The sequence below is a fragment of the Martes martes genome (assembly GCF_963455335.1).
Source record: "Martes martes genome assembly, chromosome: 1".
Lineage (NCBI taxonomy): Eukaryota > Metazoa > Chordata > Mammalia > Carnivora > Mustelidae > Martes > Martes martes.
Genome location: NC_137888.1, coordinates 127,226,206 through 127,370,384, shown reverse-complemented (window position 1 = coordinate 127,370,384; position 144,179 = coordinate 127,226,206). Strand labels below are relative to the sequence as shown.

The 144,179-nt window shown below is 40.4% G+C and overlaps 3 protein-coding genes across 7 annotated transcripts in view; 2 read left to right on the top strand and 1 right to left on the bottom strand.

Moving 5' to 3' along the window:
- Window positions 1-681, top strand: part of CDV3 (CDV3 homolog) — a 17,735-nt gene extending 17,054 nt beyond the window's left edge. For all 3 annotated transcript variants that reach the window (XM_080824483.1, XM_080824484.1, XM_080824480.1), the window contains exon 5: window positions 1-681. This exon is cut by the window's left edge. The gene's annotated coding sequence lies outside the window, so the exon portion shown is untranslated.
- A 24,470-nt stretch (window positions 682-25,151) lies between these two features.
- TOPBP1 (DNA topoisomerase II binding protein 1) lies at window positions 25,152-84,650 on the bottom strand. Its single transcript, XM_080806796.1, has 28 exons — window positions 84,449-84,650; window positions 83,743-83,833; window positions 81,632-81,766; window positions 79,606-79,749; window positions 78,559-78,740; window positions 77,309-77,505; window positions 75,526-75,705; window positions 74,956-75,125; window positions 71,752-71,915; window positions 71,357-71,604; window positions 63,583-63,899; window positions 62,718-62,890; window positions 57,986-58,197; window positions 56,432-56,721; window positions 50,122-50,295; window positions 49,922-50,031; window positions 45,354-45,477; window positions 44,631-44,777; window positions 44,410-44,512; window positions 42,247-42,439; window positions 40,448-40,668; window positions 39,254-39,420; window positions 38,906-39,017; window positions 37,222-37,385; window positions 36,072-36,209; window positions 33,853-33,942; window positions 33,513-33,674; window positions 25,152-25,911 (listed from the first exon to the last, which is right to left on the bottom strand). Exons 2-28 carry the CDS (start codon window positions 83,824-83,826, stop codon window positions 25,768-25,770), a joined length of 4,545 nt encoding a protein of 1,514 aa, XP_080662922.1. The 5' UTR covers window positions 83,827-83,833; window positions 84,449-84,650; the 3' UTR covers window positions 25,152-25,767.
- Window positions 84,651-97,805: 13,155 nt separating this feature from the next.
- Window positions 97,806-140,968, top strand: LOC308357529 (inhibitor of carbonic anhydrase-like). 3 transcript variants are annotated; one of them, XM_080827133.1, is made up of 17 exons: window positions 97,806-97,932; window positions 108,648-108,820; window positions 112,468-112,576; window positions 113,508-113,669; window positions 114,913-115,069; window positions 115,871-115,926; window positions 118,961-119,139; window positions 120,546-120,717; window positions 121,595-121,737; window positions 124,639-124,729; window positions 125,958-125,999; window positions 128,852-129,007; window positions 132,246-132,387; window positions 137,262-137,326; window positions 137,855-138,039; window positions 139,310-139,496; window positions 140,740-140,968. In XM_080827133.1, exons 1-17 carry the CDS (start codon window positions 97,890-97,892, stop codon window positions 140,772-140,774), a joined length of 2,097 nt encoding a protein of 698 aa, XP_080683259.1. In that variant the 5' UTR covers window positions 97,806-97,889; the 3' UTR covers window positions 140,775-140,968. The 3 variants fall into 3 exon arrangements, with proteins under 3 accessions (XP_080683259.1, XP_080683258.1, XP_080683260.1); XM_080827132.1 differs by having other exon boundaries at window positions 114,910-115,069; XM_080827134.1 differs by lacking the exon at window positions 128,852-129,007 and having other exon boundaries at window positions 114,910-115,069.
- Window positions 140,969-144,179: the final 3,211 nt, after the last annotated feature.

Sequence of the window (144,179 nt, the reverse complement as noted above, 5' to 3'; positions counted from 1 at the left end):
CTCCTGGCAAGAGTGAAGCAAGTGAGCGAGTAAAACTACCCCGGTGTGGGGGCATCTCCTCCAGGAGTTCAGTCTTGATGAAAGTGTCAGTGCAGAAATTGACTCCTGGGAGGTCACAGTATCTCCTGACAGGACCTGCCAACCACATCTGGGCCATGACTTTGGTGGTGTTTGAGGTGGCAGGCAGGGTGCCTGCCTTCTGGTGTACTGGGGTGAGCAGCTGAGCCAGCCAAGGAGAGGTTGGATGATTAAGCAAGAAACAAGGGAGTCTTGGTTAAACTGAAGACTTCATTTGGGAACCAAAAATCTTAACAAATAATCTCTTGGATCTTGAGCCACATATTTCCCCTGAAAAGTACGCATTTTTTTTTCCGGCAAAATTTTGTTGGGGGTTATGTTACTGAGGAATGAACTGAGATGAGTATGTGGAACTTTTATTTAAATAGCATACTATACTAGAAATCTGAAGACCTGCAGGAGATTTAAAATTCCAACTCTTGTTACAACTTTTTAAAAAGATTGTGAAGTATAAAAATGCACATGAATCAAGTTTTAATATACTGTATGATGGGTGGGTGAGGCTGTCCATTGTACCATTTCTTTCTTTGAATTCTCAGGCATGGTTTGGCAGTGCAAGAACTCTGTAACATTAACAAATTCAATAAAAAGTAAATATATGGATTGTGCAGTCTGATTATTTTTATTTATTCCCTGCCCCCCCTTCCGGTAGTTTTATTTTTAACCCTTAACGTGTATCCTCTGTTTTTGAAAATGGCTAATTGATGCCACTCCTCCATCGCTGGAGGAGGATGGTACTCTTCAACGCCTGTTCGAGGAACGTTTGCAGAATGTTAACAAGACAGACCTGCAATGAAGGGGGCTGCAGCGCTAGGATGAGTATTCTTCATGAAAGTTAAAGCATTGAAATGTATGTTTTTTTCTTTGTTAGTGTATTAAATTTGTCATAAACCATAGCAAGGGAATCCACAATCTTTACTGTGTAGAATAAAGATCTCGGGCCTTGTCCCAGGAGAAGCTTACATATTTGTCAAATGAGCAACCATTTTAAAGTTCAGGATTTAGTCTGTGTTATAGTTCTACATTTTCTAGGCTAGAGAAGGTATATTTTAAGTCACTTTTGGTAATGGAGTTTTAATGTTTAATGTTAACAATTGCTGCTAGGTCATTCTGGCTACTTGATTGAGGTTTTTCTTGACAGCCCTACTTAAAATAGAACACTTACAAAAAGAAAAAGAAAAAAACAGTCCCTGTCACTAACGTCCCTCTTAAAATCTTCCATAGTTGGGGTTTTTGCTTTTTGGTGTTTTTTGTTTTTTCTTGAGCCGAAAGTTGCACTCCTAAAGTTTACATGTAAGTACTGTTTCTAGTGTAGTCTCAAAAATTGTGCAACCATCACTCTGAATTCTGGGACATATTCCTCATCCTCCCCTCCCCCTGCCAAATTCCATACCCATTAGCAATCCTTTACCATTTCCCCAAGTCCCCTGCCCTAGGCAACAACTATTCTTCGTCCCTTAGACTTCTCTTTCTGGACATCTCCCATAAACAGGGCTGTTCAACACGGTCTTTTCTAACTAACCTGTGTGACTTGGTAGGTGTCTGAGGTCATCCATGTAGCATGCATTAGCACTCTGTTCTTCGTATTGCCAAACAGCTTTGTGGACACCATGTTCAGTATTCGTTCATCACTTGAACATTTGGGTTGTTTCCACTTTATCCTTGTTATGAATAATGCTGCTATGAACTTACACGTGTAAGTTGTCAGTATGTTTTCAATCCTTTTTCTCTATTTAGGGGTGAAATTGCTGGGTCATACACCTTTTTGAGTCACTGCCAAACTTTAAAGTGGCTATACCATGACATTTCCACCAGTGCTATCTGAGGGTTATGATTTCTCCACATGCTCATAATTACATAGTTACCTGACGAGTTCTAGTCATCCTAGTTTGTGTGAGCTGGTATCTTGCGGTTTTGATCTGCACTTCCGTAACTAGTGACTAGTGATGCTAAATACCCGTGTGCTTACTGGCCTTTGTGTATCTTTGGAGAAATGTCTATTCAAATTCTTTGCTAGTTTTTTGTTTTTGTTTTCATTATTGAATTGAAAGAGTTTTTAATATATTCTGGATACTTGTCTCTCATCATTGTAATTGGTAATTATCTTCTCCCATCTTTACTTTCTTACCGTGTTTTGAAGCACAAACGTTTTTAATTTTGATGAACCCCCCAATGTATCTTGTTCCTTTCGTTGCTAGTGCTTTGGGTGTGTCTAAGGAATGTGACTTAACCAAGGTCATAAATATTTGCCCTTATTCTGAGAGTTTTGCAGTTTTAGCTCTTCCATTCAGATATTTAATTCATTTTGAGTTAATTTTAGAATATGGTGCGAGGTAGGAGTCTAACTCGGTTCTTTTACATGTGGATATCCAGTCATCCAGTGCCATTTGTTGAAGACTCCTCTGTTATTTGGTATGCTAAACATTTTTCTTGTCTATCTGCCTTCACTGGGATGTGAGACTGGTCTGGAGTAGAAACCTGCAGGAAGGGATGTTGAGTTTGGAGTGCGGGATAGGAAACAAGGAAGAAGAGCCAGGCTGATTATGGTGACCGACGAAACCATTGAGGCCAGAATCCACACAGGCATTCCCTGGAAATGTTGGAGTTTCCCTTCCAGAGCACTGCTATAAACCAAATACTGCAATAAAGTGAGTCAAATGAATTTTTTGGTTTCTCTGGACAAAAGTTATGTTTATACTATAGTCCATTTAAGTGTGCAAATTGCACTGTGCCTAAACAATTTACACGCCTTAATTAAAAATATTTCTATTAAATAACTATCATCAGGGCTTCTGGCGAGTCATAATCTTTTTGCTGGGAGGATCTTGCCTTGATATTGATGGTTTCTCACTGACCAGTGTGGTGGTTACTGAAGGTTGGGGTGGCTGGGGCAGTTTCTTAAGACAACAATGAAGTTTGCTGTATTGACTCTTCCTTTCAGAAGGGATTTCCGTGTAGCATTGTGATGCTGTTTAATAGCATTTTTTAAAAAAGATTTATTTCTTTTAGTGCGCCCACGTGTGTGTGCCAGTGACAGGAGGGGCAAAGGGAGAGAATCTGAAGCAGACTCCCTGCTGAGTATGGAGCCTAACGCAGGACTTCGATCTCATGATCCTGAGATCATGACCTAAGAGGAAACCAACAATCAGATGCTTAAGGGACTAAGCCACCCAGGTGTACCTCTACTTGATAATATTTTACCTGCAGTAGAACTTCTTTCAGAATTGGACTCAGGCCTCTGAAACCCTACCACCGCTTTATCAGCTCAGTTCATGAGATATTCTTGGTCCTTTGTTGCCATTTCTTTTCATTTAAGATTTTATTTATTTGAGAGGGAGGGAGAGAGCTAGAGCAAGAGAGCGAGCACAGGAGCAGGAGGGAGGGGCAGAGGGAGAAGACGACTCCCCACTGAGCAGGGAGCCCAAGGTGGGCTGCATCCCAGGACCCAGAGATCTTGACTTGAGCCAAAGGCAGACACTCAACCAACTGAACCATCCAGGTGCCCCACTTTTTTGCCAGTTCAGTAATCTTCACTGCATCTTTATTAGAAGTTTCCATTTCAAGAAACCACTTTCTTTGCTCATGCATAAGAAGCAAGTCCTCATCCATTCAAGTTTTATCGTGAGACTGCAGCAAGTCAGTCCCGTCTTCAGGCTCCACTTCTAGTTCTGCTATCTCCACACAGCAGTTCCTTCCCCCACTGAAGTCTTAAACCCCTCCAAGTCACCCATGAGGGTTGCACTTCCAGACTCCTTGTTAATGTTGGTATTTTGGCTTCTTCCCATGAATCACGAAATGTTCTTAATGACAACTAGGATGGTGAATCCTGCCCAGAAGGTTTTCAACCTCTTTCTCAGATCCATCAGAGGAATCACTCTCTATGGCAGTTAGAACCTTACACAATGTATTTCTTAAATAAGAAAACTTGGAAGTCAAAATTATTCCTCGATCCATGGGCTGCAGAGTGAATATTGTTAGCAGACATGAATATACTGATTTTGTCCATCTCCATCATAGCTCTTGGGTGACCAGGTACATTGTTGATGGGAAGCAATTTTTTTTTAAAGATTTTATTTATTTATTTGATAGAGATCACAAGTAGGCAGAGAGGCAGGCAGAGAGAGACGAGGAAGCAGGCTCCCTGCTGAGCAGAGAGCTGGATGTGGGGCTCAATCCCAGGACCCTGGGATCAAGACCTGAGCGGAAGGCAGAGGCTTTAACCCACTGAGCCACCCAGGGGCCCCGGGGAAGTAATATTTCGAAAGGAATCTTCTTTTTCTGAATAGTAGGTCTCAACAGTGGGCTTAAAATATTAAGTAAACCATGTTGTGAATCGATGTGCTGTCCTCCAGGCTTTGTTGTTCCATTTATAGAGCACAGGCAGAGATTTAGCATAATTCTTTAGGACCCTAGGATTTGGGAATGGTAAGTGAGCACTGGCTTCAACTGAAAGTGACCATCTGCACTGCCTCCTAACGAGAGTCACTCTGTCCTTTGAAGCTTGGAAGCCAGGCACCGACTTCTCTACCTATGAAAGTCCTAGATGGAATCTTCTTCCAACATAGGGCTGTTTGCCTACATTCAAATTCTATTGTTTCATGTAGCCCCTCCATTCATTATCTGAGTTCCATCTTCTGGATAATTTGCAGCTTCTGCATCAGCCCTGACAGCTTCACTTTGCACCTTGATGTTATGGAGACGGCTTCTTCCCTTAAAACTCATGAACCCCCCTCTGCTGCCTTCAAACTTGTCCTCTGCAACTTCCTCCCCTCGCTCAGACTGCACTGAAGAGTCAGGGCCTTGCTCTGGACTAGGCTTTGGCTTAAGGGAATGTTGTGGCCGGTTTGATCTTTCCAGAACACTTATCGGCAATAACGCTGTTCTGCTTTCTTACCATTTGTGGTGTTCCCTGTGGTAGCACTTTTAATTTCCTTCAGGAACTTTTGTTTTGCATTCCCCACTTGGCTGCCTGGTGCAAGAGGCCTACCTTTCAGCCTGTCTTGGCTTTTGACATCCTTCCTCGCTAAGCTTAGTCGTTTCTAGCTTTTGACTTAACGTGAGAGACATGTGACTCTTCTCTCACCTGAACACGTAGGGTTCTTAATTGCCCTGATTTCAGTATTATTGTGTCTTAGGGAAGAGGGGGGCCCGAGGAGAAAGAGAGACGGGGAAATGGCCATTCGGTGGAATAGCCAAAACACACACCACACATTTATTGGGTAAGCTCAGGTCATGGGTGCAGCTGGTGGAGCCTCAAAACATTTACACAATAGTAACATCAGCGATCACTGGTCACGGATCACCGTAACAAACAACGATAATGAAAACGTTTGAACTACTGTGAGAATTACCAAAATGTGACAAGGGAAACATGGAGTAAGCAAATGCTATTGGAAAAATGGCACCAATAGATTTGCTCGATTCAGGGTTGCCACAAACCTGCAAGTGGTAAAAAAAAAACGCAGTATTGGCAAAGCACAATGAAGCAAAATGCCTAGAATGAGTTACGGCGCTATTTACAAAGTGGAGAGAGAAGTTAGTGGGGTGATCGGGCTGGGCAGGAGAACCAAAGTAGAGAATCCTGTAAACAGATACTCTAATAACAAGTGTGAAACTGCAGGTCTGTGATGGTTTTAATTCACCACCCAGCTATGTAGCGAGGCATTAATGGGGCCTGCAGAATGCAGGCAAGTTATGAATTGCTTCCTGAGCTTGATACAAAGGTAATGAATATTGTGAAGGATACATTAATCAAAGAAAAGAAATAACTGCTTTAAATAAGCATTTTTATTACCTAAAAATAAATGAGAGGAATTATGTCCACATCAAGGATTTAGGGGAGACTATATATATACATACACACACACACACACACACACACACACACATAATCATTAAAGTAGCGTTTGGACATTGTAGTCAGTTGAGACCAGAATTCTGTGGTTCCTGGGGGCGCCTGGGTGGCTCAGTGTGTTAAGCCTCTGCCTTTGGCCCAGGTCATGATCTCGGGGTCCTGGGATCGAGCCCCACATCGGGGTCTCTGCTCAGCGGGGAGCCTGCTTCCCCCTCTCTCTCTGCCTGCCTCTCTGCCTACTTGTCATCTCTCTCAAATAAATAAATAAAATTTAAAAAAAAAAAGAATTCTGTGGTTCCTGGACATATGTAGTAACACAGAAGCTGGGTGGAGCTTCAGTTGTAACTCATGTCACCTGGGAACACCCTCCCCCAGCTGAACGTTCCAGGGATCGCATCAGTGCATGCAGCAAGAAACTTCTGTAAGGTTGAGTTCCTTTGTCTCCAAATACAATGGAAAATAGTGCATAAGTACAAAGGTCCCAGGGACAGAGCATCCCAACCCGGAGCTGTCCTCACTGTTATAAGGCTCGAACAGACAGCTTCAGTAGGGGGTGTGAGGCTGGGTGAACAACTTAGTAGGAGGCAGTCATGCCCTCACTTAAAGGGGTAGCAGATTTAACAGGGAATAACTTTCTAAGTTTCTTGCAAATACTTAGTGTGATGTTCCACATTTTGCAATGACATTTCAGGAAACATGGTCTTCTGTTTTTGTCTTCCTTTAGACTTGAACAATTTTAGACCCCAAGCTCTGAAGATTTAAATCTTAAACCAGCAGATTTTACTTTTTCTTACCTTGTTAGAACAAGTGGCAATAATTTTCTATATCCTCTCTTTACACCAGTTGGATCATTTTACCTTTTTTCCCCAGGAAAACTCGAACTTTGATTTTTTTAATCTTTTTTCATCTTTACATACAAAATAAACTTTAAAAAAAAGATTTTATTTATTTATTTGTCAGAGATAGAGCATGCACAAACTGGGGGAGTGGAAGACAGAGGGAGAAGTAGGCTCCCCACTGAGCAGGGAGCCCGATGTGGGGGCTCGATCCCAGGACCCTGGGATCATGACCTGAGCTGAAGGCAGATGCTTAACCGACTGAACCACCCAGGCATCCCCAAAATAAACTGTTGATTTTTTTTTTTAATGTTAGCATATAGAAACAATCAGGGCAGAGACCATGTCCTTCCTTTTATCGCCAAAGTTTAGACCATCTCTCACCCCTAAAAAAGGCTGCAGTTTTTATCCTGGGTGAGCAAATTTCTTCATAAGAAGCAGGGTGACCTCTTCAGGTGTTGTCGTGGTTCTCAAACTCCTGCTTTTTGGCATAACCTGAAGGTTTTTAAAAAATACTGATGCCTGACTCCCGTGTGCTCCCCTCCCCTATGCAGTGTGACTTGCCCACAGGGAATGTGTGTGTGTGTGTGTGTGTGTGTGTGTGTGTGTGTGTTTTAAATGTTCCCCAGTTAATTCTAATGTGTTTGGGACACACTGGGTTACTTCCAAATAAGAGACAGATGACTTCTCTGTGACTGAGCTGGAAAAGTCACAGGGCTAGAGAAATGGAGAAATTGTTTTCAGTTGTATTCTTAGCCCAGAAAGGATGATCATGTTTGTAAATGCATTCTTGGATACTCTGAAATGGGGCAAATTCATACTGAAATGGGGGGGGGGGTAAAGGTGAAATATTAAATTCTTTTGATTTTTATGTATACCTATTTGTAGTTCAGGAATTATCTAAATAAATACCATTTTTAAGATTTCCCATCATTTCTTAGAAGATGACCTCACCATTAACAGGATTCCTGTAGCTACTTTGTTTTCCCTCTCTATACAGTGATCTTATTTCAGTGGCCTTGTGTCTTGACAGTAAATGTGACTGTTCCAGAATTCACTCCCTGCAATTGTTAATCTGCCCTACCCTGCTTGTGGCCACTTTTAATTTGCTCGTCCATTATGTTACCCAGTTACAAAACCTCTGGGTTTTACGGGTTTCTTCAGTTCTCCCTGATGACTCCAAAATGAACCATAATTAACTTTGCAAGAGATAAGCATCAGCATCTGCAGAATCCCGCAGCTCATCTGCTTAGGAATTGGAACCTCAGACGCTTCTACCACCCACACTCTTGGCCTGAGATTCACTTCACTCACCAGCTTCTTCCTTTTAAGGGTCAGATGGTTGCACTTGGCATCCTTTTTAATGGTGGGTAGGCACAGACAGGAGTCCTCTTAGGCTCGATTTTGGCTTTAACATGCTGGCACCATTGAGATTTTCTTCCTGGGTTTCTCTGATTTTGCAGTTGAAATGTACGTCTTTAATTAGAACCTGAATTAAAGCTGGAAATCAGGAATTCCCATCCTCAACAGCACCGTGAGAATGGGGGTAAAAGAAGGTTGCAAGCTTCCATTATACTTCTTCATTATACTTCGAAGTATATATATACTTCGTTATATTATACTTCTTCCCTGAAATTCCCTTCTTCCTTCTTTCTCCTTCTTTTAAACATTAGCTCCAGCTGAGAGCTAAAAAAATCGAGCGAGGTGCCTGTGGGTGGCTCAGTGGGTTAAAGCCTCTGCCTTTGGCTCAGGTCATGATCTCAGGGTCCTGGGATCGAGCCCCGCATCGGGCTCTCTGCTCAGCAGGGAGCCTGCTTCCTCCTCTCTCTGCCTGCCTCTCTGCTTACTTGTGATCTCTGTCAAATAAATAGATAAAATCTTTTTTAAAAAATCATTGTAGTGTTAAATAGTAAATCATTCATTGGAATTTTTAAAAAGCACTCATACAGTGGGCTGTCTGCCTGGCTCAGCTGATTAAGCAACTGACTTGATTTCAACTCAGGTCCTGATCTCAGGGTCCTGAGTTTGAGCCCTGAGTTGGGCTCCATGCTCTGGGCAGAATCTGCGTGGGATTCTGTCTCTCCCTCTGACCCTCCTCCTGCTTGTGTTCTAAATAAATAAACAAAACAAATAAAATCTTATAGTAAAAAAATACACATAGTATTTAACCTTGAGCCAGGCACACTTCTAAACAGGAACAAGTGTTGCTCATTTAATCCCTGGCCGTCCCTTCACTATGAGAAAATAAGATCTTAGAGGTTAAGTAGCTTGCCTAAACCCCAAGGCTGGTAATGAAGGTGCTGGAATTCCGCCCCAGGTGTTTGGGCTCTAGCACGTTCTTAACCATGACGCTTTGCTTCCACTCCTCTAGCTGGAATTAATGCTGGAGAAGCGAGGTGGGAAAGAAACATTTCTCTGGTTTGACTTGAAAATGCCTTCTGCCGAAGTCCCATCCCAAGGTCAGCACGGATGCACTAGAGCCCGGCTTCTCCACGGCCCGCCTCTCAGAACAGCGGCACATAGATTTCCTAACGTGGAGGTGAGTTGTACCCTCCTCTATTTAATTGCTGGGGATGGGATTTTGTTTTTCTTAGGATGTTGTATAATGAAAATCTTGAGAGAATAGTGTAATAGATGCCCTTGAACCCATAACCCACCTTCTATGATTATCAACTTGCAGCTACTCTCCTTTCACTTATGAACACCTTCCCTGTTCCCTGGATTACTTTAAAGCTAAACCCAGATCTATTTCATGCGTAAATATTTCACCTAGGAATAAAGACTCTTCACCATAATACCATGACCACACCTAAAAGCCAAACATTTTCTTAATATCAAACGTGTTGTTGGCCTTCTGATCCTTCCATTCCACATGGTGCTTTTAAAGTTGGTTTGTTGGAAACAGAATCCAAGCAAGGATGACCTGTTGCATTTTGTTTTCTAGGCCTCCCAGAATTTCCCCACTTTATTCTTAACATTCAGTTATTGAAGAAACCTGCTCTTTGGCTTGTAAAATTTTCCACATTCTGAATTTAGTGGGTTGCTTTCCTAGATCTCCTAGGAGTCATGTGCCCGTCATTAATTGATTGCCTCTAGCTTCCAAAGCTGCCCTTCTTTGCCCCGTGTTGTGATTCAGGAGCTCTGGACCCTGTGCCCATCTCTCCTTTGCCCACTGGCTTTGCCAGCAGAGGTTGCTGGGGCAGCACTGTAGAGTCAGGAAGAGTGAAGGCCTTTCTTCTGGTCTGCATTGCGGATGGCAGATCGCTGTGTGGGGCCTAGCGCGTGCTCCTCAACATCCCTCATGGTTCAGCTACAACTCCCGCCCTCCAAGTTTCTCTGCCAAGGTCAGGCTGGGTCCTGTGATGGCAACCGCGTTCTCCCCTCATGGGTTTGAGCCTCAGGTTTGAGCAGGACCCTAGCTTTAAGATTCTAAGTTCCTTGGGTGCTCAGTGTTCCTCAGCTGTAGGGGCGAGCCTGCTCTCTGCAGTCACTGCTGCTGTACCCCGACATACCTTTTACCCTTCTAGTAGGTAACTGAACTTTTTTTACTAGTTTGTAGTTCTTTATGTTACATTTTTCCTCTTATACTGACTGGTTTAATTTGTTTCCTGGCTGATGAAATTGTAGCAGGAATGGTCTCAGGGGAAAAACCTTCCAAGTTCCGATTTGGGGATTGGTTTGCTGGTACCTTTGGATTCAAGTGAAATGATGAGCTCCCTGCCAGGGGGAATGGGCTGCTCATGATCCATGACATGCAGTGGTATTACAGTGAAGGTACTGCCTCTGCTGGGGATGAAGCAAGTGCCTTGGGAGCCCCTGAGACTTGGGCTGCACTTGACCTTTATGGCAGTAATGATGACTGCGAGGACCCAGGAGGAGCTGCTTCTGTACCTACTGGAGTGCCTCTGGGAATAAATGGCAGGCTTGGGTCCTTAAACTCTCCACTCAAGTCCTATAGTCCAAGGACCAGAGAGCCTCCAGGCCAGACCTAATAGAATCATTTCATGTAGCTGGGGACTAATTGATGTTCCTGAAACCAAACAAAATTGTGCAGAATGCAGAATGACCACCTGAGTTGAATTCACAACCTCATTAAGTGTCTCATGTGACATTTAGAATATTGATTGGGAAAGAGGGTGCCTGAAACTCGGAATGGCAACATCTGGTTGGACTCAGCCTAAACTGAGACTTAAAACTTGGAGTCTCAGGGCACCTGGCTGGCTTGATTGGTAGAGCATGCGACTCTTGATTTCGGGGTCGTGAGTTAGAGCCCCATGTTGGGCATAAAGCCTACTTTAAAAAACTAAACTAGATTTTTTTTTAAGATTTTATTTATTTGACAGAAATCACAAATAGGCAGAGAGGCAGACAGAGAAAGAGAGAGGGGGACACAGGCTCCGCTCTGAGCAGGGAGCCTGATGCAGGGCTCGATCCCAGGACCCTGAGATCATGACCCAAGTTGAAAACAGATGCCCAACTGACTGAGCCACCCAGGTGCCCCTACACTTTCTAGTTCTATTCATGTTATTGCAAATGGCAAGATTTCATTTTTATGGCTGAATACTATTCCTCTGTGTATGTGTGTGTATGCATGTGTGTGTGTATACACAAACCACAACATTTTTATTCATCCATCTGATGGACACAGGCTGCTTTCATATTTTGGCTATTTTAAATAATGCTGCAATAAACATAGGGGTATATGTATCTTTTTGAATTAGGTGTTTTTGGTTTTTTGGCGGGTAGTTCTATTCCAGCTTTTTGTTTCTTTTTTTTTGGTGTGTGTGTGTTCTGTGAGTGACCATAAAATACATCATTAGTTTCTGATGCAGTGTTCCAAGATTCATTGTTTATATATAACAACCAGTGCTCCATGGAATCTGTGCCCTCCTTAATACCCACCACCAGACTCACCCATCCCCCTCATGCCCCCTTCCCTCTAAAACCCTCAGTTTGTTTCTTGGAGTCCACGGTCTCTCACGGTTCATCTCCCCCTCTGATTTCTTTTTCAAAATTTGGCTCTTTGGGGTCTTTTGTGGTTTCATATAAATCTTAGGATTGTTTGTTCTAGTTCTGTGAAACTATATGATTGGATATTTTGATAGGGATTGCATTAAATCTGTAGATTGCTTTGGGTAGTATACACATTTTAACAATATTTCTTCTTTGAATCCATGAGCATGGAATTTTTTTCTATTTCTTTGTGTTTTCAATTTCTTTCTTCAGTGTTTTATAGTTTTTAGAATACAGGTCTTTTACCTCTTTGGTTAGGTTTATTCTAGGTATCTTATTATTTTTGGTTTAATTATATGGGATTGTTTTCTTAATTTCTCTTTCTGGTGCTACATTATTAGTGTATAAAAATGCAAGATATTTCTGCACACCGATTTTTGTATCCTGCAATTTTACTGAAGCCATTTATGAGTTTTAATAGGTTTTTTTTTTTTGGTGGCGTCTTTAGGGTTTTCTTTAGAATAGTATCATGCCCCTCTAAATAGTGAAAGTTTTACTTCTTCCTTACCCATTTGTATACCGTCTATTTCTTTTTCTTGTCTGATTGTTGTGGCTGGGGCTTTCAGGACGGTGTGTTGAATAAAAGTGGTGAGAGTAGACATCCTTGTCTTGTTTCTGACCTTAGGAGAAAAGCTCAAGGTTTCCCTACTGAGTATGTTGCTCTGGTTTTTCCTATATGGCTTTTTTTATGTTGAGGTATGTTCCTTCTAAATCTACTTTGTTGAGGGTTTTTATCATGAATGGGTATTGTACTTCGTCAAATACCTTTTCTGTGTCTTTTGAAATGATCACGTGGTTTTTATCCTTTCTCTTATTGATGTAATGTATCATGTTGATTGATTTGTGAATATTGAACCACACTTGCATCCTGGGAATAAATCTCACTGGATTGTGGTGAATGACTTTTTTAATGTATTGGATTCAGTTTGCTAGAATTTTGTTGAGGATTTTTGCATCTCTCTTCATCAGAGACATTGACCTATAGTTCTTTCTCTCTCTCTCTCTCTCTCTCTCTCTTTTTTTTTTTTTTTTTTTTTGGTGGTGTCTTCATCTGATTTTGGTTGCTGGCCTCATAGAATGCATTTGGAAGTTTTCCTTCCTTTTCTATTTTTTTGAGTCCTTTGAGAAGACTACGTATTAACTCTTTAAATGTTTGGTAGAATTCACTGGTAAACCATCTGGTCCTGGACTTTTTTTGCTGTTGGGAAATTTTTGGTTACTACATCGATCTTCTTGCTGGGAATTTGTCTGTTCAAATTTTCTATTTCTTCCTGCTTAAGTTTTTTTTTTTTAAATTAACATATAATGTATTATTTGTTTCAGGGCTAGAGGTCTGTGATTCATCAGTCTTACATGATTCATCAGTCTTACACAATTCACAGCACTCACCATAGCACTTACCCTCCCCAGTGTCCATCCCCCAGCCACCCATCCCTCCCACTGCCCCCACCAGCAACCCTCAGTTTGCTTCCTGAGATTAAGAGTCTCTTATGGTTTGTCTCCCTCTCTGGTTTCATCTTGTTTCATTTTTTCCTTCCCTTCCCCTATGATCCTCTGTCTTGTTTCTCAAATTCATCCTATCAGTGAGATTACATGATAATTGTCTTTCTCTGATTGACTTATTTTGCTTAGCATAATAGCCTCTAGTTCCATCCACGTCGCTGCAAATGGCAAGATTTCTTTTTTTGATGGCTGCATAGGATTCCATTGTATATATATACCACATCTTCTTTATCCATTCATCTGTTGATGGACATCTAGGCTCTTTCCACAGTTTGGCCATTATGGACATTGCTGCTATAAACATTGGGGTACATGTGCCCCTTCAGATCACTACATTTGTATCTTTGGGGTAAATACCCTGTAGTGCAATTGGTGGGTCGTAGTGTAGCTGTGTTCTCAACTTTTTGAGGGACCTCCATACCGTTTTCCAGAGTAGCTACACCAGCTTGCATTCCCACCAACAGTGTAGGAGGGTTCCCCTTTCTCTGCATCCTTGCCAACACCTGTCATTTCCAGACTTGTTAATTTTAGCCCTTCTGACTGGTGTGAGGTGGTATCTCATTGTGGTTTTGATTTGTATTTCCCTGATCCTGAGTGATGTTGAGCATTTTTCATGTGTCTATTGACCATTTGGATGTCTTCTTTGGAGAAATGTCTGTTCATGTCTTCTGCCCATTTCTTGACTGGATTATTTGTTTTTTGGGATATTGAGTTTGATAAGTTCTTTATAGATTTTGAAATCTAGCCCTTTATCTGAAATGTCATTTACAAATATCTTCTCCTGTTCTGTTGGTTGTCTTTTGGTTTTGTCAACTGTTTCCTTTGCTGTGCAAAAGCTTATCTTCATGAAGTCCTAATAGTTCATTTTTGCCCTTGCTTCCCTTGCCTTTGGCATGGTTTCTAGGAAGGTTGCTGCAGCTGAGGTCGAAGAGGTTTCTGCCTGTGTTCTCCTCAAGGATTTTGATGGATTCCTGTCTCACATTGAGGTCTTTCATCCATTTTGAATCTATTTTGTGCATGGTGTAAGGAAATGGTTCAGTTTCACTTCTGCATGTGGCTGTCCAATTTGCCCAACACCATTTGTTGAAGAGACTGTCTTTTTTCCATTGGACATTCTTTCCTGCTTTGTCAAAGATTAGCTGACCATAGAGTTGAGGGTCTATTTCTGGGCTCTCTATTCTGTTCCATTGATATATACATCTGTTTTTGTGCCAGTACCATACTGTCTTCATGATGACAGCTTTGTAATAGAGCTTGAGGTCTGGAATTGTGATGCCACCAACTTTGGCTTTCTTTTTCAACAATCCTCTGGCTATTCAGGGTCTTTTCTGGTTCCATATAAATTTTAGGATTATTTGTTCCATCTCTTTGAAAAAAGTTGATGGTATTTTTATAGGTATTTTATAGGTATTTTTATTTCATTTGAGAGAGAGACAGAGAGACAGAGTATAAGCAGGGGGCGAGACAAAGGCAGAGGGAGAAACAGACTCCCTGATGAGCAAGGAGCCGAATGTGAGGTTCAGTCTCCAGACCTGGAGATCATGACCTGAGCCAAAGGCAGACATTTAACTACTTTAAGACACTCAGGTGCCCCGACAGGGATTACATTAAATGTGTAGTTTACACTACTTAGCACAGACATTTTCACAATATTTCTTCTTCCAATCCATAAGCCTGTAACATTTTTCCATTTCTTTTTTAAGATTTTATTTTTTTATTTGACAGAAATCACAAGTAGGCAGAGCAGCAGGCAGATAGAGGGACACTCCCTACTGAGCAGAGAGCCCAATGTGGGGCTTGATCCCAGGACCCTGAGAGCATGACCTGAGCTGAAAGCAGAGGCTCAACCCACTGAGCCACCTGGGTGCCCCCATTTTTCCATTTCTTTGTGTCTTCCTCAATCTCTTTCATCAGTATTCTGTAGTTTTGGGTACAGATTCTTTGCCTCTTTGGTTAGGTTTATTCCTAGGTATCTTATGGTTTTGGGTACAATTATAAATGGGATTGACTCCTTAATTTCTTTTTCTTCTGTCTTGTTGGTGTATGGAAATGCTACTGATTTCTGTGCATTGATTTTATATCCTGACACTTTACTGAATTCCTGTATGAGTTCTGGCAGTTTTGGGGTGGAGTCTTTTGGGTTCTCCACATAAAGTATCATATCATCTGCAAAGAATGAGAGCTTGACTTCTTTGCCGATTTGGATGCCTTTTATTTCTTTTTGTCTGATTGCTGAGGCTAGGACTTCTAGTACTGCGTTGAATAGCAGTGCTGTTAATCACTTCTGTCTCCCTGGTCTCTGGCCTCGGTCCATGCTTGCCCAGCCTGTGACCAAGTGTTTCTATCTCTGGCACATGGCCCCGTTTGGAGACTCCAAACAGCAGCAGATTTCTGTGGCACGTGTTCCTCCTGGGGGAGGTGGGGTGGTCTCTGTGGATCTGCCACTTGTGGGTTCCCTGATCGAAGTGTAGTGGCCTGACAGTGCCATGGATCATGGTTTAAGGTAACCCCAAGCTGAGACCCCACTGCTCAGCTCATCTCTGTAGTTGGCTTCCCCGTTCTGATACCTGGGAGGTCTGTGACACTCTGGCCCCCCCTTCTTTCTGTGACCCTGAGGATCCTGAGACCATAGTGTCCCAGCAAGTGTGCCCCACCCCCACCCCCTCTTAGCCACTAGAGTGACGTCCCTCAGTGGAACAGACTTTTAAAGTTCTGATTTTGTGCTCCACTGCTCCACTGCTTGCTGGGAGCATCCCCCCCCCCCCAATCTATCTTCCCGTCTATCGCCTCGGATTCACTTCTCCACATGTCCTACCTTCCAGAAAGTGGTTGCTTTTCTATTCATAGAGTTGCTGCTATTCTTTCCTTGGATCTCCTGTTGAGTTCATAGGTGATCAGAATGGTTTGATAATTATCCAGCTGAACTCCTGGGACCAGAGGAAATTTAGGTTTACTCTTCGGCCATCTTGCTTTTCTCTCCTGAAGTGGGCTTTCACTGAGTCTCCTGCTTCAGTTTTAGTAGTTTATATGTTTCTAGGAATTTATCCATTTCTCTGGTTTGTCTAATATTTATTTATTTGTTTCTTTCTTTCTTTGACAGAGAGAGAGGGAGAGAGCAAGCACAAGCAGAGGGGATGGCAGGCAGGGGAGAAGCAGTCTCCCTGCTCAGCAAGAAGCCTGATGTGGGGCTTGATCCCAGGACCTGGGATCATGACCTGAGCCAAAGGCAGATGCTTTAACAGACTGAACCACCCAGGTGCCCTTAATTTTTTGGCATATAGTTTTTCATAGTATTAAAATTGTTTGTATTTCTGTTATGTTGATTGTTATTTATCTTTCATTTGTGATTTTGTTTGAGTCCTTTGTCTCTCTCTCCCAGTTGGTGTATGTATTTTTGTTTTGTTTTGTTTTGATGAGTCTGGCTAGTAGTTTATCAATTTTGTTGATCTTTTCAGAAAACCAGTTCCTGGTTTCATTGATCTGTTCTATTGTTTTTGTAGCTTCTGTATCATTTATTTCTGCTCTAATGTTTATTATTTCCTTCCTTCTGCTGGTTTGGGGTTTTGTTTGTTGTTCTTTTTCTACCTCATGTAGGTGTAAAATTAGGTTGAGATTTTTCTTTCTTCTTAAGTTAGATCTGTATTGTTATAAACTTCCCTCTTAAAACAACTTTTACTGCATCTCAAAGGTGTTGGACTTCTTTTTTTTATTTGTTTGCATGTAGTTTTTTATTTCTGCTTTGATTTTTTGGTTGACTCATTCATTGTTGAAATGTATGTTCTTTAACCTGCATGTATTTATGATCTCCCCAGATTGAGTGTGTGTGTGTGTGTGTGTGTGTGTGTGTGTGGTTGATTTCTAGTTTCATGGCATTGTGGTCAGAAGAGGCACATGGTACAATTTTGATCTTTTGGAATTTGTTGAGGTTTTGTTTGTAGCCTAATGGCCTAATATGTGATCTATTCTGGAGAATGTTTTATGTGTACTTGAAAACAATGTGTATACTGCTGTTTGATGATGGAATGTTCTGAATACGTCTGTTAAGCCCATCTGGTCCAGTATGTATTCAGAGCCACTGTTCCCTTGTTGGTCTGTTTGGATGACCTGTCTATCAATGTAAGTGGTATATTAAAGTTCTGAAATTATTGTATTTGTTATTAACTGTATTATGTATTTGGGTGCTCTCAAGTTGGATGTATAAGTACTTATAATTGTTATATCTTGTTGAGTTGTCCCCTTTATTGTTATTACATATTATTATTATATATGTCCTTCATTTCTTTTTACATTCTTTGTTTTAAAGTCTATTTTGTCTGATGTAAGTATTGTTACTTGGCTTTCTTCCTTCCTTCCTTCCTTCCTTTCTTTTTTTTAACATTTTATTTTTAAGTAATCTTTATAGCCAGCAGGGGCCTCAAGCTTATAACCCTGAGATCGAGAACTGCATGCTTCACCAACTGAGCCAGCCAGGTGCCCTGATCCTTGGCTTTCTTTCAACACTCATTTACATGATAAATGTTTCTCTAACCCCTCACTTTCAATCTGCAAGTGTCTTTACGTCTGAAATGAGTCTCTTGTAGGCAGCATATAGATGGGTCTTGATATTTTTATCCACTCTGTCACCATGTCTTTTGCTTGGAGCAAATTTAGTCCATTTACATTCAAACTAATTATTAATAGACGTATTTGTTACCATTCTGTTACTTGTTTTGTGGTTTTGTAGTTTTCCCTCTGATCCTTCTTTTTCTTTCTTTCATGCTTTGCTGGCTTGTTTGTTTGTTTTGTAGTGATATACTTTGATTCCTTACTCTTGATTTTTTGCCTATCTCTGTTTTTTTGATTTGTGGTTACCATTGGGTTTATATATAACATCTTCTGCATATAACAAGTCTATATTACTTAATTTTGAACTCATTCTTTACTCCTTTCTACATTTTGATACTTGTTATATTTTACATTATTTTATGCTCCTCTTGTCTGATTTTTACCGATATGCTTTTTTTTTTTTTTTTTTTTGCTTTTGTGCTTCCTATTTTTCTTACTGTTTCAATTTTTGCTTTCCACTCAGTCCCCTATAACATTCCTTGTAGGGCTCATTTAGTGGTTATAAATTCCTTTAATGGGGGGGGGGAGACTCTTAATCTCTCCTATTCTGAATGATAGACTTGCTGGATAGAGTGTTCTTGGCTGCAGATCTGTCCATTTCAGCATTTTGAAAACATCATGCCACTTTCTTCTGTTCTGCAAATTTCTGCTGAAAAATCAGCTGATGGCCTTATGGGGGGATTTCCTTAGTAGTTAACTTTTTTATTTTTTTCCTCTTGCAACCTTTAAAATTCTCTTATTATCACCCCCCCCCCGCCCCATTTTAATTGCTGTGTGTCTTGGTGTGGACCTTCTTGGGTTAAATTTGTTGGGGATCTCTGTGCCTCCTGAATCTGGACCTATGTTTCCCTTCCCAGATTCAGGAAGTTTCTAGTTCTTATTTTTTTCCAAATACCTTTTCTGGCTCCCTTTCTCTTCTCCTTCTGGGACCTCTAAGATGGGATTATGGTATGTTTTAAATTGTCACAGGGTTCCTTTAACCTATCCTCATTTTTAAAATTCTTTTTTCTTTTTGCTGTTTAACTTGGTTGCTTTCAACTACCCTGTCTTCAGATCACGAAAGTGTGCTGCATCCTTTAATCTACTGTTGATTCCCTCTAGTATATTTTTCATTTTACTTATTGTATTCTTCTGCTCTGATTGGTTCTTTTTATATTTTTTTCTTTGTTGAATTTCTCACTGAGTTCACCCACTCTCCTCTCAAATCTGATGAGCATCTTTATGACCATTACTTTGAAATCTTTATCAGCCAGATTGGTTATCTTGGTTTTGTTTTGTTCTCTTTTGGGGTTCTGTCTTGTTTTTTCATCTTGAACCTATTCCTCTGTCTCCTCACTTTGACACTAGGTGTTTGTTTCTGTGTATTAGGTCAACTATATTCCTGGTCTTGAAGGCCACTACCAGGATTTCCCATGTGTGGATTGTGTGTGTCCTCCTGTTGTGACTTGGCCGCAACTGCTGCAGACCTGCTGGTGGGTAGGGCTGGCTTCCAGCATAGCCTATTGAGAGATCTTGTTGTAGCTGCTTGTGTGCGCTGTTGGGTGAGGTTAGTCTCCCATGCAGCTCCCTGAAAGTCCTTGCCACAATTTTTGGTGATGTGTTTCTGGGCAGGGCTGCCTCCCCTTCCCTGCTGGTCCTGACAAAGGCTGTCTCACATGTGTGTTAGGGTAGTAGGCACTTCGGAAGGATGCTGGTCTCAATCAGAGCTGTCAGTTGGATGTGGCTGGGCATGAGTTCCTTTGGAGGGGCACCTTGCCGGGGTGAGTGGGGTGGGTGTGGAGGGAAATGCTGGAGTGGGGTGAGCAGCACTAGCTAGGTAGATGTCGAGTGTTAGACTGGCTCCCATCAACAATGGAGCAGTTAGGTTGAAGGAGGGCAAGAAAAGTGGTGTGTGTCAGCACCTCCTTCCCTGGAGAAAGTTCTTAGAGATCCCTGCCCCTTTGGCACATGCCTTATGGTCAATCAATCTCCTTCACATACAGTCCAGGTACTTTTGAAACTGTTACCTCTGTGATGGCTCTTGGAGTGAGTGATATAGTATGTTTTGCCTTTAAAAGTGGAGTCCCACTTTCCTATATCATCCTGGTCTCCCAGAATTTAGCCCTGCTGATTTTCAAAGTCAGAGATTATGGGAGCTTGTCTTCCCAGTGCAGATGTCCAAGGCAGGGTGTGCTGGATGTGGGAATTGAACCCCTCATGCCTCAGAGAGGATCCTTGTACCTGTGATAATCCTCCTGTTTGTAGTTCCCCATCTGTGGGTGGCCACAATGGGAATTTTGGTTCCTAACCACATTTCTGTTCTCTTACCTTCTCAATATAGCTTTCTCTGTATAGCTTTCTCTGTATATCTTTAGCTGTGGAAGAGCTGTTCTGCCAGTCTTCATGTCACTTTCAGAGTGAGTTGCACTATATTTAGCTGTAGTCTTGATGTGTCTGTGGGAGGAAGCGAGCTCAGGATCTTCTTACTCCACCATCTTTTCAAGTTCCCCCTTGTTGTCTCTAACTTTTGACACTTTAATTATAATGTGTCTTTGTGTGGGTCTCTTTGGGCTCCTCTTACTTGGAACTCTGGGCTTGTTTCCTCCTCCAGGTCAGGGAAGTTTTCAACCATTATTTCTTCATATCTGTTTTCTGCACTACCCCATCCCTTCCACCTGCCCCCATCTCTTCTCCTTCTGAGAGCCCTGTAATGCATATATTGGTTTTCTTGATGCTGTCCTCTAGGTCCTTTAAGCTATATTCACTTTTTTCTTTTTGATACTCTGATTCAATGACTTCTACTCTCCTGTCTTTGAGCCCTCTGATCTTTGTTTCATCTAACCTCCTGTTGAACCCCTCTAGTATACTTTTTTTTTTTTTTTTTTTTAAAGAAAGGGAGAGACTGCGGGGCGGGGGGGCGGGCAGAGGGAAAGGGAAAGAGAATCTTAAGCAGGCTCCACACCCAGTGTAAAGCCAGACACGGGGCTTGATCTCACAACACTGAGATCATGACCCAAGCAAAATCAAGAGTTGGATGTTTAGTCAACTGAACCACCTAGATGCCCCTCTATTGTACTTTTTTAGTTACTGTATTCTTCAGGTCTGTGACTTCTGTTTGGTGCTTTGTTATATTTTCTCTTTTTGAAATTTTAACTTCATTCATTCATTATTTTGAGCTTGGTGAGAATCTTCTTGGCCATTATTTTGGACTCTTTACAAGGTAAATCACTTATCTCCATTTCATTATGGTATTATTCTAAAGTTTTATCTTGTTTTTTGTTTTTATTTTTCTTTGGGAAAGTATTCTTCCTTTTCCTTGAGTCTCTGTTAGTTTCTGTGCATTAGATAACACAGTTTGAAGGTGTGGTCTTGTGTAGGAGATGATCCTTATTGTTCAACCCTGTGCTAGCCCTTGGGTGTCTCTTGAACCGTTGTGATTGTCCAAGCAGCATGCTTTATTATCAGTGACTCCTAGTAGCTGAAGTGTGCCAAGAACTATCAGGGTCCCAAAGGGAGGATCTTGGTCAGCACCTAAATTCTGATTGGAAGCCAGACCCTCATACAGTAACTTTTAAAGTAAGCAGATATACCTTTTCCAGGGGAATGGAAATGGGCACTTCTGTCTGCTTCCTCTGCACTGAGTCCTGGGATGATTGCCTGTTAAATTTTATTTTATTTATTTTTATTTATTTTTTTGCTATTGCCCCACTGAACCTGTGAACAGAAGCCCCACCAGCCACCACAACCCGGCTACCGTGGGACAGATCTTCTGGGGGTCTGCCATAAATGCTGGAGTGCCAGATATATATACCCATTCCTTTCTCAAAGACACCAGTGACCAGGGGTGGGACAGAGGGACAATGAAAATATGGTGCCCACTGGACCCCCGTCCTGGTCTCTGCAGAAGATGATAGTTGGCCTCCAGATGTGGGTTTAATTGGAAGCCAGCCCCTCAGGCCACAGCTATAAGGAAGCCAATTGGCCTCTCACAGTAAGACTGGGGGTGCGTTTCAGTCTGAGGTCTATGCTGTGCTGAGGGTGGTAGCTAAGAACTGTTTCTGGGATTATTAGCACCCCTATGGGACCTGGGAATGTAAGCCCTGTGCGCCACCAGACCCAGGTGGCCAAGTATTATCTCCCAGGGAATAGTTACAAAAATGGGCCACCAGATGTGTGCACAAGCTCCTGTTTAGGAGATACTGATGACTTGGCGTTGGGTAGAGGGAGCGTGTGAAGATACTACTGCGCTCTTGAGGTCCCTGGAAAGGATTATAGTTGGTCCTTATCTTAGCTTCCTATTTAGTTAGAAACCAGCCCTCAGGCCACAGCTACAAAGCTAAGCTAATAGACCTCTCACAGAAAGACTGTGGGTGTGTTTGTTTGCTGTCCCTGTGCTGTGCCCCAGGAGGTACCCAGTGAATAACTCTTTCTGCATTTGCTCCAAGACCTGTGAATGTAAGCCTTGCTGGCCACCAGAACCAGGTGACCAGGTATGTCTTCTGGACAGGAGCCACACAAACATGGGCACCAGAAGAGTGCATAAGCTCCTTCCTGGGAGATGCCAGTAACCTGGAGTGGGACAGGGGGAGGGGGCAGGAACGTGCCCACAGGCCTCTAGAAGTGTTAGATTAGAAGCCTGTCCTTTAGGCTGAAGCATTAAGATAAGCAACCAGGCCTCCTTCACAAGAAGCCTGAGGCTGAATTTCAGTCGCTGAGGCAAGAACCAATTAAGAACGGTTTTTTGCTTTTGTTACCATCCCATGGAAGCCAGGTGATCAAGAGGTGTTCCCTGGGTGGCAGCTGCTGCAAAAACTGGGGCACCAGACATTAAAGCAGGGCACCAAACATGTGAACAAGCTCCCTTCCAGGAAATAGTAGTGGCTGGGAGTGTGGCAGAGGGCGAGCACAAGATGGCGCTTGCCAGACCTCAGACTTTGGAGGGTATTTAAGTAGGTCCTTCCTCTTCAATTGGATGCCTGCCCCTCAGGCTGAAGCTTTAAGATAAGCAACTAGGCCTCTCTCACAAAAGGTAGGGGCACTTTTCAGTCAGCTGCATCTGCTCTGGGCCCCAGAGTGGATGGGTCCTTGTCAGCTCTTTAAGAAGCTGCTTCTTGGATTGCCGTTGCCATGTGGGCTCGTGGAAGCAAGCCCCTTCAGCTTTCAAAGTTAGATGTTTTGGGAGCTCATTTCTGAGGCGCAGGTCTTAAAAGTTGGGGTGCTAGATGTGGGGTTCAAACCCTTCACCTTTTAGAGAGAAGCTTGGGGTCAGGAGTTCCCTCCTGATCATGGGTTGCTGCACCAGAGGTGAGGTTTATGCTGAGATGTGAAAACAGAGCTGGGTGGCTTACTTTGTTGACAGATCCCGATTAAAAAGTCTTTTTAGGATTACAGAGTGGGAATCGGCACACTATGGCCCACTGCCTATTTTTGTATGGCTTTGAGCTAAGAATGGTTGGGACACAATACCACAAAGACCCAGCTCACAAAGCTTAAAATGTTGACTATCTGGACTTCTATAGAAAAGTTTGCCAACTCCTGATATAAAGCGATGTGTATTAAAGCACTGCTGGGTGAAATGTTTAGATTTATAGATTTAGACTTAGATAGGTTTAGATTATAACAGTGGTTTGTCTTTTTTGGGTGGTAAGTCACAGACCTGAGTTGTAAAACTGAGCTCTGCCTTGAAAATGCACATATACCAAATTGTGCCCATGCCCCTTCTAGCCATGATGGCCCCCAGGTTAAGAACCTTTGTGCTGTAATATTTATTAGTCCTGCATGAGCTGCCAGAATTAGGGCCCCCAGATGTACAATCTTGCTTAACCTAACTACCTCCCTAAAAGCCCTATCTCATTTGTCACTTTGGGGATTAGGCTGCAACCTCTGAATCTGCGTATGTGTATGCAGCACAGTTCAGTCTGTAATACAGATCCTGCCTCTTTAATCTGTGAGAAAGCATGCTTTCTAAAGGTGGTTTGCTCCTGAATCCCACATACTACGTATATGCTAAGGAATATTTGTTGAATTAATGAATGTTGGCCATCAGATTGATGCACACGAAAACCCACAGAGGAATGTAAGATTCTAATTGAAGTGTCACATTGAAATACTGTAGCAATTCTGAGGAGAAACTAAGAATAATCAAGGAAAGCTTTCTTTCCTTCTTAAATGAGAGAACTTCCTGTGCTTAGAACTATTTACATGTAAGGCCTTGCTGCCATTAGGACATTTGGAGTCTAAGAGTGGAAGCCAAAGCTTGAAATGGTTGATGTAGAGATTCTGAATAATCAGGAGGAGCCGGTGAGAGCTGGAGTCTTAAAATTATAAACTATTTATTTAAGAACTGACTGGAAAAACAGTTCATAATCTTGGCAGAAAAGAAAATGGTACATTATGTAATTTTATCTGGGCTAGAGAGAAAGAGGATCTAACATTCTCTTTAACAGTGCACATGAAATCGTTTTGAACAGTAGTGACTATTTCAAAGAATTTAAAGGATGAAATTCAGGGAAACTTACTGCAAACTGCCAGTGAAAAGACTCCACTCACACAAAATGGCCCTGGTAAAAGCAGGTTGGGTGTTTTTGTTTGAGGACGGGGCATGGCTCCATGAAAATGCTATCTATTTGGCTGTGTAGGACTTCTTGTCCTGAGCTGTGAATTTAGTTCAAAACCAAAACCTCTGAAGGGCCGGGATAACCCCCACTCTCCATTTAGAGGAAGATCTGATTAAAAACTTGAGGGGTTTTGTGTCCAGGTTAAGAATTTCAACCCTTCGCCACTTGAGTTTGCCTTTCAAAGAGTCATTATGAAATGGGACCATTTACATCAAAATTATGGTTCTGATTCTGGTTCCTCCTTTCAGTAAAATGAGGTAGCCTTACATTTCCAGGAGTATGGTAACACATGTAGTATTTAGTGTTTATGTTTAGATTAATAAAGGCTAATGCAATTTTATAGTTCCAATAAAAGGGTTTTTAACCCAGGAATAGAATATCCTACGTAAGTAACAAACATCCGAAATGTAACTAGCAATTCATTGAGTTTTGTTTTTTAAGTTATTTTAGGGAGGGAGGGGGGCAGAGGGAAAGGGACAGGGACTCCAAGAAGACTCTATGCTGAGCCCAGAGCCTGACTTGGGACTTGATCCCAGGACCTGAGCTGAAACCAAGAGTAGATGCTCAACCATCTGCACCACCCAGATGCCCCAGCAATTTGCTTTTCAAGCTAAATCTTACAAATCATTTAATGCTTCAACAAGAGAATGGACACCAGAATGTTTTGCATTTAAAAACTTACCTGAAACTTGTATGAGTCACTTTTATTCTTTATTGTCTTTATTTTCCAAGTTTGGGCGCCCAAACTTGGCAAACATCATGGAGATCTGTACAAACATGCATATACATATATACACTCACACATATTTAAGTTTAAAGCCTCAGTTCCTCATTAAACCTTGTACTCAGGCTCCTGTTAAAAATTGGGAAAGGGGTGAGAAGAATCAGGGAAAACATGAATAAATCCCAATTGACAACTTCCTTATTGTTACAAATTAAAGCAGTCACCTTAAGGCAAAATCCATCACCTTACTAAAACTTCCACTAAGCTACAGTCTCAGATATTTACAGGAAAATAAATAAACAGCCCCATACACCTTCAATGCAGTTTAATGACAAGCTAGCTAAGGCTTTGTGTTTTGTTGTTATTTCAGGTAAAACAGTTAATATTTCAGTGATTAAAATTTCAGGTGTTAAAAACTACAAGCAAGGTCATCATTACACTCTGAAGCTGAAGTCTTCTTCAGACACTTGTCTTTAAATGACTATGCAAATCCAGGACAGTAAAATTCAGGCTTTGTAGTTAAAATACTAATGTTTGGTGAATGAAGAGTAAACATTATTAGTTTACTCTAGGTCGTTTGATTTTATTTTTCTCTGTAGGAGCTTTCCTCTTCTGTGATAATCCAGGCCCAGTTTCCTTATTATTTGGAAGAAACGAAATTGCTTCTGGGAGACAGTAGTTTTCTACTCGAGGAGGGGATTCCTATAAAAGAGGAAAAAACATTGTTCCATTTTTTTCCTTGACTGTGCTCTTTAACCAGAAAAACTTAAAATTGGTCTTTTAAGGTATGCTACTTAGCACATCACATTTAGGGAACAGAACCGGTGTGACAAAATCTCACCTTTTATCAGAAAAATAAATTTATAGCTCAGGTGGAATTGGGCCAGCTTAGATCTTGATAATGGTTTCATTTGTAAAGTATGGCTAAGAAGTGACACCTTATATTGTCAATTTTTAAAAATATTTTTTATTTAATCTTAGAACATGTAAGATAGGTATTTGTTATTCCTCATTTTACAGATAAGATATAATGTTATTTAACCTTTTTTTATAACTGGCAGGTGGCAAAGCCAAAATTCATACACTGCCTCTAAAATCCTTGCACTTCTCTTCCTGACAACCACATTTCAACCTTAAAGGACCTTTCCCTCCTTATTACAAGTGTGATAAAACTTAATTTTCTAGCAAGATAGCAGACTGGATAACATGAAAATGAATCACAAAATACTGGGTAAGTGCCTTTTGATTCAACTCTTCCCTGATGACAACTTCTGACCCAAATACATGAAAAGCAACTACCCTAAGAAATTTAGGAAGCACATCAAAGGCATTCTATGGAACTGCAAATTAAAACCACAATGAGAGATTATGACATACTGAAATGGCTAAAATAAAGTGACAAATGATAGGTGAGGGTACAGAAAAACTGGATCACTTGTATTGGTAGGAATGTAAAATATGACCACTCTGGACACACACAACTTAGGAATCGATCCTAGTGCGATCAAATCTTTTCACACAAAACATGTGCAAAAAATGTTCATAGAAGCTTTACTCATAATAGCCCCAAAGTAGAAACAACCCAGATGTCCTTCAGTACGTTAATGATTAAACTGTAGTATATCTGAACTGTTCAGCCATAAAAAGTTAAAAAATTACTGATACAAGCAACACCTCAATGATTCTCAAGAGAATTTTGCTTTAAAAAAAAAAAAGATACACTATATTGATTCATTTTAAGATTTAAAGAAACTGACAACAGATTAGCAATTAATTGGTATAAGAGACCGCTGGGAGAAGAGAATGAAGGGAAGGAGGTGGGTGTAGTTAAGAAAAGGCAAAATGAAAGATTGCTATAGTGACACAGACTGTTCCGTGTCTTGACTGTGGTGGCAGACACATGAAGTAGAAGTGGGGAAACTGGTGGGGAAAGGAGGATTGTATCAGGTCAACATCCTGGTTGTAATATTGTACTCTATTTTTGCAAGATGTTATCCACTGGGGGAACTGTATTATTTCTTACAATTGCATGTAAAGCTACAATTACCTCAAAATAAAAGCAGCAGCACATCTTGCTCATGACCCAGATGTTGGAAATAGTAGACAATGATACTAAGGCAGCTCTTATCCTTAAAAAAGCAGACAAACTATAAAAAAGAACCAGAGATTCTAGATATTAAAAAATCTCATGGAATAGGCTTAGGAATAGAATAAAAATAACAAAAAAAAATCAGTGAAGTTGGAGGCAGATAAACAGGAATTAGAAAACAGAAAAATGATTGCAAACAAAGTAACCATGGCCTGAGGGACCTGTAGGACAGTTTCCAAAGGTATGAGTGATTAAATTAGACAGGAAGGAATGGAGCAGAAGTTATGATCAAAATTTCTCAAATTTGGTGAAAGAAGCTTACAGACTGAAGAAACCCTGCAGACATGAAGCAGGATTAATATAAAGAAACCACACCTGGAAATATCATAAATGGTGAAAATCAAAGATGAAACAGCCAGAAAAAAAAAAAAATCAGACACTGCATTTCATACAGGAGAAGAATTCAAATTACTACTAACTTCTTCTCAGAAGCAATGGAGGCCAGCAGAAAGTGGAATCTTTAGTAGAAGAAAAAACTTTATCAACCCCAAATCCTATGCCCTACAAAAAAAAAAAAAGATCCTTCAAGCATAAAGGTAAAATAGACACTCTCAAATAAAAGAAAACCAGAATTGGTCCCATAAAATCAAATCAAAAACTAGAAATCAAAGTTTTGGAATGAAGGAAAATTGAAAATCGATACCAGATAGGATAAATATGACTATATTATTCCTTTTAATTCCCTTGAAATACATAGGATTGTTTAAGCAAGTTTTGCTTTAAGGCAGAACACTGGTCTGTGGAACTGTAAGAGACAGATGGAAAATATACAACAAACTACAGAAAGTTTGCTGGCCCCTGCTTTACACTGAGGGACCCGACATTAAATATTTTAGGCTGTCTGGGACAGTCTCTGTTCAACTACTCAGCCCAGCTGTGGGAGTGCAAAAGCAGAAAAGAGAACACATAAATGATTGAATGGAGCTGTGTGCCAGTAAAACTTAGTAACACAGGCAGTGGAGAGGGTTTGACCTGTGGGCTACAGTTTACTGGCCCCTGGTTTAAAGGATAGGGGAAGTTGGGGGGGGGGCGCCTGGGTGGCTCAGGGGGTTAAGCCTCTGCCTTCGGCTCGAGTCATGATCTCAGGGTCCTGGGATCGAGCCACACATCGGGAGTCTCTGCTCAGCAGGGAGCTTCCCCTGCACTTCCCCCCTCCTTCTTCCCCCCACTTCTCTGCCTGCCTCTCTGCCTACTTGTGATCTCTCTTGCTCTGTCAAATAATAAAGAAAAAAAAAAAGGATGGGAAAGTAAAGGAACCTATGTGACTGCAAGATTTCTACATTCTATGTGAAGTGGCACAATATCATTCTAGCTAGACCATAAAAAGTTAAGTATATTGTAATCTATAGAGCAAAACACACCCTGCCTCCAACCAAAAAAAAAGGGCAAGAAAGGAAGAATACAAGAACAAAGACAAATTGAAAACTGCAAAAATATCCTAAATCCAATCATACCAATAATTACATGATGGACTAAAGAATAAAAAAGCAAGACCCAACAATACCCTTTTTAAAAGAAAGCCATTTCAAATATAAAGGAAAATTCCATTTACAATTGCATCAAGAATGAAATACCTAGGGACAAATTTAATCAAGGAGATAAAACACTTGTATACTGAAAACTAGATGACACTGACGAGAAAAACTGAAGATGACACAAATAAATGGAAAGATATTCCACACTCATGGACTGGAAGAATTAACACTATTGAAATGTCCACACTACCCAAAGCAATCTACAGGTTCAATGCAATCCCTATCAAAATTCCAATGGTATTTTTTCTAGAAGTAGAAAAAACAATCCTAAAATTTGTATGGAATCACAAAGACTCCAAATAGCCAAAGCAATCTTGAGAAAGGAGCACAAAGCTGGAGGTATCATGCTCCCTGATTTTAAATTCTATTTACAAAGCTATGGTAACCAAACAGTATAGTACTACCACACAGACAGACACATAGATCAACAGCACAGAAAACCCAGAAATAAACCCAGGCATATATAATCAATTAAAAAGGAGCCAAGAACATACAATAGGAAAAGCAGTTTCTTCAATAAGTGGTGTTGGAAAAACTAGATAGCTACATGCAAAAAAGACTGAAACAGGACCACTATCTTAAACCATATACAAAAATAAACTCAAAATGGATTAAGATTTGGATGAAAGGGGTGCCTGGGTGGCTCAGTGGGTTAAGCCTCTGCCTTCGGCTCAGGTCATGATCTCAGGGTCCTGGGATTGAGCCCCACATTGGGCTCTCTGCTCAGTGGGGAGCTTGCTTCCCCCTCTCTCTCTGCCCGCCTCCCTGCCTGCTTGTGATCTCTCTCTGTCAAATAAATAAATGAAATCTTTAAAAAAAACAAAAAAAGATTTGGATGAAAGACCTAACACATGAAACCATAAAACTAGAAGAAAATATACGTCATGAGCTCCTTGACATTGGTCTTGGTAAAAATTATTTGGATTTCACACCAAAATGAAAGGCAACGCAAAAATTAACATGTGGGGAGACCTCAAACTAAAAAGCTTATGCATAGCAAAGGACACCATCAGCAAAAGGAAAGGCAACCTAAGAAAGGGAGAAAATATTTGTGAATCATCTATCAGATAGGGGTTAATATCCCAAACAATCTGATTAAAAAATGGGCAGAGGATCTGAATAGACATTTTCCCAAAGACACAGATGGTCACAGGTATATGAAAAGGTGCTCAACATCACTAATCATCAAAGAAATGCAAATCAAAATCATAATGAGATATTACCTAACACATGTTAGAATAGCTTATCAAAAAGTATTGAGGATGTGTACTTTTAGTGGGAATGTAAACTGATGCAGCCATTATTTTTTTCTTCAAAAAATTAAAAAACATACCTCAAGAGTACACTTAGTCTGATGAGCACTGAGCAATGTACACAATTGCTGAATCATTATATTGCACATCTGAAACTATTAACACTATAAATACAATCTTAAAAAAAAGGAACTACCTTATGATTCAACAGTTCAAACCTCTATGTATCTAAAAGAAATAAAAGCACTAATTCAAAAAGATATCTGCTCTCCTATGTTCACTGCAACATTATTTACAATATCCAAGATATGAAAACCTGAGTGTTCACTGATAGATGAATGAAGAAAATTCACACACACACACACACACACAAATGGATTAATCAACCATAAAAAATATTTCAGCCAAGGAAACCCTGCCAACTATAGCAATATGGATGGACCTTGATGGCACGATGCTAAGTGAAATAAGTCAGAAAAAGAAAGACAACTACTAGATGATTTCATTTACACATGGAACCTAAAATAAAAAACAGGGGTGCCTGGGTGCTTCAGTTGGTTAAGCATCTGCCTTTGGCTCAGGTCATGATCCCAGGGTCCTGGGATCAAGTGCTACACTGGGCTCCCTGCTCAGCAAGGAGCCTGCTTCTCCCTCTTGCATTTCCCCTGTTTGTGCTTTCTCTGTCAAATAAATAAATACAATCTTAAAACAAAGATAGAACAACAACAAAATAAAACAAAAAACAAAACCCCCCAAAATCCCAAACGGGACAGATGCAAAGAACTGACGGGGTTGACAGATGCAGGGTGTGAGGGCTGGAGGAAATGGATAAGGGTGAACAAGAGGTACAAACTTCCAGTTATAAAATTAATCCTGAGGATGTAATATACAACATGGTGAGTACAGCAGTTAAGACTGTATGGTTGGGGCGCCTGGGTGGCTCAGTGGGCTAAAGCCTCTGCCTTCGGCTCAGGTCATGATCCCAGCATCCTGGGATCGAGCCCCGCATCGGGCTCTCTGCTCAGCAGAGAGCCTGCTTCTCCGTCTCTCTCTGCCTGCCTCTCTGCCTACTTGTCAAATAAATAAAATCTTTAAAAAAAAAAAAAAAAAAGACTATGGTATATTTGAAAGTTGCTGAAAGACTCAATCTTGGGAGTTATCACAAGAAAGAAAATCTGTCATTATGTATGGTGATAATTTTGCATATATAGTCATGAATACATACAACTGTTATGTTGAACATCTGAAATTAATGTCCTATGTCATTATATCGCAATTAAAAAAAAAAAAAAAGGTGCCCAGATTCTTCCTGCAGGCAGACTGGAAGACTCCTCTTTGGATAAATTGAAACAATTCAAGAAGTACACCCAAGTATGAACCCAGAAGACAGTCCCCAACAACTAGACCACCAAGACTATTGAATCCAGATCAAAACTGCCAAGACCCAACTGTGTGCTCAGTACTTCCCATCAGCTTTTTATCCTCTACTCTTAATCTGACAACTTCCTCTAATATGGAAGATAAAGACCCAAACAAAGAGGAAAATGCAGCTTAGTGGATAGAGAATATACTGGAATAAGTTAAAAAAAAAAAAATCAGTAAATCCTCTGAGATCCAGTAGAAGGTACTACATCTATGAAACAAAAAAGGTGTTATTAAAATACTAAAATGTAAATTCAAAAAACTAAAAAAGGTCTTAATTATTAAAAACATGATAGCAAAATGAAGACCTGATAAAAGGAGAAGACTGAACTGAGGGAACCTCTCAAAAAGTGAAGATTAAAAAGAGTTGTGAAATAAGAAAATCCAATATACAAGTAGCAGAAGTACTGGAGAAAACAGAAAGTGGAGGGGGAAAAAATTATTAAAATAATTCAAGATTTCCCAGAACTGAAAGACACAAGTTACCAAACCAGAAGAGGCCTACCATGTGTGGCATAATAATGAGACCCTCATGATAGTCTATCATTTTGAAATATCAAAACTAGGGACAAAAAGAGCTTCCTAATAGATTACAGTTACATATAAGAGATTATAAATCAAAATGGCTTTAACTACTCAACAGCAATACTAGAACGAGATAAGCGATCAAAAGTCTAAGGAGAAAATAGGTTCCAACCCAGAATTTGATGCCCATTCAAATGATAAGAGAAATGTAATCATAGAAAAAAGAATTTTCACACATAGAAAATCTCAGTTTATCTCCCATGAGCTTTCTCAAGAAGTTACTATAAGATGACCTTCAACTTAATGAAAGCATATCAGGATGACATGGCATACGGAAACAGAAGATCCAAATGAGAAGAGAAAGAATGGTGAATGGAGATCCTGGGACAACACCAGTTTGAAGTAGAGGGTGACCATCCAGGAGCAGTGTGGCTAAGGACATGTTGAATGCTGTCATTACCAAGATCCTTGCAGCCACTGAACCCAGCTTTTTAATTGATGTCCCCCCTCTCACCTCCTTGCATTTATCCTGAGGTCAGAACACTGGGGTGGTTCTATCTCAAGAGTCTTACTTGTGCTTGGCTTATCTTGACCATGAACTTGAACATGAAGTCACTACTCTCCCTTCCCTAGTCTGCTGCTTTGCCCCCACAGAAGTGCTCTGTTTTGACCTACATCTGAGAGCTAGGTAGGCAATGATGAGCTCAGACGCAGAAATACAGAGCAGCCCACTCCCCCACTGCATTCCTCCAGACATCTAGTGCCTGACACACAATACAACCCTGAGAAAAGCAGAGAACAAAATAACTTGAGCTTTTGAAAAAGTTACTTAGGTGTTTCTAGCAGTTAGTATTGGCTTATTGATTCCTAATCAGTACATCCCACTGCTTTATGACAAAGATTTTATTGTTTACGTTTTAGCCATTCTTTCTATATATCCTGAAAAACTCCCAAACACAAACAGCAAAAATTATACGGCAGGCTGAGTTTTGGCTTCCCCTTATTTCTATAACCATTATGTTTGAAATCCTTTGTAGTAAGACATTTATTATCATGTGTCATACCTTGCCAATTCCTGATGGCACTTTAGGTGTTCAGGATAAAGATTTTTCTTTGTCCATTCAAATAAAAACTTAAGCTATTTGTGAAAAGCAATATTCCAACATTATATAAGGCACTTTTAAGACTTTTAGAGGTACCTAGATTTTTATACCTGCCTCGTTTAACTCCAAGCTAAATGTTTACATATGTACTCATTATTATAAAAAATAGAATGAAACTGAAAGGGATTGTATAGAGCACAACCAGAGCTGAACATTCTATTTATAAACAAGCCAAGGGTTTTGCTGTGTAGTCACATCCCTATACAGATCAGCCTATCTCTGGTGATGAGGAGATCAAGGACAAAATCTTACAAACCTGCATCAAATAATCAGCAATGTACTCTGTTTTCAAGCAGTACACATTTTGGGCAGCAGCTTCTGCTATATTAACCCCTGAGTCATCTGGTTTCAGTTTATTGAAGTCAGAAAAGAGATGTGTGGCTTCTTTAAATAAAGGTACAGAATGACCAGGCAGTACCTAAAGAAAAAAAAGTAAGAAGCATCACAATCTATGGGTGCCCCAAAGTATTCAGCTGTATAATCTGTACTTAAGGACCGCCATCTCACAAAGTACTGAAAATCAAGAACTGATCACAGCAATCTTGGTTGGAAAATAATTTGTGTAAAAAAATTCTTCAAGTTGACTCAATACAAACCTTTGCTCCTCCTGACTGAAGAAGGCGTTTGAATCCTGCTTCTCGGGATTGGTCAACATATAAGATAACCTTCCACCCACTAAATGCCCCCTACAAATGAAAAAATAATCAGCGTTGAAATTATTTGGGAAATAAATGCAAAAAATACATTATTTTATCTGTAAATTTAGTTTTATGTCAACAAATAATCTTATAACCTTTACCATCTGCCATAGCAGTAACTATCTTTGGTCAGAATACTGTGAAACACATAGCCATGATGTTTGGCACACAGTAGGCCATCAATAAATACTTGAGGAATGGAGGAAAATGTTTTAATCATTAACATAAAACAAAGCAACTTCACTTTTGTCTAGCCTTTTCTTGTACTTTTTCTTATAATTAATCCAGGGTAGAACTTAATGCACAACTTCTGAGATTAGATGACACCCCCATTATATTTCTCTTGAAAATATTTACAAATCAGAACTATAAAATATCTCACTAAGGAATTACAATCAACAAAAGCCAGTGGAATTACTCTAAAAGAAGGGAATTAAGGCTAAGAAGAGCTTGGACACAGTAGAGAGCTAAGCATACAACACACAAGATTATTTAACTTGGGTTTCTAACATTTTTGCAAGCCATGGACCCCTCTGACAGCCCAGTGAAACCTATGGACCTGTTCTGTAAATAATTCTTTTAAAGAAACAGCTTTATTGAAATGTAATTTCTGTCATATGAACAATGTTTTAAAACACTGGTTTTAACATAAAGTGTAAAGGATTACAAAAAAAATTTTACTAAAAATAATCAAAATATTTACAAATTTGTGACATAATAGGTGTGCTTCTGTATTAATGAATTAAACAAAAGACCTAAGGGTGGCTGGATAGCTATTATAATTTTAAAGTGGTAAAGACAGATGGTAGCTACACTTGTGAGAATAATGTATAGTTGTCAAATCTGTTACACACCTGAAACCAATCTAACACTGTGTATCAACTATATTTCAATTAAAAAAAAGTGAACATAGGGGCGCCTGGGTGGCTCAGTGGGTTAAAGCCTCTGCCTTCAGCTCGGGTCATGATCCCAGAGTCCTGGGATCGAGCCCCACATCGGGTTCTCTGCTCGGCAGGGAGCCTGCTTCCCCTCATCTCTCTCTGCCTGCCTCTCTGCCTACTTGTGATCTCTGCCTGTAAATAAATAAATAAAAAATCTTAAAAAAAAAAAAAGTGAACATAAGCAGTATCTCAAGATGCTTGGAATTATAATGCAAAGCAAAGGTAAATTTCTGTTGGGGTAAAATCATAGGTACTATTAAAAGTTTGTGATTTGTTATAGACTTCTATAATAAAAGGAAATGTTTTCAATTGGAGGTGAGGAAAAATAAGGGTGTATTCTCCTGCCCCATCCAAAGTGTATAAACAGCCCTCCTGAGTCTGATCTACAATGCCTTTGGGAGAGTCTGTGGATCCCATGTTAAGAACCCCTAAAGGTAGATGCTGAAGAGTCTTTGGAAGAAATATAGTATGGGTCACATTTTACACATATATTTAAAATTATTTTTACCATTTCTTTTTACTTTTTTAAAAAAAGATTTATGTATTTGAGAGACAGCGTGTGCTAGCACTCACATGCACAGTGCGAGGAGAGAGGCAGAGGGAGAGGGAGAGAGAATCTCCAGCAGACTCCCAGCTGAGCGAGGAGTTCGATGGCAGGGCTTGATCTAATCATCCTGAGATCATGACCTCAGCTGAAATCAAGAACTGGATGCCTAACTAACTGAGCCACCCAGGAGCCCCACTTACACATATATTCTTTTTTTTTTTTAATTTTATTTATTTATTTGACAGAGAGAGAGATCACAGGTAGGCAGAGAGAGGGGGGGAAGGAGGCTCCCTGCTAAGCAGAGAGCTCGATGTGGGGCTCTATCCCAGGACCCTGAGATCATGACCTGAGCCGAAGGCAGCGGCTTAATCCACTGAGCCACCCAGGTGCCCCTACACATATATTCTTAAAAGAGCCATCAACATTATATTTATCTTCTTCTCAATCATGATTAAAAGAATTAGGAATTAACATTAAGCCCAATTTAGAATGCCCAAACTAAGTATATCAACAAGGCATAAAAGACAAGTACAATATCCTTATTTTGTTAATAAGCATATTCTCTTAAAATTAAAATGTAATAGTCATGACACTAAATGCCGTTCCTATCACCATATATATGTTAATACCTCAACAATGCCCGATTCTTGTCTTTGCTGGAGTTTCTTCCTCCATCTCATTGCTGCAAGTGCTAGTCTTCGTTGTTGAACATTGATTCCAGTCAAAACATCAAGTATGGAACTACTTCCCCATTCATAGTCTTCTTCCTAGACAATTAGTACAACACACTTGGATCTGGTCCTACAATATGTCCTCAAGGAGTCCATAATCATGTAAGAGTTAAAAGCTATACATTCAATTGTTATAAATACAGAGCACTAAATAAGCATCAATTTATGAGCACAGAGGAAGGAAATATACATTAATTTGGCTTCATGGGAGGGTCAAGTATTCTGACATTTAATTAGAAATCAGAAAAATACTGCATACATTTCTAAGAAATACAGATAACTACACATTAGTAATTGGTAACATATAGATTATTGGGCTTCATCTATTGTAAGAGGAACTGCAAAGAAGGACAGTTCTCAGTGGAGGTATGTGTTAATAGCTTGATTACCTGTCCATAGAAATCAGATCCCTAAGGGATCTTGATTGAAAACTTCAAAAACTACATGATAGATATTACTATGATGGTTAGTTAGGGATCAAAATATTACAGACAATTTAATATTTTTTAAAAAATGTTCTTTTAAGAAAATCTTTTTAAAAAAGATTTTATTTACTTGTCAGAGACAGAGTGAGCAGGCAAGAACATGAGCAGGGGGAGGGGCTAAGAGAGAAGCAGGCTCCCTGTTGAACAAGCGGCCAATTAAGGACTTGGGATCATGGGATCATGACCTGGGCAGAAGGCAAATGAGATGCTTAACTGACTGGGCCACCCAGGTGTCCCCAGACAATTTAATATTTAATGGGCTGGCAGTAAAGATAAAAGCTTACAATGAGGCAATCCTGAAATTTTCTGTTATTCCAAAGAGAAAAAAAAAAACAACAAAACCCCCGATTAAAATTAAATGAAACTGATATAACTGAGAATCTGGGACTGTGATCTCTGAATTTTTTTGCTTTGTTAATGTGAACCTTATAAAATTGGTATAATCTAATTGGTCACATTTGGTTATTTCAATTATATGAACGGTCAGTGTAGATGCTGGAATCAATTATTAGGACAATTACTTTTAATGAAAAATGATTCTTCATATTAACGTGAATACACACCAGTACGAAGTGTCCAGCAGTCCGGCATGCTTCCAGATAGGAGCGATGAAGCACCCATTTCCCAGCTGCCACTGAGGCTAAATACTTCTCGTTTCGAAGTGGATGTCCCACAACAATGTGTGTACAATTGGGATCAAAGCACTGTTTCTCTATTACTAATCCACCTAAAGTAGAGAAAAATTGAATTCTTAACTTCTTCCTAGGAAAAACATGTCAACTCAGCATAAAATTATTTATAAATAAAATGCACTAAATAACCTGAAAAGCCTTGACTGATGGTTATTTTACTTCACATATATATACTTTTATAAAATATATTTTTTAAAAGATTATTTACTTAACAGAGGGCGAGCAAGCACAAGCAGTGGGAGCACATTCTAGTATCAAAACCTTTCTATTCAAGACTCAATTACAGCACAATCTGTCTTCATCCGCCTCTCTTCTCTATCCTCTTCTAGACAATTCTGTTAGTTCATATAACTCTTGTCCAGAGTTTACAGGGATGGAACAAAATATAGGAATCAGGCAAATGAAGCAGCTTCTTCTGTTCTGGAAGCTCTAGGTAAAGCTGAACAATTTTGATTTATAACTCTAATTTATTGGGGGACCAGGAAACAGTGTTCCACATGAGTCTAGTTTCTAAGAAACACAGCTTCTCAACTGTATGACTGTATTTGACAGAAATATTAAAAAAAAATCTATCATAGTTTTCCACATTCTTAACAGGACAGCACTAAGTAACATTTAATCTTTTCTTGAGGACTCAGGGCCGTCATTGAAAACAACCATTATTTAATGTTTCCTCTATACGAAGTTATCAGATTGAGTTCTCCCCCTATACGTTCCTTAATTCCGCAGAGCTACCTTGTCCAATACAGCAGCCATTAGCCACACATGGCTGTCACACACCTGAAGCATAGCCAGACCAAACTGAGACGTGCTACAAGTGCAAAATGTCACTGATATTTTATATTGATTACATGTTGAACATACTTCATGTGAAGGTTAAATAAATATATGCTTTATTAATTTTACTTTTTTTTCCTTCTTAAATTGTGACTACTACTAAGTTTAAAATTAGTGGCCTTTGCTCTCTTTTTATTGGACAGTACTGCTTAGAGCAAGCACCAGGTTACCTGTCTAGTATGCTGCTTCCAGGATGTCAGATGGAGTCTGATAATAATTGAGTAAGAATGTTACCTAAGAAGGAGCTCCTCTCTGGGTATTACCATATCTTCAGCTTTACAAAAATACAGTTGTATTTTAAGTCTATAATTTCAATGATTTCATCAAGGAACAAAAGCTCAAGGCAGCAAAACAGACTCTTAAATCATTTTAATGATTGGTTTCAATTTAAATCTTTAAATCCTATGACCCAGTGACTTTAGATTTAGAAGTATAAAAAGTCAAAGTTCTAATGCTGAGTCAATACATACCACCTAAGACAAGTTACCCATCTTCTTTTTTTTAAGTTACCCATCTTTTATTTGATTTTTTTAAGTAGACTTTACACCCAATATAGGGCTCAAACTCATGACCCCAAGATAAAGAACTGCATGCTCTACCACCTGAGCCAGCCAGGTGCCCCACCCATCTTTTTTTTCTCAATTTGTACATCTTACAAATGATATCAACTACATTGACTTCCAAGGAAGGTTACATTTTTGACTTAAAATACTTGTACCTAGTTTTTCAATCAGGTGACAATAATCAATACGTTCTTGAGGATTCAGAGATGACAACTGAAATATATACTGTTTTTTTAAATCTTCATGTGTTTCCTCTATTGTTATAATCTGAAATGAAAGAGTTTTATTTTAGAAAAAATTAACATTAAAAAGGTTATCAATCAGGTACATGGTTCTTTTAAGTGACATTTTTAGTTTTTTGACTTATCAAATACAGAAATAATAGGATGCAGAGAAATGCAGTTTTCAACATTTGCGAACTCTTAATAGTGGTACCAGCAAATTTCTAATGCAGCATAATAGCAATATCAAAAAGGTTGTCATCATACTAAGGATAAACTAACCTTCTCTCTAGGGTGTGGAGCTACTGGTGGGTTGGCAAGGGGGAAGGCAATACTGGGCGCTTGAGGTGTAGGGATCAGGTGGCTGTCTTTTACCGGTGTTTCCAGTTCTTCAGAGATTGGGGGTTTTGGAGCTTCAGTCACACACACGTTTCCGGGATCACAGACAGCTGAGGGCAATAAAATGCTGCAGTGTGATGTTATCCAAATACGACTAAGAACAAATTGAGGCAAATATTCTCATCTGTCTTAACCAAGATGAAATTAAACACAAATTCTGGAATGTAAAAAGTACATGCAAAAAGAAATAGCCTATTTCTAGAGCTTATAAATAAATGCAATTAATTAGCTTTTTAAAAAGGCAAATGGTATTATCTGTGGGCTCCTCCCAACCCTTTATTTTTTAAAATTTTATTTATTTATTTGACAGAGAGAGAGAGACCACAAGTAGGCAGAGAGGCAGGCAGAGAGAGAGGGGGGAAGCCAACTCCCTGCCGAGTAGAGAGCCTGATGCGGGGCTCAATCCCAGGACCCTGAGATCATGACCTGAGCAGAAGGCAGAGGCTTACCCCACTGAGCCACTCAGGTGCCCCTCCCAACCTTTTAACTACCCGGCTTTCATCAGAACAATGTAACCCAAATTTGTAAAATGAAAGCCATGTTACACCTGAAGAAAATCTACCTAGTGCAGAGACATAATCATGTGATACGATAAAATGGGGGGAAAAAAGATGACCAAAGGTGAAAGACAGGAATCAATCTGTCTTCAAGGTAAAGCCCATAGGGGAAAAAAACTGGAAGAATTCAGAAAGGAACACATACAAATCCAAAGAACAAATGTAGGTACCTGCTGGGTGGAATTTAGAAGACTTAGATGAAAATAAGATGACAGGGAAGAAAACAAACATTAATGATACAAATAAAGGATAAGAATGAGAGGAAGAATAGGGAAAACTATGGAAAAAACTGCCCAATCCTCAATTTGCAAATTTAAGAATCAAAATATATTTTTCAATTTTACTAGCAAGTTATCTCAATTCATAGTAATTTTTCTCTTACATTTAAACCAAAATCAGAAATACCTAGCAAGTTTTTTTTGTTTGCATATGTAATTCAGAGAACTGCGATGTACTTATCTATTTTTAAGAAGTTAACATGTACTTAATACAAACAAATGAATAGATTTCTTCTCATTACCCTGTTCAGCAATTTCTGAGTCACGTAAAGCCTCCTGGGAAGGAGAGTCCTCCAATTTTTTAATGTCGACCTGAAGCTCTGAATACTGTGTGGGACAACTAGGCCACTGCAAACTGCTGGCAAGTCTTGCTCTCTCCTCCCTGGCTGTCGGGTCATCCCAAATGATCTGTTCATTCTGGGAAGGCTCTGTGTTGACATCAGGTACTGTTTGACGTGACTGCCTAAGGAATAAAAGCGACAATTTTAATAAACAGTTAACTACAACAAAATCTATACTCATAAATTCCGTAAGTTAGATGGCAAATTTGAGGCTCACCTTTATATGCCCGCCATCTAGCAAAGAGTAAGCTACCTCAAAATATTGAGTAAATGCACTTTGGGACATTTTTTCTTTTTAAAATATTTCTTCCAGAAACTGACAAAATGTTTTAGTTAGAAAAGGAAACAACCATTTTGACTAAATGTCCATTTATTTAAAACTTCAAAGGGGAAAGAAAGTTTACTGTCAAGAAATTGTTTTAAAATTCGAAAATGATTGCTGTATTTAAAAATGGAATTTCTTCTAATTATACAGACTTAGGGAAAGGAAACATGGTAATGTTCAGAAAACTGGTTACTTTGCTTATGAGATGTTGTATTTTTATCACTTGAAATAATAAAAACTATAATTAGTACTATAAAAGCTGCCTTAAAAGAAGGTCCCTTTGGCTCTTGGTAACCAAACCTCCTAGAGTCTAAGATAGAGCAGCCATATACTGAATGAGAGTGAAGTGTGTTTTATGTCATAATTTTAGCAACTCCACTAGAGTAAATATAATTCCAACTATTTCCCTTCTATGTATATACATGTAAGTGGAATCTTAGCAAATATAATTTACCAAAGCTGATGGTACCCCCACAGTTCATTTGCCTCAAATACAAGGAAGATAGCCTTTTATTCTGAGTTTATTTATCTACTCTGACTTGGCACAAGATTTAGGGTCTCTGTAATGACAACACATGATCTGAAGTACAGTAAATAAAAAGCCACTTTCACTCAGCATCCAGACATAGAATTGGCCTCATGAAACACATAGGTAGCATATGACAGATGCATAGCTCTATCAATCAGTTCAAGATACAAGTCACCTAACATTCATCAATATAATTGGAGATTCTTCTATCAGGAAAAAGATGTAGTTACACTACTGAACTTCAGTCATATCACGCTGTGATCTGTAATCATCTTCCCTAGAAGATAAATTCGTAAAGAGAATACAAAATACATGTAGTTCTAGTAAGAAATAACTTTAATTTAGAACTAATATTATTTAACACTAACATGACAGAACAGAGAGAATTACCGATTGAATCCATTTCAAATGAGGCAAACTGGATCTTAAAATCATTTCTCAGGGGAGGTAATAAAAAATATTAATCATACCACAACGTGAAAGCAGTTGCTTGGTATGGAACAAACCCTGTCTGCTTCCTATCCCAAAGTAAGAATTCTAGAACTGCTTGGAACAAGGGAGGGAAGGAGAAAAAGCTAGGGAGGAAGGAAATGCGAGACAGTGAAAGGCCACACAACCAATACATAATATATTTAGTTTGCGCTACACAAAGCCCGGTGTATAACCCTTTTCCTGATCTTGATAGTCTAATCTTTGGCTTTACAGATTGCTACCCGCCCCCCCCCCCCCAAAGGTGCAAAATTAGGCTTAACTCACGGAACTGAGGCAGCAGGAACCTAAATAATGAACTACCTTTCTCTCAAGTCACAGAGTCACTCCTTTCCACCATCAGTGACAGGTACATACCTCAGTGCTTCCAGGACTCTACTTCGCCCACTGCGGGCAGAGCGAGTGCTATCAGGGGTTGAAGAAGCACTGTTACAACCACTTCTTGAAAGAGAAGCCCTCTGCCCTTGGGGTTTCACTATTGATGTTGCAGACATTATCTCCTGCAGCTGCTTTTGAAAGTTCTCTCTCATCTCCAAGGTCTGTGTCAGAGCTTGAAAACACATAAACAATTAAGTTTTTCTCTCTTGTTTTAAGTTTCTTTTTTTAATTGCATCTCATACACGTTAACTGTTTTGTCTAGATCTGGCTGAACACAAATTTATTGACATTTATTGAATACTTACTACACATTATAGTAATGCACTAAGACTAGGAATACTGCAGAATACTGCAGAACACAAAGGCAGTCCTTACCAGGATGACTGCATATGAAAAAAATCAAGAAGCTCTACTAAGACACACTGCTAAGACCTGGTGATTATCCCTTTTGTAGAGCTCCCTGCCTGCTTGTGACCCTCTCCCGTGTTATGTACCGCACTCTGAGGTGCACTACAGGAATTAACATATGTGATTTTTCCCCTGTGGTCCTTGAAAGCAGACCACAGTATATTTACCTTTGGTTTCCTTGTAGATTAAATATAGAAATAGGCACTAAATTAAATATTTTTGGAATGAATTGAGTGGGACTAACTAAATAGATAAGTCATAAGGAAAGCTCTAGTAGGATAAGATGAGTAAGGAAAATAGAGAATATTAATCCATTAAAAATAAGACATCTATAGATACAAAGTTATTCACTGGAGCACTCTTTGTAATAGCAAGAAATCAGAAATAAACTGGCTGCCTACAAAAGGGACTGGCTAAATGGCCATTCAGAGTTGTGAAAGAAGATTCAAAATGAAGCACTGCTAAGAGAGTCACTTAAAACAGAGTCAAAGGACGCTAAGGAAGTAGGGCCTGCACACAGTCTCCTGTTTCAATTCCCAGAACACCATGAATTGTTAACTTCTGTCAACTGCGACTTGTCAATTGCAAACTCCAACACCTCCTAGAACATATCCTTCTATTTTGGACTGAAGGAGCAATGTTAATACCTGTTAGCCAAATGATAATCTTGTATTAGTTTAAACTCTGACACCACCAGGGGCAACTGGGTGGCTCAGTCAGTTAAGTGTCTGCCTTCCGCTGAGGTCATGATCCTAGGATACTGGGATCGAATCCCACACCAGGCTCCCTGCTCAGTGGGGAGCCTGCTCCTCTCTCTCCCTCTGCCCCCACCGGGCTTGTGCTCTCTCTCTCTCGCTCAAATAAATAAAATCTTAAAAATAAATAAACAAATTTTGACAGCACCAATCATATTTCTTTCAGAACAAGTTATATAGCCATCTGGTTTTTGCCTATATAAGCCTGTACTCTCCGCTTGCAATTAAAGGAGTTTCAGTGGACTATATCACCTGGACTGCAATCCCCAAAACTTCAAATAATCAGTTTTGGTTGCTTTATAGCCTCTTCTTCTCGGTCAACACAACAAATACTAGACAGTTGAAAGAGAGAAAAGAAAAGAAAAGAGGAAAGAAAAAAGAAAAAGACCAAAGAAGCTCGTGTACCAAAATCAAACACTCCGCAAGTTAAACTATTAAGCAAAAAAGATAAGGATCAAAGGGTAAAACAGCATATATATTATGTCTACCCTTTATACATTTTTTTTTAAAGTGCAGAAGGGGAGAACATATGTACTTATGATTATGTATGTATAAAACAACTCTAATAACTCAAAAACCTAAGAAACTAAAAACATTGGAAGGGTGGGAGAAACTCTTCATGCATCCTTCCATACCTTTAAACCATGTCACATATACCAAAGCTTTTTGGAAGTTACTGAAAAGAACTGAAGAAGAAATCTTTACAAAACCACCAATCCCACCTACCTTTAACAAAATAGGGCTATCACACTACCTCTATAAAATACCTAGTTCCACAGATTTCACAAGTTTGACACTTACAAATCACTAAAGCTTTGTATATTGTTACTTAATGATTGGCATGGAACTTTAATTCAATCCTCAAATATATGCTTTATAGCGACACAGAAAACAACTGTTTTTCCATGCAACGGAAGCATTCTGTATGAAAGATAATATATTTGTAAACAAATTTTTTTTGTAATTTAAAATATTTTACCTCCTTTAGAGTCACTCCTTCCAGTGCCATTTGATGTTGCTGATTCTTTGTTACTGGTGGCCACACTGTCTATATTGTTTTCTTCTACAGGCAAATGATCTGGCTATTTAAGGAGAAAAGTTACAATGTCTTAAACCAAGTCACTGCACAAAATTTCAAAGCACCATATGATTAGACATTCAACTTAAGGAGGGGGTAAATGTGTCATCCATATTATCTACCTCATCATCCTTTGTTGCTGAATCCACTGAGAGTAGTCGACTATTAGAGAGTCTGCCATCTTGCACTGTACTGATATCCAAGCTCATTTTGGGATTGTAAGTATGTGGATAAAGAGATTCAGGAAGGTGTTTATACTCTTGCGCACACTGCAACACAATGGCATGCTTTAAACAGGACTGAAAAACATCTTAGTGAATAAATTACATGAAGTAGAATAAGGACAACCAATACATTACATCCTAAGATGGCAAAAGTTTGCAGAATTAAAGTTTTGAAAAGTAGGTGATACTGAAATATACCATCATACAAATGACAAAATTGCTCTAATTTTAATGTCATGTGCACTGAAGAATAAGATCTAATTCATTCCTATGCTTTTCCAAGGAATCATTCATACTTCTAGAAATATTCAGAAAGCAAAGAAATAGTTCTAAACTGCATTGGCATGCTAAATTAATTCTCCTTAAATTACGGTAACGTTATCTTTCACATAATTTTTAGTTAGTGAAAAGAACCAGAGAAATCAGAAAGAGTACCCATAAAGGAGTTGTTAAGTATTTAGGGACTGATCTTAAGTTTTTAATGCCAAAGAAATGAAGTGTGCACTGTTAACTAGGGTTATCAAACTTGTTTACATACATGGAAACTGGTTTGTGTCTTCAAAACAATGTTTGTATACATTCTCATTTAATAGAGAGGGAAGGAAAAAAAGTCTTGCTTACTTCTAAAAGCCAGTGCTCTGAAACAATGTGTACTCCTCTTTCTTTTACAGATTTATACTCTCGGTTAGTGTCATTTGGTCGGCCTTGATAAATGAAATGAGTCACTGTTTCATCAAAACTCCATCTGAAACAACCAAATTTTAAAAAACAAATAACTAAGAGAAATATCTGAGTTTAAGATGATCATTACTCTCTATGAATAGAATATATCCACCTTCACAAAACTTTTACAATCTAGAGTAAATATGGACGTTAAATGACAGGCTCCTTTTTTTTTTTTTTTTTTTGGTCAAATGTTACATATGTATCTCTAAGTACGTAAGTTTAGAGAAAGATCTGGAGGGCAGTCTTTCAAAATATTACTTGTTTCTTTATACTTTTTTGAATTGTTTAAAGTTTCTTTCTTTCTTTTTTTTTTTTTACAATGAGTATCACCTTAAAGTAACAATAAAGGTATTTCAAATCAATAAAATAGGCTAAGCATCCAGTCTCTCCTCCAGTTTTTGGCAATTACTAGTCATTCTACATCTGCTGTATGCACCACAATAAACTATGTTCTTTTTTAAAAAAATTATTAATTTCAGAGAGAGAGAGAGAGAGAAAGTGAGAGAGCATGAGAGGAGAGAAGGTCAGGGGGAGAAGCAGACTCCCCATGGAGCCGGGAGTCCGATGTGGGACTTAATCCTGGGACTCTGGGATCATGACTGGAGCTGAAGGCAATCAATCAACCAACTGAGCCACCCAGGCACCCATAAACTATGTTCTTTATATAACATCTCAGCCATTCCTCTCAACAATCCCAACACATTAATATTATTATATCCACCTTACAGATAAGGACACTGAAGATTAAGTAATATGTTTAAGAATATTCAGTAAGTGACAGAGCCAGTTTTGACTTCAAAACCCATACTCTTAAGGATTACATTATCCTACAATCTCCTGATTCTTCCCATGTAATAGTTTCCTGACCTAGGAAAATAATCTAAGAATTGTAAAATACATACTATACTTCTTAAAATCAAGTAAAAACCAAAGAGAAAGTAAAAATTATATTTCTGAATATAATCGCCAAAATAGAGGTTTCTCATTATGGACACTTAACACACTTTCCATTTACTAAATAAGAAATATCTCTGAACTTTTTAAATAGCCAAGTTAAATTAAGAAGGCATATTTCCTTCTAAATTATAAACATCTCTAGTTTCTACTCTATTGTCTGTGTTTCCTTAAAAATAAGAGTAAAGAACATCTTGCCTGATTTAGTTGTTAATCTAATAGTTGTTTCCACTTTTGATGTTAGGGAAAACAATACAAACTTAAATAAATTATAAATTAAAAAAATAGAGGAACATATCTGCCCAATTCATCTTGCTTCATGCCTCACTGTGATGATATGGAAACTATGAGTTTCAGTCCTCAGAGATTCTTTAACGACAGACTGTCAATGGTCATAAATGGTTTAGTTCAGGAATTAGCAAATTTTTTCTCACAAGACCAAATGATAAATATTTTAGGCTTTGCAGGGCAAAAAGCTGTTATAGTTGCAACTGTAAAAAGTTACAACTACTCAACTCCTGCCTTGTATTAAAGCAGTCATAGATAATACATAAACTAATAGGCATGGCTATATTCCCCCAAAAAACTCACAAAAACAGATGGCTGACCCTCTGGTCTAGATCAGTGCTTTCAGCAAAATTGTTACTTTACAAGCTATTTTGTAAATATGTGGGAGTGATTTTGTTGTTACAATAATGTGTTTATATGATGAGGGGAGCTAATAGCATTTAATAAGTTCAAGGGATGCTAGAAATTCTGAGGAACAGTTATAAATACAATTATCCCATATCTTGCACGATTCTCTAATGTCCTGACACAAATTCAGAGGTTAAAAAAAAGTTTGTTTACAACTGAGTCCTATTTACTTAAAAACACAAGTAGGTTTTTTGGTTTTTTTGTTTATTTTTCAGTTTAAATATACACTAATATATAGGACATCCAACTACTGAGCAACTGATGGAAGACTATACTTTGCTTAATTTGTAACTTTGCCAAATTGTGAACAAATCTTGGTAAAGTCCTGTTACCAAAGAAAATGCTGCTCATGGTATCTGAGTCTCTGTATCTGTTTTAGCCTTGGGGCTGTAGCATTTTAAGTGATTTTACATATGTATGTAAGCATATGAATACTCTGTTTTCTTCCAGTGTCATCAGCCACAGGCATTTACATACTAAACATGTATTTTATGGTTCTGTGCCTTCTCATGACCTTCATTTATTAAAATTATGAAAGTGGTTAAGTTATGGGTTGCCTGGGTGGCTCAGTTGGTTATGTGTCCAACTCTTGATCTCAGCTCAGGTCTTGATTTCAGGGTCATGAGTTCAAGCCTGCATTGGGCTCCACTTTGGGTGTGGTGCTTACTTAAAAAAAAAAAAAATAGTTGTCATATTTGTGAAATCCTTTTAGAAGAGGTAATGCTATGACATGCTGAGGAGCTCTGGCCTACGTGTTTAACAGTAGGAAGCCAGAGGTATGTCAGATAATCTCTTCAGGATGTTCAGGTTCTAGCTTATGGATGGGAAAAAGTAGGACAGTTTTCATTTGAGAACACATAAACATATAAATATTGTAACCTCTACGTATTAAAGTGTTCTTCTCTCTCATCTAACACCAAGTCTGAGAAATCCCTTTCAGGAATAGATTTTTTTTTTTTAAGATTTTATTTATTTATTTGTGAGAGAGAGAGAGAGAGAGAGAGCACAGGCAGACAGAGTGGCAGAGGGAGAAGCAGGCTCCCTGCGGAGCAAGGAGCCCGATGTGGGACTCGATCCCAGGACGCTGGGATCATGACCTGAGCCGAAAGCAGCCGCTTAACCAACTGAGCCACCCAGGCGTCCCATAGATTTTTTTTTTAAGATTAATTTATTTAGAGAGTGAGTAAGCATGTGCACAAGTTGGGGCTGGGGGTGGAGGGACAGAGGGAGAGGGAGAAAAAGTCTTAAACAGACTCCTTGCTGAGTGCAGAGCCTGATGTAGGGCTCAATCTCATGACCCTGAAATCACAATCTGAGCCAAAACCAAGGGATGGGCGCTGAACTGACTGCACTACCCAGGTGTCCCAAGGAATGTATTTAAGCAAACTTTTAATCAGTTAAATCTGAATTACTTACCAATTTCAGTAACAGATTCTATTTTCACAATGAGAGGACTAGCATTTTTTTTTTTAATTTAAGATTTTTATTTATTTATTTGACAGACAGAGATCACATGTAGGCAGAGAGGCAGGCAGAGAGAGAGGAGGACGCAGGCTCCCCCCTGAGCAGAGAGCCCGATGCGGGGCTCAATCCCAGGACCCTGGGATCATAACCTGAGCCAAAGGCAGAGGCTTTAACACACTGAGCCACCCAGGTGCCCCGAGGACTAGCATTTTAAGTCTTAATAAAATTCAAGTTCTACAGGTTCCTTTTATGTCTTATATCAAGTACAGATGCCAAGTGAATATACAATAAAGCATTTAATTTTGACAAATACACATACCCTCACAAGACTCTTTTGAGAATGAAATGAGATAGATAAAGCTTGGCTCATACTAAGAGCTCAGCAGCTGGTAAAAGGTAACATAATAATATATAATCATATAGTAGATATTATATAATAATACACAAAGCAGGTAATATAAATATTAGTTCTAACAGGTAAGAAAGTTTTTCTTTTCTACAACAGATATACTAAACACATTAAGATGCTTTTAACTATCTCAGATACATTTTATTTTTATTCTCCTGATCTAATTTGTCAAATAGCAAGCTAACCAAAATTAACACTTAACTAAAGGGGAAGATAGAGCCAAATGTATTTCTCAAACTATTACTTGTAGAACCAATCATTATGTTATCTATAAATGGCTGAATAGAAGTGATCAAGAAAGCTAGCACTGCAGACAGTGGAATACAAGGGACTCAGGATTGGCTGGCACGGGTAAGGCTCTCTCAATCCCTGGCACACATGCCATCTATGCTGGAGGTCTGTCTCTAGCTTGGCTGTCAGGTGGAGGGCAGATATAATAATCTCTGTCTCCAAAAGTAGTGAAAATAAATAGAAATTAAACCAGCCTACAAAAAGACCACTGAATGCTTGGATGGCTGCAGTACTGCTCACAGAAGAGCTCTACCCTGAAACACACTAAGGTACAAACATGCTTAATCTCACACCTCCTACAAGTCAATGTCCTATGAATCTTTTATTAAATATATTAGGCAAGGATTCTTCTAGATTGTACTCATAATTCATGGAACCCAAGTTTCTAGAATAGTGAGTGAGTGGCATAAAATAGGTTCTCATATATGGGTTGCACATACCCTAAAAAATACATGTATCAATGTGAATTGATAACGGGAAAGGGTATTTTTCAAGGCTGAAGTAAATAACAAATCAACTGGAGATCTGCAGACAATACGGCATGTTAAAAGGCAAAGTAAATGTTCCTTTGTGGATGCACACAATAGGTTTAGGTTTTCCTATATGTTTAGATAATATCAGTACCAAAACAGAAAGATGTGTCACCTACCTGTAATCTGCTCCTAGAGAGGCTGCAATACCATTCAGCTCACCCTGTTTCTTACTAAGTTTCTTACTCACACATACCACTACCTTGTGAAGTGGTTTGGGGGCTTCTTCCTGTCCATGGACAAGAAAAGACATAGGTCAACTATTATTGTTTAAAATATTTTATCTATAATTTGCTTTTAATAAGAGATCTAATTCTACCTTCTTTGATTGGGCATCCTTCAGCTGAGGGCTGGCAGACAAAGCAACAGCATTTCGAGAGCTATTTGCCAAAGCAAGTTTCAAGTTTCTGACAATGACTTCTGAAAGTGGTGTACTCAGTTTCCTTTTCTGCTGGCTAGGACCTCCTGGAGTTTCCAAGGCTGCAAGTGCATCCTATATGTATGTCAGGGGAGAGAGAAAGGGGGAGAAAGAAATGTAGGAGGAAGAGGAGAAAAGGACAGGAGGGAAGAAGATGGGACAGAAGGAAAAAGGAAGGTAAATAGTACAAGGAAAGAGGAAGGGAGAGGTAAAGAGAGAAGAGAGATAAACCTCAAAATTAATTGGATTATAGCTTTAGCCTCCTCTAGTTTTCTTTCAAACAAAAAGAATGAAGTATTAACTGCATCTGAACATAATAAAGAAAAAAAATTTCATACTGTCCAGCAAATGGGTTCGAAGAGACTCATAACATGCTCACATTTTCAGCTGCGCTCATCACATTTGGCTGAATCTCAGAGGTGCAGATAAAACTAAGGACACCAAAAAGCAAAATGAACAAACAATAAACACGGAAGGAAACAAGCAAGGATGGATATAAGCAAGATCTGAACCGTAAGGTTAATAAATCGACTGAGCTGAGAATTGTGAAAAATCCTCAAAAGCACAAAATATATCCCTGTTCCCATGTCACCCACAGTTCCCTCATGAGAAGGGGCCACTGTTATTCAGGCCGCGCTGCTCATTCTTTTTTCCATCTGTATAGTATCCCATGCACACAGCTGACTGGATTTACCACTATTCAACTGATGAATATTTAGATTAACAATCTTTTGCCAGTACGATGATGCAACGAACAACCTAGTACACACATCATTTTGCAAAAGGAAGCGTTTAAGTAAAATTTATGTAACAATGCTGACATTCTCATGAGCAAAGCATTAGAATGGTTCCCAACATGTTTGACAGCACCAGTGGGTAATCAGATTTTTCTTTTTGGCCCATCTGATAGGTTAAAAAAATTTAACTGTATGCTCTAATTTTCCACCTTTTTATACTAAATGAGATTAAACATCTTCATGCATGTATAATATTTCCATTTAATTTTTTATGACAGCTATCTCTTCCTAACTTTGCCCATTTTCCCCATTACTTTGTCTTAAAAAAAAAAAAAAAAAGATTTTATTTATTTATTTAGAGGGAGTGAGACTGCAGGGGGAGGGGCAGAGGGAGAGAGAGAATCTCAAGCAGAGCTTGAGCCATACACAGGGCTCGATGCCATGTTCCTGAGATAGTTACCTGAGATGATATCAAGAGTCAGGGGCCCTGCTTTTTCTTTTTTTATTCACTTGCCTGAATATATTTCTAAGAGTTTTATACATACATATACATTGAGATATATGCACGTTTGTTCTCAATTTGTTGTCAAATTTTTGCCACGGAGATTTTTTAAATACTTTTATTGCACATTTATAAAATCTGCAGTTGAATGTGGAGAATTTTTTAATGCTGTCAGATTCATATGACTCATTTCTTTTGAGGTATACGTTATAGTTAGAAAGGTCCTCCTAATGCTCGCATTACTGAAAAACAAACTTACTCTTTCATGGCCTGTTCCTGTAATCTTTATGCCTTCATTTCTTATATTTAAATATCTAATCCTCTGGAATTTATTCTGGTGTAAGGGGTGAGTTTTCATCCCAACTGTTTTCTCAGATGGTTACTCAGCTGCCTGATTTGAATGCCACCTTTATCATATAATACATTTTCCTATCTGTGGGGTGTAATCTTGTGTATCAATATGAGTACTCATGTGATGACATACTGCTTCAGTTACTGCAACTTCATACAATGCTTGAATAACTACCTACAAACTCAAATCCCCAAATTTCTTTCTCTAGCCCAGATCATTATCCAAACTTCAAGCTATGCATGTAACTGCCTATCTGACAACAGTACTTGGACGTCTAACAGGCATCTCCAATTTTATGTGTCGATAATACAAACTCTTGGTCTGAGGCCCTGACCCCAACCTGTTCCATTCAACTCAGCTGATCAGCAGCTCCATCCATCTAATCTCTCAGATCAAAAATTTGGAGGATTCAAATTCCAAACATTTAAACACCTGCCATGTACTAGGGAAATCTGATAGAGAACAATCATTATCTAGACATACCCTTGTAAAATCATTAGATTTTAAAGATAAAAGAAAATACCACATGGCTTTCTGGCAAAAAAGATAAAATAACTTACAAAAACAACATAGTTAGACTGGCATCAGAAATTTCAAAAACATATACAAAGAAAGAAAGCAGTAGAGTAGTATTTTCAGGAAACTCAAGAAAAAAAATGCAAACCAAAGAACAGTACATCCAAACAATCTGTTGAATAATCAAGGCCCTGGTAAAGGTTTTGAATGTGCAGAACTCAGGAAATATTGTACATATGTCCTTCCCAAATATTCTAGAGGATGCACTTCCTCCTACCAACAGATGACAGGGAAACTTCACAAAGGAATGACAGTAAGCATTTTCACATATTTGATTGTAGAGTTAAGACTAAACAAGGGTGTGGTCCATGGGTTAAAAAATATATATATAAACATTTTATCCTCTGACAAAGTTGATAAATGTAATTAAAAACAGTGGAAGAGAGAAAATGGAGAACCAGAATAAGACCACTGACTGCAACAGTAGTAGGGGTCAAAACATATAATTTACAACTGACATAAGGTTAAGCTAGGGGTTTAAGGGCACCTTAAGAATAAAACTAACAAACCCTTTCCTAAATAAAAGGAAAACAAAAACAAAAACAGAGGACATGATACCTGAAGAAACATGTAACATACATACATAATGTAAACTAATTATAACATATGACAGAATTGAGACCAAATAGAAATCATATTAAATGTGAATAGGCTTAAGTCACCTGGTTGAAAGGAAAAGATTTTTTTTTTAAGATTTTATTTATTTATTTGACAGACAAGAGATGACAAGTAGGCAGAGAGGCAGGCAGAGAGAGAGAGGGGGAAGAAGGATCCCTGCTGAGCAGAGAGCCCAATGTGGGATGTAGGAACCTGGGATCGTGACCTGAGCCGAAGGCAGAGCCTTTAACCCACTGAGTCACCCAGGCACCCCAAAAGGAAAAGATTTTTTTAAAAGGCTCATAAAGCAAAACTCAATTCTATGCTCAATTCTACCTTTAAAATGCAGCAATCTCCAAAGGCTAAAATGAAGGAATACACAGGATTATAATGCAAATGAAAATCATAAAATGGTATGGATTGAAATCCTGATACCAAAGTAGACTTCAAGCCGGAAAGTATTACATGAGAAAAAGAACACATTCCAAGTTACATTAATAGTTGTAATATCTATGTACTAGTTAACATACCAATCATCTATCTAAAAACAAAACCACACAAGATGCAAGAAAGAGAAACACACCATATTATGAAACTTAAAAACACCACTTAGGATGAGTGAGTTAAGTGAACAAAAAATAGGAAAGGATATAAAAGATCTAAACAACATTATCAGGAAGTCCGATCTTGTGTGTACGCCTGTGTACAGCAAAGACTATCCATGTTGGAGAATATATCTGCTCATAAAATGTTCTCAAAAAATCAAGCAATGTTCTCAAAAATTGACATATATCAGAGCACAAACATCAATAAGTTCTATGACGTAGAAATACTACAAACAACACTCTGATCACAATGTAATAAAATAATAAAAACAAAACAAAATGTTTCCATCTGGAAAGTAATGAAAACTCTATTTCTGAACAAAGGGTATATGAGTATTCCTCCTAGTATTTTTATTTTGCAGTTTTTTAAAGAAATTATTTCCAAGTGAAAAGTAAAAACAATATTAACAATAACAACCTCAAACCTTATAATTCCTTATCGGCAAGGATGGGGAACACTGGGTGCTCAACACATTACTAGTAGGACTATTAACTGGTACAACCACTTTGACAATTTGTCAGTCTCTACTAAAGTTGAAATATGACCCAGCAAGTTCACTTTTAGGTATATACCAAAAAGAAATGCATGCACACAAATTCTAAGAGACATGCACAAGAATGTCTACATGATTTGTAAGAGCAAAAATCTAGTAGCCATCTAAATGTGAATTATGGTATACTCATTTAATGGAATATTCTGCAGCAATGGAATCAATGAACTAAAGTTAAAGGAACATGGACACAGCTTTCAAACAAAGGCTGAACGAAAAAAGAATATATATTATATTCCACATTTAAAAGTCAAAAAAACAAGCATAACAAAGTTAGTGTTAGAAGTCAGGAGTGTTACCTCTGGGAGGAAGGAGGAAACAGTGATGAAGGAGAGGCATGAGGAAGGCTCTAAGGCACCTGGCAATGATCCTTCTGAACATGTACAGTAGCCTTCCAGCTGTTAACTTTAACATTTCATTTAGCAGCACATCTGCTGTACTTCTCTGATGCCAATTAAAAATTAAATAGGAGATTTTTAAAATATGAGGCCTAATGTGTTCAGTTTTGTGATTATTTCATAGGCCCTTCTGTTTTCAGAGTAAAAAGTTCAATATACCATATTACATCAATTTGAAGAAGCACTGATCGTAAGATGAAGTACCATTTTATGTATTACCAAAAAGAAAAAAGCCCCTCAAACCACCACGCCAGAAGAAAGAAAGAAATAAATAAACACTCCTAAGTGAACTATGACTCTAAATAATAAAACTTTTACATGTGTTTTGTGCCTTCACTGAGACTATTTAGAACCATCAGCTTTCTGCAAGGTATCTAAAGAAGAACAGTGTCAATGACAGGGAATATTCTTATTTTCTTGCCTACTAGTGTCATTTCATCTACTATTCAAAAAGTTTGTGGGGGCGCCTGGGTGGCTCAGTGGGTTAAAGCCTCTGCCTTCGGCTCAGGTCATGATCCCAGGGTCCTGGGATCGAGCCCACACCAGACTCTCCGCTCAGCAGGGAGCCTGCTTCCCCCTCTCTCTCTGCCTGCCTCTCTGCCTATTTGTGATCTGTCTGTCAAATAAATAAATAAAATCTTAAAAAAAAAAAAAAGTTTGTGAGCTAAGAGAACTTAGAGATCATCTAGATATACCCCATGATTTTATAGATGGAGATGATGGAGCCCAAAGAGGTTGACGCAAGAAGCAAAGGAGAAGCCTGATTCTAGATCTCAGGTCTCAAACCAGTGATTTTTCTCTATTTCTTAAGGCATAATGAGCAATATTAATCATAGCACAAAATGTTACTTTTTCGAGTACAGGTTTTGCTTAGTGAAACTATCTAAAGTACCAATTTATATTTATTTTCTGAAGATGAACAATCTATAAATTCTATAAACCTACTTCTTAACACACCAGTAAAAATTATTAGAATGTTGGTTTTTTTTTTTTTTAAGCAGGCTCCATGCCCAGCATGGAGCCCAATACTGGGCTTGAACTCCAGACCCTGAGAACAAGACCTGAGCAGAGATCAAGAGTCAGACACTTAACCGAGTGAGCCACCCAGGAGCCCCAGAACTTTCCTTCTTAATACCCTATCAGCAAAACTCCAATAGATGACTAGTATAGTAACTGTGCAAAGACTCATGGATAAAAAGAATCATAAACAATGATTTGAATAGCCATTCGAAAGGCCAACAGCTACTAAAGGAATAGTAAAGAAAATCATTTGGGGGGAATAAGAGGAAACCATTTATTGTCAAACAATGTCTTGATCTGGGAATGAATTTCTCAGAAAGGGAGCCATCCTCCAGTGCTCAGGAGATCAAATTCAAGGGAAATGACCTCAAGATAAGGTGATAAGAGACACATTCTTGGAGAACAAGCGCTAAGTGTATTGCTAGAATCAAAACACAAGTAGCAATGGGTTTATATCATAGTTAATAAAATTATTTCATCACACCATTTCATTTGATCCTTCAGATAAATCTGTGAGTTTTCAGAACAAGTGATATCCTCTTTATACAAAAGAAAAAGCCTATGCTTGGATATGTTAAATGATCTGTCTAGAGTCATACTGCTCATGACAGACGTAGGACTTGAACCCAGTCCCGATTTCACACCATTTTACCTCCAGCTGTTATCTCAACCCCAAGTATATGGAGGGACTCGATAATATGATCTGCCAGTATCTCTGGGGAACTTACTACCACAAACTAGAGGTGATGCAGAATTTGGAGCTTCAATTAACTTATTATTATAAGTTATAAGTTATATTATAACTAATTATTAACTTCAATATACTACGAATTGTTAATTGTTAACTCTAGGACCATATTCTGTAATCCCTACCTTCACATCAAAGGAAGGCTTGAAGAGTTTGTCCTTGGACAGAAATTTTGATGGTGTATCCAGATGTAAGGAGGGCTCTTTCTGAAGTGGTTGTCCCACTGGTGGTGGGGAGGCCGAAATCTGTCTGGTGTGTTGTGAGATCACAGCATGGAAAGCTTTACTCTGAAAGCGGTTCATATCTAAAGGCGTGACGGCTGTTTTCCTGTGAGTTTCCAGGTGTGCAACAGGATGCTCTGGAGTACCTGGGTTTAGATTCACCCCGTTTGTTGTTTCAGTTTCCGCACTTTGTTCTAGAGATTTAAAACGAGAAGAAACAAATGTGAGCCACTAAAGTCATCTTTTATCTCTGAAGATGAATACACGAAGTGCTATTTTTATATCTCATTGTTAGTTTTCATGTAAATTCTCAAGTACATTTTAAATCACAAAGTTATATACCTACTTTTCAAGAAACAAACCAAATGATACATTAAAATATATGTTGAGTTAAACATAGAACATCAACTGAAACAATTAATGAAATTAGATTTCCTGTTTCATTTTATTGTTAACTTAAAATATTTTTTAATAAACCTCATGATTTGCCAAATATTATATAAGTGTCATCTTGGTGAATGACAGAGTTAAGGGAAAAAACCAAAAACAAATTCCAATTACATGTACTCTGAGTTAACAACTACAGTGAAGATTTTATAAAGTTCTTAGTGAAATTTTAATGACTTAAATATCACTTTGCCTCAGTTCTAAAATTTCCAGTCCGTTTGGGTAAGCAATAATGGCTCTGAGAGCTGATCCTAAGCTATTGAAGTTCGCCCAGGGATGCCATCATCTTATACTGTGTCCTCCCACCAGTCTTTTTTCAATATTTAACAAAAACACTTATTAGATGGCTATGCCATGCCAGGTCCAATGCTAGACAATGGAAATACATAATGCACAAGACACACGTATTCTTTGCCCTTTCAGAGGCAAAGAAGAGCAGGGAGACATGAAAGCAAACTAGATATTAGAACACTGAGATCAAAGGTTTAAAGGGGATAATGCAGGGAGATTTGGCAAGACAAAGGCCGTACTAGGGAGTCAAGGAAGGCTTCCCACGGAAAATGACATCCAAGCTTGGAGAACTGAAAGATAAGGACAAAGAGGCAAGCATGAGGTGGGCCAGAGAAAAGACACAGAAGTCCAAAGATGAGAGGAAGAGAGAGCACATGAATGACATGGGTGTCAATGTGAGCCACAGAAGAAACAATAAATGGGATCCTAGCCCATAAATTTGGACTTCAAACACTGAGACCCCAGAATGCTTCTAGATTGTTTTGTATCTTCCAGCTTTCAGACACTGCCTGTAGTAGAGAGCAGATAAAAATTAAATATCTGTGCTACGAACACATTTATTTTGCCACCCAATAAGGAATGCTCAACAGCAGTGCACAACACTCAATGTGAAAACTAGAAATCAATGACCTTTTCTAAAAACAAGAGTCACCACATTCATATTCCAGAGACCATCTAATTGTAAAAATACATATAAAAGAACAAAATAAAAGTATTAACCTTCTTTAGCAGACTTTTCAATCAGAAAATGGCTTTCATCTGCTCTCTTTCCCATTCTAGCAGTCTCCAACAGCCAAGATATGGTGACTGCTGGTAAATTCCACTTCTTGGCAGCTTCATATTTAGAACCACCTGGTTCTTTCAATACAAGATGTGTACTGGCAAACATGCCTTTCTTTGCATTGGATTTGCGAACAAAGAATTCTTGAACGCTGAAAATTATATTTAAATAAAAACAAATGGTCATAAACACAACTAGTGAGCAAGCTAAGAAGGAAGTTTCTAATACAACTGTTGTTAGACTTCTATGTATAATACTCACTGATAAAAAGTTGATATATTTTCAAACCCTCTTACATGCCTACTCTAAGGTAAAAATGTATTGCTACAGTAAAAGTTTTTAGAAAAACATTAAGAAAATTAAACCGGACTTTCAAGAACTAACCAGGAAAATTACCTCCTTAATTAGTCATCACCTACCCATCTTGGTCTTTCTTCCCAAAAGGAGGCATGGAATAGCTAAGGAGCACAGAAAGGGTATGAATAACACACTGTATCTTTCCAGTCCATTATGTCTTTGCAAAGCATTTTCAGATATAATCTCTTATGAATATTTGTGAAGTACTAGTATGTTACAAAATATTGGGGTTTTTTTGGGAAAGATTTTATTTGCCAGAGAGAGAGAGAGAGAGAATGTGTGTGAGTACAAGGGTGGGTGGCAGGCAGAGCAGGCAGAGGGAGAAGCAGGCTCCCTACTGAGCAGGGAGCCCAATGTGGGACTCGATCCCACGACCATGGGATTATGACCTGAGCTGAAGGCAGATGCTTAACCCACTGAGCCATCCAGGCATTCCTTTTACAAAATATTTGTAAAGATACAACCTGGGAAAAGATACAATTAAGTGAGAGGGTGGCTGGGTAATGGACATTGGGGAGGGTATGTGCTATGGTGAGTGCTGTGAACTATGTAAGCAAGACAATTCACAGACCTGTACCCCTGGAACTAATAATACATTATATGTTAATTTTTAAAAATGCAAAGAAAAAGAAAAAGAAGATACAATTAAGTGACTTGCTCAAGATGACAGATATTAAACATAGAGAACATAGGGGCAGAAAGAGAAGTCCACCACTTAACATTTAAACAGAATTTTTTTTTAACAACTGCTAGGTTTTATGCTCTAGTCCCCACTTTTAAGATTCTTTAAATCTCCCATATTTTTCCTGGCATTTGCATGGTTTCATTTTTCACATTTAACTCACTAATCCATTTGGTACTTATTTTGGTATGAGATGTGGCTCTAACTTTATTGAATCCTATTTACTAAATAAGCCATCTCTCTTCTTCAATGACTTGGAGTATCACTTTTTTGTTTAATAAAGATTTTATTTATTTGAGAGAGAGCACAAGCAGGGGGAGGGAGAGAGGGAGAGGGAAAGTCCAACTCCCCACTGAGCAGGCAGCCTGATGTGGGGCTCAATTCCAGGACCCTAAGATCATAACCTGAGCCGAAGGCAGATGTTTAACTGATTGAACCACCACCAGAGCACCCCCAAAATATCACTTTTATCATACCCTAAATTCCTGTTTGTATTTGGGTCTATTTCTAGACTTTCCATTCACTCACTAAACTTTCTACAACTTATTAAATCCACACTATTATTTAGTGAGGTTTTAGAAAATATATTTAAATAACTATTCTATTTCAAAATTTTTATGACTGTGAATTCAAGAATTTAGTTTGCTTAATGCTATCCCTAAAAAATTTGGGCAGCATTTTAACTGGGATGTTAAATTTATATTGTAATGTAGGAGACAATAGAAACTTCTTTACAATCTTCTTTCCCGAGAACATGGATATCTTTTCTACTGTTTCCTTAATAGCATTTAATAAGCTTCTGTAGCTCTTGCAAGTTTCATGTTAAACCTGTTGGTAGGTATTTTATCTCTCATTGTAAACTTAGTTTTCATTAACTTTCCTAACTGGTTGTTGGTATGAAGGTCAATGATTTCTGTATATTAATTTGCTACATAGTCACTTTCTGGAATTTTTCTCCAGGCACTGCTTTAGTTTACCCCATGGAACCTGGTGTCATGGCTTTTGCTGTTGTTACTTTCTAGATCTTCTGCAACTTCAGTTTTTTTAAAAAAAAGCTTTTCATTGTTTAGCCTAATTCAAATACAGAACATAGCAAAAAAGGAAATACAAAACTTGGTGATTATGATCTATTTGGATATTTATGGCAATCACTTCCTTACCTTTCTTTAGTTTTATCACATAGTGCATTCTTAAACGCTACCATTTTGTTTTGTTTTTTTAGTTATAGGATCCATCCTCTTTCCCTATCCCCTTAATACATATTTGTTGAAGACACTGTATTATTTATAACATAAAGTTATCTCAGAGCCTGAATTTTGCTAATTGCATTTCTGTGCTATAGTTTAACATGCTATTCTCCTACTTCCTATAAATCAGTAGTTGAATCCAGAGGCTTCATCAGATTGAGGTTTTATCATTTTCGTAAGGCTACTTTAAGGTGGCCGTGTGTTCTTCATCAGGAGGCATATGATGTCTGTTTTGCTCTTTATTACATGATTATTGATTTTCAGGGCCTAAAATGTTTTCATTCATTAGGAATTATAACCCCACCCTTCTTCATTTATTTGTTGGAACACCTCTTAAAGGGAAACTTTGTCTTATCCATTATTATGGTACTCTGATACAGATTACATAGGAAAGGCAGGATAAATACTTGATCCTTTCTTTCTCTAACAGCTTTCAAAATAACAGGCTGGTTTCTCAGCATCTTTCAAATATGACCAATTAGCTTTGTCTGGTGTTACTATAAAATTATGATTTAAACATTATTTGATTTGCTTGGATCCACTGCCATTATTCTCTCTAATGGTACTTAAATTGTCCTGTCTTTGGCGAGCAGAGGTCCTTTGATGTAACTTTCTTAGTAGTCCTTGCTATCTGGTCTGACAAAATGTTCCAGACTCACTGGCACCTTTTTGCCCCAGATCTGGAAAATAAATAAATATATATATATGTGTACACACACACACACACACACACACACACACACGTGTGTGTGTGTGTATGTTTATATATGTATATATGTATACATGTACAATATGTATGTATGTACATGTACTTATATGAACATATTATGTGTGTGTGTGTATATATATATATATATAAAGAATTTGAGAGAGTGCAGAGAGGGAGAGAGAGATTTAAAGACTTTGAGAGAGAGAGTGCAGAGAGAGAGAGAGAGAGAGGTAGCGAGCAAGTGGGCATGAGCATGAGCACAAGTATGGGGGATGGGTAGAGGGAGAAGCAGGCTCTCCACTGAGCAGGAAACCCGCTGTGGGGCTCAATCCCACAACACTGGGATCATGACCTGAGCTGAAGGCAGAAGCCTAACAGGCTGAACCACCCATGCACACCTGCAATTAATCATTTCTTTACATTTTAGTTTCTTTTAGCAGGAAATGGTATTTTAGGATCACAATCTGGGCACTGGGATTGCTTATTACCATTGTGTTGATAAATGACTTCTAGACTTATAAATGGGTTTGAATTCCCCTGGGAACCAAGAGTTATGAAATACTTCTAAAATGTCCAGTTTATAAGGTCTTTTCATTTTCTATTTATACTATTCATTTCTAGTCTTTACGTCATGATTAGAGAGTATGGTCTGCACTCTTCCTATTTTAGGGAATTTACTGAGGTTTTCTTTATGGCCAATTTCATTATAGGCAATGTTTATAAGTGTTCTACAGGCACATGAAAAGGTATGTTTGGTGTTTCAGGGTAGATGACTACGCTTTTGAAATCTAGATCCTTCCCTGTTTTCTACAGGACCTCTCATGAAGTAAAAGATGGGAATTAAAATCTCTTACAAGTAATGTATTTCTGCTGATTCCATCTTATATCTCCTATTGTTTTTGTCTTATGAATAAGTCATGTTCTTTTTGATATATATATATATTTTTTCTAATTTCAGTGTGAATAGCTATTTATAGTGCTCTTCTTTTTCTTATTTAATGCCTTTGCATTTGAATCCAAACTTGTCTGACATTAAAACTGCAACCCTTCCTTTCCTTTTGTTTGCATTTCTTTGACATACTTTTGCCCGTCTTATTCTTTTCTTTTTTTTTTTTTTTTTTTTCGGATGTTCTGAATCAATTTGTTTTGGGTGTGTTTCTTTAAAGTCATTTTAAGTGTTGCTTCAAGATCTAATCTAAAAGAACTTTATTTTTTAATATAAAAGTTGTGTTCTTTACATTTACTGTTAGAACAGTTTTCTACTTCATTTTAAAACAGTTACCACCTAAGGTTCACTTAGGGGTTGGATTAATTTGGATTTTGGAAGTAACTTTCAAGTCCATTTTTTTTTCCTTCCCAAGTATTCATTACTGAAAAAAAATAAATTGCCCAAATGGACCCATGGAAGGGAATAAAGCTTGGATATGCCATATTCAGTAATGGCCCTTGTACGAGTTTTACACATTCCCTCTGCTGGTAGGTGAGCACTAATGCCCATGGTCTGAACCTCTGCCAGGTATCCATCTAGTAGTACTGAGCCATCACATAGGTACACTATACCCTACCCACAAATATTATAAAGACACCTGGCCCAATGCCAATTTGAATGTCCACCAATAAATCAAAACAGATAGAAGATACACCATGATAGCAGGTGCACAAAAAATACTACATACCTTGCTCCAAGGCGATTTGCTAAGAAAGTTAACGAATCTTTTTCTGCTCCTGCACATTGGCTGAATGAAATAACACAATCCTCTAAAGGAGTCATTCCTGCCATCACTGGGACTGGCATGAAGAGAGGATTTGACTTTGGATCAATTAAAGTCTGATAGTCTACACAAGTAACCTTTTAGAAACAAGAAACACAAGAATGCCAAGCTGAAATAAGCAGCCAGTGGTTAACACTGGTTTTTACACTAGCAGTAATTGGAGTTTACATGAAAAACAATTTAATATAACCTTGTGTATGCTCATACATTTCACATTATATTAAAAAAACAATTCATTATACAGGATATTAAGATCAGGCAGGTTTATCATTTAACTTATCAAATACTGCTGTAAATTTAATTTCTTCCCAAGTACTAGTTTATAAATTTTCCTCTTAACTCTTGGAAAGTAAAAAAAAAAAAAGATAAAATTACCACTGTTCAGTCAATAAAAAAGATATAATAAGAAATAAAAAGAACAAAAATAAAATAAACAAAATAAAAAAGAACAATCCAAAAGTGCACACATGCTTTGGTTGTGAGAAAACAGGGAGGACTGAAATAGTAAGAGATGACCTAGGGTAACTTCTTAAGAAGGAATGTTGCTGCTGTGGCCCCAGGGAAATAATAAGCTCTACTCTGCCAGGCTTGGGGCCAAGAAGCTTGTGCATTTTCCTATCTTACAATTCCCTTTGGTAAAGGCAGCAAAATCTAAACCTTGCTCAAACACCAATTCACCTAAACTGAATTGTCTAGGAAATAATCATTAACACTCTCAGCATCTGATATCCTTCAACACTACATTTCAACTGCTACAAGGTCTTCTTACCAGCCACGTATTTGTGACAACTTCTCCCACAGTTGCTTCTACTTCACACCCCAGCAGAGGAACCACAGCGTAATCAGCAACAATTCTGCTCTGAAGGGACACAATTTTTCCAGCATTTTCTCTTATGATATTTGCAATATTAGATTCATTTTCATTACTAAATCCCAAAACAAGGAAACTCTTTCGGCTAAATAAACCTTCTTCGGCAATTGTAGAAGTGTCAGGGAGGCAACAAGTGACAGAAGACTGGTTTTCTTCTGGTAGAGAAATATGAGTAGAGTCATTAAAGGGCTCAACTTCAGACTTCACAGCTTCAACTGAAAGAGAAAAAGAAATGTTTTCTAGCAGAGGATTTATCTTATATTTTAAGGTAACACGAAGCCTGAGAATAGTGACCACACTCACAAAAAATAAGGCTCATAAGTACACCCTAAGGAAAGGATACAAACCCACCCCATCTTCTTGGCTACCAAGAGTACAGTTATTTCCACCTTCCATTAGGAATGACAAGAGCAATCATGTCACTGTTGTAGGTATTCCTAGTATACTATAAACTCCAATTAATTGAAAATTAGGGGACTCCAATAACTCTCTGGGCTTGTCTCAGTCCCAAAATTGGTTTGGTAGTTCACAAAAGAATTGAGAAAATACTGTTAAGGAAAAAACCAGAAGTAACAGGCCTAAGTGATCAAGCCCTTCACATGGAAATAACTGTACGAATATAATAAAGAGAATTATGGTTTTTTTTAATGGTTACTTATTTTTTTAAAACTCCTAAAATTTTCATACTGAGATTATAGCTGTTTAGTTACTACAATATGGATTTAAGACAACTGATGAAGGACTCAAGCAAATAGTTTCAACTATTACATTTCAGAATCAAGTTGGCTGACAGATAAGTAGAAGAAAAAAACATAACTGTCAGTAACAAAATATATAATCCCTAATATGGATAAGCACTAGTAAATCAAGACTAAAAGTTTAAATGGTAAAAACTTTGTACTGTTTAACATACTACTGGAAGTCCTAGGCTGAGCAATCACACAACAAAAGAAATGAAAGGCTCCAAAACAGCAAGGAAGAAGTCAAACTTTCACTATTTGCAGACAACATGATACAATATGCAGAAAACCTGAAAGACCACCAAAAAATTGCTAGAACTAAAACATGAATTCAGCAAAGCTGCAGGATATAAAACCAATGTGTAGAAATCTGTTGCATTACTATACACCAATAATGAAGCAGCAGGAAAAGAAATCAAGGAATCAATCCCATTTGCAACTGCACCAAAAACAATATACCTAGGAATAAACCTAACTATGGAGTTAAAAGATCTATACTCTGAAAAGTAGAGCTCACTTATGAAAGAAATTGAAGAGGACACAAAGCAATGGAAAAACATTCCATACTCATGGATTGGAAGAATAAACATTGTTAAAATGTCCATACTACCCAAAGTAATCTATGCATTTAATGCAATCCCTATCAAAATACCACCAGATTTTTCACAGAGCTGGAACAAACAATCCTAGTATTTGCATGGAACCACAAAAGACCCCAAATAGCCAAAGAAATTTTGAAAAAGAAAAAACTGGAGGTATCACGATTCTGGATTTTAAGCTTTATTACAAAGCTGCAGTCATCAAGACAGTATGGGACTGGCACAAAAACAGACACATAGATCAATGGAACAGAACAGAGAACCCAGAAATGGACCCACAACTCTATGGTCAACTGACATTGACAAAGCAGGAAAATAATATCCAATGGAAAAAAGTCTCTTCGACAAATGGTGTTGGGAAAAGAAAACTGGACAGAAACATGAAGAATGAAACTGGACCACTTTCTTACACCATACACCAAAATAAATTCAAAATGATGAAAGACCTAAATGTTGAGATAGGAAACCACCAAAATCCTAGAGGAGAACACAGGCCACATCCTAACCTTGGCCTCGTAACTTACTAGACATGCTGCTTTAGGCAAGGGAAGCAAAAGCAAAAATGAACTACTGGGACTTCATCAAGATAAAAAGCTTTTGCAAAGCAAAGAAAACAATCAATAAAACTAAAAGCCTATGGAATGGGAGAAGATAGATGCAAATGACATATCAGATAAAGAGTTAGTATTCAAAATCTATAAAGAACTTATCAGGGGCGCCTGGGTGGCTCAGTGGGTTAAGGCCTCTGCCTTTGGCTCAGGTCATGATCCCAGGATCCTGGGATCAAGCCCCACATCGGGCTCTTTGCTCGGCAGGTAGCCTGCTTCCCCCTCTCTCTGCCTGCTTCTCTGCCTACTTGTGATCTCTCTCTGTCAAATAAGTAAATAAAATCTTAAAAAAAAAAAAAAAAGAACTTATCAAACTCAACACCCAAAAAACAAATACCCAGCAATGAAGTGGCCAGAAGACATGAATAGATACCTTTCCAAAGAAGACATCCAAATGGCTAACAGACATAGAAGATGCCAACATCACTCATCATCAGAGAAATACAAATCAAAACCACAATGAGACACCAACTCACACTAGTCAGAATGGCTAAAATTAACAATACAAGAAACAACAGGTGTTGGTGAGGATGCACAGAAAAGGAGCCTTCTTTCACTGTCAGGAATGCAAACTGGTGCAGCCACTCTGGAAAACAGTTTGGAGGTTCCTCAAAAAGTTGAAAATAGATCTACCCATAACCCAGCAATTGCACTACTGGGCATTTACCCCAAAGATACAAATGTACTGATCCGAAAGGGTACCTGCACCCCAATGTTTATAGCACCAATGCCCACAATAGCCAAACTATGGAAAGAGCCCAGATGTCATCAACAGATGAATGGATAAAGAAGCTGTGGTGTACACACGTACACACACACACACACACACACACACACACACACACAGGAATATTACTCAGTCATCAAAAAAAATGAAATCTTGCCATTAGCAATGACATGGATGGAGCTAGAGTGTATTATGCTAAGTGAAATAAGTCAGTCAGAGACAAACAAATACCATATGATCTCATTTGTATGTGAAATTTAAGAAAGAAAACAAGTGAACATATGGGAACAGGGAAAAGAAAAAAAAGGAGAAAGGGAAACAAGCCATAAGAGACTCTTAAGATTGGATGACAAGCTGGGAGTTGGTGGGAGGGAGGTGGATGGGAGATGGGCTGAATGGGTGATGCGTATTAAAGAGGGCACTTCTTTAAAAAAAAAAAAAAAGTAAAGAGGGTGCTTGTGATGACCACTGGGTGTTGTAAGTGATGAATCACTGAATTCTACTCCTGAAACTAATATTGCACTGTATGTTCACTAACTAAAATTTAAAAAAAAAAAAAAAGGTAAAAACTTAGTTTTTGAAAACTTTAGTGGTGCTTTGTACAGGAGTGGCTAACTACAGCCTAAGGGCCAAACTGGACCTGTAGCCTGTAAGTTAAGAATGGTTTTTATGTGGGACACCTGGATGGCTCAGACAGTTAAGCGTCTGCCTTCGGCTCAGGTTATGATCCTGGGGTCCTGGGATCGAGTCCTACATCGGGATCTTTGCTCAGCGGGGAGCCTGCTTCACCCTCTGCCTGCTGTTTCTTCTGCTTGTGAGCTTTCTCTCTAAAATCTTAAAAAAAAAAGGAGGAGGTTAATGAAGCATCTGGCTAACTCAGTGGGTTACGTGGATGTCTTTGGCTCAGGTCATGATCCTGGAGTCCAGGGATTAAGGCCCATGTTGGGCTTTTCCCTCTTCCTCTGCAACCACCACCCACCCCACTTAGCAAACTGAATTCAACAATATATTAAAAAAAAAATCATTCACCACAATCAAGTGGGACTTATTCCTGGGATGCAAGGGTGGTTTAATATTCACAAATCAATGTGATGCATCACATCAATAAAAGAAAGGATAAAAACCAAATGATCATTTCAATAGATGCAGAAAAAGCATCTAACAAAGCACAATGTTCATTCATGATAAAAACTCTCAACAAAGTAGGGTTAGAGGGAAATACCTCAACATAATAATGGCCAAAATGAAACACCCATAGCAAACATCCAATGGGGAAACACTGAGAACTTTCCCCCTAACAAGGAACAAGACAAGGATGTCCACTCTCACCACTTTTATTCAACACAGTACAGGAAGTCCTAGCCACAGCAATCAGACAACAAAAACAAAAGGCGTCCAAATTGGCTAAGGAAAAAGTTAAAACTTTCACTATTTGGAGATAATATACTATATACAGAAAGCCTGAAAGACTCCACAAAAAAACTGCTGGTACTGATAAACGAATTCAGTAAAGTCACAGGATACCAAATCAATGTACAGGCTGCATGGCTGGTTCAGTCAGTAGAGCATGCGACTCTTCAGCTCCAGGTCATGAGTTCAAGCCCCACACTGAGTGTGGAGCTTAGTTAAAGGAAAAATAAAATATAAAAAATCCCCCCAAACAACAACAAAACAAAAACAATATCAAAAACAGAAATCTGTTGCATTTCTCCACACCAATAACGAAGCAGGAGTAATTAAGGAAAAAATCCCATTTACAACCGCACCACAAATAATAAGATACCTAGGAATAAACCTAACCAAAGAGGTGAAAGACCTGTACTCTGAAAACTATAAAACACTGATTCCAGAAATTGAAAACAACACAAAGAAATGGAAAGACATTCCACTCTCATAGACTGGAAGAACAAATATTGTTAAAATGTCTGCACTACCCAAAGCAATCTACACAGTTAATGCAATCCCTATCAAAATACCAATAGCATTTTTCACAGAGCTAGAACTAACAATCCTAAAATTTGTGTGGAACCACAAAAGACTGCTGGTAGCCAAAGCGTCTTAAGAAAGAAAAGCAAACCTGGAGGCATCACAATTCCAGATTTCTACAAAGCTGTTAACAACCAAAACAGGATGGTATTGGCACAAAAACAGACACACAGATCAATGGAACAGAAAAGAGAACCCAGAAATAAACCCTTAACTATATGGTCACTAATTAATGACCATGGTCATTAATTATGGTCATTAATTAATTAATATTCGACAAAGTAGGAGAGAATACGCAATTGGAAAGGACAGTCTCTTTAACAAAATATGTTTGGAACGCTGGACAGCAACATGCAAAAGAATAAAACTGGACCACTTCCTTATACCATACACAAAAGGGATGAAAGACCCAAATCTGAGACCTGAAACCATAAAAATCCTAGACGAGAACACAGGCAGTAACCTCTTTAACATAGCCCATAGCAATTTATTTCTAGTTAGGTCTTTAGACTCATTAATCCACATCACCTATTGAGCCCATCCCTGCACCCCTGTCCCCTCTGAGAGCCATTAGATTGTTCTTTATAATTAAGAGTCTGTTTCTTGCTTTGTATCTTTCATTTTTTTCCACCTTGCCTATTTTCTTTTTTAAATTCCATATATGAGTGAAATCATTTGGTATTTGTCTTTTTCTGATTTATTTTGCTTGCATTATACTCTCTACCTCCAACCACGCCATTGCAAATGGCAAGATTTCATTCTTTCTTACGGCTGAATAATATTCCTGTGTGTGTATACACACACACCACATCTTCTTTATCCATTCAACAGTCATTAAATACTTGGACTGCTTCCATATCTTGACTATTGTAAATAATGCTGCTATAAACATAGGGCTGCATGTATCCCTTTAAACTGGTGTTCCTGTATTCTTTGAGTAAATACCTAGTAGTGTGATTGCTGGATCACAGGGTAGTTCCACTTTTAACTTTTTGAGGAACCTTCATACTGTTTTCCAGAGTGGCTGCACCAGTTTGCATTCCTGCCAACAGTGCACAAGAACTCCTTTTTCTCCATATCCTTGCCAACACCTGTTATTTCTAGTGTTTTTTTATTTTAGCCTTTATGACATGTGTGAGGTGATATTACATTGCTGTATTCCTAGCATAACTATTTTTTAAGAACAATGGCAAAAATAAAGACATTAACAGAAACTGAAGAAATTTCTAAAGGATATTATTTTATATGAGGAAAGAAAATGATTCCAGAAGAGAATTCTCAGATACAACAAAGAATGAGAAGCAAAGAAATTGCTAAACATGTTGGTAAATCAAAACAAGTATGGCCCATATAAAACCTAAGTGTCAGATTAAAAAAGACAATGAAAATACTGGCCCAAATCACATAAATTGAGTGTATGTAGGGGGGTATGATTAGCAGTGCTGTTGAAGATAGTGTGTAAAGTTCTTGTATTATTCAAGATGAAGAAAAAATTCTGATTAACTTTAGATTTCAAGTTATGATGCACATTCTAGTTCTAAGTAATCATTAAAAATATAAATAGATGTAACTTCCACATCAGGAGAGGGAGGATAGGGAGGTGGAGATTGAGGTGAGAGGGGGCAAGCTCAAGCTATCCGAAAGGAAGCAAAAATGTTAAATATGGAGGCACAGAAAAATGGGACAAACAGCATAAAATAAGATGGTATAAAATAATAAAAATATATCGCAAGTAACAGTAAGTGTAAAGTGACCAAATTTGCAGTTTTAAAGAAAAAGTCAGCCATACTAGATAAATACTGACTCACATGATGCAGGGATAGTTCTATTAATATCAGACAAAACATATTTTAAGAAAAACAAAATTAGGAAAATGAGAATCATTATGTAATAAAACATAAAAATATATTAAAAAACTAAATTTGACAGAACTACATGGAGAAACTGTCAGAGTCAACATTACAGTGGAGGAGTTTAACACCTGTGCATCACTAATCTATACAGAGCAGGCCAAACTTGGCATTGTTTGTACTGGCAAAAAAAAAGACACAATAAAAATGTCTATAAGGTGGGAAAACAGATAAACTGTGGTATATTCAATCAGTTACTTGGTTAAATATTTCTCATGGTTGGAGGGAAGCAGCAAAAGAGTACATACTGTATATCATCTATATAAGCTAAAATATACACAAAATGAGTATCTATATTGCATATAGATACATATATATACACATGTAAACTATAAGGAAAATGGAGAGACTCACAGGAGGCTTTGGTAGAGTGGAATATTCTATTTTTCTTATACTTATGTAGTAGTATATGGTTACTCATCACATTATTCTTGACATCCTTTTCACTGTATTAAATATTTCAAAAATTTTTTTCTTAAGTAAGAAGAAATTCTGCTCACAACTCTTCACTGGCAAGTTTCCTTCTCACATTGAGAAGACTATATAGAGGTTGTGGTACAGTGCAGCACTGTATGCATTAAAGATCACAATAACCAAGTAAGGAGGTAATTACAAGGTTAAAATAAAAGTGTACGCTGTTACATAGGGCACCTGGGTGGCTCAGTCTGTTAAGCATCTGCCTTCAGCTCAGGTCATGATCTCAGGTTCCTGGGATCCAGCCCTGCATTGGGATCCATGCTCAGCAGGGAGCCTGCTTCTCCCTCTCCCTTTGCCCCACCCCCCTTATGCGTACTCTAAAGAGTAAGTAAAATCTTAAAAATTTAAAAAGAAAAATTCATGCTGTTACAAACTCACACTAACAAACTGATGCTGGCATATAAAACAGATCAAAGAGGAGCCAGTGAGTTGAAGAGAGACAAGGCGGTCAGAGGGTTCAGCACCCTCCAGGCTTTGCCTTAGAAAGAGCAACAAACATAAAACATTAAAGGAAGAAAAAGGTTTTAACTTAAAATCTAGAAAAACTGGCAGAAATCACATGTGTATGTATTAAGCTATTAAAACATTTCTTAATGACTGTAAATACTCATCAACTATTTCTTACCTACTGTTGGGTTATTATTTATATACTGAGACAGCAGATCTTCATCAGCTTGTTCATGCTTTTCATCAGGAGCCAAGTTTTTCTTAGACAAGCTGTTGTTCTTTTTTAAAAGGGCTGTTTTACTTTCAGGTTGATTTGAAACTGGAATTTCTACTGGCTGGTAGTTAGCATGGATATATGGCTCTTCAGGAAGCATGTAACCTTTACTAAAACACTCTAGCAACCATTTTGCTCCTACTACATGAGGCCTGCAAAAATAGTACATAATTATTTATTAGCTTAAACCATAAAGACTATCATCCCACTTGCCATGCAGTTTCCATAATTGCATGGATAGGCAATTTTAAGAAAAATCATTACAGTAGAAATTGCTTTGAATTAAAAACTGACAAAACCTGTGGGCTGATTTATCCCAAAACTGCTTCAATTCATCATCATAATCTCCCACGATAACATGAGTTACATCTTCATTGAGCTGATTAAAACGAACTCCACCTCCACTGTTAATAAGCCTTCTCAGTTTATCAAGCTTTCTGCCACTAAAACCACAAAGATAGATCTGCAAAGAAAGAAAATACTTACTTTAGATTAATGCATTTAAGATGGTTTGCTTCTCTCAACAGAAACACATTAAAAATATATATCCAAATGCACTGTGTGTAAATACACAGCTCTGTGTACATTTAACACATTAATAGAGTATAATCTGAAACTTTTTTTAACAATTCCAACATTTAAAAAAAAAAGATTTTTAAAATTCATTTGAGAGAGAGTGGGAGCGAATGGGAGCAGGAGCTGGGGAGAAGGTCAGACGGACAGGGAGAAGCAGACTCCAGGCTGAGCAGGGAGCCTGACATGGGGCTCAATCCCAAAACCTTGAGATCATGACTGGAGCCGAAGGCAGACACTTAACCAAGTGAGCCACCCAGGTGCCCCAACAATTCTGAAATTTTTATTTTTTATTATTTCTTCACAATCCCATAGCATTATTATCCACTGCAGACAGCAGGTAAGTACTTTGAGGGTTTAAATAAAATGGAAGCTAGAATTCAGTTACCTTCTGGATACTAGTGCATAGCAATATCTAAAATGCAGGTAGCTCCTTAAATGCTGAAGATCTTACTACTTGTAAATTTTTTTTTTAAAGATTTTATTTATTTATTTGACAGAGACAGAGAGATCACAAGTAGGCAGAGAGTCAGGCAGAGAGATAGGGGGAAGCAGGCTCTCTGCTCAGCAGGGATGCTGAGGCAGATGCGGGCCTCGATCCCAGGACCCTGAGATCATGACCTGAGCCGAAGGCAGCGGTTTAATCCACTGAGCCACCCAGGCGCCCCACTACTTGTAAATTTAAATTACAGAAATAAACTGGAAATGAGATACCACCTCACACCAGTCAGAATGGCCAAAATCAACAAGTCAGGAAATGACAGATGTTGGCAAGGATGCAGAGAAAGGGGAACCCTCCTACACTGTTGGTGGGAATGCAAGCTGGTGCAGCCACTCTGGAAAACAGCATGGAGGTTCCTCAAAAAGTTGAAAATAGAGCTACCCTACGACCCAGCAATTGCACTACTGGGTATGTACCCCAAAGATACAAATGTAGTGATCTGAAGGGGCACGTGCACCTGAATGTTTATAGCAGCAATGTCCACAATAGCCAAACTATGGAAGGAACCTAAGATGTCCATCAACAGAAGAATGGATAAAGAAGAGGTGGTATATATATATATATATATATATATATATATATATACATACACACACACACACACACACACACATACACACAATGGAATACTATGCAGCCATCAAAAGAAATGAAATCTTGCCATTTGCAATGACGTGGATAGAACTAGAGGGTATTATGCTGAGCGAAATAAGTCAATCAGAGAAAGACAACTATCACACGATCTCCCTGATATGAGGAATTTGAGAGGCAGGGTGGGGAGTTTGGGGGGTAGGGAAGGAAAAAATGAAACAGGATGGGATCAGGAGGGAGGCAAACCATAAGAGACTCTTAATCTCACAAAACAAACTGAGGGTTGCTGGGGGGAGGGTGATATGGAGAGGGTGGTTGGGTTATGGACATTGGCGAGGGTATGTGATATGGTGAGTGCTGTGAAATGGGTAAGTCTGACGATTCATGACCTGTAACCCCTGGGGCAAATACATTACATGTTAATAAAAATAATTAAAAAAAAAAAGAAATAAACGGGAGTTTATCTGAATTCAGAAAACTTGGGTGTAAATTTTGGTTCAGAGGCCAATAATTAACTACATGTCCATGATAAGTTACTTAGGCTCTTTAAACCAGTGTTCTCACCTATAAATTGAGATATCCTTTACACAGTCGATTACACAAGAAAATTTAAGTCGAGCTGAGGACAGTACTTTGAGGATTATATGCTAATTTATTTCTAGGGGCGCCTGGGTGGCTCAGTGGGTTAAGCCTCTGCCTTCGGCTTGGGTCATGATCCCAGGGTCCTGGGATCGAGCACCACATCGGGCTCTCTGCTCTGTGGGGAGCCTGCTTCCTCCTCTCTCTCTCTGCCTGCCTCTCTGCCTACTTGTGATCTCTGTCTGTCAAATAAATAAAAAAAATCTTTAAAAAAAATTTATTTCTAAGTATTACTATGTATATATTTAAACCTATTTAATAAATATAAAGCTTTTTCATCTGTATTTTAGATGTCTTTAAAAAAATTTCTTAAGAATGACAGATCTATTCCTAACTCCATTTACATCCCAAATTAAATAACCTCTGTTATTAGAAGATACTGTAACAAAAATCAGGAATCATAAACTTCCTGCAAGAATAACTAAAAGTTAGGGGCGTCTAGGAGGCCCTGTTGGTTAGGCATCTAACCTTGGTTTCAGCTCAGGTCATGATCTCAGGGTACTGAGTGCAGAGTCTGCTTGAGATCTGCCCTTTCCTCTTGTGGTGTCCTCTCTAAAATAAATAAATCTTAAAAAAAAACAATAACTAAAAGTCACATCCATAATTACCAGAGTCTAGCATAAAAGATTATATAAGACACTTTCTGTTCTGACAATAAATTGATGTTTTATCAACTAATGTACAGCCTATTCACTCTACAAGTAGAAATATATTAAAATTCAGCTCTAGGAGATCTACAGCATATGATGTTTCCATCAAGGCACTTATAAGATAGTTTATTTATACACTAAAAAATTAAGTAGCCCAAGAGACATAAAACAAAGTAGTGGGTCTAGTGGTTAGAAACATAGGATTTGGAGTAGATGGATGTCTACTTAATATCTGCGTGAATCTGAACAAGAACTGAACAAGCCTCAGTTTCAGGGTAATATCCATTTTAGAGTTATATTTGTGGGAGTTAAACGAGATTACATACAACATATTAACAATATATATAAATTGATTAGCACAGCCTAGGATATTAGTAACACTTAATAAATGACAGTTATGGACAGATGTGGCCCAGTGCTTACATCTGCTTGGCTAGAGTGAAGAGTTCACATGGATAAGGAATAAGCCCAACTCTGAGGGGTCTTCAAAGTCAGGCTAGAAGTACTGATGTACATTATCACTGAGGTATTACATAATAAAGACATACCCGACAACCATCTAATAAATCTTCAGGTGCTTGAAATGCACTGACATCCAGATTTTCTAGATTTTCAAGTGTAGGCTCCACTTTGCTATTAAGAACTGAATTACACATCGATTCATTTATACAACTTGCATTGATGTTGGAAATATGGCTGACATCTGAAAGAGTACGACCTATATATCAAACAAAGATGTAGAAATTTATGGAGATAAAATAGTGATTACCTATTTTCCTATAGGTTAATTTTTCTTATACACAAAGGACTGTGGATAATTTCCAAAGTAAGCATCAAATGTTTTTAGTGAAACCTTGGTGGCCAAGCATAAGGGAAAATGAAACTAAGGCTCATATCTTATTTCAAATAAAAACATACTTAATACATTTAATAGTGGCTTGCTTCCATATACAATCTGAAGTTGTTCGCTGTAGGGTCCAGGAAAGGAAAAAGTATAACATATGCTAAATTCTAACATGGCATGTACAAAATAGAAATGGTTTTCAATTTTATATGGATACGGATGGTCTATAATAGTAGCGAACTAGTAACTTAAATTTAATCCCACTGAAACTTACTATCAACTGTGTTGATCTGGCCAGTAGGAGTTGAAGTACCAGGCACAGTCTTTGTTTCTGGTCTTGGCTCTGTCTTGTATATGGATTCATCCTGACAAAAACCTTTGTCAACACTGTCAAAAAACCACTGCGTGGTCACACAGTGTACATTCCATCTCTTGGCACATTCGTACTTTTGACCTATCACGTTCATTAAGAAATAGTGAGAAATGTAAACCATTAAAATCTATCTTTGTAGAAATATTAAAGTATAATAGGTTATGGGAAAAAACTCACCAAAACAAAATTAAAGTTACCAGTAATTATTCTTATATAAACAGTATGCTATATACTGTATGCAAGGGGGTTTGTCTCTTAAAATTGCATAATTTACATAGGGTGACTGAAATACTAGACTTGGTTTGAGTATAGTCTCCACTGCTTAATTTCTTTAAACCAGTTTCTTAATCTGTAACATGGGAATAATTAGAATTATTGTGGCTTCACAGAATTATGTGGCTTCAGTAAGACTGAATAAAACAACTGTGAAGATTGTAAATGTCCGCAATATAAAAATACCAGCTTTGAATAGTCTACTCTAATGTCAATAGGATTTGACTTGAAGTCCAAACAGACAGGCATATTGTAAGAAATATATCTTTTTATTGCCTTAAAACAACTTTTAACACAATGTATTTTGAAACAGTGCCATAGAGAAACTGAGGTCAATATGTACTAAACAGTAACACAAAAAGGATTTTTTTGGACATTCTTGAGAGCAAAGAGATGAACTGCCCTCAGGTTCAGAAATTCAATAGCAGTTACCAACTCTACTCACAATTATAATATCATAGTTGGCCATACACAAAGTTCTGATTTAAGGACAATTACCAATTAATTTTCGCAGACTTTTTTTTTCTATTTTGCTATCTAAGTAGCTTAATAAAACACAGACATAAATAAATAACAAAAACATTAACAAAATTCTTCTCTCATCAATTTGTATATATTTTAAGGGTATTTGTAGAGAAAAAAAAAAATCTTCCAAAACAGATATAAACATTACAGGACACCAAAATTAAACACAATTTTAAGGAATTCTTCTTATCGGTAGTATATTTTTCTTCTTTTAACAGCCTCGTGTTCTGCAAGGTATATCTTCAAGTTACAACTTCTAGTTCATCCAATAAATCAGATTCATTCAATTAAAAACTAAGCCAAGCCTTTAAAATTTATCATTTTAATTTAAATGGGTGGCTCAGAGGGTTAGGCTTCTGCCTTCGGCTAGGGTCATGGTCTCAGGGTCCTGGGATCGAGCCCCACATCGGGCGCTCTGCTCGGCGGGGAACCTGCTTCCCCCTCTCTCTGCCTGCCTCTCTGCCTACTTGTGATCTCTCTCTCTGTCAAATAAATAAATAAAATGTTAAAAATAAATAAATAAAATAAAATAAAATTTATCATTAGAAAGAAATGTAATTTAGCTACATCTATTAGCCTTTTTGTTGTTCATTCAAATTTCTTGTTTTGTAATTATTTGGTAACTATGTAGCAAACTTTGAAAAAAAAATCAAACAATAAAAACCACTGGAAATTGAAAAAAATATTTTTTCAATGACCTGGATAAACCTGATAGTCATGTAACTTTTCTACAGATTTGTGAACCAAACTATTTTTCTAAGATCTTAGGGGGAAAAAATATGAGATTTTTAACACATCAGAAGCAAAAGCTATTCTGTAAAGATTTTAAAATGTTAAATACTAGAGAAAATTTTGCATTTTTTCCATTTGGGAAACATAATTTTACCTTTTGGTTCTTGCACAATGAGGTGTGTGCATTCATTCATTTTCAGTTGTCCCATGTATTGACCTCCATGCTTAATTGTGAGTTGCTGAACTGCCTTTCTGTCTAAGCTACACAAGCCAGTCACACAGATAATGCAACCAAGAAAAATGGGACACTTGAAGTCTTCCATGTTTACATCAGTATACCTAGCTATTTTTCTGGAAAAAATAAGTAACAAGGAAAAAATTAACATATTAATATACCAAATGGTTTAAAATTTATCAGAAGAATAATGACAAACAACAGAAATCACTAATGCTTTCCTCATTTTTTAGAAAAGGGGTACTGAAACTCAAAATTACACTATCTGCTCATCTAAAAAGTAGTATTTCAGATAGAGCTTCTTAAATAAAACTGTTTTAAGGGAAAATGTTATTTCACTAACTCTTCTGAGTTCATGCTGGTCAAAGTGGTGTATTTTCCAAAATTTTACATGTGAATTTACTTAAAAACTCAAAGGACCTTGGTTGCCTACTAGAAAGATGGACTTTTTTATCCTTCCATCATACGATATAAATAATAAGCAATAATTTTTGGCAGAATACTAACAAAAATGTCATTCTTTTTCCATTTAAGACAGATGTGTTAAGAATAAAGGTACCAGTATGGAGACAGGTTTAGAATGTGCTGGATGGTGTTGAAAAAAGACTGGAAAAAACACCCATTTCTAAGGTCCACAGGGGCAGGCAGGGATGCTATCCTGCTTTGCTTAGTATGTATGTCTAAAGCCTAGCTCAGGCCAGGTACATAAAATGAACTTGATAAACATTTACTGAATGACCACATCCTAATGGCTAACATATGTTTATATTCAACTTTACATAGACACCTTTGTGAGAGAATACAACTGTCAAAATGGCTAATTTACTCTCCATCTTAGTACAGTAGTAGAAGGATAATGCAACTTAAGAACTACAGTTGCCACAGTGATCTTCTCAACTATTTTACAGGCATTTACTGCTGAAAGCAATTTCTTACCTTGTAACTAGTATTAAATCAAAAGCCTATTCTACCTACCAACTTATAACTTGTTGAGACCTTGCAGATTATGCTTATTTTCAGTGAAGAGTAATAACCCCATTTTTTTGCCCCTAAATAACAAATCCCAAGAGGACAACATAAAACCTCCCCCGTTAATAACCCACAATATGCCAAAATGATTGAATGGATCATTTTTTCAAATCTAGAAAACACATAAATGTCTTTCTTACTTCTCTTGTGACTTTTCCCAAAGTGTTTTAATCCAAGAAGGAAGCAAAATAGGTTTCTGCAGGTTTGCAGCAACTAAATATTTTTTGCTGCCAACTTCTCCTGCAATAAGGTGAGTTACTGATATATTAAGGTCTCTATATACACGTCCACCCATCATTTGTACATATTTATGAACTTCTTCCTGTAAGCCCAAAAGAAAATACATTAATACCAAAGCAAACAATAACTCTTCCATTTTTTATACAAAAACTCAAATATCTTTTGTTGTTGTTAGCTTGAAGGCACAAATGTTTCTCACCACTATAAAGTTAAATAATCAAATTACTTTTTGGATAAAGATAAATATGAATTATACATAAATTTAAAAATAATTACTTTCATATAGTTGTTTCTTTCAGCTCCATGAGTTTATTAACCTATGTTGCTTCTATAATATACTGTGCATATATATATTTAAAAGTATTAATTGTACACATTATATATAAAAATACGTATTTTCTCTTTTAGCATTATCAAAGCACTTCTTTCCTCGTAGCAAATGTTAAACCCACAGCCCATTCTACCTCTCAACGTTTTTTAAAATAATTTTTTTAAAGACTTTATCTATTAGAGAGCGAGTGAGCAAGAGAGGGAGTATGAGCACAAGCTGGGGGAAAGGGAGAAGAAAACTCCTTACTGAGCTCAGGGCTCAACGACCCCAAGACGCTGAGATTATGACCTGAGCCAAAGTGAGAAGCTTAACCAACTGAGCCACCCAGGCACTCCATCAACATTTTTTTAAACAAGATTAACCATCTATTATGGAAAAATGTGACTCAAACTCTAACTCAACTGCACAGGGGAAAAAGAGAGTTTTCTTTCAAGTACTTCTCAATAAAACAGATTCCACTATTTCTATTTCATTAAAATAGAAAAGATATACATTGGTGTATACAGTCCTTAAGTCATGAACACCGAGTACAAGGTCTTTCAAAGTGTCTCCTATGCAGTGAAAGATTAAGTGTGGAGATAAATATATTGATCATGATATTCCTCTCAGTACCTACCCTTTTATCTTTTTCCAGGCTTGTACAAGATACAGTTACATCAGACATAACCATATTATAAACTGGATGTTCAGCTCTTGGGACACATCGCTGGTGGTGCATACAAAATATGACTACTTGAGGGCCAACAATTCTGCAGCCAAGCTACAAAAAAAGGGAGAAAGTTTAGTATGTAGGAAAAGACTTCTCGCTTATAAAATTACATTTTGTAACACATAGTAATTTCTTCTTCTTTTTTTTTTTTAAGATTTTATTTATTTATTTGACAGAGAGATCACAAGTAGGCAGAGAGGCAGGCAGGGTGGGGGTGGGGGAACGTAGGCCCCTTGCTGAGCAGAGAGCCTGATGGGGGGCTCAATCCCAGGACCCTGGGATCATGACCTGAGCTGAAGACAGAGGCTTAACCCACTGAGCCACCCCGCCCCCCCTTTTTTTCTTTTAAAGATTTTATTTATTTATTTGACAGAGAAAGAAAGGGAGAAAGAGAGAACAAAAGCGTGGGAGGGGCAGGCAGAGGGGGAGGGAGAAGCAGGCTCCCTGCTGAGCAGAGAGCCCAACATGGGGCTCAATCTCAGGACCCTGGAATCATGATCTGAGCCAAAGGTAGACGCTTAACTGACCAAGCCAGCCAGGTGCCTCAATATTTAGCAATTCTTTACAGAAGTTGATGACCACTGCTAAATTGTTATAAGACAAAATAAGGACCATTATATAATTTCTCAGAGACACTACACATTAAACACACAGGCAATTAATGCAGGCTATCGAAAGAAACAAGCTTCAAGAGCCACATTCAGTCATAACTGCCACCAAATTTTAATATTAGAAACAAACAGTCTTAATGATAGGTTATAGGACCAACAGACTTATGCTATAATAATTGGGAAAATCCATATAGTTTTTAAATGAAGTATCCAGCCAACCAAGCAGTTCAAAAGTTTAAGAGCCTAATTAACCCCTTCTAAAATACCTATTCTGTCACACAAACATACAAAAATCCTAGGCAGTTTCTACATTTGTGTTTTAAATACTTTGTCTTTAACTCAATGTCTTTCCAAGTAAGTATTTCTCAAAGATATTACAAGGCTATTAAAAATGGCCTTTTATTTTCACTGATAACTGAGTTAAGAAAAGTTGACAGTCTTGCTCAACATCAGCACATTCAAGCCAGATCTAAAAAGCATATGGTTGCCAAAGTCACCAGGGCATGACTGATTTAAAGATGCACACGGTAAACAATTATTGTTACCTTTTTGTTGAGTCATAGAAAAATTTGTTTTTAATGCTATTGATTCTATCTGACAAGGTGTGTTATTTCCAAAAGGAGGGTAGACCAACAATGCTTTTGGCAAAGGTGGGCACAGACCTTCCATAAATTGTGCAGATACTGCATCTACCTACTCTTCTATGTTTTCTTCTCCTTCAAACAAGAATCACTTCTTTGTAATCTGGATGGGAATTACAGCCAGTTTACTTTTATTTCAATGCTTCTCTCTTGTCCAGACACCAAAAAAGTAATGAGTCAGTAGACTCTGGAATCAACAAAAAGAAATAAGATGGCTCATTGGTATATTAGCAATATTCATCCCCAAAATTCTTCCTTTAGGCATATAATGTTTCAGACCCTCTCTACAAGATATAGGTATGAAAACTGTGTGAAAGAGCACATGGGAAAGACAGTAAATAACCAAGCATTATGTTGAGATCTTTTCCAAATTTTTATGGAAAATCTTGCAATCAAACTGAATTTAAGTATGGCAGAACTCCGTCACTAAAGTGTTTTATTACTATATCATTGACTTAAGCTAAGTGAAGTTAAATATCCTGAAATATAAAAATTACATATAACAAAAGCCTATCATAACATGATTAGTCTTTAAAAATATAATTCTGGTCTCCCAAACCAAAAGATTCCTCTATATTCATAATCTGTATAATACCTCATGGTCAGTAAAGAACTTATGACCACTGACACAAAAACAACAAAAATCAGACTACAGAAGGAACACACGAAAAGTTAGCAAACCTTTTTGAGGTGATCAAAGACAACGCCACTAAAAGGGTCACAGATATAAAGCGACCTGTCATTTTCCTTTATCTTCAAAGCCTCTTCTTCTGTAATAATCTGAAGATATTCTTCTGATTGGAACTCTTTTATTGACTGAAAGAAAGAAAAAAAATGAAAGAGTGCACCTGAAATTTTTCACGTGTATTTAAGTCCTATGAACTCTATCTTCAAAAATCCATCTCTAATCCAATATTTTCCCCCATTGAAAGCTACCATCATCTCTCACCTAGACCTCTGCAAAAGTCTACAAAGTGGTTCCTTTTCCTTTCCTTGCCCTAAATCTATTCTCCATACAGTAACTAGTAATCTCTTTAATGATACAAATCAGGTCACGAGTCTGGCCCCTGCCTATCTCCCCACTCTAACCTTCTACCTCTTTTCTCCCCTGCTTACCATTCTCTAGTCACTCCTTGTTTCTTGCTAGATCTGGAACAAGCCACGCATAAACTCGTTAGAGGTTCTGCTCTTGTTCTCACTCCATGAAATATTTTCCCAGTCTTCACCTGACTTGATCCCTCACTTCAATCAGATTTGCTCAAATGAAAAAGTCAAGGTCCTTACCATGACCCTTAAGGTTCTTTACATGACCTCTTTACTCTTACACTCTAAAAACCCAGTAATGTTCTTCCCCCAACCCTTGTCCACTACGCTACAGCCACACTGTATGTTGGATAGGCACTCCAAGTACTTTCTCAGGGACCTGTGTATGGCTGTTCTCTCTGCCTGAAAGCTTCTTCCCCAGACATTCACATGTCTAACCATCCCACCTTCTTCAAGTGTACTTATCTTCTCCATAAAGCCTTCACCAATCACACTCTACTTAAGATTGTAACCTTCCGGGACGCCTGGGTGCCTCAGTTGGTTGAGCGGCTGCCTTCAGCTCAGGTCATGATCCCTGAGTCCTGGGATCGAGTTCCGCATCGGGCTCCTTGCTCGGCGGGGAGCCTGCTACTCTGTCTCTGCCTCTGCCTGCCACTCTGTCTGCCTGTGCTCGCTCTCTCTCTCTAACAAATAAATAAATTTAAAAAAAAGATTGTAACCTTCCCTTCTCCCGCAACAAACATCCTTTAGAACTCCTTCAACTGTTTTGCTCTTTTCTCTTCACATAGCACAGAGCCCCATGTAACATATTATACAGTTTACTCATTTATCCTGATTAATGTCTAGGTCCTCCTGCTAAAACAGAATGTAAGTTCTGAGAAAGTATGGGTCTTTTCCTGCTGTGCTCACCAACGTATCCCAAGTACTAAAACAGTGCTTAACAGGTCATGACACTCTAACTATTTGCTGAATGAACTTTAAAGAAAAACCTGCTACAACAGTGCTTCTTAAACTCTAATATATATAGGAATTACACCGAGGATCTTGTTAAAGTGCAGAATCTAATTGGTCAGTCTGGGTTGGGCCCAAGGTTCTACACTTCCAACTCTACTGATGCTGCTGGGGTCTGTAAGTAGCAAGGCTCTACAACACCCCCCACATCTTTCCATATTACACTGTACACTGTGAAACATACTTTTAACTACAAAAAAATGAAGTGTAACCAGTATGTAACAGATTCAAATTTCTTCAGCATACAAAGGTCTACCCTAGTTAGTAGACATAGAAAGCAATGTAATTTCCAAGAATAGCAAATTTGTGAACTTCAATATAAATGTCATAATGGGGTGCCTGGCTGGCTCAGTCAGTTAGGTGTCTGCCTTCGGTCATGATCTCAGGGTCCTGGGATCAAGACCCACATCAGGCTCTCTGCTCAGCGGGGAGCCTGCTTCTCCCTCTGCCTGCCTCTCCCCCTGCTTGTGATCCCTCACCTCTCTCTCTACCCTAAAATCCTAAAAAAAAGTAATAGACTTCATGCTCCCCAAAATACTGATGATTATAATGATATTATAATGATATATTTATATCAATCCAAAAATATGTAATGACACATTTATATTAATGTACATTACAATAAAACTAGTAATAAAATAAATTACTAAGACATAAAGAGTCCAACAAATCAAAAACACTAAAAACGAAAAAAATGAATTCACAGCATCAAACAAGGCATTTTCAACTATTCTTACCTCAAGTGCTTTAAAAAAACATTCGGAATTGTCTGAAGACTTTAAAAACTTCACAAGAAACGGTTCTTTGTCATTTCCGGACATTTTTGAACTGTCAAAATAAAAGAACCATTAACAAGGACAAAACACATCATGTATAAAGTTAAAAGTTAAAAGCGTCTACTTTTCTGTGCAGACAACAATGACCAAGGACAAGGCCTTGTCCATGGATTCATTCATTAGTTTCTAAGAAACGCTGGAATGCGGGCAAAGTCAGGGAAAAAGATGACAACACCAATCCTGGCAAATCAGAGAACAACATTAATGTCCCTAAATTGAATACATTCGGGCCCTTTGTTATGGGGCTCTAAGACCCCTAAGCCAATAGGCATTCAACTGCACTTAGCTCAAGGATCCACGAACGAAACTGTCCACAGCCCCTGACGTTTGTTCACCCCTCAGTAAACGGACTTTAATGGAAAAGTGGAAGCCGGTTAGCAAGGCCATGCCCCCAGAAGGCCGAATGCTCTTGCTTGCCAGCTGCCAGAGAGAGGCCCGGCTCTCGGTCCAACCGCAGCCACGTCCTGTCCGGCGTCAAGGTCCCACCCGCCGGTCCGAGGGCCGGTTACACGGGCGGAAAACAAGGGCCCCGAAGGCCAGGGAAGGTGTCGTGACCCCTCAGTTGGGGTGGGGAAGGAGCTGGGTCCTCTCTCCGTGCCTCACTCACCTCGGTGGAGCCTGGGGGGGGGTGGTCTTCGGGAGGCGAGTGGAGGGGCACGCGGCCTGCTGGGCGGTGGCTGGGGTCGGGCGCCAGCCCGGCGCACACCCGCCGCAGCCGGCGGCGCCCCCGACCCGAAGCAAACGCCGAACCCGGAAATTGCCGAGGGGGTGAACCGACTTTCGCGCCAAGCTCGCGGACGCGCCCGCCTCTTCCTGCGGAAGTGACGCGATGCGCGGCTGAGGGAGGAGGGCCGAGCTGTCAAAGGTTGGGGTGGGGCGGTGGGAGTGGCACTGTTGCCAAGAGGTTTAGGGGTTGCCCAGGTTTAGGGCTTTGAAGGGGCTGCTTGGGACCCGCTGGGAGTAGGCCAAATGCTCACGGCTCAGGCGATGGGGCAGCAGGCTAGGAGTACCTTAGACGCGGTCCTAACACATCGAAAAATGAAGCCCCAGGGAAAATTAGGTTTCCTCAATCAGTACTTTACACCTGCCATTCGCCAGGCAGTACGTGAGAAACCATGTATTATCACCCCTCTATGAGGCGAATCGTGGTATCTCCGTTTTACAGATGTGAAAACGGAGGCTTCAATAAGTTAAATGATGTGAGGTCACGCTTCAAGGGGTAGAATTAGAACTGCATTCAAGTCTTTGACTCCACAGACAGGGGCATTTTACCTCTAATATAACCGGAATGTGAGCACCACCTACCACAAACCAGAGCTCTGAAGGGAAGGAAGATGTCAGGATGGCTTGAATCACAAGCTAATGCAAAGGATCTTTGTCAAGATCTTTAGTAGTCTCTGCCTCTCTTCAAAGGGCCTCTCCTTTTCTTTCTCTGTAACTCCCTGAGTGTTGGGGAGATTCTGGGGCAGAACCTAATGTCTAAAGGCAAAGGCCAGGGAGAGGGGTTACATGGGCCTGCAGAATCTTGGCTTGTTGAGAACCAGTGACAAACTGCTTAGCTGGTGTTTCTTATTTCATTCCTCACTCTCGAGACTGAGAAGCTCATGACTTTGGGTTGAGTAATATGAGAGCTTAACAGCATGTATCCCGGTTGCTTTTCTTTTCAGTGCCTACAGATGGGTCTACGTGTGTAAATACACCCGTGGCAGGTGAGTCAGCATCAGCGACACTGGGGCTCAAAAGTAAAGGCCATCGTTGGGGAGAGGGTGAGAAAAATCTTAAAAATGAAGCAAAGTGACTAGAGTTGTAAAAAAATAAAATAAAAACAAGGAGGATGAGCTACCATCACTACGGCTTATTGTTAAGGAGCAGATGTATCACAAAGCTGTGGTGATAAAGACTGTCTGTGGGGTTCTGCACAGACAACAAAGGACTCCTGCTTGCACTATTCCCATTTACTCTCCTGAGCAGTCCTCCAGGTTGTGGGCATCATTATCCTGTTGTAGATGGGGAAAGTGAGGCCCAGGGGCATCAGCCAGGGAGTGGCTGCCCCTGGGCTTGAGAAGAGGTGGTGTGACTGGGAGCCCCTTGCCCTTCCTGACACACCACCCTACTCCTTGCCACGTGCTGCTTGCCCTTCTCTGCCCCAGGAGGCAGGAGCCCATTCCTGGCACTTCTGGGCCAAGTGGAGGCTTCAGGATAGGAGGAGAGTCCCCGCTGCTCTAATGAAGAAGAAGGGGAAATTGAGCTCGACCTTTTAGCTTTCAGCCAGCTGACTGTCATAGCGGAGGCATACATCTTGTCTTTAGAATAGACGAGGTGACAGGTTCTCCCGTCTGTGTCTCTACATAGGCAGGGAGGGTCTGGATCTGTCCCTGAAGTACGTAATCTTGGAAAAACAGAGCAGTATTTCTCAATCCAGTGTAGTGCCTGGACTGGCTGCATCAGCATCACCTGAGAACTTGTGAGAAATGCAAATTCTTGGGCCTAATCTCAGACCTGCTGAGTCAGGAACTCTGCATGTGGGTCCAGGCATTCTATTTTAATAAAACTGCCAGCTGATTTTGATGCCCATAAAAGTTTGCCTGAAAAGCATCTCTGAGGAAAGAATGAAAGTGGTGATATGGGTTGTGGTCCATGAAAGTTTTGGTGAAAATGGGGAATAGCTATGATTTTTCCACAGGCAGCTGCCTCAGAAGATGAGGTTCAGAATTAACTTTCCCATCACTTCTCTGGCATTCAGGGTCATCTTCTTGCTTCTTGGGCACTTCTGTCATCTACAGTCAGACATTCCAAACCCTACTTGGTGTAGGATTAAGGGGAACTTGATATTTAATTGTCTGTAAAATGAAAAAACACAAGAAACCAATATGACAAAAGTTACTTTTAAAATATGAACGGAGGGAATATGAGTATTTCTTGTTATATTTTGCTACATAAATAAGATTTCTGAAAATTAATAAATAACTAAAAGTATGTATTGTTTTGAGGGATAGGGTTTTATATTTAAGCTTCTAGTACAGTAAATGGATAAAGATAGGGATTATATCTTAAAAAATGAGATTAGTAAATTATCTTGATTGCTGCAGAAACCATCTTTGTAGTGGCAAAACATTTGTTTAAATTGTTGTATTCGAGGGCACCTGGATGTCGTTAAGTGCCTGCCTTCAGCTAGAGTCATGATCCCAGATTCCTGGGATCGAGTCCCACATCGGGTTCCTTGCATTGCAGAAAGCCCACTTCTCCCTCTCCCACTCCCCCTGCTTTTTCCCCTCTCTCAATGTGTCTTTCTCTGTCAAATAAATAAATAAAATCTTTAAAAAAATAAATTTTTGTATTCGGTAACTTAGAAAGTAAAGCATTAGCATATTGAGTCTACTGAGGTGCATGGGGAAGAAAATAAAATGGAATGTTAGTGACACATGTTGCTACTGGCTGCATTTAATTAGGTACTATAACAAAGAGACAAACTCAAGGAAGAATTGTTTGTTTGTATGTGAAAAATAAAAGGGAATTAAGAAAATCAAAAAATGTAGGGTTTTGCAAGGTTGGAAAGGCTGCCTACATCCGGGCCATAAAAACAAGAGATAAACCTGAGAGGTTTTGCACAACATATGTCAAACAAATGTCAACCTATCCATGTGGGAAGGATCTAGTTGAGAGTATGGTTGTCCCACCCAAGCTGGATAGGCACCATCAACCGAGAGAGAGAGATGCATGACCAAGATAGCAGTCAGGCTTGAAAGTTGGTCTAGGGGAGAACTGTGTGTGTAGCTACTACTGTAGGGGGAGAGCTCTGCCATGACTTCCTGGCAATTTTGCATGTATGCATATAGGAAAGGGTTTGGAATTGCGGCATATTTGGTGGTGCCACATCCAAACACCTTGTGATCCTGCTGGAACATGAGAGAATAGGAAGCCTCTGTGGAGCTGCTAGCTCAGAGGCACCTCCCACTTGTCCTCCTGTTTCCCTTAGCAAGCTGTGATAGATAGTTTCTCATAGCCTCCCAGATTCTGATGATGAATGGGGCTTTCTGCGCCATCCTCTCAGAACAGAACCACTTGACTGCTGTCTAGGTTTGGCTCCGTGGTGATGGGTTTCCGCACAACTCAGGTTGTGGTCCTCAGCTGTTTTCTTTCAGTGTCATCCCTTTTGGTGTGTGGGACAAGGAGCTGGGGAGCTGGTGCCTTTGGCTTATTCTCTTTTACTATCTGTGAAAGTAAAAAATGCTCTAAAAGTGTCTCGTGTATTTTCACCAGGCTAATCAGTCAGGCCTTCCCCTTGCCCTGTGTTCAAGGTTGATGACTAATACATGGGACTGACTAGAAGCAAATAGATACAAAGGATACTAAGGTTTTCAGATAGTTGCTTTGTGAAGGCAGCCAGAAACCTGGAGCAATCAAACGTTGACAGTCTTCAAGCTTGCACAGTAGAAAATGGGTGAAAACTCACACAGCCCCCGAGGAGTACAAACTCCTCAATATCCAATCCAGATGTACCTAGAGAAGATAATGGAGAAGGAAGACCCTCCCAGAGGGAGATGCCAGAGAGGGTAATGAATAAAAAATCTACTTTCAGAGATCAGAATCTGAATCTAATCAGGCAGAGGAACCACCTAATACTGCCTAGTATCAACTTCAAAGTTGATACTGACTAGCAACAGCTATGGGTCTCTACTCCTCCTCTTTCTGAAAGGAGTTTTATTTTAGTTATTCTGTTCCTAATACACCATTGTGTATTAGGTATGTGATTGGGCAGGGCTAAGGAAGGGGAAGCAACTAGTCTTTTTAGTCCATATGTCACTGGGCCATAAAGTCGATTCTGGGAGAGACTGTAGCAGACCTTTAGTGATTCAGACATACCCCTTCAATGTGTAAGTACGTTGGCAAACTTCCAGCTGCCAGCATCTGTGGTTTTTTGCATAAAGGCATTCTCTGATGCCAGGAGTCTGCTTTACCACTTATGCAGTAGGCTAGAGGGTGAGATTATGACCCATGACTGACAGGTGTACACAGACTCTTGTTTGCAAACTTCTCGATTGGGATAATCTACTCTGGTTCCCAGAGGTAAACCAAATCTAGCTTTGGATGCTTTCTTTTCCCTTTCTCATTCTCTTACCTGTGTTTCTTTACTTACCAAATAAAACACTTGAAAAGTCTTATTTAAGAGCCTATTTTCTGTGGGAACTCAAACTGAGATAAAAGACTCAAGATGTGTGTTTTCCTTTCATGGTGTGTGTCATTGTTGGGATGCTGTCCAGCGAGGGATTGCAGTTCTCATCCACTCTAGGTGAAGTCATGTGACTGAGTTATAGCCAAAAGAATATAGGTAGAAGTGGTCCATGAAAACCTCTTGTACTATCTCCCACGCTTCCTTACTCTGGATGTCAACACACAGGGCAAGCTTGGAAGCCACATGTTGCAAATGGCAGAGACTCTCTCAGTCTGGATCTCTGAATGACTGACCAGAGCTGGGCAGGTGAACTCTTCACCCCTGCCTCTCTAACAAATCACCACCACTGCTGCCAGTTGGGCTTTCTTCTATTATGTTAAGTCACTGAGATTTGGAGCTTCAACTTTTATGGCAACTGGTACCAACCTAATCAATCTAAACTTGGCAAGGTTTTCACAAATGTGTGGTCACTTCAAAAATTGTCTTTATTACTCAAAGGCCCTTGGAAAGAAGAGAGAGTAAAATTGCTCCAGAGACAAACGCTAGGGGCCACATGGGGAAGACCATGGACTATTGAAGTGGGCTGCCTGGTTTGAATCCTGGCTCTGACAGGTACTATTGCCTGACCTTGGGCAAGTTATTTAATCTTTCTGTGCTTCACTTTCTTCCTCTATGAAATAGGGATAATAATAGCATCTACTCATAGGGTTACTATAAATTAATGTTTGAAGAGCACTTATTTCAGTGCCTGGTACACAGTTAATGATAAATTTACAAATTCCTCGGTGCCTGGGTGGCTCAGTGGGTTAAGCCTCTGCCTTCAGCTCAGGTCATGATCTCAGGGTCTTGGCATCGAGCCCCGCATTGGGCTCTCTGCTCAGTGGGGAGCCTGCTTCCCCCCACTCCCGCCGCTTGCCTCTCTGCCTACTTGTGATTTCTCTCTCTGTGTGTCAAATAAGTAAGATCTTTTAAAAAATTTACAAATTCCTAATTTTCCAAAGGCCATCATGAAGTCTTTAAATTGTTTCCCACGATGTAATTTCCTACCTCTGCTCTGCTATTGTGAGAGGTTGTGCCAAAGCAACAGAGATGGCTTTAGCACTTTGGAAGTTCTTCCTTTGCAATATGACTTTGTTCCTGTACATAGGACATTTTCAGAGTTTGCTCCACTCAGAGGTCAGATGGCACCTCTGCCCTATTGGATTCAGGCTGTGTTAGCTTTAGGTAGATCATTAACCTTAGGAGAAATGTTCATCTCTTGACCCTACTTGGTTTTTGTCCAAAGGCCTACAGACAAGATTGCTTAACCCATTTTTGAGACAATCATTTATGTGCATTTATTCATATATTTGATACTTTTTGTGGGCCCTACATAACACCAGGCATTATTTTCTTTCTTTTTAAAAGGATTTTACTTATTTGAGAGTGTGTGTGAGTGGAGGAGGGGCAGAGGGACAAGCAGACTCCCCACTGAATGAAGAGCCTGAAACAGGGCTTGATCCCAGGACCCTGAGATAATGAACTGAAATGAAGTCAGACGCTTTACTGACTGATGGATCAGTCAGCATCTGGATGCCCTACCAGACACTATTTTCCAACGATAGGATTAGTATGTTGAACAACAAAAATGCGATGTCTTCTTTTATAGACCCTACTTCCTTTCAAAGTTATGAATGAATGAAGGAAGAGCTGAAACAGTTATAAATGAGCACCATAACCCATGAAACTCATTAATCCAGTAGTAATATACTAGAATCTTAAAAAATAAGTGTTAAAAACTAGTAGCTAACGTAGCCCTCACTTGTGCCTCTTTCATGAAGAATTAACTTATGTAGGAATTGTGCTCTTGTGGAGTACATCTAGAAGATGTGAATAAAGCATCATAAAACATGTATTTAAGGGCATTAGAGACTTAGAGGTGCCAAGTTACTAGAAAAGGGAGGGGATAAGAGACATAACCTTAAAACCAAACATATAGGGATATTAAAATGAGGGTAAAATTGAAGAATAATTTCTCTCATGACAAAAAAGATGAGATAGATGCAAAATATCCTAACAAAATATCCTAAACTAATATCCTAAGCAAAACGTTTAAAATTCAAGTTCAGCTATATATTAAAAGCATTATATGTAACAACCAAGTGGGGATTATTCCTGGAATGTAATAGTGGATTAACATTTAAAAGTCAGAGCAGTTCACCATGTTGACAGAAAAAGGAGGAGAAATCATATGATTATCTCCATAGGTACAGAAAAAAACTTGATAAAAATTCAGCTTTCATTCATGATTTAAAGAAAAAAAATAGGCAAACCAGGAAGGAAGGGAGCTTCTTTAATCTGATAAATAATATCTAAAATGAAACAAAACTCTAGCAAACATTTTACCCAATGGTGAATTATTGAAAACTTTCCTCCTCTACCACTACTTCTATGTAGTGATGTACTGGAAGTCCCAGTCAGTGCAGTAAATCAAGAAAAAGAAATAAAATTATAAGAATTGAAAAAGAAGAAACATAAACGTGATTCATAAAGGAATAAGGATGTACACAGAAAATCCAAAAGAACTTATTATAACTAATAATGTAATTTACTAAGATCATTAAATTCAAGGTTGATATACAAAAACCAATTGTTCTTTTCATATACCAGCAACAAGCAAGTGGGAAATAAACTAAAATCATGACCCCATTTATAATTGTACCAAAAACCAGTTGCTATCTAGGAACAAATCTAGTAAGGATGTTCAAGACCCCTAAACTGAACACTACAAAATATTATCAAGAGAAGAACTAGTAAAGAAGACCTAAATAATTGCAGCGATATACCATGTTCATGAATTGCAAGGGTCAATATTGTGGTGATATCAAATCCCTTCAAACTGCTCTGTATTTTTGTATCGTTCCAATCAAGTATCTGCAGGTATTTTTTTTTTCCTGGAAATTGACATGTCAGTTCTAAAATTTACATGGTACGGCAAAATCCAAAATAGTAACAACAAACAAACCCAAGTCTATCTTGAAGATGAAAAAAACCAAGGACTTATGTCATGAGATAGCAAGAGTTAAAACAAAGCTATAGAAATTGAGACAGTGAGATATAAATGGAAGGCTTGATATCCTGATCAGTAGAACAGAATGGAGAGTCCTGAAACATATGTACAATTGTCTGATTTTTAACAAAGTTTGTATTAAAGTACAGTGAGGAAAGAATCATCTTTCCAGTTATGGTTCTGGGTCCATTGGGCATATACATGGGAGAAAAATGAATATAGGTTCCTATCTCACACCATTCACAAACATCAATTCTAAAAAATTCTAGGCCATGTGGCTGAGCTTTGTCTTCTATGACATTATGCTAGCTCACCAAGTTATTTAGTTTATAACTATAGGTATATAGCACAAATTAAAGGGCTTATAAATCATTTGTTAAATTCAAGGAGACATGGGTGCCTGGGTGGCTCAGTTGGTTAAGCATCTGCCGTCAGCTGAGGTCATGATCCCAGGGTCCTGGCATCAAGTCCAGTATCCAGCTCCTTCCTCAGTGGGGAGCCTAATCTTCCCTCTGCCTGCAGCTCCCCCTGCTTGTGCTCTCTCTGACAAATAAATAAATAAAATCTTTAAAAAGACAAAAAATAAAATTCAAGGAGACCTAATGAGTGAATATTAAGGGAAAAAAAAAAAAGGTCAATAAGAGAAGTCACCTGCTTCTTTTAACCTAACTTCTCTTTAAACTGACTGGAAAATAATGTTTATGTATTTTTTAAAAATCATTTCCAGGTGGATTCTAGATCTAAATGTAAGGGGTAAGTAAAATCTATGAAGCTTTCAGAAGGAAACAGAACATTTTCATGAACTTGGTACAGGCAAGGACTTTTTAAACAGTACATAAAAAGTGCTAAACATAAAGGAATATGTTGAAATTGCTCTCAGAAATATTTAAAATTTGTGTTTACCAAGAGACACCATTAAGAGAGTGAAAGGCATGCCACAAAATGGGAGAAAATATTTGAAATACATCTAACAAAGTTCTCATAGCTATAATATATAAAAAAACTCCTACAACTCAATAAAAAAATAAGCAAACAATCCAATAGAAAAATGGGCACATCCCAAAAGCAGTTATCTAACTTGCCAATAAACATGAAAATGTATTCAGCTTTATTATTTATCAGGGTAATTAATATTAAAATTATGATGAACTTCATCATGTACTCCAGAATAGCTAAAATTTAAATAAGATTTAAATTTATAAATTTATATTTCATTCCAAACTGAGTATTAACAAGAACATGGGGCAACTGGAACTTTCATACACTGTTGGATGTAGAAGAGTGGAAATTGTACAACCACATTAAAAAACTGGCACTTATTAAAGCAGAATATCGGTGTACCCTGGAATGCAGCAACTGCATTCTGTTACTATATCAATAAAAATGCATACACATCTTCACCAACAGACAAATACAAGAATTTTTACAGCAATATTACTTCGTAATAGCCTTAAATTGAAAAAAAAAAACAAAACAACAACCAAATTTCTATCAATACTCAATGATATGTTCACCGCTGGAATACCACAGAGCAATGAGAATTATAATAAAGGCATGCCTCATTTTATTGCACTTTGCTTTAAACTGTGTTTCACAGACACCGTGTGTCATATTTCACAAATGGGAGGTTTGTGGTAACCCTATGTAGAACAAGGCAGTGGGTGCCATTTTTTCCAACAGCATTTGCTTACAATGTGTCTTTGTGTCTCCTTTTGGTAATTCCCACAATATTTCAAACTTTATTATCATATTTGTGACAGTCATCTGGGATCCGTGATTATGACTCACTGAAAGTATAGATGAGGGACAGCATTTTAAAGCAATGAAGTGTTTTTAATGTAGGTATGTACATTTTGATAGACATAATGTCATTTCATGCTTAACAGACTACAGAATACTGTAAACATCACTTTCCTATGCTCTAGGAAACCACAAATACATTTGAATCTCTTCATTGTGATATTTATTGCTGTAGTATTAAACCAAATCTGCCTCAGGATATATATGAAACAGCAGAGCTGACAAATGTGAGCACAAATGTGATGGTGTTCACAAACAGAATAACAATGACCTTTGGTCATTGGTGGCTATAAGGTGGGGGGGGGTTTCTTGTAGGGTACTGGTAATATTCTCTTTCTCTGTCTGAATACTGGCCACATGGGCTGCTCACTTATGATTTGTACACTATGTGTATGTTCAAGTTCAATAAAAGGTTTGCGTTAAAACTACATAAATTCTTGGGGCACCTGGGTGGCTCAGTGGGTTAAGCCTCTGCCTTCAGCTCAGGTCATGATCGAGCCCCGCATTGGGCTCTCTGCTCAGTGGGGAGCCTGCTTCCCCTCTCTCTGCCTGCCTCTTTGTCTACTTGTGATCTCTGTCAAATAAATAAATAAAATCTTTTAAAAAATTATATAAATTCCTTTTCTTCTAGATTCGACAAAGGAAGAGACTCCTATTCTCATTTTCAGAAATTCTAAAGGTCAAAGAATTCCTTGACTCCAAGGAGAAGTAGCTGAGACCCCTCTTAGAACCTCTGCCCTTTCATGTCTTCAGCATGGGTTGGATGTAGCAGGCTTTCAGGTCTTGTATGTCATTATCACAGCAGGTCCCGAGGAAGGGTTTACCTCTTAGCAGTCTCTGGGGCAAATCTTATGCCAGGGACATCCTGATGAGCATCTCAGCAAAGTGAGAACTTGTTCGTCATTTTCTTTGGGTTGCTCTTCAGCAGGGATCACTGGTCCAGAGATTGCTTTAATCTCTGACCGGAAAGATGTAGTTATTTCCAGCTCAAGAGCAGATGGGCTGTGGTCAGCAGGGATGTTGACTGCCTCTCTGGAAAGCACAGACCCTGTGTAACTGAGGCTCGTATGCTTGTCTCAGTGGGCTCCAGCTGGTCTTTGCTCCAAAGTCCAGAGGGTCACCAGATGTGAGGGGTCCTCTCCTCACTCCACCCTGTCCCTAGTCATCTGGTACACAGAGAGAGACAGTGTACATCCCTTAGATTGAAAACTTAACTCAGTTGGCTAGAGGTGGTGTGAAGAGGTAGAGGAATGAGGACAATCTCCCACTGGGTTGTCCAAAGATGGTAAAGTCTGTAAGGTATAGAAGGAAGAGGGTAAGCTGTTTGAGGTGTGTGTGTGTGTGTGTGTCTGCATGCACACACGCATGCCCATGTGCATGTGTATTAGAGAGAAAAGAGCCCAGGTTTGTATATCATGGTCTCATGCCCATGACCTTGTGAATTCTGTGATTTACAATCTCTTCTAACTCCTTCAGGACTATCTCTGGCCTCAGTGGAAGGCAGGGTCAATTTCTGCCAGAGGCAAGAATTTGTCACAATCTTGATTGGGACTGAAACAAACAACAATATTTACTTAGCAAAGATTCATACTTTGCACACAAGAAGAGGATGCAGAATAAATAGTTATGATGGGTTCAAATAATACAGCACAGTCTTACATTCTTAAGGCCCAATTCCAAGGATGCTTTATTAGACAAGCCTTGGTTTATAGTTTGAATAATTGTATTGCCAATCCCCAAACTTAATTCAATGAAAGTCTATTTAAAACGTATTTAGTACAGGGGCGCCTGGGTGGCTCAGTGGGTTAAGCCTCTGCCTTCGGCTCAGGTCATGATCTCAGGGTCCTGGGATCGAGCCCCGCATCGGGCTCTCTGCCCAGCGGGGAGCCTGCTTCCCCCTCTCTCTCTGCCTGCCTCTCTGCCTACTTGTGATCTCTGTCTGTCAAATAAATAAATAAATAAATAAATCTAAAAAAAAATCCATTAAAAAAAATAAATAAAACGTATTTAGTACAAAAGACTTGAACTAATACTTTATACAAGAGGCACCCAAACAGCCAATATGCATATAGAAAGATGCTCAGCCTCATTAGCCATTAAAGAAACTCAAAATTACAGTGTAAAACCAGTAACACTCTTACCAAAACAGTCAGAATGTGGAGCAACCAAACTCTCATATTCTTTCTTTCTTTTTTTTTTTTAAGATTATATTTGTTTATTTGACAGAGAGAGATCACAAGTAGACAGAGACGCAGGCAGAGAGAGAGAGAGAGGGAAGCAGGCTCCCTGCTGAGCGGAGAGCCCGATGTGGGACTCGATCCCAGGACCCTGAGATCATGACCTGAGCCACTGGCAGAGGCTTAACCCACTGAGCCACCCAGGTGCCCAAACTCTCATATTCTTAAGTAGGGAGTGCAAATTGGTTCAACCACTTTGCAAAACTGTTTGGTAGTACATATTAGACATACTTCTACTTTATGACCAAACAATTACTCTTTCCAGGAAATATCCTACAAAATGCATACCTACATGTACGAAAAGACATGTGCTAGAATGTTCATAGCAGCACTCACTGGCTCTTTATAAGAGCACAAACTAGAAACTACTATCACCAAAAGGAAAGATAAAGAATGGGATAATATGCACCACAGAGAACACATGAAGGACAGCAATACACAACAACAATGAGGAATCTTACAAATAAAAACTTGAGTGAAAGAAGCCAGACACAAAATTGTATATATTGTATGGTTCCAAATCTATAATGTTAAAAAAATCAACAGTATTTGTCTATGTTGTTAGAAGTCAGGATAACATATATCTTTGTGGGTGGATGGGAAGCCACTGGAAGAAGGCACCAGGGGGCCATCCCGGCTCTGTTCATGTTTTTTATTTTTATTTTTATTTTTTTAAAGATTTTATTTATTTATTTATTTGACAGAGAGAGAGAGTGAGAGCAGGAACACAAGCATGGAAGTGGGAGAGGGAAAGCAGACTTCCCCCGGAGCAGGGGCCCCTATGTGGGGCTCCATCCCAGGACCCTGGGATCATGACCTGAGGGAAGGCAGACACTTAACGTTTGAGCCACCCAGACCCCACCTCTGTTCGGTGATGTGGGTGGTGGTTATATGGCTGTGTTCACCTGGTGATAATTCGTTGTACACTGAGGATGTGTAAAATTTTAGGTATGTTTATTATACTTCAGCAAAAGTTGTTAAAACTTGATCTAAATTTTCCCCAAGTGGAGCTCACAGACTTCAGGAGGACTGGGCTGTAGGTGGCAGGACCCAGCAGAAGCAGCCGTCTCAGGTTCAGCATTTCACCTGACCTTAGCCTTCAGCAGAGGGTTGTACAGAACCGTGTCTTTTACAAGAGGGGCTTCCGGGAGGGACCTGGAGTGGGCTGCGGAGAAGCTTTCGAAGAGGAGTCTGATGATTCCTGAAAATTGTGCTGAAAACTTTGCGTGTAAGTGTGCACATGCTTCCCTGGGGGAGAGTCCCTCGGTTTCATCCTGTGGACGGCCCCCCATTCCTATGGAGTCTGTGTTTTCCAAACATCTAAGAGCTGCTTGGCTAGATGATGGCCCAGGCGTCAAGGAACTTACGTTCTAGTAACTAAACCGGGAGCCCGCCGGATCACTTGCCTCCGGCCTTGGTTCGTCTCTGAGAAGGCCGTCACTGCAGCGGGCTCCGAGTTTGCTTCCACTCGCACCTCCGGCAGGTCGATCCCCTCCCGCGAGCAGAGGTGCAGCCTCGCTGCTCTTGGAGCTGGGCCGAGGGGATGGCCACGGGTCGGCGGGAGCGTAGCCCGAAGCTTGCAGCGCTCCAGCCCTGCGCCGGCCCGGGCTGCAGGCGAGCGGCCCCTGGGAGGGGTCGGGGGTGTGGCGAGGGTGAATTGCCCTTGCCCAAAAGGCTAACTCTTCGGAGTAGGCGGATCCGCCACCCCCACCCATACCCCTCCGCAACACACAGCCGCCTACTTAGGCGCAGGGAGCCGGGAGTCAGTGTCGCCTACCCGCAGCGGACTATGAGGCTCGCCATCTACGCCCTGCTGTGTGCAGGGACCCTGGGTGAGTTCGCTCTGGGAGCCCGGTGGGGTCTTGCTCTCCAAGACCCGGACTGGGTGCCAGCGGAGGGTCAGTCGTAGAGGGACACCACACAGCCTGGGTCTAAGGAGTCAGGAAGCAGCCCAGGGCCTGGCTGGTCCCAAGGTGCTTCTGTCCGGTGGTGCATGCAGGCACTCAACAAACTTTTGTAGCCTAGGGCAGGGGCCCAAATCCGTCTTGCTTCCTGATGTACAGCTGGAGGAGCTAAGGATGGCTTTTTACATCTTTAAATGGTTGAAAGAAGATAAAAAGAACAACAGTTTTGACACATGAAAATTATAAGAGTTTAAAATTTCTGTATCTATAAATAAAATTTTATTGGATCACAATCATGCTCATTCAGATAAGTATTATCTGTGGTTGCTTTCTGGCTTCAAGGACAGAACTGAGTAGTTGCTACAGAGACCATATATCCCACAAAGCCTAAAATACTCACTAGCCCATTCCGGAAAAGATTTATGACACCTGGCCTGGAAGCTGTTGCTTATGTTCACAGCCAAGGAAATAGGATCAGAGGAGAGAAGGGATTTTCCCCAGGGTTCATGACTGTGTTATCATTAAGCAGGAGAGGGGCTTAATGTTAGGTATTCTTGACCTGTCAGGTATCTAACCAGAAGGGTTTTTCCTGCTTTGAACTGTACAACATCTTCCATCCTTACCACACAAGGAAGAGGTAGAGGAACATATGGGAAAAGCAATCATCCTAGAATAGGATCCACCTGCCACTCAGTTCTGTGTGACTCTGGGCCATCCCTTGACCTCTCTGAACTGGTTTCCTCCTTAGTTCAGTAGGAATTGCTTTTTCACAACCAATACTGAGAAAGTGGAATGAGATAATGTACCTAATGATAGAGCTCTAGACACAGGTGAGTATCACTGGTAAAAATCCTGCACAGAGGGGCGCCTGGGTGGCTCAGTGGGTTAAAGCCTCTGCCTTTGGCTCAGGTCATGATCCCAGGGTCCTGGGATTGAGCCCGGCATCAGGCTCTTCACTCAGTGGGGAGCCTGCTTCCTCCTCTCTCTCCGCCTGCCTCTCTGCCTACTTGTGATCTCTCTGTCTGTCAAAAAAAAAAAAAAAAAAATCCTGCACATAAATGTAGGGGGGCCCCTTCCTGTTTTGGACAGAAGGAGCCCAGGGCTCTCAGCTGGGTAACTGTAAGGAAGGTAGGTCGTAGTACACCGTTAATGAGCTCATGCATATGAAACCCCCCCAAGGCTCAACAAGTGTTCGTTCTTTCTAGCCCTGGTTCCGCCTCGCCTCAGGCTGTTTTTATTTGTTTGTTTGTTTGTTTGTTTTTAAAGATTTTATTCATCCATTTGACAGAGAGAGAAAAAGTGAAAGAGGGAATGCATGCATGGGGAGCGGGAGAGGCTGTTTAAAATAACTTCCGGAGTGGTAAGGTGTTTTACCAGAGGAGACGGGTAACCTGGGGGCAGCAGGGGGAGAACAAGGCAGGAAGGGCAAGGCGCGGCGCCATGGTGGGCCCTCCCTAGCCTACCACTGCCACATGGGGCCACACGGCCAGATCTGCTGGGGCTAGGAAAGGCTGGAAAGGTAGTGGACAGCCATGTTCCACCTACAGCCACCAGGAAATCCAGAGTGAAGGCCCCTGCTTTCTCCCCAATTCCTCCTGGATAGGATGTGTGTTGTTTTTCTTCCTCTATCTCCTCTCTTGGCAATGTCAGGGCACTGAATGAAAGCTCATTTCCCAATCAACTCTTTATTTACAAACCAGAGGCAAGAGCTGCCTACCTCTCCCCCATTCCCACACCCCCACGGTCCTTCCCACTGGGCACTGGATATGGATCAGGGTGGCGTCTAGGATGTGCTTTCTTCAAAGCTCAGTGTTCTCTTCTGACAAAGGCTCTTCTGATGGCAAATGCCAGAAAGGCAACCAAACAGTTTAAAATTAAAAAGATCAGAAGAGGGGGATTTGTTATTAGTAGACCTTGCAAGAGCCAAGAACCAAAGGTTCAGAACAGTCTGTACGTCCACTTTGGCCTCCCCTTCCTACCTCAGCCTCTCCAGAGCCTATGAGATTTCTCCACGCGGTGAGCACGTGGCCACCAGCAGCTTTTCCCTCCCAGGATCCATCTGAAATATCCACAGTGGGCTCTGACTGTCCTTTCTTGAAATTGTCACATGACTGACAATGGGGTGTTACTGAATTGGCTTAGGCTAGCTGGCTGGTAGTCTCTGTTTCTCTTTCCTTTTTAAAATAATTTTTACTGGGATGTCTGGGTGGCTCAGTCAGTTGAGCGGCTGCCTTTGGCTCAGGTCATGGTCCCAGCATCCTGTGATGGAGTCCTGCATCGGGCTCCCTGCTCAGCAGGGAGCCTGCTTATCTCTCTCCCTCTGCCTGCCACTCTGCAGGCTTGTGCTCTGTCTCTATCTCTCACTGTCAAATAAATGAATAAAATCTTAAAAAAAAATAATTTTTACTGAAGTATAATTTACATGTGATAAAATGGGCTCATTTTAAGTATACATGTAGTTTAATGAATTTTGGTAACTCCACCTCCCCATGTAGCTTCCACCATGATCAAGGTATAGAACATTTCCATCACTCCCAAAGTGTCCTCCTCCTCATCATTCCCACTTTCTGCCATTATAGATAAGTTTTGCTGTTTCACATAAATGGAATCACCCAGTACATAGTCTATCGTGACTGGCTTCACACAGCACAATTGTTTAGCAATTCATTCACATTGTTGCATGTATCAAAGTTTGTTTCTCTTTATTGATTAGTCATATTCCATTGTATGGCTTTACCACAGTTTGTCTACCTCTTCAGTTGTTGATGAACTTTTTGGGGATATCATGAATAAGGCTGCTTATGAACTTTAGTGTATAAATCTTTGGGTTGACATGTTTTCATTTCTTGGTTTTTTTGTTTTGTTTTTAAGATTTTATTTATTTGTTAGAGAGAGAGAGCACAGAAGCAGGGGGAGCAGCAGGCAGAGAGAGAAGCAGGCTCCTTGCCCAGGGACTTGATCTGAGGACCCTAGGATCATGACCTGGGCCAAAGGCAGACAGATGCTTCCCAGACTGAGCCACCCAGGCACCCCAGGTCTTCGTTTCTTTCGGGCAAGTTTGTTGGAGTAAAATTTCTGGGTCATATTTAACTAGTTAAGAAAATGCCAAACTTTGTTGAGTAGTTGAACCATTTTACTTTGCTGCCAGCAATGTAGGAGAATTTCAGTTCTTCCGAATCCCACCAACGCTTGGTATTATCAGTCTTTTCACATTAACCATTTCTGCTGTAGTATTTCACCATGGTTTTACTTTGTGTTTCATTGATGAACAATGATGTTGAGCGTCTTTCTATGTTCTTACTGGCCACTCATGTATCTTCTTTTATGAATTATGTGTTCAAATCTTGTCCCATTTTTTAATTTGGTTATTTGGATTATTACTGAGTTAAAAGCCCTTTATATATTCTGGATACAAGTCCTTGGTCACATAGGTTTTGAAAGTATTTTTTCCAAGTTTGTAGCTTAGCTTCTTTTCATTTTCTGAACACCATCCTATGAAGAGTGAATGTTTTACATTTTGACCAAGTTCACTTACCAAATTTTTATGTTTTGGTTATTACGTTCTATGTCCTCTCTAAAAATATAATTCGCTGCCCCAAAGTTGCAAAATTTTGTTTTATTTTATTTTATTTTAGAAGTTTTGTTTTGTTTTTTTTTAACATATAATGTACTGTTTGCTTCGGGGGTACAGGTCTATGAATCATCTGTCTTACACAATTCATAGTGCTCATCATAGCACAAACCCTCTCCAAAGTGCAGCACCTAGCCACCCTATCCCTCCCACCCACCCCAGCAACCCTAAATTTGTTTTGTGAAATAAAGAGTCTCTTATGGTTTGTCTCCCTCCCCAGTCCCATCTTGTTTCATTTTTTCCCCCACCCTGCCTCTCAAATTTCTCATATCAGTGAGATCATATGACAATTGTCTTTCTCTGATTGACTTATTTTGCTTAGCATAATACCCTCTAGGTCCATTCATGTCATTGCAAATGGCAGGATTTTGTTTTTTTGATAGCTGCATAGTGTTCCATTGTGTATATATACCACATCTTCTTTATCCATTCATCTGTTGATGGACACCTAGGTTCTTTCCATAGTTTGACTATTGTGGACATTGCTGCTATAAACATACGGGTACACATGCCAGATGACTAGATTTGTTATAGCTTCAGCTTTACTGTTTTGGTCTATGATATATTTGTAGCTTTTGTGTATGGTCCAAGTAAATGTTGAAATTCATTTTTCTCACATGAATATCTAGTTATTCTAGGACTTGTTTTTGTTTTTAAGATTTTATTTATTTGACAGAGAGAGAGAGAGCACAAGCAGGGGGAGCATCGAGCAGAGGGAGAAGCAGGCTCCCCACTGAGCAGGAAGCCCAATGAGGGACTCCATCCCAGGACCGTGGGATCATGATCTGGGCTGAAGGCAGATGCTTACAGCCACCCAGGCATTCCCAGGACTTGTCTTCGAAAAGGATATTCTTTCTCCACTGAATAACCTTAGCAGCTTTGTTGGAAATCTGCTGACCCTATAAATGTGGGTTACTTTCTAGACTCTCTGTTCTGTTCTGTTCTGTTAAGCTGTATGTCTCTCCTTGTGCCAATATCACACTGTCTTGATTACAGTGGCTTTATAGTAAGTCTAGAAATCAGGTGGAATGAGCCCTCCAACTCTATGGTACTACTTCAGGCTTGGTTTGGCCATTTAGATGCTTTGTGTATACATACACATTTTTGAATTGGCTTGTCAATTACTATAGAAAGTGAGTTTAGTCTTGAAATATTTTTGAGGTTTCATTTAACATATAGATCATTTTGAGAAGTGTTAACCCACCACTCTCAGTTATTTTACCAGGAAAAATGGGTTAATTTGGAAATAGCAGAAAATCATATTTCAGTGCATATAAGCTGTGGCAAAACCATAGGCAAGACTAGAGAACAAAAGACAGGAGATTTTGTTTTTGTTTTTGTTTGTTAGTTTTGTTTTGTTTTAAAGAGAGAGAGAAAGAGGGTAGTTGGGAGGTGCTATTATAAACAAGAAGTCCATTGGAGTAAACTGGAAATTTTGAGCATAGTGGGTTTTCAGTGGCCAAGTTGTGACAGTCTCTTATCGGCTGAGCTGTTGCTTGGCATAGAGAAAATCTCTTCCTCCTGCTGAGGTAGTAAAGTATATGTTTCTTCCTGTTAGGAATGCAGGGTACCTCCCTTCCTGTTGGGGTTTGCAATTGACAAGGAGTGGTAAGGTGTGAGAACTTCTGCTTCTGGCCTTCCTGCTTTATTTTATTTTATTTGTTTACTTATTTTTTAAAAGATTTTATATATTTTAGAGACAGAGTGTGAGGGAGAGGAGAGGGGCAGAGCTGAACACGGAGCCCTTTGTGGAGCTTGATCTCAGGACCCTGAAATCATGACCCTGAGCCAAAATCAAGAGTTAGATGCTTAACCAACTGAGCCACCCAGGAACCCCAGTTGGCAGGTAACTTTTATTTTGGCACTTTGATGGTATTATTCCTTTGTCTATGACTTGTCCACACAAGTCATAGACAAAAAACCTATGATATTTTTCTGACAAAAAGTCTGTGATATTTATTATCTTTGTTCCTCTGTACTTAATTTGTCTCTTTTCTCTGGTTGCTCTAGAACTACGAGTTTGTAGTTTTCTTAACGTTTGGAAAAACTCTGGGCAAATTGTTCTTCATGTATTTTTTCAGGACCCTTTCCCCTTTTCCCCCTGGGATTGCATTTACATGTATGTTAGATCACTTGACATTGTGTGAAAAGTCACTTAGGCTCTTTTTATTGGTTTTTCACTCTCTCTTTTTTTTTCTCTCTCTCTGAGCTTCATTTCAGAGAGTTTCAAATAATGTCTTTCAAGATTTTATTTATTTATCTGTACAATATAGTGATTGAACAATTCCATACATCATCTAGTGCTCATCACCATAAGTGTACTCCCTAGTTCCCATTATCTATTTCACTCATCCCCCACCCCTCTCCTCTGGTAACCAGCAGATTGTTCTCTACAATTAAGAGTCTGTTTCTCTCTCTCTCATTTTTTCCCCTTTGCCTGTTTGTTTTCTTCCTTAAATTCCACATTCGAATGAAGTCATATGGTATTTGTCTTTCTCTGACTGATTTATTTTGCTTAGCTTTATACTCTAGCTCCATCCATGTCCTTGCAAATGGCAAGATTTCATTCTGTTAAAGGGGTTCAAACTGGTGGCTGCACCAGTTTGCATTCCCACCAACACTGCACAAGTGTCCTTTTTACTCCACATCCCTGCCAACACTTGTTGTTTCTTGTGTTTTTTATTTTAACCTTTCTGACAGGTGTGAGTTGGTATCTCCTTGTTGTTTTGACTTGCATTTCCCTGCTGATGAGTGCTGCGGAGTATCTTTTCATGTGTTTGTTGACCATCTGGATGTCGTCTTTAGAGAAATGTCTGTTCATGTCTTCTGTCCATTTTTTTTAAGGATTTTATTTATTTCACACACACACACACACACACACACACACACACACACACAGAATGAGAACACAAGGAGGGGAAGTGAGAGAGAGAGAAGCGGGATGAGGGATGCGGGACCCAATCTCAGGACCCAGGGATCATGATCCGAGCTGAAGGCAGAAGCTTAACCAACTGAGTCACCCAGGTGCCCCTTCTGCCCATTTTTCAATTGGATTGTTTGGCTTTGGGGTGTAGAGTTGTATAAGTTCTTTATAGATTTTGGATACTAACCCTTTATCAGATATGTCATTTGCAAATATCTCCTCCCATTCCATAGGTTGCCTTTTAGTTTTGTTGATTGTTTCCTTCTCTGTGCCGAAGCTTTTTATTTTTATATAGTCTCAGTAGTTTATTTTTGCTTTTGTTTCCCTTGCCTCAGAAGACCTATGTAGGAAGAAGTTGCTATGGCTGATGACGAAGTAGTTATTGCTTGTGTTCTGTTCTAGGATTTTTATGGTTTCAGTCTCATGTTTATGTCTTTAATCCATTTTGAATTTGTTTGTGTGTGGTGTGAGAAAGTGCTCTAGTTTCATTCTTTTGCATGTTGCTCTTCAGTTTTCCCATCACAATTTGTTAAAGAGAGTGTCTTTTTCCCATTGGATATTCTTTCCTGCCTTGTCAAAGATTAATTGACCACATAATTATGGGTTTATTTCTAGGTTTTCTATTCTGTTCCATCGATCCGTGTGTCCATTTTTGTGCCAATACCATACTATTTTGATTACTGCAACTTTGTGATATAACTTGAAGTCCAGAATTGTGATGCCTCCTGTTCTGCTTTTCTTTCTCAAGATTGCTTTGGCTCCTGGGGGTCTTTTGTGGTTCCACACAAATTTTAGGATTGTTCGTTCTAGTTCTGTGAAAAATGCTGTTGGTATTTTGAAAGGTATTGCATTAAATGTGTAGATTATTTTGGGTAGTGCAGACATTTTAACATTTATTTTTCCAATCCATGAACATTCCATTTCTTTGTGTCATCTTCAATTTCTGTAATCAGTGTTTTATAGTTTTCAGAGTACAGATCTTTTATCTCTTTGGTTAGGTTTATTCCTAGGTATCTTATTATTTTGGGTGCAATTGTAAATGGGATTGTTTTCTTAACATCTCTTTCTGCTGCTTCATTATTGGTGTATAAAAATGCAACAGGTTTCTGTACGTTGATTTTGTATCCTGTGACTTTACTGAATTTGTTTACCAGTTCTAGCAGTTTTTTGGTGGAAGCTTAGGGTTTTCTATATATAGTATCATGTCATCTGCAAATAGTGACCGTTTTACTTCTTCCTTACCAATTTGGATGCTTTCTATTTCTTTTTGCTGTCTGATTGCTGTGGCTAGGACTTCCAGTATTATGTTGAATAAAAGTCCCGAGAGTGGAAACCCTGGTCTTGTTCCTGACCTTAGTGGAAAAGTTCTGTTTTTCCCCATTAAGGATGAAATTAGCTGTGGGTTTTTCATAAATGGTCTTTATTATGTTGAGACATGTTCCCTCTCAACCTACTTTGTTCAGGTGTTATTTTTTTTCTTGAGATTCTTATTTATTTATTTGTCAGAGAGAGAGAGGCGGGAAGAAAGAACACAAGCAGGGGGAGTGGCAGACAGAGGGAGAAGCAGGATCCCTGCTGAGCAGGAAGCCAGATGCGGGACTCAGTCCCAGGACTCTGGGATCATGACCTAAGCCAAAAACAGATGCTTAACTGACTGAGACACCCAAGCCTCTGGTTGAGGATGTTTTGTTTTGTTTTATCATGAATGGATGTTGTACTTTGTCAAATGCTTTTTCTGCATCTTTTGAAATGGTCATATAGTTTTTATCCTTTCTATTGTTGATATGATGTATCATTTCTCATAGCTTGATTTGCAAGTATTGCACAACATTTGCACCCAGGAATAAATCCCACTTGATTGTGGTGAATGATTGTTTTAATGTATTGTTGAATTTGGTTTGCTAGTATTTTATTCAGAACTTTTGCATCTATGTTCATTAGGGATATTGGCCTGTTCGCTCTCTCTCTCTCTCGCTCTCTCTTTTTTTTTTTGGTGGTGTCTATTTGATTTTGGTACCCAGGTAATGCTGGCCTCATAGAATGACCTTAGAATTTCTCCTTCCTCTTCTATTGTTTGGAATAGTTTCAGAAGAATAGGTACTATCTCTTCTTTAATTGTTTGGTAGAATTCACCTGTGAAGCCATCTGGTCCTGGATTTTTGGTTTTTGCGAGTTTTTTGATCACAGATTCAATTTCTTTGCTGGTTAACAGTCTGTTCAAGTTTTCTATTTCTTCCTGTTTCAGTTTTGGTAGTTATCTGTTTCTAGGAATTTATCCATTTCTTCTATGTTGTCCAATTTGTTGGTATATAGTTTTTCTTTTCTTTTTTAAAAAAAAAATATTTTATTTATTTATTTGTCAGAGAAAGAGAGAGAGAGAGTACAAGCAGGGAGACCAGCAGGCAGAGGGAGAAGCAGGCTCCCCACAGAGCAGGGAGCCCGACAAGGGACTCGATCCCAGGACCCCAGGATCATGACCAGAGCCAAAGGCAGTAGTAGCCTAACCAACTGAGCCACCCAGGTGTCCCATAGTTTTTCACAAAATATTCTCTTATGATTGTATTTCTGCAGTGTTGGTTATTATTTTTCTCTCTAATCTGTGATTTTGTTTGAGTCCTTTCTCTTTTTTTCATGATAAGTCTGGCTAGAGGTTTATTGATTTTTTTGATTTTTCTTTCAAAGAAATAGCTCCTGGTTTTATTGATCTGTTATTTATTTATTTATTTATTTGTTTGTTTCTGTATCATTTATTTCTGCTCTAATCTTTATTATTTCTTAATACTCCAAATGTTTCTGTTCTGCACAAGGGCACATGGCCTCTGGAGTTCCATTCCATAGCTTGCTCTCCCTTCCCTGGGCTGCTGCTATGAAAAGCTTTTTCAGATAGGGTTGAGGGGCTCCATTCGTCATTCTGTCTTTCGAGTGGGATTCTGTCTAAGGTAATTTGGCATTTCCTGTCCCATTTCTTTTCATATTTCCTACTTAGAGTTAAAAGGCAGTATGGATTTTGGAGTCCGACAGACTTGGGTAGTTCAAATATACTGGACTTCATCAAAAACGAGGAGCTGCTACTGTTGTAACTTTCATCTTCTATATTTTATTTAAGTTAACTTTTGGCTCAAATACTGCAGATTTGTAAAGAGCATTTTACCTTTGTAATATTCTCTATGCTTATTACTATAGCTTAAAATGCCAGTGAAATAAACATGCACTGATTTAAATGCCCCAGGATTTAGTGCCGTGTAAGATTAGAGTATCCAATGTCAAAAGAAAGACTAATTCAGTAGGCTCAAGATTCCTTCCCATAGGTTTCCTTTATCTTTTTTCCCCGAGGTGACATTCACTAACATCAAATCAATTATTTAAAAGTGTACAATTCAGTGGCATTTAGTATACTCACAGTGTTGTGTGGACTACCATTTCTGTCTAGCTCCAAGACAGTTTCATCACCCCCAAAGAAAATCCTATACCCATTAAGCAGTCAGTACCCATTCCCTTCTCCCCCAGCCCCTGGCAACCACCAATTTGTTTTCTGTCTCTATAGATTTACCTATTCTAGATAGTTCATGTGAGTGGAATCATATAATGTATAGCCTTTCATATCTGGTTTCTTTCCTTTAACATATTAATCTTGAGGTTCACCAATGTGTAACATATAGCAGGACTTCATTCTTTTTCTGGCAGAACAATATTTCACAGCTTGGATACAGCAGATTTTGTTTATCCATTCATCCACTGATGTACATTTGGGTTGTTTCTGCCTTTTTTGACCAACGTGAATAGTACTGCTATGAATATTTGTGTATGTATATTGGAGTACCCATTTTCAATTCTTTGGGATATATACTGAGGAGTGGGATTTCTGGGTCATATGGTAATTCTGTGTTTGACTTTTGGGGGATGCTTTTAGCTTTTTTTCTCCAAGGGGGATGGCATAATCAGTGAAATGGGAGTTGAGAATTCACGTGAGCCATGCAGCTAACCCAATTTTTGTCTATCCCACTCAACGAATCCTTTACCCCTCACCTTCTACCAGCAGAGAAAGATGAGTGCTGTGGGTCCCTTACAGTTCTGGCCTCTGTCCCCTAGGGCTGTGTCTGGCTGTCCCTGGGAAAACTGTGAGGTGGTGCACCATCTCAGATCACGAGGCCAGTAAGTGCTCCAGTTTCAGTGCCAATATGAAAAGAGTCCTTCCAGTGGATGGCCCCCACATCACCTGTGTGAAGAGAACCTCTCACCTCGAATGTATCAAGGCCATTATGGTAAGTTGCAGCTGCCAACAGGAGAGTGGAAGAAAATTCATACTTCCTTTCTCTGTGCTTGTTATTGTTTATTGCTTCAGAGCAACTTTCTTCCCACAGGAACTAGACCATGCTTTAGAGAGAAAGAAATAAGCTGAAGACCTGAAAGTCTTCACACACAGGGACTGTGTGTAGAAAAAATAATAGAGGTGCTCAACATTCATTAATAGTAAAAACAATAATAGTAATTAAACAACTAATAAAGAAGGATTCATTGAAAATGCCTGTGATAAAGCAAAGCCAGACTGCACTGGAAAATCCATAAAGAGTCAGAAATAAACAAGAAGTTGTAGTTTTACCCTTATTACGTAACATTGTTTTTAGAATTTCTAGCAATAAGATACAAAATGTATATGGGATAGAAAGAAACAAATAAAATATCCATATTTTCAGATGATTGCATACCTGGAATATACAGTGGGATCAAGGAAAATATTACTCTAATTGTGAATAGGTTATATAAATTTAATAAATTAAATTTAATTAACATATCACAATGTCATTATTGTATATCAGCAGTCATTAGTTGGGGGAAAGTAGCCCAAAATTACAACTCATTTTCATTTAAAACAATATACTATAATCCTATTATACTATAACATATTCTACTCTAATATAATAGAAAAACATTTCAGGAGAAAAATCATAGGAAAGATCTGCAAGATTGTTATAATATAAAAGTCTAGGATAAACAAACAATATTTATCAATGAATTAAAACATGTCATATTCCTAAATGGGAAGACTAAATATCATATACTTGTATATCTTGCCAAAGAATAAGTTTAATATAATATATATATTAATATATTTAGTATAATATAATAAGTTTAATATAATTTTCATCAAAATACAGTCTTTTTAAAAGAATCAATTGAATAATTATAAAAATCCTAAGAAAAAGCACATGGATGAGAAAATAAATAGTATTATGAAAAAGAAAATTAACATGGGAGTGGCTTCTTGAGACCTACTTGAAACTTGAAAAATATTAAAGTAGCAATGTTACAGAGACCAGGGTCCTGGTGTAGATGTAAGAGACCTGGAAGAGAACAAAATTTGCACATATTCGCAGCTTTCTTTACATACATTCATCCATCTCCTTATCTATGTGATATGAGGCAGATGTCAACTATGATCAATACCCAACGTCAGGGCACTAGGGCTCTAACTTTAATAAATTTAAGTAAGATGCATGTGGATTTATGTAGATTTATATATGATAAAGTAAACTTTCTAAACAAATGGCTAAAGAAAAGATTCTTTAGCTGGACAACTGGGTAATTATTTAAAAAGGAAAATAAAGTGAAATGTTTAATCCATTTACCAAAACAAGCTCTCAGATTGACTCAATTTGACTAATAAAGATAGACATCACAGGATAAATCACATTTGGTGGATAAACTTGGAAATGTAAAAATTATAGATCTCTGACAAAAAAAATTCAAAGTAAGCATATGAAAATATATTCACATCAGCTATGACAAATGAGCTAGGGCAAAAACTAGATAAAGATGTCATTTAAATATAAAAGAAATGCTTAAGAATAATAAGCTATAAACAAACCACTCACAGAAATTACAAGTAATAAATAATATAAACAATAAGGGAAAAGTGTTCATCCTTTTTTTTTTTTCCAAAAGATTTTTTATTTACTTATTTGACAGACAGAGATCACAAGTAGGCAGAGAGGCAGGCAGAGAGAGAGGGGGAAGCAGGTTCCCCCTGCTGAGCAGAGAGCCTGACTCGGGCTCCATCCAAGAAACCTGGGGTCATGACCTGAGCCGAAGGAAGATGCTTTAAACCACTGAGCCACCCAGGTGCCCTGTGTTCATCCTTTTTAATAATCAAATGCAAATAAGTGCAAATAGAGCCATTTCTTAAAGTAACAGTTTTTACCTAGAAATGTAATAACATCTCTTAAATGATAGCATTTTTTGCTGGTAGGTTTCTGTGACAGTAGGATACATTGCTATTGGCATTATAAATGATAAATTCTGTGTTATTTCTGGAAAACACTCTGGAAGTATTCAGTAAGGGTCATAAACATGCACACAAACTTTTATTTATTTTTCTCTAATTCATCAGTGAGTGGGGGGAATGATTTGTTACAAGAATTAGACCTTATACAATTGTGGGAGCAGGTTAAACACTTTCTGTGGCACTACTGTCTTTGCAACTGCTTTTGGAGCTTGAGGAGGAGGCAGCCAGGAAGGGAAGATGTTTGTAAAGTGGAGGAAGAGCAAGAACAATCTGGAACTTCAGGCATGACCTGGAGCCCATGGGCGTAAACTGAAACTGCTGTCTGTAATTGCTTCTGACCTTGGCGGTGTTCACTAGGCCCAGTGGCCTTCCTTTCCTTTTACCTTTATACTAACTCCCTCCTTTTCTCAAGTGAATTTAAGTTGGTTTCTGATACATGCAACCCATAGGTATTAATTATATATAAACATAAATACATAAATATGTAAGTATGAATACATACATAAGAAAAAGATGGGATAGGGAAAAAGGAGGCAAGTATATAGAAATGCAACACTAAAATCAGAAAAAGCCTAGGTTACTTCAAATGTCAATTAATAGATGAATTTAAAAAATGATATCCATGATGGGTTGGGAAATGATCCAATGACATTTTTGAGAAGAGGCTGTGAGGTGGTTGCTTCTCACAAGAAGGAAGGAATGCTGGGCTGACAGATACTTGAAGAGGGAATCCAGATCTGTGAGTGCAAACCCTGACTTCTTATGGATAGAAATATTCAATAATTCGGGGCGCCTGGGTGGCTCAGTGGGTTAAAGCCTCTGCCGTCAGCTCAGGTCATGATTCCAGGGTCCTGGGATTGAGCCCCATGTCGGGCTCTCCGCTTAGCGGGGAGCCTGCTTCCTCCTCTCTCTCTGCCTGCCTCTGCCTGCTCGTGATCTCTGTCTGTCAAATAAGTAAATAAAATCTTTAAACAACAACAACAACAAAAATTCAATAATTCACTCATTCGCTTACCCAGTAAACATTTATTGAGCAGTTACCTGTAGTAGGTTCTTCTCTGGGTACAGGAGGAAACTTCAGCAGGAAAACACACACAGCACACACGCAAGTGTCCCCACCTTGGTAGAGCTTACATTCCAAAGAGAAGGACAAGCAGTAAACAATGAAAACTTCTCAGGTGGTTGATAAGGGCTAAGGAAAAAACAAAGGGGAGTCCAGCATTCATACATGAAGTGGTAGTTTTAAGATGTGGCTGGAGAAAGCCTCGCTGGGAAGGTGATTTTCTTTTCTTTCTTTTTTTTTTTTTAAAGATTTTATTTGTTTATTTGACAGAGAGAGAGATCACAAGTAGCAGAGAGGCAGGCAGAGAGAGAGAGGGAGGGAAGCAGGCTCCCTGCTGAGCAGAGAGTCCAATGTGGGACTTGATCCCAGGACCCTGAGATCATGACCTGAGCTGAAGGCAGCGGCTTAACCCACTGAGCCACCCAGGTGCCCCTGGGAAGGTGATTTTCAAGCAGACACTAGGGAGGGAAGGAGGTCTAACCCATGCAATATCTCTGGGACAGTCATCCCTGACAGAGGGCTAGGTCAGGGCTCCCTTCATGGTCTGGTCTCTTCTATTTCAGGCCAATGAAGCAGATGCTGTGACCCTCGAAGCAGGTTTGGTGCTTGAAGCGGGCCTGCCCCCCTTCAATCTGAAGCCTGTCGTGGCAGAATTCCATGGGTCAAACACTGGTGCGTTCTTCCTGGGGCTCTTCCAGGTCTCTGATTTGACACTGCAGCTGTGGGGGAGAAGGCAGGGTCTCTGCCAACATTTCACCTGAAGGGAACAGAATTGCTTGAGCTCTTGGGATCAAAGGAGGCTGTGATCTACACTGACACATGAGGGTTGGAATGTTGACTCTCCCTGGGAAGCTATGAACGGTGTGCATCCTAATGGAAGTGCCCTTGGTGCTGCTGGATAAGAGGCAGCAGGGCTTTCTGGGGTCCATCACCTACCCATGGGGCTGCGCCATTGGGAGGCCCATCTCTGGAGACACACAGACCTGGACAGGCTCTTCCCTGTGCTGAGTCCCCTGCAGGTGCTACAGAACATGGGTTTGTGAATACCGTCAAGAGAGGTTTGGTGGGGGGGAGTCAAAGAATACGGTTTTGCCTCCTCCCTGTACTTGTCCATTAGTGTCATCAGTGTGTGCGTGAGCGCAGCCCACCTCAATCGGACTCCTACTTGCAGAGCTCTGGCAAAATCCCAGGGTACCCCCTGCATCCTTCCTCTCAGACCTTCACCACTGTGTCTGGGCTGCAGACGGAGAAGCCGAGAAAGGAGAAAAGCCTTTGGGGAGAAACAGTAACGTCACAATGACTGGGAGTTGAAGATCTTCCTGAGAATGCCCTGCAGGCCCTATAATAGCTGGGGATCCCCACCCCCATGTCTCCACTGGCTTGGAGGGGCTGGCAGAAAGACACTAGTGTTTATTGCCTTAATAAGGGACTTCCCCCTATCCTGTTAATCAAAGGCTTTTTTCTTTTCTTTGTCTACCTGTCCATCAGGGGATGGTGGAGATCCTAGGATTTCCCTAAAGTTGCCCATTGCACGCCCTCTAGAAGGTCAGCTAGTGACTGTGGTATCTTCCTTTGGCCCTTCTTTCTCTCTGCTCCTTTGCAGAGCCGCAAACCTTGCATTATGCTGTGGCTGTGGTGGAGAAGGGCAGCGACTTCCAGCTGAAACAGCTCCAAGGCAAGAAGTCCTGCCACTCGGGCCTAAGATGGTCTGCTGGGTGGTACCTCCCCATCCGGATACTTCTTCCTTCTGACTCTGTTGAAGAAGGTAAGCTGGCTGAGGTTGGGTGCCTTCTGGCAGGACTCCTGCTTCAGTCACCCGCAGGGATTGCAGTGGGGCCATACAACCACTATCCGGCATACCAGTTCCGGGAACTGCGAGATGGGGTGAGGACAGCCTGCTTTAAGTGTGATCAGCTAGGTTTGCTGCAGCAACAACCCTTGGGAACTGGGAGCTGAGTCTTCTCTCAGCAAGGGTACCTTGGTCTCTGAGCTCCTGACAGCCCCGAACTCATTGTAACCCCAGCAGTTTGGCTTGACAAGGAAGGTCACTGAGGCTCATGAGAAAGGGCAGTTCCCTTCTGGCTTCCCAGGAAGGCTTACTGGGGATTACAGCCACACCACCAGCAGTCCGGCCTTTGTGCCTGGGATAAGGGCTTGGGATGGGGCCAAGAAGAGAGGAGTGGACTGGAGCCATGATTTCTTTTGTGTGTACTTCTTGTTCAGTTATAAAGAGCCAAGGGAGCCTAGGGTGCCTCTTTAGCCTTTGGAAGATGATTACAAAGTCTTTCTGTGCTTTCGAGGCCTGCCAGCTCTGCAGCATTCATGTTTTGCCTATAATAGGACAACAGGCTTCTGGGGTCAGATGGAATGCTATAGCCTGGGCCACAGCTCTGACCCCGTGTGCCCTTTCTTGGGGTCTCCCTTGCTTCAGTGTCAGACAGCTGGATGTCTGTGTGACAGCTTGTGAGGTGGCTGTTGGCACATCCCCTTACCCACTACCAGGCAAGTTACCCCAACCCCTTCCATGGATTCCTAGAAGAGGAATCCCCATAAACTACCATAGCCCCTGGTGCCAAAGGGGAGAGGGCTGGATGGGACCATGTCCTGAGGTAAGAAAGGATGGTCGGAGTCCCTGCAGTGTCCGGGGTTCTGCCTGCCACACCTAGAGCCTTTTTGGTGGTGAGTTAACAAGGTGAGTGACACAGGGATTGCAGCTTGGTTCCGTATAGGTCAGCCACCATTGTGTCTTGAGTGGGCAAGCTAGGAAGCATCTGGTGGGCTGGGGCCCCAGGCCCACAAGTCAGTGGGATGTCTGAACACCCTGGGCCATCCACTTCCTCAGCCATGGGCACCGTCAGCCACCTCTGCACATCTGCTTCCTCAGGATGGTCCTGGGAAGTGTGTTCAGCCTCTTGGGCTCTCATATAGGGCCACTTGCTCACACACATGCAACCTGGAGGTCCCCAGCCAATCCATGCTCTGAGGTTCCTTATGTCTCTGTTAAGCAGCCACAGCAGAAATGGCCAAGATCTTCTCCGGCAGCTGTGTCCCCTGTGCGAACAGGGAGGTGTTCCCCAAGCTGTGTCAACTGTGTGCAGGGAAAGGGACAAACAAGTGTGCCTGCTCCTTCCAAGAACCATACTTCGGCTACGCTGGTGCCTTCAAGTGAGTGGGGACACCCCCCATTCCTCCTCACCCTGATGCCAGGGAAACTAAGGTGCAGGAAGTGGACACAGAGCCTGCCCAGACCACCCGGGGTGTCAGTGTGAAACCCAGGGTCCTGAGTGCCTCCCATGGCTTGCCCTCACTCCCAACCATCCTGAGGAGCAGTCTACTGTGTGGGAGCCCCTCTTCTCTCTCTATGGCCTAGGGTCTGTGTGTTACCCTCCTGGACCAAGGAGGGCTGAAGGGACAAAACTGTATCTGGGACTCTGGGATTCACAGACACAGGTTTGGATTTCCAGCTGGGCCAAAGGCCAGGACCTCCCGGCTTGCTTCTCTCTCCCTGAGCATCTCCCTGTGTCATAAACATGTGTCTGCCTCTCCCTACCTCCTCAGCCTCTTGCGGGGAGGGGTGGGGGCAGCAAGAGACAAGGCTACTGCTCAAAACCAGAACAAAACAGTCCAGGAATCCAGGGCTATCCTGAGTTTTTATTCTCCATATTAGGCCTTAAGCCTTTATTAAAACAAAAACAAAAACTAGTCGCTTTAGGTTGCCTTTGAAGGGGAAGGGGAAGGTCTTGCCCTCTCATCACCCCCCCTAGAGTTACCTGGGTTATGACTTACAAAGCTCCTGCCTGCTTCAGACTCAGGTTGGCTGTGGAGGTATAAAGGCTCCTCAGCTAGGGCCATGGCCTCTGAGGACACACTGAAGCCTGGGAAACTGTGGACAAAGCCCTGTGAGCCAGTGGTCAGGGCCGAGCCAATCATGGAGACTGGCCTAACGACTGCTGTCTTGCTCCTCAGGTGTCTGCAGGATGGTGTGGGGGATGTGGCCTTTGTGAGGCATATGACAGTGTTTGGTAAGTGCTGGATGGAGGAAGACTCATGTGAGCCATTCCCTGGCCAGAGCAGCTGGTTCTGGCCTGAAAATTTCCCTACATCTATAGATGGGTGATGACAAGACCCTTAACGGAATAGGAGAGTTTCTATACAAAAACTATTTCCGTTATTCATACTTTGTTTAGTGTTAGCTTGTTCAGTCTGTAAATCTACTAAACTTTCTAAACAGTTAGTAACAATTAGTATTTATTAATTAATAAAATGAAACAAATTTTGGTAATTTAATAACTCAATTCGCTTAGCCACTACAATATCCATTTCAAATGTAATCACACTCTCCCAAATGCTTCAGTATAAATGGTTCCTAAATGCTATAAACACCTTAAACAAACAAATTATAATGATTTCAGAACTTATTAGCATATCTACAATTAGATGTGTTGCAAAAGCATTACTACTGTGGACAAAAATATATTTCTTTCTCGTTTCTATATTAAAAAAACCCTTTTAAGGGTTTTGGGCAACTTATCAGAAAGAAAAAAAATAACATAAATTTAAGACAAATTGAAGTTACAGAATCTGGGTTTTGTTTTGTAACCAATTAAATTCCTTTTTTTTTTTAAGATTTTATTTATTTATTTGACAGAGATCACAAGTAGGCAGAGAGGCAGGCAGAGAGAGAGGGAGAAGCAGGCTCCCCACCGAGCAGAGAGCCCGATGCGGGGCTTGATCCCAGGACCCTGAGCCAAAAGGCAGAGGCTCAACCCACTGAGCCACCCAGGCGCCCCTTAAATTTCTATCAGATACAAAATACACTTATATCACTTAAGATATTTAAACCAAATGTATATTTAGTTTGCTAGGTTCATTTTTATATGAATAAATGTGTGCTACCTCAAGGGGAACTTTAAGTCCTCACTTTTTACATGGGCCTTAGTTCCTTACAACATAGTGTATTTCTCTAGCATGAAGTAGGAGCTCGGTGTCCTTTGTTGCCTTGTTCAGCTGTTCACAATTCACTCTCCCTTCATTATTACACACTGACCTGGTTTGTTAGCATTTTGGCAATTGAGGCCTCTCCTATTATCGGTACATTTAATGAGTGGGGTCATCTAGGGGTTCTGTCTTCCAGACTCAAGTTGTTCCAGATCCTTGTCATTGTTACTTCCTGTGGGCACCCCAGTGAGTGCAGTTATGTTGCCAGGCGCCAGCATCTTCTAATGTCCACCCTGAAATGTTTGAAAACATCTTCATTTTCTGAAAATACCAGGTTGTCCCAGAGTGTCCTGGTTTACCTTTGCTGGAAGTCACTTGTCTGCTAATATTTAAGATCACTCACTGCCTTTTAAGTAGCAATTTATGATGATCCACCAGGCTTTTGAGGTGCAAATGAAGCTTGGTGGGGAGCTGCCTCCAACACTGGGCCCCTGAGTGACTGATGTTGAGAATTCTTTCTGAAGCTATGAGATCATATTCATTCTTTTAATTTAATTCTGACATTACTAAATCATTTTAAGTTTTTCTTTCGATATAAAGATTTAAAGAGTATTTTCTCTACAACCTACCTAAGTAAACTCGTAACCATTTACAATAACTCTAATTGTACTCCTTCTCTTTTAGTATGAGCATGCATGAACCCCACAGACCTCTACGAGTCTGCTAGGGCTGCCATAACAAAGTACCACAAACTGGGTGGCTTAAGCAGTAGCAATTTATTGTCTCACAGTTCTAGAGGCTGGAAGTTCAAGATCAAGGTGTGGTAGTGTTGGTTCCTTCTGGAGGCTCCTTGCTTCTCCCTTAGTTTCTGGTGGTTTGCCGGCCGTCTTTGGTGTCCGTTGGCTGTAGTCACATCACCCCACTCTACTTCTTTCCCTTCATGTGACATTCTCCGTGTGTATATGATTTTTATCAGGACACCAGTCATACTGGATTAGGGGCCCCAGTACTCTAGTGGGACCTCATCTTTAGTTAATCACATCTGTAATGACTCTGTTTTCAAGTAAGGTGACATTCTGAGGTACTGGGGATTTGGATTTCAACATGGAAATTTGCAGGGGACACAATTCAACCCAGAATACTTTCAAATACCTAGACAAGGGGAACCAAAGAGCCTGTTTTCCTCACAAGGTTTTCTGGTCTTCTTTCTACATACAGAGTATGCTGACTGGGCCCCTAGGCCTCCTTCAACTCTTCCCCACCTTTCCCCAGCAGGCTCTGCCTCCAGGGGAGGATGCTACTGTAGTTGGGAGACCTGGACTGTCCTAGCATGGCGGGGCATCAGCCTCAGACCAGCTGACAAGTCACCTTCAGTCTCTGAGCCTAAGTCTCCTCATCTCTAGGGGATCATCCTATTACTGGCCTCCCCTGGTTGCTATGAGGGTTAAGTGAAACAGAGCCTGGAGAGCCTTCAGCACCATCTTTGGTGTGCTGTGGGTGCTCAGAAAACATTTGCTATCATCATTCATAGCAGAAAGTTACACATATGTGGGGATACCCTGAGGGGACCTGGGCAAGGGTGCCTCCTAGCCCCATGTCTATCTGCAGTGAGAACCGGCCATCCTGAGGCCTCAGATTCCTCATAGGTATAAAACATATTTGGAAAAGATTCTCTTTCAGTCTCTTTGGGTTGTTAAAAAAAATTATTAAAGGAGACAAGTTAGGTGATACAAACAAACTTGAACATTTCACAAAGTGGACGGTCTCCTTTTGGAGAACTGCAAAATGGGGCAGAAGGCGGGGAGCTTCTATAGGATAAAGAACACGAAGAAACAAATACAATGTATCTGCTTGGCTGGGGCCACACAGTCAACCTTGTCTGGGGTGAAAGGGCTCAGAATTGGCTTTGTGTCTGGGGACTGGCTGGCTGAATACACTTTGTTTCTGTTCAAGTGGAGCATTTACAAGGACACAAAAGTTGTCTAGATTTTGGCTTGCTTCTGTGGCCCTGGGGCTCGAAAGTTATTACAACAAGGTCAGTTTGTGATTCAGGGAGCAGCAGGGACCATGGCTCACGGCTCTGCCTGCAGTCGGCTCATCTGGGCTTCCCTCCTGCAGAGAACCTGGAAAACAGGACTGACCACGACCAGTATAAGTTGCTCTGCCCGGACAACAGCCAGATGCCTGTGGATAAATACAGGGAGTGCAACCTAGGCCTCTTCCCTTCTCATGCTGTTGTGGCTCGAAATGTGGGGGGCAAGGAGGACTTGATCTGGGAGCTACTCAACCAGGCCCAGGTATTCCCACCCTCTACCCTCACCTTCTGCTTTGTGTATATGGCGGCAGGGGGGGCGGGGGGAGGGTGGGTCTCTGTGTAGATTTGGGGCATTTTCTTACATTCTCTTCTAGCCACTCTGAAAGTTCTTTTGGGTGTTAGGCAGGAACCATGTCATACATCATCTGCTTCACTGGAAAACCTCTCAGTCTGTATTGTTAGAGACAACAGAGGCTCTGAACCCCTCACCTGGCATCATCGACTCCATGGACCAAAGACTCCATAGAAGTGCCTTATTGCTCCATTTTTTTTCTCTTCGGTTCTAAAGGGGTTTTCCGGATATGAAGTAGATGCCCCTCCTCCATGGAGTGTTCCGCTATTATCTTACTGGCGTGGGATCCAGCCCTCCTCAGTTTCCTCAGTGGCAGTTTCCCTAGCCATGAGCATTCTCTCTTTCTGGTGTTGGTGACAGCATCTCCTGGCCAGCCCTCTTTCATTCCCTGTCCCTGCTCTGTTGGTGCTCTCTGCTCAGCACTGGGGGTCCAGAGATGAAGTGGACAATGACTTGCCCTTGAGCCACTCCCAGACAAGTGTGAGGGACTCGATGAGTACACATACAAATTATCACCAGATGAAATGGTACAACCTTGGGGACACAGATTGTGTACTTTGTAGAGGACAGAGGAACTGATTTGCAGGGTATATCTTGGGGAGATTCTTGAGCCCTAGGTAGGAAGCTGTGCATACCCCAGGAAGGGAGGGGATTACTTGTCAATGAGGGCAGCAGGTGTCTTTTCACATAGAACTGACACAAAAACAAAAAGCAGATAGACAGTGGAAAGAGCTTGGGGATAGGTGCTATAGTCAGGAAGGGCTTTGGGCCAGTTAGTGGGAGTTGTTGGCAAAGGGCCCTTCCATATTTTGGAGCCCAGAAAGTTCCCAGCTGGTCCTATAGTGGTAGGCCTGAGGTCAGAGAGGAGCCCAGGACTCCTGACCTCCAGGCTCAGTGGCAGGTGTTGGATCACCAGCTGTTCTGGGATGAAGACCCCCAGAGCTACTTGGGACAGTTGGCTGGCCAGGAGACAGGCAGCCTTCACTGCCTGCCCTGTGGGAACTTGCCCTTGGAGAAGGGCAGCTGCCTGGGACATGGCAACCATACCTCTTGGTGTGGATCTTGGGGAACAGCCCCCGGCCATTTCCCTGAAGCTGCTCATGGCAGACCAGCTGGGATTTGGGTGAAGCATTCCCGGAGAGAGGTGGGAGAAGCCCAGGAACCACAGGGGCTTTGGTGGGCTTGGTGCTTTGTCTTAGCTCTCAAGTGCTCATATTTTCTCCCTTCCAGTTTTCCTTGTCGGTTTTGGGTTTGTTATCTCCTTCCCTTGCTTTGCCAGCTTCCCTCCTTCTCTGTTTCTTTTATCCTTTGAACAGGAACATTTTGGAAAAGACAAGTTGACAGAATTCCAGCTCTTTGCCTCTCCTCATGGGAAGGACTTGCTGTTTACAGATGCTACCCGTGGGTTTTTAAGAATCCCTCCTAAGATGGATGCCAAGCTATATGTGGGATACGAATATTTTGCTGCCACTCAACATCAGAGGAGAGGTGTGTAAAGTCCTGGGAGGGCAGCAGAGCAGGAAAGCCAGAGAGGCTTCCCCAGTGCCTGCAAACCTCACCTTATCCAACTGTCATTGGCTAGTGGAGCCCAAGGGAGCTACCAGCTGCACTGGGTTAGTGAGGGGATTTTCTGCTGAGCTGGGGAAAAGGCCTGAATTATGAGATCACAAAAGGGTTTTGAAGACCTTCAGATTAGAGTCAACTTGAAGTAATGATGGTTCTTGCTCCTGTGTTTTAACTAGGGATACCCCACCCAGTGGCCGGTCTATATGACAGGAGAAAATAGCACATCCCAAACCGAAGTGGGAACATGGCCTCTGCCGCTATCAGGAGTGAATTTCCAACTCTTGCCTTCGTCTAGATCCCTACGGTTCATTTCTTCTTTCTTCCCTTACTTTTGTCTTCATTTAGTCAACCAATAGTCAATGAGCATCCACAAAAGCCACTGTGTTAGATGTGGCATACTGTGGTGAGCAGACATCAGGCCCACCCAAAGGAGTACACATGACTACCAACTGGGGCGTGCTACTGGATGGGAGAACCCAGTCCTGTCAGAACAAACTCTGGAAGGTCCTGACCTTCTGGTGCTCAGAGAGGGCTCTCCTCAGGAGGACATACTCAAGGAGGTGAGGTCAGGAGAGTGGGGAACTACTCTGCCATCACTACTCTTTCTGGGTGCAGAGTTCCGCATTTCTCCTGGAGGATGATATGCAGGAATGAGCAGTGATATGGGCCTGAGACATGCCCACTCTGCTGCTGTCGGTGAGGACCCTACTGGGCAGCCCTTCTGTAGCCAGTGGCGCTAAGCTCCCAGACACATCCTTGGACTTCTTTTGGATGCCTGGCTTTTCTCCACCTGTCCTAGGTGTGGAAGACCCCCAGAGGGTGCTGTGGTGTGCAGTGGGCCACCATGAGAAGGTCAAGTGTGATGAATGGAGTGCTGTAAGCGGTGGTGCTTTACAGTGCACCACAGAGGAAAGCACTGAGGACTGCATCGCCGCCATCACAGTAAGGAGGGCCTCACCTCCACAGCTGGGCTTGGACACCCAGACATATGGCCTCCCTGTTCTCTTCCCATATGTCTTCCTTTTGGCTATGAGACTAAGAAGCACCCGTTGTGTGCTGCTCCCACCCTCCAAAGCCCCACCCAGCATTACTGAATGTGCCACTGGAGCTCAGGCTGGCCCAAGGTCCAGACTCCTTAGGTGCTCTGCTCTGGAGTCCTGGGAGCTCTTGAGTATGGTCCTGCCTGGGAGCTGCAGGAAGTGGGGTGACATCCCAGGGGGGTGGTAAGGGCCCCTGTGGATTGTGAAAGCAAATCAACCTTAGTCCTTGAGTTGTAAGTATAATATTTTTTGGTGCTAAAAATATTATATGCTAGAAGAGAAATGAAAGATAAATAAAATCATTTACAACTTTATAACTCAGAGATCATTACCTCATCTGAGTTATGAATTGTGTTATTAGCTTTCCATTTCTCTATGAGCAGATAATATTTTTGTGATTAGAAAAAATAATTTATAATAAAAGACTAAAAAATTGACAAACTCAGAAGACATACATTCTTCTTTAAGAAGATCTTCATTTTGATAAACTTTCCTAAGACTAACCCATACATTAAGATCTTGCAATTTATACAGTCTCCTTAATGTGTCAATTTTAAGGATTAAATGAATTTGAGTGCTCAGAACATTGCCTAGCATATAATAAGCAGCCAATAAATGTTATCTGTTGTTATTATTTAAAGTCAGCACAATAGGTGTACTTTCTTTTTTTTTTTTTTAAAGATTTTATTTATTCATTTGACAGACAGAGATCACAAGTAGGCAGAGAAGCAGGCAGAGAGAGGAGGAAGCAGGCTCCCTGCTGAGCAGAGAGCCCGATGTGGGGCTCGATCCCAGGACCCTGGGATCATGACCTGAGCCAAAGGCAGAGGCTTTAACCCACTGAGCCACACAGGTGCCCCTAGGTGTACTTTCTTAGGAAATGGAATATTCATTTAAAATGTTTTTAATGGCTGCACAATATTCCACCAAGTATTTCTGTTTCAATTTATTTAACTGATTTCTAAATGTCTACATATTAATTATTTGCAAATCCTCTGGTATTGTAGATGATATGGGATTGAAGATTTTTGTTCTATAACCTCAATATTTCTGGATATATCATAAGAAATAATAGTAGTTAATATTTCAGAAGTTAGTTACTATGTGCCAAACATGTTTATGGGCTCTTAACTTGCATTAACTTATCTATTTATTTATTTATTTAAAAGATTTTATTTCTTTATTGTTAGAGAGAGAAGGAGAGAAAGAGAGCACAAGCAGGAGGAGTGGCAGGCAGAGGGAGAGGGAGACGCACACTCTCCGCTGAGCAAGGAGCCTGATGCGGGACTCAATCCCAGACCCCTGAGATCCTGACCTGAGCCGAAGGCAGACGCTTAACTTCCTGAGCCACTCAGGTGTCCCACATTAACTCATTTTTTTTTAAAGATTTTATTTATTTATTTGACAGAGAGAGATCACAAGTAGGCAGAGAGGCAGGCAGAGAGAGGAGGAAGCAGGCTCCCTGCTGAGCAGAGAGCCCGATGCGGGGCTCGATCCCAGAACCCTGGGATCATGACCTGAGCCGAAGACAGAGGCTTTAACCCACTGAGCCACCCAGGCGCCCCACCACATTAACTCATTTAATCCTAACAATGAGCCTATCTGCCCATTTGATGGATGAAAAAAAATGTGTATAGAGTAGTTTTTAAGTATGTGTCCTTTGGAATAGTCAGATCCAGGAGGCTGTGTGGTATACTGGTTTATGAGCAGGAGTTAAGGACTTGAACTGTTTAAGTTTTAGTGACTATCTATTGGAGAAATTATTTAACTTCCCTCTGCTTTACTTCACTAGTGTATAAAAGGGGAAGAATTATATAGTACTTACCTTATTGGATTTTGTGAGGAATACATGAGGTAATTACTGTAAGGTGTTTAGAAAGGCCTGGCACATAGTAAAGGCTTGGTAAGTTTTTGTTTGTATAGTTGCTACTGTTCTAAGATAGATTTCTAGAAGGGCAGTTAATAGGTCAAAAGCCAAGAGTGAGTATGTATCTGTGTGTTTTTATCTCAATGATCTTATCTATCACTGTAAGTATACATTTTTTGTTCTGTTTTTGGAAAATTTCATTGATTAAAATAAGGTAATTATTAATGAATTATTTAATTAGGGAAACTGTTCATTGCAAGTCTTTGTTGCACCAGGGCTCTGAGTGTAGTGCTAACGTGATTATGGGAGCAGAACTGAACTCCACCATACAGAAGAAAACAAGTTCCATGGAAACATAGTAAATACAGGGACACCTGTGTGGCTCAGTGGGTTGAGCATTGGGCTCTTGGTTTCAGCTCAGGTTGTGATCTTGGGGTGGTAAGATCAAGTCCTGTGTCGAGCTCTATGCTCAGCTCAGCTTAAGAGTCTGCTTGAGATCTTTTCCCCCCTCCCTCCCCTCCTCTGCTCCTCCCCATGTGTACTCTCTCTTTCTCTCTCTCACTCACAAATAAATAAATAAATAAATAAAACGTTTAAAAAGAGTAACAGTAAATACAACCCCTGAGTCTGGACATGTAGATTACTGAGTGACAGTGGTCACAAAGAAAATGTGGTGAGGGCATAACCAGTACTCAAGATGGGTCTAATGAGAGCTCAGAGATGCCAGGGAACAGGATCTGGATTGGGCACTTGTTCCTGGGTCATCATGTCCAGTTTTCTAAACCCCATGGTGATACAGGAGAAGTTTTGGGTGGTCCATGATGTGATGAATCAAAAGGGCATATGACATAAAGCCAATGAGATAGACATCTCTGAGGGTCAGTGAGACAGGAAATGGCTTCACTGTTGTACTACTGATTTATTTCTTAACTTCAGAAGGGAGAGGCCGATGCCATGACTTTGGATGGAGGCTTCATCTACACAGCGGGGCAGTGTGGTCTGGTGCCTGTCCTGGCAGAGAACTACAGTAAGTGGGAGTGGGGTGCCTGTCAGTGTTTTATTTTCGCTGGGCCATGGACATAACAACATGGACATAGAAAGAAGGAGAAATGATCTAGTTCATTGTTGAAGTAACAATTAACAATTAACTATGGGAGAGGCTAGCAGATAGTATCCTCCTTCCCCAGAATCAGAACCAATGAAGATATGGACACATTAGGCAGAAAGAGATGAAAAGAGATCTTTATTACCAAAAAGGTGATATTGGAGGTCATGGTACAGAGCTGGCCTCAGGGCTCGCCAAATTGCCCTGGAATTAGAGTTACCCACTAGTTCAGGAGAACAGGTCTGTTGGCTTACCCAATGGCTGAGGGCAGAGGAGAATGCATATTGTCATAGAGCATCATTGAAAAGATCTAAACAACCCTCTCCCCACTGTTCAATGAAGAGGGGCACAGCCACATGTGCCTCATTCAATACTTTTGCTAAATTTACTAGTCCAAAATTAACTCACCCCAGTTGCACTGGAATGTTGAGGGGTGAGGCTATAAGGTCATGTTCTTCAGTGGGGACCCTTTCACATAAAAAAAATAAAGCTGGGGAAAAGAAGATTTCACCAATATAATTTATCAAGCTATTCATCTGTTAGGCAGTGAGCAAGAAACCATCCGTTATCCTTCAAACAAAACAACTCTGTGAAGTAAATAATGGTAACTCCGTTTTACTGATATAAAAACTGAGTTGTACTGATATAAAAACTCTTATAAAAACTTCTCTAAGCTTAGAGAAGTTGAATGAGTTGTCCAAGGTAGAATGAAGATCATATCCAGGTTTTTCTGACTCCATGGGCTGTTTTTTTCCCTCCAGCATAGGAAGAATATAATGATTGCCTACCACAAACCAGAGCTCTGAAGGGAAGGAAGATGTCAGGATGGCTTGAATCACAAGCTAATGCAAAGGATCTTTGTCAAGATCTTTAGTAGTCTCTGCCTCTCTTCAAAGGGCCTCTCCTTTTCTTTCTCTGTAACTCCCTGAGTGTTGGGGAGATTCTGGGGCAGAACCTAATGTCTAAAGGCAAAGGCCAGGGAGAGGGGTTACATGGGCCTGCAGAATCTTGGCTTGTTGAGAACCAGTGACAAACTGCTTAGCTGGTGTTTCTTATTTCATTCCTCACTCTCGAGACTGAGAAGCTCATGACTTTGGGTTGAGTAATATGAGAGCTTAACAGCATGTATCCCGGTTGCTTTTCTTTTCAGTGCCTACAGATGGGTCTACGTGTGTAAATACACCCGTGGCAGGTGAGTCAGCATCAGCGACACTGGGGCTCAAAAGTAAAGGCCATCGTTGGGGAGAGGGTGAGAAAAATCTTAAAAATGAAGCAAAGTGACTAGAGTTGTAAAAAAATAAAATAAAAACAAGGAGGATGAGCTACCATCACTACGGCTTATTGTTAAGGAGCAGATGTATCACAAAGCTGTGGTGATAAAGACTGTCTGTGGGGTTCTGCACAGACAACAAAGGACTCCTGCTTGCACTATTCCCATTTACTCTCCTGAGCAGTCCTCCAGGTTGTGGGCATCATTATCCTGTGTAGATGGGGAAAGTGAGGCCCAGGGGCATCAGCCAGGGAGTGGCTGCCCCTGGGCTTGAGAAGAGGTGGTGTGACTGGGAGCCCCTTGCCCTTCCTGACACACCACCCTACTCCTTGCCACGTGCTGCTTGCCCTTCTCTGCCCCAGGAGGCAGGAGCCCATTCCTGGCACTTCTGGGCCAAGTGGAGGCTTCAGGATAGGAGGAGAGTCCCCGCTGCTCTAATGAAGAAGAGGGGGAAATTGAGCTCGACCTTTTAGCTTTCAGCCAGCTGACTGTCATAGCGGAGGCATACATCTTGTCTTTAGAATAGACGAGGTGACAGGTTCTCCCGTCTGTGTCTCTACATAGGCAGGGAGGGTCTGGATCTGTCCCTGAAGTACGTAATCTTGGAAAAACAGAGCAGTATTTCTCAATCCAGTGTAGTGCCTGGACTGGCTGCATCAGCATCACCTGAGAACTTGTGAGAAATGCAAATTCTTGGGCTCCACCCGAATCCATCGAGTCAGAAACTCCAAGGATGGGGCCACTGATCTGTGTTTTAACAAGCCCTCCAACTGACTCTGATGCACACTGGGGTTTGAAAACAACTGTGGTGGAGGATCCTGGGATAAAAACAGGTGCTCACTTGGGTTTGGCCTTTCTTATGGGACAGGTAAACTGGGGGAGGTGGGTGGGTTTGGGCCACCACAGCACCAGTAGTAGCTCCGGTCCCTGCTGAGCACAGGGTCACAGAAGCCCTGCAGGCCCACACCCCACCAAGGCTTCTAGAGTGCAAAGCTGCTCCCCTGCAGCAGCTCTCCTCCATGTGCCACAGGACTCAAGCCCCAGGATATGCTGTCCCTGTCCCCCTCTGCTTTTATGGCTAACAGTGTTCAGTGAGTTATGTCTTCATCCCCAGCCCTAAGGGCTGGCATTTCGTCAGCCATGCAGTCTATTAAGTATAGAATATGTGAAGTCAGAAAGAACTCCACTTCAAGAATGGTTGAAATTTTCAGGAACTGCAGTGATACACAAATGCAAGTCAACAAAGATGCCTAGAAGACAGTTCAGGGTGGCTGGCTGAGAAGGAGAAGGTTAGATTTGAGTAGAGACAGAGAAGGATCAACTCCAAAGACAGACAGACAGACAGACAGAGAAGGATCAACTCCAAAGACAGACAGACAGACAGACACACACACACACACACACACACACACACACACCCCGGATGGCAATAATCAATGCCATTTGTGCAGAATTAGTTACACCTCCAGAAAGGCACCGTAATAGTATTTGGCTCCCGGAGTGGTGTAATAGAGCACAGTCTGTAAGCCAGGGCTAGCTGTGGCTTCAGGAGAATGTGCTTCACTGAGAGAGGGACTCTGGTACTGCTTGTGCCACTAGCAGCATGGTTGGAAACCCAACAACGTAACTTCCCCGTCATATCCTAATGTCCAATGTGCCCATATAAGTACATCTGATCCCCCCGAAAATCCCCCTGGATGGGGATCATTTTACTGAGGAGAAGCTGAGGATCCTAGACACTAAGTGACTTGTCCTCGTCATTTAGGAAGTAACTGGCAAGGCAGGTCTTCCACCTGCCACCTTCACTTCCAATTTTTCCAGGTTTGACTATGTAGAAACCCGAACCATGATGGCAAGAAAGGAAGTGTAGTAGGGAGGGGGGGTTCGGAGTGGTGGTGGAGGACCACATTATCGCCGAGTTCTGAAGATTTAGGATTCTAATTTTCTTATAAATTCAAATGTGCTGTTTAAGCCTCCATCAAAACGCATAATTCAGTTACAGAGTATTGGGATAGGAATATACCAAATATCCGTGGTGTTCCATTAGAATCAAGAACATGAGAAGAAGTCACATTCCTACCAAAGACACTTGGTATTACTTTGGAAGTGAATGCAGTATGACTGAAAAGATTAGAAACATATTTTTAATATTGGAGAAAAGAGATTAAATTGTCACTATTAGAAAATGATGTTATAAATCTAGAAAATCAGAGACTTTAAAAAAGGAGTTATTAAAGCTCTTTCTTTTGGACTTCAACAGAAATATTTCAACAGGTACACATGTATATGTACAAGATTTATATAGATAACTTGTAATATGGCAAAGTGGGTCACAATGGAAGTGCCCACCAGTAGGGGGATTACAAAATATGGCACTACCATACAGTGGAGCATAACTTAGATTCAACCAACAAACAGAATGAGACAGCTGTATCTACTTCTGCTGAATCAGTATATCATTGAGGGAGAATAAAGCATCTCTCAGTTAAGAATGTACAGCAGGAGTCCACTGAAAAAGTATGAAGTATGTGTGTAAATATTTCTAGATGCATATATGTAGACACGTCCGGAGAGCGGTAATGTCAGACTGTTTGGCCCCATACCTAATAATAGTAATTATTGGGAGAGTCTTCTGCTGGAGCAAGGTGAGGGGTTCAAGCTACTCCCCCTCCCCTGGGAGAGTGGCAGGCAGAGACTAACTGTAGCAGCTCTAGAAGACATTTTCAGAGGGTCCTGGAGCTACTGAAATTGCATTTTGGTATCTCTGTTGCAAGGTCATTACGTCGTGGCAGTGGTTAAGAAATCAGATCCCTACTTCACTTGGGACTCTCTGCAAGGCAAGAGGTCCTGCCACCCCGCAGTTGGTACTTCCGCAGGCTGGATCATCCCCATGGGTTTAATATACAACAAAACTGGGTCCTGTAAATTTGGTAAGTGTGTTCTGGGAGGTAGTGCGGCAGCCCCTTCCTTTGGCCTGTACCTGTAGTGTACAGGAGTTCAGTTCAATGGCAAGGAATGTCAAGGGATGGCATGAATGGGTAGGGGGGTCAAGTGCTGGGCAGACATTACAGGTGAGCTTCACCTCTCCTTGAGCAGGTGATCCCCCTTCTCCTCACCTCCTTACTTCTGATGGGAATGGCTTGGTCCAATGGGCAGATATCAGGGAAATGCCCTACTCTTTATGTATTACAATGGGCTCAGGGAACAAGCCTGGGTTGCATAGCAAGAGTGGGATGTGTGTGTCTGTGTGTGTGTATTGTTTTCCCATATAAACCAGATCGGTTGTTTTGTAAAAACCGAAAACCGTATACCAGTAAGTCCTTGAGCGCTTTTTCACTTGCATCCTTATCTCCCTCAGATTCTCATATTTGTCATTTTAGCAGTACTCTTGGCAGTACCTAAAAGTCTCCTGGTGCCCTGCTTTTCCCAGCCATCTGACAAACCCCACCTCTGCACAAACCCCATTACCTACTCTCTTCACTCTCTGCACCTTAGCAGCTAAACATGGCTGGAGAAGTCATGTGGTACAACAGTTCATTCCACTGGAAATGGTCCAGCTACTGGCCTCAGTGGGCCTCTCGCAGTCACACCCACACTGTGTCGCTGCTCCACACCCCCACACTTCCCAATAATTATCCTAATGTCCTCATTGTCCACACATTTCCAGCCCACACCCATCTACCACCCTTTCTCAGCACATGACTCATCTTAGCTGTAATAGACATCAGAAATGGTCAAAGTCTCCCCCCTCACCATCCCACTGCCAAAGCTGTGGGCTCCTCATGGCTCTATCTGCTCAGCCTCCCTCCACCTGTACTCTGGGTGGAGGCGCCTCCCCTTCTCGCCCCCCCTAGAGCCTCATACCCTTAGTTACTAGTTCTCTGTCTAGTATAGCCAACAATTTCTTTGAACATTAAACACCCCCAGTGCTTTCCATCTTTAAAAGTCCTCCTTCGGGGCACCTGGGTGGCTCAGCGGGTTAAAGCCTCTGCCTTAGGCTCAGGTCATGATCCCAGGGTCCTGGGATCCAGCCCCGCATCGGGCTCTCTGCTCAGCGGGGAGCCTGCTTCCTCCTCTCTCTCTGCCTGCCTCTCTGCCTACTTGTGATCTGTCAAATAAATAAATAAAATCTTTAAAAAAAAATAAATAAAAGTCCTCCTTCTCCCAGCAGTCTCCTTCAGCTTCTGATTTGTTTCTCCTCCTCCTTGCTGCCAGACTTCTTAGCAGCATGGTCTGGGCCACTCATCTCCCACTCACTCCTCCACTCCCTGTCCTCTGGGTTCTCTGCATCATTCCATAGGAAGGACTCTGGTCAAGGCTACTGGTGACCTCCATGTTGCTCATTTGGAAGGCCATGCTCCAGTCCATTCCTCTATGACTTCTCTTTCTTCAGATCGCCTTAAAACACTATTTTCTGACTTCTGTGAAAATGCTGGCTTGATTTTTCTCCTACCCCTACAAAGTCCCCTTTCCAACCTGGTTAATAAATGTTTCAATTGCTTAAAGCAGCTTTCTTTCCCCACTCTAAACCCAATCCTCAGGCAATCACATCCATGCCTACAGCCTCATTTGCCATCTAAACAAATAATATGGGCATCTGGGTGGCTCAGTTGGTTAAAGGACGGTCTTCAGCTCCAGTCATGATCCTGGAGTCCCAGGATCAAATACTGGATCAGGGTCTCTGCTCAGCAGGGAGTCTGCTTCTCCCTGTGACCTTCCCCTGTCTTGTACTCTCTCTCTCTCAAATAAATAAATAGAATCTTTAAAAAAAAATCCTGTTAAACATAAAAAACTAGGCACATAGCCAGCTCTAGATAAATGTTTGCTGTTATCACTATTATTAATATTATATCTATATGTTGATAACTATTGTGTCTTTATCCCTAGCACAGATCTCTCTTTGACCTCCATACCTGTGTATATTGAACTGGCTATTTGACATTATCTAGTTGGATATCTCAAAAGCACATTAAGCTCAAAACAGAATGTATCAGCTCCGCTGAGTCTGCTCCAGAGCAGTCTAGCTCGGTGGAGGACCCTACAGTCCATCTGCTTGCCCCAGCAGGAAACCAAGCTGTCATCCTCCATGTACCCATCCATCACCAGTGATGTCCCCCTCCACTCTTTCCCTCCCCTTGTGCTACTCTAGTCCAAGCTGCCCTCACCTCCCCTGGACTATTACAGTAACCTGCTGCCTGCACCCCGCATCTGCCCTGGATTCCATTCATCCCACTGGCAGACCAGTCCTTGTAAAGCACACATCTGGCTATATCTGGCCCACCACTCCTGTCCCAGCATTGCTATAGCCCTTCAGAAGCTCCTCATTTCTCGAAGGAAAAAGAACAAAATTTACACAAAGGTGTAAAAGTGGGTCTGGACCTTGCCTCCTCTCCACTCACTCTTGCAGTGGGTGGTCTAGCCCAATGGCCTCTTACTAACCTTTCTGTGATCTTTGCCCCCACCCCCAACCCTGCCCTGGGCCTTCACAGATGCTGCTCCCTGTCTGGGAAATGCTTGTCCTTTCACCCTTCACTTAAGTAATTGCTATTCATTCTTCCTCTCTCAACTTGAAGTCTCTCCCCGATTCCCAGGTCTGTACAAGATTCCTTTATGTGAAGCTGTATAGAACCATATTCTTTCCCATTGCAAGCTGGGGCTGGGGGTACAAATTCACTAGTGTGGCTACTTGCGTTATGACTGTTGTTCATGGACTTGGGTTCTAGGAGCATGGGGCCTATGTGATGTCCTCACCCAACATGGGGCTTGGCATCTGGGCCTCTTGGCTCCTTCCTGGATTTGGAGTCAAGATGAAATATCTTATAAGGGAGGGCAAGGGTGGCAGAGGTCAGGAAGAATGTGGGAGAGGTTCGGCTGGGTGGGCTTTCAATTTTGTTCTTTCTCTGTTAGGATTACATCTGTGTGTGTACTTCCAAACCTCCGTCCTGTGCCACTTCTGTTCCACAGACCCTTGTCCCAACTTCAGCCAGTCCCCGTTTACTTTGCTCTAGTTGCAACTTTTTAAAATTCTGTAATGTTCTTATTTATAATAATATGGTACCAAATCCCTGAATGTGTCTCTACATCATTCAAGGAATTCTAGGGACAAAATCGGAGGCTTTCTTGCTAACACAGGTGAGAAGAGCTGACCTACTGTGTTTTCCTGCACAGATGAATTCTTCAGTCAAAGCTGTGCCCCTGGGTCTGACCCAGATTCCAGTCTCTGTGCTCTGTGCAGTGGTGGCAGCAGCCCAGGCCACACCTGTGCTCCCAACCACCACGAGAAATACTATGGCTTCAGCGGGGCGTTCAGGCAAGTAGTGTCTGTGCACCACCTTCCTCTTGGGCACCAACCCAGTGAACCTCTTGTTCTTTCATCTTTTCCATCACCCCAGGATCTGGCTGCTGCATTTAGGAAGAACCAGAATTAGAAAATAGAACCCCAAATTCCCACTGGCCCCAAGGACTCAAGCCCAGCTCCTTTCTGGAAGGCTTTTCTGCAGACCCAGCTGACTTAGCGTGCCTGAGGAGAAGCAAGAATGAGGGAGCAGGGTCACAACCCTGGATCCACTTTTGTTCTTTTCTTTGCGATTGTGGACAGGTCACAGAAACTTTCAGAGCCTCAGTTTAAAATCAGAGGATGGGCACTCAACTGTGCTTCTTACACCTGGCTGATGAGTACATTTAAAAAATAGATAATCCTGGCCTCCTTCAGCCCTTCAGGAAACTTTATTGAGCACCTATTAATGTGGCAGGCACTGGTCTAGGTAGAGGGGTTATAGCAGCAAGACACAAATAGCTCCCTTGCCCCCCGCATTTCAAGAGGGTAGGACAATGAACATAAAAAGGGCCACTCACTTCCTGACTGTGCTAACTGCTACAAAGAAACCAAGGTGGGGTGGTGTGGTAGTGACTCGGGTAGGGGACAGTTTTGGAAATGGTGATCAGGGAAGGCCTCAGCAAGCAGAAGGGACTATGTGAGCTGAGAATTAAATATTGAGAGGGAATCAGGCCTGAGAAAAGCTGGAGGAAGGGTATCAGGGAAGAAGGAACAGCCAGGACAAAGGCATGAAGCAGGGCAAATCATGCTGTGTCTGAGGCCAGAACAGAAGGCCCTGAGTGGGGGCACGGCAGGGGCGGGGCATGGGTGTGCACAGGTTGGAACTGAGGCGCTGGATATGTCTTAATGCCCTATCGGCCTAACCAAGGAGGTAGAGTTAATTCTAAGTATGCTGAGCAGCGTGGGACCTTTTGAGGCAGGAGGTATGCTGTGTGAATCGGGTTGCGTGGCAACTGGAGAACACGTGAGCATCTAGGATGGACCCTTTTATTTGTCACACTGCCAGACGACTTTGTCCTGCCATCTCCAAAGGTGTGTCTCTTTCATAAGCCATACATAATGACATATTTTCAGATTCCATAACATCAATGTACACCGAACATGAAACCTAGGCTAAAGTAGGGTTGTTTTTTGTTTTGTTTTGTTTTGTTTTGTTTTACATCGCAAAATACTTTGGCATTAGGGTTGATGGTCTTATTGGTGCTAATATGATAATATCAGAGAGAACTTAGAATTGTCAGAACTTTGTCTTGAAACAAAACTTGCCTTCTTCCTCAAACGAAGTTCAACACCCACAGAACAATCTTAGCTTCAGATGGCTCTTTCTCCCCACCACCTCCTACCTGCATTTCCACTCCCTTGGGTTTCCTGGCTCCAACAGCTCTTCATTCCTACTGACTTGTGCCCCACCTACCCTGCCAACTCTTCCCTGTTCTTTCCCTGCTTCATATCCTTTTCCCCTCCACAACCAGCATACACTCCACAGCCAATCACAATAATCATTCCTCTGTGCGTAGCCTCAAGTGCCTGCCCCTCTGCTGGTGAAAGCACCAGGCCTTGCTTAGGTCTGACATTCCACCACGAGGCGTCTGCACTGCTGGGGTGCCTGGCCTCCCTTTACAGTAAGGAGAACCCACCTCAAATGTGCACATGTGCCTAGTGCCTTCACCACCCACTCTTCTAGAAGATGAGTCCATCCCCTGTCCTCTCCTCAATCCTCCAACACATCTGCCTCCATCTGTCATGCCTTTGTTTCCTACTTCACCAGAGAAAATTGAAGCAATCCAAGGAAATGCCACAACGTCCCACTGCCACATCTAACCCACTGCCCTCCCTCCTTTTGCATGGGCTACCTGGCTATCTTCTAGCTCAGCTCTGTCCCATGCCTGCACCAGCCTCTCCTCCAGCCAGGCCAAGGGTTTTGCTTGGCACTTCTCCCCTCTTGCTGCTGCACCATCGCAGGATTTTCTCTACTAGGTCATTTCCACCAGCATCCACACATGATGCTGTTTTGTTTTTTTTTTTTCACCTTAAACATCAATAAATAAGTAAAATCTCTCTTGATCTCACTTCCCTCTCCAGCAACTTCCCATTTCTCTCCTTCTCTATATCCCCCTTTCTTGTTTTGTTTTTTAGCACTTTTCACTCTCTAGAATACTATATATTTTATGTACTTGTTTAATGTCTTTTTTCCTTTAATGAGATGAATAAAATCTCCTTTGTTGAAAGTGAAAAAAACCCAAAGAGCTTCCTCTTTAGAAGGCGTGAGACTTGAGCCTTGGGAGTGAGCCAAGATACTTTAAGGCAAGAGTTGCCAGATAAAATTTAGGACATCCAGTTAAATTAGAATTTCAGATAAACAATGAATGAATGCTTAGCATAAGGGAACCCACTCCTCCTCCCCCCTTCTTCCTCCTCCTCCTCCTTTTCTTCTTTTTCTCCCTCTCCTCCTCCTCCCTCTCTTTTCTTCCTCTTCCTTTTTCTCCACAGAAGAGAGGTGCCTCATTTTCTTTCCCCGCAGGATGGTTTTGTGTTTCTCAACCTACATGGAAGGAAATGTCTATGACTAGCATTATTACAGCTTCTCAGTTATAAAGAAGCCGTCAAACACAGACCATAATGTATTCATCCCAATTCCCAGCTAATGGGATTGTCAGCCCAGTTCCAATGAAAGCTTCATGTTCACACAACTCATGCAGTGAAGTTCCATTGTAAAGTTTAACTGCCTCCACTGTGACCAGATAGATTGGGGATGGGGGAAAGGAGTCAGTTCTCAAAGTATTAATGCTTGGTAATCCAAACAAGAGTCAAGAACTTTTAAATTAAATTATGCAAGGGGAATTTTGTTTTCCTAGATATAAAAATCACATTATAATACTGTATAATACTATAATACTATGATCAGTACAGACAGGTTTGTGTGCAAGAATGACAAATCAATGGAGGAGATTAGACTTCAAAGACTTATACATGGACACATTATATTTGGTGTATAACAAAGATAACATTTCAAACTGGGGAAAAGATGAACTTGAGAGAGCAAATAAAATGAGTGTGGCAAAGTGGCTCCTGGATCTGGTGAGAGCAGATATAATAGTGAGTCAATCCCAAAAGCTGACTGGCAGGGTTCAGTGAGGGTGATGTGAAGGGGTGCTGATTGCAAGGGCGAAGATTCCTTTTAGGTGTTTGGATGAGTGCAGGAGGGAAGCCATTGCTGAGGGCAGTGTGGGATCAAACAGGGATTGTTGATTTTCAAAAAAGAAAAGAGGTATGAATGCTGATAAAAAGAGCCCAGTGATCAGGGAAAGACTGCAATTACATAAGAGAAAGAGGATAACTATCAGAAGGTGCCTGAGAGTGTGGGCGGGGATGGGATGCAGGGCACCTGGAGGGACACTTTTGCCAAGAGAGACCTTCACTCCTTCTTTGTGTCTGGAGGGCAGGAGAAGAGCACTGGAGACTTGGGCTGGCAGATTTGGCAGAGGGAGGCTGAAAGAAAGCCCATGTGATGATATCTGTGTTTTCTCTGGGAAGCAGGAGCACATGTCAGAATGAGTGTGGAGGAGAGGATATGTGGTGAGACAGAGGCATGCGGGAATTTGGAAAACATTTTAGTAATTGCTCTATGGAATGGAGAGGTGGCTATCTCAAACAGTGGTTCTCACCACTAGAGCACAGATTCTCCTAGGGGTCTTGTTAAAACACAGCTTGCTGGGCCCCACACCCAGAAATAGGTCTCGGGTGGGGCCCAAGAGTGTGCATTTCTGACTGGTTCACAGCTGGTTCCAATGCTGCTGATCCCAGCCCACACGTTGAGAACCACAGATCTAGAGTAGAGCAAGGAAAGCAGGAATGCCCAGGAGAAGTTACCCTACTGTACCCTAGGGTACAGACACACCTGAGACAGACTGTCATACGTATTCAGGACTGGGATTATATGAAGGACAGGAAGAAGAAAGAAATAGGGCAAAGGGAGTTTAGGAAAATTGAATGGGAGTAATTGACCATAGCTAAGTATAGAGGGACCTGAAGTTAAGAGAGAGAGAAAACTGGAGAGGTGCTCCTGATAATCGATCACTAATGTCAGTTGCCAACTGATTGGATGTCCTAGAACTGATTGCTAATGTGTTTGACATTTCTCATAAAGAATGGACCTTAGAGGCACCTGGGTGCCTCAGTGGGTTAAAGCCTCTGCCTTCGGCTCAGGTCATGATCCCAGGGTCCTGGGATCGAGCCCCGCATTGGGCTCTCTGCTCATCGGGGAGCCTGCTTCCCCCCCCACCCCGCCTCTGCCTCCCTCTCTGCCTACTTGTGATCTCTGTCTGTCAAATAAATAATATCTTAAAAAAAAAATCCTACAAAAACAGCAAACTGTATATACTTTAAAAAAAAAAAAAAAAGAATGGACCTTAAACACAGAGAAACATTTTTCTGCAATTAAGTGTGAACACATACCTAGTGATGCACATTCACTAGTGATCATTAAGACTGACTAGACATTGATTTTAATCTCTGGTGTGAGTTTTGATCCAACCAGAGAGTCATCTTTGAATATCCCTGTTAATAGGAGAACACAAACATCTCTGGAGAAACCAATCAGTATTTAAAACAAGGAACGAAACAGTGGTTATCTACAATAGGAACAAAATAAATAGGTTTCTTTTTTTTATTACATTTCCCCTCTAATTCTCAGGGACAGCCCAAGTGTTACAGTTGTGTGTGTGGATGTCGCCAGTGTTCGCTGTGGTTCTAGTGGAGGGTGAATGAGCCTCTAGGTGATTCTCTCTGGGCATCTCTCCCTCCCACTCCTGTTGACGCTCCTCACTGACCTGACCCTTGCTGTGCAGGTGTCTGGTTGAAAAGGGAGACGTGGCCTTTGTGAAGGAGAGCACAGTCTTCCAGAACACCGATGGTAGGTGCCTGTGCTGTCATTTCCTCCCTTGGAAAAAATCTGAGTCTCTCTTGGAAAGTCACTCCCAGTCAGACAACTGGGGAAGTTTATTAAAGAATGGCTGACTCTCTTCATTTATAGCATTCCTTATGTATTCTGGATACTTTTTGTCTGCTATATGTATTGACAATATCTTGTTTCTCTCTGAGAGTTTTACATTTTCATTTTCTTAATGATGTCGTCTGATGAACAGACATTTTAATGTTTAATGTAGTTCAACTTATCAATCTTCTTTCTGGCTGTTGCTTTTTCAGCCCTGTTTAAGAAATGTTTGCCTTTAACAGGACTGAAAATGCACTAACTGGAAAGTCTATGAATTTATAACCATGAATTTTTCTCTTTCTTCTGTTTTATTTTTAAAGTTTTGTTATTTCATTTTTCTGTGTCTCTGTGATTTTCCCAGACATTGGTAGTTGTTCACATCCCCCCCGAGGAGGGCACTGTAACCAAAGCTGTCAGTTGTAGCTGACCGGCCTTTCTTCTCCCCAGGAAAGAACCCTGAAGCCTGGGCTAAAGATCTGAAGCAGGAAGACTTTGAGCTGCTGTGCCTCGATGGTACCAGGAAGCCTGTGACTGAAGCTCGAAGGTGCCACTTGGCCATAGTCCCAAATCATGCTGTGGTCTCAAGGAAAGATAAGGCAGATTTTGTCCGCAGGATACTCTTCAATCAACAGGTTTGGGCACACAGAAGGTCCTTCCACATATCCCCCAAACTGAGTGCTCAGATCACCTCCAGAGCTGACAGGCACACCCAGCCCAGTCTCATATCCTTTCTCCCTGGGCAGTGGAACAGATTCTCACAGCCCTGCCTCTGATGAAATCAGAAAGCTAGCTGGTGGCTATGTTCACTTTGTGCTCTGGGGCTGTCTAGGATATCAAAGTGGACTGAAAAAGCCCTGGACACGTGAGTATCTGAAGGGTCTTCCTGAGACTATCCTCTCTGAACAGACTCCTGGTACCTCTTGGACTTGTTCAGTCTCTCCATGAGAGTTGTCTCTTGCTTCTTCTGTCACAGAAATAAGGGAGATGGCTTAGGGCCCTTCACACAAGGGTGAGGAGGTATATGTGGCAAAAGCAGAAAGGAGGCTACTCTACCTGACTTAGAGTAGGTCCCAATGCATTACTGAACCTGGGCAGGCTGAGCATTGTTTTAGGCTTCCTGAAAGTTCAAGAGCCAACATTCAGACAACTCATGACTTCTACAGGCAGCCAACAAGGGCTATGAAGTAGTAGGATGCCTAAATCAAATGATCGTAAGAAAACCCAAAGCCTCATTTGCCCAAAGCCCTTGCTGCCTTGCCTCTTCTATTCTCTAGGTCTGTCCCAGGCACCTGACCACTTCTATCTTTTCTTCCCCTCCTCTCTTTTTCTTTGTTCAGCCCCGGATAGCCAAGGGGCAAGTTGTGTTTTGGGAGACACATGCTTTCAGGTGTCCCTAACCAAGAGCCTTTTGTTTTGCCAGTTCTCCCTGGGTTGTAGTCCTCTACAGGACTACAGCATAGGGTAGCATAGGGCAGCATAGGCTAACACATGGATTACTCATACAGGGGTCTTCCAGGAATGTGGTATACGAATCTGAAAGGCAGGAAGTTGAAAATATCCAGCAATGATAGGCAGAATTGTGATACTGTGGCCACAAAACTTGAAGCTTCTTTTATTAAGCAGTTACTTTACATACATTATCTCCATTTTCAAATGAGTAAACCGAGGTTCACTGAGCTCAGTAAAGAAGTTTTCTAAAGACATGTGACAAGGAAAAGCTAGGGCCACAATTTGAACCCAGAGGCCATGCTTTTTGCCATTCATGGTGCCTCTGAGACTGTTGTTTTGTCCCAGGTCTCCCGGGGGGCTGGAGCTGAGCAGTGAAGCAGACTTAGATCTTCTGAGAATACACAACCTTGGGCTCCTTGGCGCTCCTGCTCACTCTCTGTCTGTCTGATGCAGGAACTCTTTGGAAGAGATGGGTTTGAATACAGGATGTTCCAGATGTTTCAGTCATCAACTAAGGACCTGCTCTTCAGCGATGACACGGCATGTTTAGCTAACCTTCAGGACAAAGCAGCCTATCAAAAATACTTAGGACCAGAGTATCTTATGACAATTGCTAACATGGGACAATGCTTACACTCTGGTGAGTAGAATAAAACACCAAGGAACAATACCATGGTGGGGGGCAGGTGAATATGTTTAAGGACCATTGTGTGCCAAGCCTTGGGCCAGTACTGATAGGAGAACAAAGATGGAGAAGGCTTGCTCCTGGCCCTGCAGGAGGATGCGAGCCTACACTGTCAATTAGACAACAGTGTAAGAGAATATCTGAAAAAAGACCAAATCGTTTGAAGGAGACAGAGAGTGCAATTGAGATTGTTTGGAAACTGAACTTGTTTACTCGTGCATTTCTATTTTTTTCCTAACAAAATGAAAAGGTACACATGTGTGATCCCTTCAGTGTAGGGAGAGTGTTGGGAAATGACCCCTATATATCACTCATAGAGGATCAATTTTGAAAGTTTTTTTTTAAAGATTTTATTTATTTATTTCACAGACAGAGATCACAAGTAGGCAGAGAGGCAGACAGAGAGAGAGGGGGAAGCAGGCTCCCTGCCGAGCAGGGAGCCTGATGTGGGGCTCTATCTCAGGACCCTGGGATCATGACCTGAGCCGAAGGCAGAGGCTTTAACCCACTGAGCCACCCAGGCACCCCCAATTTTGAAAGATTTTTAAATAAAATGTATAAATAATATTAATGAAAACTATAACTATAGTTAGCACTACAGTGTTCCCTTTCTAGTTATATATACATATATACACACACACACATATATATATATTTTTTTCAAATGGCATAATGTGTGAATGGTATAGTTGCCTAAAAAAGGATTAAATTGGAGAAATAAAATTAGAGCTGGGATAATCAAATTGCTGGGAGCGTGCCTGAATTTTCGTTGAATTATATCGTATGTTGAAGATGATGAAAGTAAAAGGAATGGAAAATGTATTTAAGGAGAGCATTGACGTCAGTTAGGAGAAACAGAGACAGAGAGAGAGTGAGAGAGAGAGAGAGAATTTAAAAAAATCGGGCACCTGGGTGGCTCAGTCAGTTAAGTGGCTGCCTTCAGCTCGGGTCATGATCCCAGGGTCCTGGGATGGAGCCCAGCATCAGGCACCCCGATCAGCAGGAGCCTGCTTCTCCCTCTCCCTCTGCCTGCTGCTCTGCCTACTTGTGATCTCTCTCTCTCTCTCTGTCAAATAAATAAATAAAGTCTTTTAAAAAAATCATTACCTAGCATTTACTTTTAGAAAACAGGAATAGAAACGTGTTTAGTAAGCACAGGAAGAACCTGAAAGTCTGTCTCTTATGTTTTGCTTCACAGAACTTCAGGACGCCTGTACATTCCATGTACATTAAAAAGCGATCGAAGTGGGCAACCACAGAAATGCTCAGTGCCTGCAAATATGGTGGGGACACATCTCACTTGTCTGCATGTGGGCCTCTGTTAACTTCAGTTGTTTTATATAATTATGTGCTGTAACTGATACAAAAATTAAAGTGAACAGAAATTACAATGAATAAAAATTATTGTGTCTGCTCAGAAAACTTCATTATATGTCCTCAGATTTTTTGAGGGGAGAAAACTATGTCTTTATATTAGAGTTATGCTTCTAAATTAAATATCTATTAAATTATACCTTTTTAAAAAAATGTACCAAACAAGCTCGTCTTCCCTCCCTATTCTTTAATTTACTTAAGAGTTGAGTCACTTACATAGAATTGAAGCAGTAAATCTGTCTGAAGTGAGTCTGAGTGGTGATTACAAGTGTGCAAAAAAATGCATTAGTATGTGCAGTATCAAGGACTTACATAATAAAAACAAGGGATAAGGAATGAGTTTGTTTATTTTAAAAATATATTTGAACATTTAAAATTCATAATGTCAAGTGGAATAAAAATCCTGACTCAGATTACTTGGAAGACATTAAAATTACTACAAAAATCTAACCCTACTATCTACTGACTCAATTAAGGGTTTCTTATCAGAGACTTTGCCATATCGTGTGTTACCATACTTGCAGCTTGTGGTAGTGCCTCAGTAAATATTGAATGGGACCCTAAGTTACATATTGTTAAATGTTAGTTTCATGAGTGTGGATTTCTGTTTATGTCTGTGAAAGAGTAACCAGTACAGGACTTGCTGCCCTTCCATAAACAACTAAGAAACTGACAAAGTATATGAAACAACTGTTTTCAAACACTGGACAATAGCAGCACAGGACTCTGGTCCCTGAGATAAGGGAAAGAAAAGAGGTAAGCAGAATGATGACCCTACTTTTTGCCTGGAGGAAATTTCCAGATGATGGCACAGGGAGGGGGAACCCAAGAAAGCCTGTCACATTGAGTTGAGGAAAGAGATAAGAGCTCAGAGAGAAGCAAGATGACTGGAGTTTGTATACAGAAGACATCTCTGGAAGAGTCCCCTTGAATGTTTGGTGAAATACTAATCTGCATGAGTGTAGAATGAAATTGAAATCTGTAGGACTAGACAAAGAATAACTGTGAGAGACCTGCAAGCCAAACAATTCCCAGAGCCCACACAGAGCTAGGAATCATTTGTGCTCCTACTATAACCAGAGTGAAGATATCTAACTGAACACCCAAGGATTTCACTGAAGGTCAGACCTTAGATGTGAGGATAAATAAAGTAGCTGTAGACTAAGGGCTGGTCTATACCTGCCCTGAGAGTGAAACTAGATTTGGTAGGACCAGCTGATCTGTAAGTAACTTAAATGCCTTCTAAAATAAGTCTCAATAGACATTAAAGGAAGCCAACAAAATCTAAATATTCGGAAATGTAGCGTATGTAATATCCAGCATCAAATGCAAAAATTACCAGATATGCAAAGAAATGTAAAATGTGACTCAGAGTCAGAAGAAAAAATCAACCAATAAAAACACCCCTAGAGGGACGCCTGGGTGGCTCAGTTGGTTAAGCGGCTGCCTTCGGCTCAGGTCATGATCCCAGCGTCCTGGGATCGAGTCCCGCATCGGGCTCCTTGCTCACCAGGGAGCCTGCTTCTCCCTCTGACTCTGCCTGCCACTCTGCCTGCCTGTGCTCGTTCGCTCTCTCTCCCCCCCCCTCTCTCTCTCTGACAAATAAATAAATAAAATCTTAAAAAAACAAAACAAAACAAAACACCCCTAGAGGGGCTCCTGGGTGGCTCAGTTGGTTAAGTGCCAGATTCATGATTCTGGCTCAGGTCATGATCTCAGGGTTGTGAGATGGAGCCCTATGTCGGCCTTCATGCTCAGCATAGAGCCTGCTTAAGATTCCACTTGAGATTTCCTCTGCCCCTTCCTGACCCCCCCAAATAAATAAACAAAACCTTTTTTTAAAAAATCCACACACCTAAAAATCAAAGAGGTGATGGTATTTAGACAATGGACTTGATTTTTAAATTTTTTTAAAGTTTTTGTTTAAAATCTAATTAGTTAATATACAATGCAATAATGGTTTCAGGAGTAGGATTCAGTGATTCGTTACTTACATATAATACCCAGTGCTTATCATAAGTGCCTTCCTTAATACTCTTCGCCCATCTAGGCCATCCCCGACCCACTTCCCTCCATGGTTTCTTCTCTATGGTTCTTTTATGGTTTGTTTCCCTCTCTGTCTTTTTCCCCCCTTCCCATATGTTTATCTGTTTTGTTTCTTAAATTCCACATATGACTGAAATCATACAGTATTTTTCTCCGACGGAATTATTTCACTTAGGTAATACACTTTACGTCCATCCATGTTGTTGCAAATGGCAAGATTTCGTTCTTTTTGGTGGCTGAATAATATTGCACTGTGTGTGTGTGTGTGTGTGTGTGTGTGTGTGTGTGTGTATTTTTTTTTTTAAAGATTTTATTTATTTATTTGACAGACAGAGATCACAAGTAGGCAGAGAGGCAGGCAGAGAGAGAGGAGGAAGCAGGCTCCCCGCTGAGCAGAGAGCCCGCCCGATGCGGGGCTCGATCCCAGGACCCTGGGATCATGACCTGAGCCGAAGGCAGAGGCTTTAACCCACTGAGCCACCCAGGTGCCCCTCACCACATCTTCTTTATCCATTCATCAGTTGATGGACATTTTAACTCTCTTTCCGTATTTTGGTTATTGTTGATAATGCTACATACATTGGGGTGTGTGTACCCCTTTAAGTCTGTATTTTTGTATCTTTTGGATAAATACCTAGTAGTGCAATTGCTGGACCATAGGGTATTTCTGTTTTTAACTTTTTGAGGGAACTTCATACTGTTTTCCATAGTGGCTGTACCAGTTTGCCTTCCCACCAACAGTGCAAGAGGGCTCCCCTTTTTTCACAACCTCGCCAATATCTGTTTCTTGTGTTGTTATTTTAGCCATCTGACAGGTGTGAGATGGTGTCTTATCATGGTTTTGATTTGTATTTCTTGATGATGAGTGATGTTGAGCATCTTTTCATGTGTCTGTTAGTCATCTGGACGTTTTCTTTGGAAAGATATCCTTTCATATCTTCTGTCCATTTCTTAACTGGGTCATTCATTTTTGGGGGTGTTGAGTTTGAGAAGGTCTTGGATACTAGTCCTTTATCAGATACAGGCAATGAACTTTAAAATAGTTGTGATAAACATTCCCAAGGATTTAAATGAAAATAAAACATTTAACAAAGAAAAAAGTGTAAGGCTTAAAGAAGACCCAGTGAAAATCTAGAGTTGTAAAATTTGTGTTTTTCAAGGAATTTGTCTATTTCATCTAAATTGTCTATCTTTGCCATAAACTTGTCCAAAATATTT

Excerpts from the sequence above, each read along its gene's own strand:
- LOC308357529 (XM_080827132.1), top strand. The coding sequence starts at position 97,890 with ATGAGGCTCGCCATCTACGCCCTGCTGTGTGCAGGGACCCTGG. Across the intron at positions 120,718-121,594 it reads CACTCAACATCAGAGGAGAG|GTGTGGAAGACCCCCAGAGG; the intron begins GTGTGTAAAGTC and ends CACCTGTCCTAG. Across the intron at positions 126,000-128,851 it reads TGTAAATACACCCGTGGCAG|GTCATTACGTCGTGGCAGTG; the intron begins GTGAGTCAGCAT and ends CTCTGTTGCAAG.
- TOPBP1 (XM_080806796.1), bottom strand. The coding sequence starts at position 83,826 with ATGTCCGGAAATGACAAAGAACCGTTTCTTGTGAAGTTTTTAAAGTCT. Across the intron at positions 71,605-71,751 it reads TGGGATAAATCAGCCCACAG|GCCTCATGTAGTAGGAGCAA; the intron begins GTTTTGTCAGTT and ends CTATTTTTGCAG. Across the intron at positions 40,669-42,246 it reads AGAGTCCTGGAAGCACTGAG|GCAGTCACGTCAAACAGTAC; the intron begins GTATGTACCTGT and ends TTTATTCCTTAG.